The 144,179-nt window shown below is 44.0% G+C and overlaps 3 protein-coding genes across 6 annotated transcripts; 2 read left to right on the top strand and 1 right to left on the bottom strand.

Moving 5' to 3' along the window:
* Window positions 1–4,998: 4,998 nt before the first annotated feature.
* On the top strand, window positions 4,999–10,375 carry GNGT1 (G protein subunit gamma transducin 1). Of its 3 annotated transcripts, none has more exons than XM_077271800.1 (3): window positions 4,999–5,018; window positions 7,594–7,692; window positions 9,938–10,375. In XM_077271800.1, the coding sequence occupies exons 2-3, from the start codon at window positions 7,597–7,599 to the stop codon at window positions 10,061–10,063; spliced, it is 222 nt and encodes a 73-aa protein (XP_077127915.1). In that variant the 5' UTR covers window positions 4,999–5,018; window positions 7,594–7,596; the 3' UTR covers window positions 10,064–10,375. The 3 variants fall into 3 exon arrangements, with proteins under 3 accessions (XP_077127915.1, XP_077127914.1, XP_077127913.1); XM_077271799.1 differs by lacking the exon at window positions 4,999–5,018 and adding an exon at window positions 7,451–7,508; XM_077271798.1 differs by lacking the exon at window positions 4,999–5,018 and having other exon boundaries at window positions 7,515–7,692.
* A 38,110-nt stretch (window positions 10,376–48,485) lies between these two features.
* Window positions 48,486–107,688, top strand: LOC143781530 (putative acyl-CoA dehydrogenase 6). Of its 2 annotated transcripts, none has more exons than XM_077268168.1 (10): window positions 48,486–48,687; window positions 51,104–51,296; window positions 60,021–60,141; window positions 77,944–78,073; window positions 84,152–84,258; window positions 87,633–87,800; window positions 92,883–93,056; window positions 96,013–96,174; window positions 100,414–100,564; window positions 107,409–107,688. In XM_077268168.1, the coding sequence occupies exons 2-10, from the start codon at window positions 51,138–51,140 to the stop codon at window positions 107,500–107,502; spliced, it is 1,266 nt and encodes a 421-aa protein (XP_077124283.1). In that variant the 5' UTR covers window positions 48,486–48,687; window positions 51,104–51,137; the 3' UTR covers window positions 107,503–107,688. The 2 variants fall into 2 exon arrangements, with proteins under 2 accessions (XP_077124283.1, XP_077124282.1); XM_077268167.1 differs by lacking the exon at window positions 48,486–48,687 and adding an exon at window positions 50,788–50,923.
* Window positions 107,689–115,958: 8,270 nt separating this feature from the next.
* BET1 (Bet1 golgi vesicular membrane trafficking protein) lies at window positions 115,959–130,371 on the bottom strand. The gene is made up of 3 exons (XM_077268166.1): window positions 130,165–130,371; window positions 124,007–124,063; window positions 115,959–116,125 (listed from the first exon to the last, which is right to left on the bottom strand). Exons 1-3 carry the CDS (start codon window positions 130,285–130,287, stop codon window positions 115,970–115,972), a joined length of 336 nt encoding a protein of 111 aa, XP_077124281.1. The 5' UTR covers window positions 130,288–130,371; the 3' UTR covers window positions 115,959–115,969.
* Window positions 130,372–144,179: the final 13,808 nt, after the last annotated feature.

Below are 144,179 nucleotides of genomic sequence, written 5' to 3'. Positions count from 1 at the left end.
GGGGCCCCTCGGCCTCCGATTTGGTGTGTGCTCTGCCTGGGGCCACTGTGCTCTGCCTGGGGCCCCATATGCTGCCTGGGGCCCCTGTGCTCTGCCTGGGGCCCCATATGCTGCCTGGGGCCCCATATGCTGCCTGGGGCCCCTGTGCTCTGCCTGGGGCCCCTGTGCTCTGCCTGGGGCCCCTGTGCTCTGCCTGGGGCCCCATGTTCTGCCTGGGGCCCCTGTGCTCTGCCTGGGGCCACTGTGCTCTGCCTGGGGCCCCATGTTCTGCCTGGGGCCACTGTGCTCTGCCTGGGGCCCCATAAGCTGCCTGGGGCCCCTGTGCTCTGCCTGGGACCACTGTGCTCTGCCTGGGGCCCCATATGCTGCCTGGGGCCCCTGTGCTCTGCCTGGGGCCCCATATGCTGCCTGGGGCCACTGTGCTCTGCCTGGGGCCCCATATGCTGCCTGGGGCCCCTGTGCTCTGCCTGGGGCCTCATATGCTGCCTGGGGCCCCTGTGCTCTGCCTGGGGCCCCTGTGCTCTGCCTGGGGCCCCATGTTCTGCCTGGGGCCCCTGTGCTCTGCCTGGGGCCACTGTGCTCTGCCTGGGGCCCCATATGCTGCCTGGGGCCCCTGTGCTCTGCCTGGGGCCCCATATGCTGCCTGGGGCCCCTGTGCTCTGCCTGGGGCCCCTGTGCTTTGCCTGGGGCCACTGTGCTCTGCCTGGGGCCCCATATGCTGCCTGGGGCCCCTGTGCTCTGCCTGGGGCCACTGTGCTCTGCCTGGGTGTAGGACACTGGTGACGTCACTTATCTCCGGACATTAGCTCCGGACATTATCTCCGGACATTAGCTCCGGACAAAGCCACGGAAGTTGGCACAAATTGCAGGAAGTAGTATTCTAGGCAATTATATATTAGATTCTCCCCTTGTGTTATAATGCAATATAACAACCCGGTCTCCATGGAATAAATTGCACATATTTTGCCAAGGATTGCTAAAAGATTGTGGAGGAGTCTGTGAGAATTTTTGCCTCTTCATCCAAAGATCATTCGTGACGTCCGATGATGTTGAGGAGAGGCCAAGATCAAAATCTCCATTATTGATTTGGTTTAAGGCTGGGTTAAGGCTTCTGTGCGGCCCCTCATGCTCTCCCCTCCATGTCTGTCCCTCCATGTCTGTATGGAACTTGTGCGCTGGGCGCAGTCATGGGGGGACAGATAAGGGTCTTCCCCAAACTGTTCCCACAAAGCTGAAGATACAATTGTCCTCAATGTCTTGTGCTGAAGATTAAGATTTCCCTTCACTGGAACTAAGGGTCCGAGGCCGCCCCCTGATAACATCCCCATAGCATTATCCTCCTCCACCATCTGTACAGGGGCACAATACAGTCAGGGGGTAACGTCCTCCTGGAATCATCAAACCCAGACTCCTCCATCAGATACAGATAGAGAAGTGCGATCCGTCACTGCACAGAACACGTCTCCTCCAGAGTCCAGGGGTGGCAGCTTTACACCACTCCATCCGACGCTCAGCAATGTGCTTGGTGATGTATGGCTGCATGCAGCTGCTCAGCTATAAAGCTCCCAGCAAGGGGGCGCAGTGTTTGTGTTGATGTTTCCGCAATACCAGAGGAGGTCTGGACTCTGCAGTTATGGGGTCAGCAGAGCGTTGGCGAATTTTCTGTCCTCTGCTCCTCAGCACTCAGTCCCCCGCTCTGTAATGTGACGGGGTCTCCTCTTTGTTGCTGAGTTGCTGCGGTTCCTTCCACTTCTCAATAATAACACGTCACAAAGGTCCTTCGCGGCGCGCAATGCATCCCTGGGAACGGAAGCCGCCCCATGCATCACGGAGAGTCGGGAGAACTCTGTGGGCCGTCGGAAGGTAAGTATATCCATATTTTTTATTTTTATTCTATTTTTTTTACACGAATATGTATCCTAGGGCCTGAAGGAGAGTCTCTTCTCCTCCAGACCCTGGGACCGCTCCCTGCACCATATGCAGCAACTTCAGAGCTCCGCACATGCCGTACCCAGAGTATAAGACGACCCACGACTTTTGAGAAGATTTTCAGGGGTTAAAAAGTCGTTGTATGGTAATTAGAGCGTTCTCCTCGTTTTCGTCTGTAGAACGGACTGGTGTTAGCGGTGCTATAACATAAATAATAATAATAATGTCCCGTAACGGTGGCCCTACAGCAGATTTACACGCATCTTGCTATATTTGTTTTTGCACTAATCTGGATTAAGGCGTCTGCTTATTAGATGGATTAGTTGTTGATGCCCATGTGACCTAATTTAACGTTCCTTAGAAAGGACTTAAGCAACTGATACTTCTATATCATCGAGCTACAAGTCTCATCCTGCTCTGTAAGACTATTAGCTCCACCGCGGCTGAAGAGTCCAATCATTACCCTACTGTGAGGAGATGGTGAACATTGAGGACAAATCATCATAAATGTCAAATGGTACAAATAATAATATTACGGTAAAATCCCCCAATTTTTTTTTTTTTGCTTCGATTCACATTTGAAATAAGAAAAATGTTCGTCAGGACGGGTTTCATTTTTCTGAATTTTTTCCTTCCGTACAGGGAAGGAAAAAAGTAATTATACTGGTCTCGCATTTGTCTTCTGCGGCCATGTTACAAGTGCGGTCTTCTACTTCATTCTTGGCATCTCCTTTATTAGAGAGGTGGCGACGTCCTGAGATGCAACATGTGATGTGTGAGCATCGCAACCAAGACAACAAATATGTTGGGCGCCTTAAAATGCTAAAGATGTAAAATATGGCAGAGTTAAGACCACATGAAGTGATCAGACCGATGAGGACACATTTTCTGTTCAAATTCAAGAATCGCCGAAATTTGAATCTTACCAGATTTGCTCCTCATTAATATTAGGTTAAAACATTATCTCTTGGATTTTCGTAGGAAACAAAAAAATGTTCTTAATAATCTTGGAAATTTCTTGACCAGATGTTCTTAACATCCAGAAGGAAATGTTCAGTTCGTCCAACAAATTTCCCAATAAATAGCCGAGGTTTCCATTAGTAAAAAAGTAATTTCTGGACCAAAAGATGTTTGTGTGATAAAAGTGTATATGTTGTATCAGGTTAAAGATTATTTAAAGATTATCTCTCTCTAATATATATATATATATATATATATATATATATATATATATATATATATACTGTATATATATATATATATATATATATATATATATATATATATATATATACACTGCTCAAAAAGGGGAACACTAAGATCCCACATCCTAGATATCACTGAACGAAATATTCCAGTTTTAAATCTTTATTCATTACATAGTGGAATGTGTTGAGAACAATAAAACCTAAAAATGATCAATGTAAATCACAACTAATATTCCATGGAGTTCTGGAGTTGGAATGATGCTCAAAATCAAAGAGGAGAATGAAGTTACAGGCTGATCCAACTTCAGTGAAATGCCTCAAGACAAGTAATTGATGCTCAGTAGTGTGTGTGGTCTCCACGTGCCTGTATGATCTCCCTACAATGCCTGGGCATGCTCCTGATGAGGCGGCGGATGGGCTCCTGAGGGATCTCCTCCTAGACCTAGACTAAAGCATCCGTCAACTCCTGGACAGTCTGTGGTGCAAGGTGATGTTGGTGGATGGTGCGAGACATGATGTCCCAGATGTGTTCAATCGGAGTCAGGTCAGGGGAACGGGCAGGCCAGTCCATAGCTTCAATGCCTTCATCTTGCAGGAACTGCTGAAACTCCAGCCACATGAGGTCTGGCATTGTCCTTCATTAGGAGGAACCCAGGGCCAACCGCACCAGCATATGGTCTCACAAGAGGTCTGAGGATCTCATCTCGGTACCTAATGGCAGTCAGGCTACCTCTGGCGAGCACATGGAGGGCTGTGCAGCCCTTAAAAAGAAATGCCACCCCACACCATTACTAACCCACTGCCAAACCGGTCGTGCTGAAGATTTTGCTGGCAGCAGATCGCTCTCCACGGCATCTCCAGACTCTGTCACATCTGTCACATGTGCTCAGTGTGAACCTGCTTTCATCTGTGAAGAGCACAGGCCACCAGTGGTGAATTTGCCAATCCTGGTGTTCTGTGGCAAATGCCAAGCATTCTGCATGGTGTTGGGATGTGAGCACAACCCCCATCTGTAGATGTCGGGCACTCAGACCATCCCCATAGAGTCAGTTTCTAACCGTTTGTGCAGACACATGCACATTTGTGGCCTGCTGGAGGTCATTTTGCAGGGCTCTGGCAGTGCTCCTCCTGTTCCTCCTTGCACAAAGGCTGAGGTAGCGGTCCTGCTGCTGGGTTGTTGTCCTCCTATGGCCTCCTCCACGTCTCCCAGTGTACTGGCCTGTCTCCTTGTAGCGCCTCCAGCCTCTGGACACTACGCTGACTGACACAGCAAACCTTCTTGCCACAGCTTGCATTGATGTGCCATCCTGGATGAGTTGCACTACCTGAGCCACTTGTGTGGGTTGTAGAGTCCGTCTCATGCTACCATGAGTGTGAAAGCACAACCAACATTCAAAAGTGACCAAAACATCAGCCAGAAAGCATTGGTACTGAGATGTGGTCTGTGGTCCCCACCTGCAGAACCACTCCTTTATTGAGGGGGTCTTCATAATTGCCAATTTCCATCTGCACAACAGCATGTGAAATTGATTGTCAATCAGTGTTGCTTCCTAAGTGGACAGTTTGATTTCACAGAAGTTTGACTTACTTGGAGTTACAGTCTGTTGTTTAAGTGTTTCCTTTATTTTTTTGAGCACTGTATATATATATATATATATATATATATTAGTTATTAAGAATTTTTGTTAATCAACAATATGAATATAAACCTAATTGTCCTGATTCGCTAAGCCTTGTGTTGTGCAGGCCATTCTTATTGACCAGGGCTGCTGGAGTAAGATGCACCCAATTCATTAAAAGGAGCACACCACCTAATGAATTAGGAACCTTACAAGTGCCGGCAGAAATGAACAACGGTCTGGACTGGAGAACATTTCTGGGGTAAATATAACTGCTACAGTAACGTGCGCCACCCATGTTCTGCTCATATTGGCACAGTTGGCCAGGACTGGTGCGAAAAAGACAAAAGTTGCAATATTTTCTTACGATACCTGTAAAAATGTTGTGACTTATCAAGATGCTCTAGAATTCTGGCATAAACACCTTAATGAAATAGGCCCAATGAAATGAACAATCACATGTACCTACACAGAACACATACACACACGCACATACAGTATATACATATTTATATACAGAGCACATAAATGCACATGTAAATATACACAGCAGATACACAGAGCATAGACACATCTATATACACATATACAGTACACATATATATATACATCTATATACACGCAGCACATATACACACACATGTACCTACACACAGCAGCACATACACACATATATACAGTGGGTGTGGAAAGTATTCAGACCCCTTTACATTTTTCACTCTTTGTTTCATTGCAGCCATTTGGTAAATTCAGTAAAGTTCCTTTCTCCTCATTAATGTACACTCTGCACCCCATCTAGACTGAAAAAAAAACAGAAATGTAGAAATTTTTGCTAATTTATTAAAAAAGAAAAAGTGAAATATCCCATGGTCATAAGTCTTCAGCCCCTTTGCTCAGTATTGAGTAGAATCCCCTTTTGAGCTAGTACAGCCATGAGTCTTCTTGCAAATGATGCAACAAGTTTTTCACCCCTGGATTTGGGGATCCTCGGCCATTCTTCCTTGCAGATCCTCTCCTGTTCTGTCAGGTTGGATGGTGAACGTTGGTGGACGCCATTTTCAGGTCTCCAGAGATGCTCAGTTGGGTTTAGGTCAGGGATCTGGCTGGGCCAGTCAAGAATGGTCACAGAGTTGTTCTGAAGCCACTCCTTTGTTATTTTAGCTGTGTGCTTAGGGTCATTGTCTTGTTGGAAGGTGAACCTTCGGCCAAGTCTGAGGTCCAGAGCAATCTGGAAGAGATTTTCATCCAGGATATCCCTGTACTTGGCCGCATTCATATCTCCTTCAATGACAACCAGACGTCCTGACCCTGTAGCTGAAAAACACTCCCATAGCATGATGCTGCCACCATGTTTCACTGTTGGGATTGTATTGGGCAGGTGATGAGCAGTGCCTGGTTTTCTCCACACATACCACTTAGAATTATCACCAAAAAGGTCTATCTTCGTCTCATCAGACCAGAGAATCTTATTTCTCATAGTCTGGGACTCCTTCATGTGTTTTTTAGCAAACTCTATGTGGGCTTTCATATGTCTTGCACTGAGGAGAGACTTCCATCGGGCCACTCTGCCATAAAGCCTGACTGGTGGAGGGCTGCAGTGATAGTTGACTTTGTGGAACTTTCTCCCATCTCCCTACTGCATCTCTGGAGCTCAGCCACAGTGATCTTGGGGTTCTTCCTTACACCTCACCAAGGCTCTTCTCCCATGATTGCTCAGTTTGGCTGGACGGCCAGGTCTAGGAAGACTTCTTGTGGTCCCAAACTTCTTCCATTTAAGGATTATGGAGGCCACTGTGCTCTTGGGAACCTTCAGTACTGCAGAAATTCTGTTGTAACCTTGGCCAGATCTGTGCCTTGCCACAATTCTGTCTCTGAGCTCCTTGGCCAGTTCATTTGGCCTCATGACTCTCATTTGGTCTGACATGCACTGTGAGCTGTGAGGTCTTATATAGACAGGTGTGCGCCTTCCCAAATCAAGTCCTATCAGTTTATTTACACACAGCTGGCCTCCAGTGAAGGAATAGAACCATCTCAAGGAGGATCACAAGGAAATGGACAGCATGTGACTTAAATATGAGCGTCTGAGCAAAGGGTCTGAATACTTATGACCATGTGATATTTCATTTTTTTTTCTTTTTATTAAATTTCCAAAATTTTCTACATTTCTGTTTTTTTTTCAGTCAAGATGGGGTGCAGAGTGCATTAATGAGAAAAAAAATTACTTTTTTGAGTTTACCAAATGGCTGCAATGAAAGAAAGAGTGAAAAATTTAAAGGGGTCTGAATACTTTCCGTATCCACTGTAGATAGATAAATGATAGATAGATAGATAGATAGATAGATAGATAGATAGATAGATAGACAATGGATAGATAGATAATAGGTAGATGGTTTATTCTTATTATTTTTCGTTGTTTTTTTGTAGATAGGTAGAGAGGAAACAATAGAGAAAAATAGAATGGATGCAGCAAACCAATGAAAATAAGTGAAAATGTGGACTTTACTGACTTTATTCCCCCAGATACATGGATAGATAGTTGGTATTGTTGTAGCATGGGGGGATTTACTTTCAGTGGCTGCAGCCATGTAGTGGGGGGATCTGGAGGACCCCAGCCCTCCATTAGCTGAGATTAGCCGGGATTATGCAGATTACACAGCTCACTGCTATTGTTTTGAGGCTTTGAGGAAGGTAGACAGAGGAGGCTGGAGCAGAGGAAGCGGCTACTTCAGGGAGTCCAGCCACCAGAGCACAAGTAAGTCATGTAGGGAGCTCTACATGCTATGACCAGTTCCAGAAAATCTTCATCGGCCTATATTGTACCTTTTTTTCCCCATCAGAAAATGCCGGTCATCAACATAGAAGATCTAACAGAAAAAGATAAATTAAAAATGGAAGTTGAACAACTCAAGAAAGAAGTGAAACTGGAGAGACAACTGGTAAGTGGAAAGTTCCTGCTGAGAACGAGCTGACAGAAACTTTGCAAACTTTGTAATCAGATGTAGCAGAGCTGAATTTCTCATTTCATTTTGTCTTTTTTATTATTTTTTGTTGACTGAAACTTTCTGAGTTATAAAAATACAAAAAAGGTTTCTTTCTGTTCAGTAGTAAAAGGCAGATAAGATATGGTGATAACGTAACTGCAATAGTCAGACTCAGCTCTGCTTCATCTACAATGTGACCAGTCTGGGATCTACACTTGTTATTCCTGTAATGAGAGATAAATGGAGGATTCTGTGGTTCCAGCAAGTGACGTGTGAGACTGGGAAGATAGGAGGGGAGGCAACTGGGGGCAACTCCTAGGAAATGGCTCCATGACTGACTGTTCCTGGGATAGAAGAGAGGCTGCGACAAAAGTGGTATAAAAACTGGGTATGGAGATAAAGGAATATATGATAGATAGATGATAGAAAATAGATAGATGATAGATAATAGATAGATAATAGATTGATAATAGATAGATAGATAGATAGATAGATAATAGATAGATGATTGATAGATAGATAATAAATAGATAGATAATAGATGATAGAAAATAGATAGATGATAGATAATAGATAGATAATAGATAGATGATAGATAGATAATAGATAGATAATAGATTGATAGATGATAGATAATAGATGATAGATAATAGATAGATGATAGATAATAGATATTAAATAGATAGATGATAGATAGATAATAGATGATAGACAGATAGATAGATAAAACAGATAATAGATAGATAGATAGATAGATGATAGATAATAGATAGATAGATAGATAATAGATAGATAATACATAGATAATAGATAGATGATAGATAATAGATAGATAATAATTAGATAGATGATAGATAATAGATATTAAATAGATAGATGATAGATAGATAATAGATGATAGATAGATAATAGATAGATGATGGATAGATATTGAGAAAAAAAATAAAAATTGATGAAAATTACAAGGATTTGATCTAGTTGAATATAAGATCCAGGAATTTATATTGTGGTGGGTAAAAATATATCTTGCCAATTTATTCCTCATTCGCTGGTCATTCTGGATATAATCGTTCATGGTGTGGATTATGACGATCATAGCTGCAATCCTATTACTATGCACAATCCTTATCCTGTTTGTGACATATGTTTCATAGAGTAACCAGGCCACACCGCGGCTGCGCTGATACATTGTGCGTCGTTCTTCTCAGGCTCTGTGCCCACCAGCAGGAATAGCAGCGCTTTGGACACAGAGTATTTTTTGCTGCCTCCTAAACGCGGCGTTCTAATCACGCAGTTAAATCCGCATGTTCTTAGTGAACCGTGCGGATATCCGGCATGTAATAAGTGGCTGTGGTTAGTGTCTCCCCTGCAGATAATTCACATACGGCGGGGGAGTATACACAGTGTCAGATAGCAGCACAGTGGGTATCAGATTTCTATAAATCCCATCCACGGTGCTTGTAACGTAGAACGCAGCGTTTGGACCCAGGACACATGTTCTGCATCTGCTCTCCCTGATCGTGGGCACGCAGCATTATTAATCTTCCAGCTGCATGTATGGATATGTAACATGTGTCACATGTATCCATTCTCAGACACGACCCAGCCACCGACCAGAACATTTAGGACCGGATTCCTCATCGCCTTTGTGCCTGTTTGTTTGTCTGGTTTTGCACCTTTTTTATTTGCGTCCAGTTCATTATTGTATTTGCTACTTTTTTGAAGTCTATTTTCTATTTGCTCGCTTATTTTTTTGTCTTTTCCGCTCTGTGGCTGAGTTTAGTGATTCCAGATATTTTCCACTGATTCATCAACTTCTCTTTTTTAAAAAGTTGCAAAATGTGGCACAACTCCACTCCTGTCCCCTCCTGGTGGATTTTTGAGTACACCAGTATTTTGGTGCGACTTTTTCAGGTTGAGATGGTGATCTACTTGAATAAAAAAAAAAAATTGTTTTGGTGGGGGACAAATAGTACCAGTGGTCACAGTTGACCATGAGATCACCAGTTTGAGAACCCTTATAAACAACCCCCCTATTCCTTGGCTTCCTGGACCTCTGTGTGACATAGGGGAGGCAATTAAAGTTTGGGTAAAGATTTATTCTTTTTTTACGGTTTATAAAAACTAATTTAGGATAAATACACATTTAGGAAGGCTTTCCTCCACCAACCTGACATTGATCATGTGTTTCTCCATTAAGGTTTCCAAAATGTGTGAAGAAATTAAGACGTATATTGAAGGTAATTCTGGAGAAGACCCTCTTGTAAAGGGAGTTCCAGAAGACAAAAACCCATTCAAGGAGAAAGGTGGATGTGTCATTGCCTAAACCCCACCTTAGGACTGGTTTCTTCAGTCAAGCGATGGTGTAGATATCGTTTTTGGCTCTCCTGGCACATGTGCATCACTATGTGGAATCTGGATGAAGGACATTATTATTTAATTTCCTACTGCACTCTGTGAGAACTAGCACCGACCTTGGGCTTGCGGCTCACAAAGAATGTTCTGAAACCAAAAAAAAAACTTGGCTCTAAGTGTAACATGTCGCTGTATGAGCCGCACTAGATTGTTTTCATAAAATGTGTGTTTGTTGATCCAATTAATTCCTTTTATTCTAGAATAAAAACTTGATACTCTTGTACGGTCCTTGCTGGTGTATACGAGTGTGAGATGATCCTTCTTACGGAGCTCTGATTCAGCTCTGATTTCCTGCTCCATGAATCCGTGTAGAGGGACAATGCAGCTGAGTTTAGCTGCGTCACATTACAAACCCTTCCCTCATCTCTCCTCTTCTCATAGCGCTGTCAAGCCTTGACAGCAGATGCCAGAGAAGAGGAAGAGGGACCAAGGGGAGGAGAACTTGTAGGTTTGGAATGTACTCTGTATTATTGCTCATCCAACTTGAGAGCGAGACAAATGGAAAAACTATACTAAGGTCCAATAGCAGCGGACAGAAGGCGGAACTGAAACCCCCTGGCTGCATGTTACTTAGTAAAGTCTGGACCCAGGGACTAGGTGACGAGGAAAGGGAAAACTTGTTAACCTGTTCCTATCATAAATACAGCTGAGAGGCATGAGAGGGAAACATGGCTTCTGCAATTAACAATCGCTTCCCTATTTGGCTTGGGGTCCACCATGACAGGCCTCATCTCACGGCTAAGCGATTACAAGTTGTCCTTAGCACAACAGTCATTTGTGACTCATTTCTGGACAGGAAGTGGGGGAAGAGGCAGTGCAGCAGAGGTGACAGTGCTATGAGAAGAGGAGAGCTGATAGAGGGGTTTGTAACGTAACACAGCTAAACTCAGCTGTTCTGCCATTTCCTCTACATGGAACTTATTTGAAAGGTGTTTGTCACCTGTGCGCTACTCCTGTCATTTCCCAATCATGCAGGAGGTGAGACCAGGAGATCAGAGCTGTATCCTTGCATCTTTCACACTGAAAAATCTGCTCTTAGCTATGGTGGTGGTTTGTTTTTCTTTCCTTTGAGTGTTGCTGCCTGCATATGTTTGGTCAACATCATGAAGGGAGAAGAAGTGCAAGCCCCAAGTGAGAACTGTCTGATATCACCCACTTGGACTTAAAAATCGTACCTCATTAGGTGCCAAATACTTTGATAATGTCTCTGTAATGGCGCAATGGAGAGGCAAAATTAAGAAAATAATAATTATTCCACAAAGCAGCCACTATTACATAATAGTATGAAGTTCAATGTGAAACATTTGGTGAAAAATTCTCTTAAAAAAGCTCATTTTCAACTTAAGCATCATTCAACTGCTGATGGGGAAGAACTAAGCGGGAACAGGGAACAAAAGTCCACTGTTCTGGTTGTTGATGAAGGTCCCAGGAGATATGTGATCATTTGTTTAGGCTGGAACACCCCTTTAACCAGTTTGATCCATTGCTGATTTTACTCTTCACACAAGCAATTAAAATACAACATACAATTTCCTGTACAGCTGTCCTTCACATCACAGCGACCACGGCCATGTTGTTTGTCCATATACGTCAGCTTTCCCCATAATATATTTGTGTTTTCTTAAAAGTGATAAAGATAAAACTTGCTGAGACTCGTGAATCTCCCTCCTCATAGACCCATGTGAGAAAGTTCAGGACATCTCTCAGGACCTTCTGCTCTCCAGAATCATTAGTGCCGTCCTATTGTACATTCAGGATTCATTGTTCCCAGGCGTTAATAGCTTGATCCTGTGTGTATATAACTCCGATATCCTGGTCCTGTAGGTCACTCTCCCAAGGCTCCAGGAAGCTGACATATGTGGAATGGTTTGGTGATGACCTCCCACTGGAGAGCTGCCGGTCATTCCTTTACTGAAAGAAAAGTATCACAAAAAAAGTTATATTCTTGTACATAGGAGCAGTAGTATAGTAGTTATATTCTTGTACATAGGAGCAGTAGTATAGTAGTTATATTCTTGTACATAGAGGCAGTATTATAGTAGTTATATTCTTGTACATAGAGGCATTAGTATAGTAGTTATATTCTTGTACATAGAGGGCAGTATTATAGTAGTTATATTCTTGTACATAGAAGCAGTATTATAGTAGTTATATTCTTGTACATAGGGGCAGTATTATAGTAGTCATATTCTTGTACATAGGAGCAGTAGTATAGTAGTTATATTCTTGTACATAGGAGCAGTATTATAGTAGTTATATTCTTGTACATAGGAGCAGTATTATAGTAGTTATATTCTTGTACATAGAGGGCAGTATTATAGTAGTTATATTCTTGTACATAGGAGCAGTATTATAGTAGTTATATTCTTGTACATAGGAGCAGTATTATAGTAGTTATATTCTTGTACATAGGGGCAGTATTATAGTAGTTATATTCTTGTACATAGGAGCAGTATTATAGTAGTTATATTCTTGTACATAGAGGGCAGTATTATAGTAGTTATATTCTTGTACATAGGAGCAGTATTATAGTAGTTATATTCTTGTACATAGGGGCAGTATTATAGTAGTTATATTCTTGTACATATGAGCAGTATTATAGTAGTTATATTCTTGTACATAGAGGGCAGTATTATAGTAGTTATATTCTTGTACATAGGAGCAGTATTATAGTAGTTATATTCTTGTACATAGGGGCAGTATTATAGTAGTTATATTCTTGTACATAGGAGCAGTATTATAGTAGTTATATTCTTGTACATAGGAGCAGTATTATAGTAGTTATATTCTTGTACATAGGAGCAGTATTATAGTAGTTATATTCTTGTACATAGGGGCAGTATTATAGTAGTTATATTCTTGTACATAGGAGCAGTATTATAGTAGTTATATTCTTGTACATAGAGGGCAGTATTATAGTAGTTATATTCTTGTACATAGGAGCAGTATTATAGTAGTTATATTCTTGTACATAGGGGCAGTATTATAGTAGTTATATTCTTGTACATAGGAGCAGTATTATAGTAGTTATATTCTTGTACATAGGAGCAGTATTATAGTAGTTATATTCTTGTACATAGAGGGCAGTATTATAGTAGTTATATTCTTGTACATAGGAGCAGTATTATAGTAGTTATATTCTTGTACATAGGGGCAGTATTATAGTAGTTATATTCTTGTACATAGGAGCAGTATTATAGTAGTTATATTCTTGTACATAGGAGCAGTATTATAGTAGTTATATTCTTGTACATAGGAGCAGTATTATAGTAGTTATATTCTTGTACATAGGGGCAGTATTATAGTAGTTATATTCTTGTACATAGGAGCAGTATTATAGTAGTTATATTCTTGTACATAGAGGGCAGTATTATAGTAGTTATATTCTTGTACATAGGAGCAGTATTATAGTAGTTATATTCTTGTACATAGGGGCAGTATTATAGTAGTTATATTCTTGTACATAGGAGCAGTATTATAGTAGTTATATTCTTGTACATATGAGCAGTATTATAGTAGTTATATTCTTGTACATAGAGGGCAGTATTATAGTAGTTATATTCTTGTACATAGGAGCAGTATTATAGTAGTTATATTCTTGTACATAGGGGCAGTATTATAGTAGTTATATTCTTGTACATAGGAGCAGTATTATAGTAGTTATATTCTTGTACATAGGAGCAGTATTATAGTAGTTATATTCTTGTACATAGGAGCAGTATTATAGTAGTTATACTCTTGTACATAGGGGCAGTATTATAGTAGTTATATTCTTGTACATAGGAGCAGTATTATAGTAGTTATATTCTTGTACATAGAGGGCAGTATTATAGTAGTTATATTCTTGTACATAGGAGCAGTATTATAGTAGTTATATTCTTGTACATAGGGGCAGTATTATAGTAGTTATATTCTTGTACATAGGAGCAGTATTATAGTAGTTATATTCTTGTACATAGGAGCAGTATTATAGTAGTTATATTCTTGTACATAGGGGCAGTATTATAGTAGTTATATTCTTGTACATAGGAGCAGTATTATAGTAGTTATATTCTTGTACATAGAGAGCAGTATTATAGTAGTTATATTCTTGTACATAGGAGCAGTATTATAGTAGTTATATTCTTGTACATAGGGGCAGTATTATAGTAGTTATATTCTTGTACATAGGGGCAGTATTATAGTAGTTATATTCTTGTACATAGAGGGCAGTATTATAGTAGTTATATTCTTGTACATAGGAGCAGTATTATAGTAGTTATATTCTTGTACATAGGGGCAGTATTATAGTAGTTATATTCTTGTACATAGAGGGCAGTATTATAGTAGTTATATTCTTGTACATAGGAGCAGTATTATAGTAGTTATATTCTTGTACATAGGGGCAGTATTATAGTAGTTATATTCTTGTACATAGGAGCAGTATTATAGTAGTTATATTCTTGTACATAGAGGGCAGTATTATAGTAGTTATATTCTTGTACATAGGAGCAGTATTATAGTAGTTATATTCTTGTACATAGGAGGCAGTATTATCTATATATATAATTGTCTAAGGGTTTTTCTGTCTGTCTGTCTGTCTGTCCTGGAAATCCCGCGTCTCTGATTGGTCGAGGCCGCCTGGGCCTCGACCAATCAGCGACGGGCACAGTATCGACGTAGATGTCATAATGGTTGCCATGGCGACGATGATGTCATAAAGGTGTCGCTGGCGGCCTCGACCAATCAGCGACGGGCACAGTATCGACGTAGATGTCATAATGGTTGCCATGGCGACGATGATGTCATAAAGGTTGCCTCGACCAATCAGCGACGGGCACAGTCTGCCGCAAATTCTGGAATCATCATTGTCCATATACTACATGGACATGCATATTCTAGAATACCCGATGCGTTAGAATCGGGCCACAATCAAGAAAGATATTGCCTTCGGCTGTTACTACTACATATCAAAAGAGCTAAAACTTATGACGATTTGAAAACAGTTAACGGAGTATTGCACGATACATTTAAAGCTGCAGCTTTGGCTTTAGGACTTCTATTGGATGATACTGTGTGGAAACTTACTTTAGAAGACGCAGTTACCCTACATATGCCTAAGCAACTTCGTGAATTGTTTGCCTACATCTGTGTATTTGGACCGCCTACAAATCCAGCTCAACTTTGGACAAATTTTAAAGAACATCTAATCGAGGACATACGCTGGAGGATGAGGAGCGTATACTTGGTAATATAGAGGGGGATGCAGCTTTCTTGAAAGTACCCTCAGTAATTGAAATGAAGCATAAATATACCAATGATATGAAGCGCCTGATCACGATGTTGTCGTTTTCTTGCTGCTGCTGCTCCTTTTCTGTCATCCTCATTGGCGTATTTTCATTTACGACCCATTCTAAGATAGAAACAGGGAGATGCCGCCCATACAGGGAGACGCAGGCACGCACCCTACACAATGGCGGCACTTGACAGCAGTGGAGGACAATGATGATTCCAGAATTCGCGGCAGACTGTGCCTGTCGCTGATTGGTCGAGGCAACCTTTATGACATCATCGTCGCCATGGCAACCATTATGACATCTACGTCGATACTGTGCCCGTCGCTGATTGGTCGAGGCCGCCAGCGACACCTTTATGACATCATCGTCGCCATGGCAACCAATATAACATCTACGTCGATACTGTGCCCGTCGCTGATTGGTCGAGGCCGCCAGCCACATAGCGTTGTAGCAGTCTGTTAAACCGACTGCGTTACACTGCGGCATAACGCGGTGTAACGCAGTCTGTTAACGCTGCTATTAACCCTATGTGACGAAGTTTTTAATATTGTTGCTGCCTATGCAGCATCAATAGTAAAAAGACCTAATGTTAAAAATAATAATAATAAAAAAATTGTGCTATTCTCGATTGTGGCCCGATTCTAACGCATCGGGTATTCTAGAATATGCATGTCCCCGTAGTATATGGACAATGATCATTCCAGAATTCGCGGCAGACTGTGCCCGTCGCTGATTGGTCGAGGCAGCCTTTATGACATCATCGTCGCCATGGCAACCATTATGACATCTACGTCGATACTGTGCCCGTCGCTGATTGGTCGAGGCCCAGGCGGCCTCGACCAATCAGAGACGCGGGATCTGTCCTGGAAATCCCGCGTCTCTGATTGGTCGAGGCCGCAAGATTCCGCATCCTGAGCTTGTCTGGCGGCGGTTTGTTGTGGTGTCTCCTGTTGGCGACGTTGTCTGTGAGATTCCACATCCTGGGCTTGTCTGGCGGCAGTTTTTTGTGGTGTCTCCTGTTGGCGACGTTGTCTGTGAAATTCCACATCCTGGGCTTGTCTGGCGGCAGTTTGTTGTGGTGTCTCCTGTTGGCGACATTGTCTGTGAGATTCCACATCATGGGCTTGTCTGGCGGCAGTTTGTTGTGGTGTCTCCTGTTGGCGACATTGTCTGTGAGATTCCACATCATGGGCTTGTCTGGCGGCAGTTTGTTGTGGAGTCTCCTGTTGGCGACGTTGTCTGTGAAATTCCACATCCTGGGCTTGTCTGCCGTCAGTTTGTTGTGGTGTCTCCTGTTGGCGACGTTGTCTGTGAGATTCCACATCATGGGCTTGTCTGGCGGCAGTTTGTTGTGGTGTCTCCTGTTGGCGACGTTGTCTGTGAAATTCCACATCCTGGGCTTGTCTGGCATCAGTTTGTTGTGGTGTCTCCTGTTGGCGACATTGTGCAGCGCCCCAGAGTCCTGGTCATTGCAGTACTGTGGCTCCGCCACTAAGGGGAGCTATGGTACGTCTGATGGCACTGAAGGAGTTCATCTGATCAGGTATCACAGACACCAATACATTTCACCGCCGGGCCTCCAGGGGGAGCTAAGGGTTCTATTTACTAGGCCACTCTCCACACACTGGTAAAACTGGGGGTCAGGCAGGAAGTTAGACAGAAAGCTGACTGGATGGGAACCAGGCAACACCTTGTGGCAGAGGGTGTTGCGGGAGAAGATTCAGTAGGGTCCCTGTCAGGGGTGGGATCCTGACAGGGGCTTGGCAACTTGAGCGAACGTAACGGGACCGTGCCTGCTCAGCATAGCGGCGGTGCCCAAGAAGGGACTGGAAGCGAGATAGATTGTGCTGAGTGAGAAACGAGATCAAAGCAAGGAGGAGAATACCAGTAGGGGTCGTGCTGTAAGACCGAGGCAACATGCTACTGAGGCGCAAACAACCGGTGGCCGGAACGCCGAAGGAAGTATTTCTACATACAGCTTCAGGCAATACTTCGAACCTACGGCAGGACAGTCAGTCTCAGGCGGGCTGTCTCACCTAAATCACCTATGCAGTCTTGGAGGGCAATTTGTGGAGAGGGGCGACTCTAGGGTCCCGGAAGAGCTCCGAGCCTACCCGTCAAACGGTTGCCGTCCTAACTGTAACATCAGGGAGGGACGGAGGATTAGCAGAACATCATCTAATCGAGTTGTGAGGGAACTTAAGAAACAGACACAACAGTTGTGGGGACTTTCCGTAAGCACAGCAGGGAAGGACCACAATACATAGCGCTAGAAGGAAGGCACAGATTTCCACCTGTAAAGAGAACTCCGAAGGTGCCATTGGACCGGCCGGACTTGCGCAGCCTGGTTACCCGGACTCCAGACTGAGGACCCAGAGATCTTCAGTAAAGAGGTAAAGAGACTGCAACCTGGTGTCCTCGTTATTTACTGCACCGCACCACTACAGCTTCACCACCACCACTACCATCTATCCATATCTATCATCACTGCACTGTGCGCCCCTCGGCAGGGTCACGGACCGATCTACTTAAGCCTGGAGAATCAGGTCATGTGTGCCTTGGAACTGTGATTTATTGTGCTTGGGCTGTACTTTATTGAGAGACTGTGTATTGCCATTTGCTGCCAGAAGTTCCCGCCAAAAGCCGCCGCCATTGCTGCGCCAGAGAAGAAGGAGGGCATGCCATGGGAGGAGATTACCAAAGTGGCGCCAGAAGCGGCGACCGCCCCCTGCACCTCTTGTTGCAAAGCGATGACCTGCCTCAAAGCAGAGGACCACCCCCTGACCTGCAACGGCGGGAAGCGGGTGACGGAGAAGCTCGGCCCTGGAGAAATGGCGGAGTCCGATGCATGCACTGCCACCGACTATCAGACCATGCCGATGAACAGCAAGTGCCGGAACGAGGAAGGAACAATCCCGGCTTGCCCTCATCCACCAGAGGCGGACCCACGTCTACCGCAGCGGAAGGACCTGAAGTCCTTGGAACCGGCAGCGGAGCTGAGCCTACCCCTCCCTGCCTCGGGGCCAGCGGGGGAGGAACCGTGGTGGGCAGAGCCGCGTTCGGGGACCGCATCGGAGGAGCCGCGGTCCGAGCTGCAGCCGACTCCAGCGTCCTTGTCAGTGGACCGGATCGACATCGGTGGAATCACATCAGACGCAGGTACGGAAGACGCCCCTGCTCCCCCGCTCGATCCCGCTCCCGCGACCGACCCGCACCCCAATAGGAGCCGGCTCCTCTCGGCGGAACTAGTGGTGTTGCCCCCCGACGCCATGGGGAAGCTGGTACCGCCGCTGCCGACTAGGATGGGAGAACCCATACACGTGGGCCCAGACGGGGTGATCCTCCAATGGGACACCCCTCGGATTGGGCCAGATGGGGCTCGGGAGGAAGGGTTCACCCTTGCAGTGCTTACCTGGGAACAATACAAACAATGCTTGATTCTACATTGGAAGAGACAAAAAGAGGCAGGACTGACTGACTCGCCGAGAGTACAACCATCACCACTTGCGTGTGGTGAGGAGGATGTGGTGAAGCGGGGAACTGTGTTGGCCTTTCACCCGAAGAGGGGATGGGGGTCCATACAGGAACCGGGGCTACCCACTGACGTTTTCGTCGCTAGTTGCAACGTGAAAACTCCCTGCTGCAGCCGAGATGGTGACCCCTTGCAAAAAGGGGATCAGGTGACCTACACCCGTCATCGGAATGCGTACAGATGGTACGCCCGGAATGTTCGCCGCTGTGAACTTGGGAGAGTGGCACCTGTTGCTTCAACCATGATGGAACCGGGTGTGGCAGATCTTACCAACATTGCCACCGTACGTCTTATTGCAGCAACTGAGCTGGCAGCTAGAATCCGCCTTCAGGTTCAGGCATCAGGTGGTCTGACTGCACCGGGAAGATTCCCCAGTGACACTGGCGCGACATCAGCCATGGATCAAGGATTGAAGCCTGCGCAGTCAGGAGGTGTCCACTTTCGGCTGATGTCTTGCAACCTACTATGAGAATAAACCTCGATACCACGAGAATGTAAATAGTTCATTTAACTGTTTGTTTTCTAATCTTTCCTGCTAAACCCGTCTAGGGTTAACTTCTAAGGGGATCCCTTTGTTGACCCGGGATCCCTATTGTTTGGTTTGTTTTTCTACTTTTTGTTTCCTGTTATCAAGAACTGCCGCCATCATGAACAGTGCATGATACAAACTTTTTGTAAATAGTTTGCACTTTCTTAAAGGCGCTCCCTACTGGTTTTACTTAAAGAGAGACTCTTTGCGAAGATACCGCACCGGAGCCTTTTGATGAGTACGGACTGGTAGCCTGAGAAGATATGCTACCTCATTCAGACTTGGTCCCCTCTTAAAGGGGATGTGCATCGGTGTATTCATGAGTAATACTGCCTTAGAACAGTAGAGTGATAACGATGCCTTGAAAGAAAATGATAATGTTTACATGTAAGAGTTATATGTATTGAACTAGTTAATTGTAAAAGAATGCTGATAATGTTTCCCGAAGGAAAGTGAAAGTTAGAAGAAAGATGCAGTAGGCCCGTAGGGGTAGACATGGTGTCCTGCATAGTTGTAGTAAGAAAGTAATGATGGAAGTTAAGAAAATGTTGACCACGTTGATAGAAGATGAGGATAGAAGGCGAACCCTGAGTCCTCCTAGGAGCCATATGAAGATGGCTCAGTGTTCCTAAACTGAAAGTATGTTATGTTCTATACTATGTATAGTAGTTGAAAAGACAGAAGGCTCGGGCTGAAAGGAGCGGTCCTGTAAGAAAGGAGAGGCAGTAGGTCTGGCGCCGTTAGGACAGGCGGTCCTGCAGATTTAAAGAAGGAGAATGTAGCACAGTTGCTTAAGCCTTATAATGTGTATAAGAAGGTCTTTAGTGGATTTAGAGTGTGCATTCTTAAAGGAGGAGTTAAATTATTGTTCAGGAATTTGTATTAAGTAGAATACCCGGTTGGGTAAGAGAAGTTATTTATAGCATGTTGCTATGATATTTAACCGCGTTTGTAACGTTCAAGTGTCCTCACCTCCCATAAAGGGAAGCTCTGTTCAAGTATACCTATTGTTTTACACTCACAAATATTGTATGTCTTTTTGCTAACCTGTATTGTTGTTTTCTTCCCAGTCCCGGAGTACTGGATTTAACCGGGGGGGAGTGCAGCGCCCCAGAGTCCTGGTCATTGCAGTACTGTGGCTCCGCCACTAAGGGGAGCTATGGTACGTCTGATGGCACTGAAGGAGTTCATCTGATCAGGTATCACAGACACCAATACATTTCACCGCCGGGCCTCCAGGGGGAGCTAAGGGTTCTATTTACTAGGCCACTCTCCACACACTGGTAAAACTGGGGGTCAGGCAGGAAGTTAGACAGAAAGCTGACTGGATGGGAACCAGGCAACACCTTGTGGCAGAGGGTGTTGCGGGAGAAGATTCAGTAGGGTCCCTGTCAGGGGTGGGATCCTGACAGGGGCTTGGCAACTTGAGCGAACGTAACGGGACCGTGCCTGCTCAGCATAGCGGCGGTGCCCAAGAAGGGACTGGAAGCGAGATAGATTGTGCTGAGTGAGAAACGAGATCAAAGCAAGGAGGAGAATACCAGTAGGGGTCGTGCTGTAAGACTGAGGCAACATCCTACTGAGGCGCAAACAACCGGTGGCCGGAACGCCGAAGGAAGTATTTCTACATACAGCTTCAGGCAATACTTCGAACCTACGGCAGGACAGTCAGTCTCAGGCGGGCTGTCTCACCTAAATCACCTATGCAGGATTGGGGGGCAATTTGTGGAGAGGGGCGACTCTAGGGTCCCGGAAGAGCTCCGAGCCTACCCGTCAAACGGGTGCCGTCCTAACCGTAACATCAGGGAGGGACGGAGGATTAGCAGAACATCATCTAATCGAGTTGTGAGGGAACTTAAGAAACAGACACAACAGTTGTGGGGACTTTCCGTAAGCACAGCAGGGAAGGACCACAACACATAGCGCTAGAAGGAAGGCACAGATTTCCACCTGTAAAGAGAACTCCGAAGGTGCCATTGGACCGGCCGGACTTGCGCAGCCTGGTTACCCGGACTCCAGACTGAGGACCCAGAGATCTTCAGTAAAGAGGTAAAGAGACTGCAACCTGGTGTCCTCGTTATTTACTGCAGCGCACCACTACAGCTTCACCACCACCACTACCATCTATCCATATCTATCATCACTGCACTGTGCGCCCCTCGGCAGGGTCACGGACCGGGTCTAGCCACCGTGACAACCCTGGAGCAGAGACTCAGAGGCCCGGTACCGGGTACCCCTCGGCCCTGCTGCAGAGTGGGGGCGCTACAATTGTCTGTGAGATTCCACATCATGGGCTTGTCTGGTGGCAGTTTGTTGTGGTGTCTCCTGTTGGCGACGTTGTCTGTGAAATTCCACATCCTGGAATGTTGTCGTTTTCTTGCTGCTGCTGCTCCTTTTCGGTCATCCTCATTCGCATATTTTCGTTTACGACCCATTCTAAGATAGAAACACAGGGAGATGCCGCCCATACAGGGAGACGCAGGCACGCACCCTACACAATGGCGGCACTTGACAGCAGTGGAGGACAATGATGATTCCAGAATTCGCGGCAGACTGTGCCTGTCGCTGATTGGTCGAGGCAAAGTTTATGACATCATTGTCGCCATGGCAACCATTATGACCAATCAGAGACGCGGGATTTCTATTATGATATCATCGTCGCCATGCTGTGCCCATCTCTGATTGGTCGAGGCCGCCTGGGCGCGGCATGGGCGCCTGGGCGCGGCATGGTCGAGGCAACCTTTATGACATTATCGTCGCCATGGCAACCATTATGACATCTACGTCGATACTGTGCCCATCGCTGATTGATCGAGGCCTGGCGGCCTGGACCAATCAGAGACGCGGGATATCCAGGACAGAGAGACAGACAGAAAAACCCTTAGACAATTATATATATAGATGAGGATTGGGCTGAACACAGTAAAAAAAACTTGAAGCCAAAAAATGAGGAACATAAAGCAATTGGACAGTAGACTGTTAAAAAACGAAAACAAAAGCTGCCTGAGATGCATGCTGAGGTGCATGTCTGAGATGCAATATGCATGTCCCCGTAGTATATGGACAATGATGATTCCAGAATTCGCGGCAGACTGGGCCCGTCGCTGATTGTTTGAGGCAACCTTTATGACATCATCGTCGCCATGGCAACCATTATGACATCTACGTCGATACTGTGCCCGTCGCTGATTGGTCAAGGCGAATTTGCGGCAGACTGTGCCCGTCGCTGATTGGTCGAGGCAACCTTTATGACATCATCGTCGCCATGCTGTTCCCGTCGCTGATTGGTCGAGGCCGCCAGGCCTCGACCAATCAGCGACGGGCACAGCATGTTGACGATGATGTCATAAAGGTTGCCTTGACCAATCAGCGACGGGCACAGTCTGCTGCCTGGGCCTCGACCAATCAGCGACGGGCACAGTATCGATGTAGATGTCATAATGGTTGCCATGGCGACAATGATGTCATAAAGGTTGCCTCGACCAATCAGTGACGGGCACAGTCTGCCGCGAATTCTGGAATCATCATTGTCCATATACTACAGGGACATGCATATTCTAGAATACCCGATGCGTTAGAATCTGGCCACAATCTAGTAGTAGTTATATTCTTGTACATAGGAGCAGTATTATAGTAGTTATATTCTTGTACATAGCGGCAGTATTATAGTAGTTATATTCTTGTACATAGGAGCAGTATTATAGTAGCTATATTCTTGTACATGGGGGACAGTATTATAGTAGTTATATTCTTGTACATAGGAGCAGTATTATAGTAGTTATATTCTTGTACATAGAGGGCAGTATTATAGTAGTTATATTCTTGTACATAGGGGGCAGTATTATAGTAGTTATATTCTTGTACATAGGAGCAGTATTATAGTAGTTATATTCTTGTACATAGGGGCAGTATTATAGTAGTTATATTCTTGTATATAGGCGTAGTATTATAGTAGTTATTTTCTTGTATATAGGCATAGTATTATAGCAGCTATTTTCTTGTACATAGGAGCAGTGTTATAGTAGTAATATTCTTGTACATAGGGGGCAGTATTATAGTAGTTATATTCTTGTACATAGGGGGATTAGTATAGTAGTTATATTTTTGTACATAGGGGGCAGTATTATAGTAGTTATATTCTTGTATATAGGCGTAGTATTATAGTAGTTATACTCTTATACATAGGGAGCAGTATTATAGTAGTTATATTCTTGTACATAGGGGCAGTATTTTAGTAGTTATATTCTTGTACTTTGGGGGCAGTATAATAGTAGTTATATTCTTGTATATAGGAGCAGTATTATAGCAGTTATTTTCTTGTACATAGGGGCAGTATTATAGTAGTTACATTCTTGTACATAGGGGCAGTATTATAGTAGTTATATTATTGTACATAGGGGCAGTATTATAGTAGTTATATTCTTGTACCCAGGAGCAGTATTATAGTAGTTATATTCCTGTACATAGGGGCAGTAATATAGTAGTTATATTCTTGTACATAGGAGCAGTATTTTAGTAGTTATATTCTTGTACATAGGGGCAGTATTATAGTAGTTATATTATTGTATATAGGGGGCAGTAGTATAGTAGTTATATTCTTGTACGTAGGAGCAGTATTATAGTAGTTATATTCTTGTACATAGGAGCAGTATTATAGTAGTTATATTCTTGTACATAGGGGCATTATTATAGTAGTTATATTCTTGTACATTTGGGCAGTATTATAGTAGTTATATTCTTGTACATAGGGGGCAGTATTATAGTAGTTATATTCTTGTATATAGGGGCAGTATTATAGTAGTTATATTCTTGTACATAGGGGGCAGTATTATAGTAGTTATATTCTTGTACATAGGGCAGTATTATAGTAGTTATATTCTTGTACATAGTGTGCAGTATTATATTTGATATATTTCTCTACATGGAGGCGGTATTGTATCACTTATATAATGGCGGTGATAATGCAGTTGTTTTCCTGTTTATAGTGTGCAATGTTATTGAAGTTAGTGATAGTGTGAAGATTTTGTTGCACCAAATATTTTCTCAAACTTTGTTGTCTGGAGCAATGACGGTAAACCTTACATTGCACGCCCAGTGTTGATTTACAATCAGTATGTATGACCCTACAGCTCAGAGTCTTCATGGAGTTACCTGATAATGTTCGGATAAGTATAATATCATTTTCACTTTACAGGACACCAATCAGGCGGTAACTGAAATGACTGTCCGAGCGTGGCCGCGATAATTGCACAGGTCATAGTTTATCCTTGTCTGGGATTTCTGCATGTTAGATTAAGCAGAAGCCGCCGTGTGATTACTAATCAGCTCTAGAAGGACGTTTGGTTGAAATTCCCTAAGAGACAAAACGAGGCAAATTTCAAGGTGCGGAGAAATGTTTGGCATAATTTTTTTTTTTACAGAAAAACTGCTTAGAATTCATTCGTGACTGACAATTTTTAAAGGCTAAATTAAAAAAAACGATGACAAATAGCAAATTGTCCCTGTTACCTTGATCTACTTTTCAGACAAAGTTTAACACAATGTGTGAAACTGTCTACAAAAATAATAAGACCAGCGATATAAAGCAGAAGGGATGACGTAGCCCTTCCATAAGGAAAGACTAAAGTGGTTTTCGAGGTTTTCTGGCTTACGATTGCTTGAAACATCGAAAAATGTTTGCATAACTTTACATATTTTTACAACTTTTGTTGTTTTTATCTCAGTCCTGAAATTTTCGGTAACAGTGAACGGAGCTCGGGTTGAATGTCACTTTGCTAAATCTGGCCGACAAATTCACCATATTTTCCGCCACCAATGTCATGTGAATTTCGATGGCTCAAAAAATGAGCAAAATTGATAAAATTTTTATCGACGCATTGCACTCAGTGATTGGCTGCAGCATTATCGATGTGACCTCGGCACTTTAGATAAACCAGGAGCAGCGGCAGAGGCTCACGCTGGAGTCAGGTATGGCGAGTAAAGCGCCAGTTTGGGGGTTTTTTTCACAATAAACTACAAAATATTTCTTAAACGTTAAAACTCCTTTAAGAGGTGCACGACTCATAATTAATTTGATGCATCTTATTCCAGCACATTTTCATGTAAATTAATGGGCAAAAGACCAAAACCCCAGACCCATTTTTGTTGGCTATTATCCATATCCGTGTTGTAAGGCTCTGTAAAGGGTTGAACGTTGACTTATAGGATCATTACTTCTAGGGGGTGGCACTACAAATATAATTTTATTTTCTTATAGTAGAGAAGCTGTTATGTAAAATGTTTAATTCCATGGAGTAGAGGTGAACCTATTGGTACAAGCTGTGCAGCCGTAAAGGGTAAGTAGGACCATTTCTACATCTAAAGCAGGTGGGATTGTGCATTATGATGATTTATTGGACTGTTCTTACAGAGGAGTCTCTTCTGTCTATGTCCGCTCTTGCCATGGAGCGTTGGCAGTAGGCCTCCAGAAGAGTCATCGGACCCCCAAAACCTTAAGTTTAATATAGCACTGTAGTTTCTTGGAGCAGTTCATAAAATGATGTGAAATACCTCTCCGCTTTGGAGAAAAGTGTTGGGCCCACTTTTTACTTATTTAATTCAGGATTTTTATCTGCCCATCCCCCCATTCCATTTTACTTTACTACCATGGGACAGATTGGCCGGTGGTCCAGAGCTCATTGAAACCAACGCGGTCCCAAAATAGGAGCCACCGGGGTATCAAGTCCGTTCCTGACATTTCTTCCTCCTGAATCTTCTCCCATCTCTTCTTATTGAGAAGCGGAAGGAACCGCAGCCTTGAAGTGGAGACCCCGTAACGTTACAGAGCGGGGGGTCGAGTGTTGAGGAGCAGAGGGCAATGAAAAAAAAATTCTGCAATAACTGCTCTCCAAAACCAACCAATTAGAGAGGGGCTCGGGGGGAAGTTGTGCCACTTAAATTGCTTTAAAGAGGGCATTTTCTATCAAGAATTGCATGACAATGCAGCCAAGAACTAAACTGCGACATTTACAACTCATTTGACACTAAACCTGACAGTCCAAGGTATTTTTACAAAATTTGGCAGCTGTGGTTCTATGAGAGCAGAACACACCATAACATTGTATATGTCCAATAATAGCAAAGTAAAACTAAGCATCACAGAAAAAAAAACTTCTGCAATGGAAAAACATACAATGGAAAGTTCCCAGGACGCAACATGAAGGAAGTGTGGAGTATAACCCTCATCCTTTGCTGTTTTTGAGGTACCATCTGGAGCCTGAAGCCTAGGGAGTGACCAGCGAGATCTTTCTCCTGCTGACCCAGTCATGGGTAAAGCATGATCTTCATGGCTTCCTGTGGATAAAATGTCTGGGTTATCCTTTCATCATGTGTATTCAGCCATGTACTCGGAGATACATGCTGCTGCTGCTGCTGGTGTCTTTGAGGTCCCTATTAAATACATGCAGGCTTCTAAATTTAATACAGGCCATATGTTCTGTTAGGTTGAGGTATGAGTAGATGAGAAGCGCAACGGGCCGGTCGTGGTTCGCATTCCCTGTAATCAAGGTCAAAGTCTGGTGAATCAAGGACAACTAGCAAACATGGTCTCTCACTAGAACTGGTGGGAACGTCTTGAAATGGTATATTAGGGTATACTGCGGAATATTTTGGTGCTATATCAATTAAATTATTATTATTAGGAGTGTTGTCGGTATACCAGGTGCACCGATTCCTCTGTCGTTGACTGATTTTCCTGGTTCGGCTGGTATTAGTCCTGTCCAGGTCTAATTGTCAGTGAAACACAGATGTGTTCGAGTTGTTGTGGTGAAGGGTCTTATGTGAGTGGTGACAGCGCGGAGAATGAGGTGACAATGGTTCTTAACCAACAGCTATTTATTTGTTGAACGCCAACAAATAACGTTTTGATCACTTTTGAATGTTGGTTGTGCTTTCACACTCGTAGTAGCATGAGACGGACTCTACAATCCACACAAGTGGCTCAGGTAGTGCAGCTCATCCAGGATGGCACATCAATGTGAGCTGTGGCAAGAAGGTTTGCCGTGTCTGTCAGCGTAGTGTCCAGAGGCTGGAGGCGCTACCAGGAGACAGGCCAGTACACCAGAAGACATGGAGGGGGCCATAGGAGGGCAACAACCCAGCAGCAGGGCCGCTACCTCAGCCTTTGTGCAAGGAGGAAGAGGAGGAGCACTGCCAGAGCCCTGCAAAATGACCTCCAGCAGGCCACAAATGTGCATGTGTCTGCACAAATGGTTAGAAACTCTATGAGGATGATCTGAGTGCCCAACATCCACAGATGGGGGTTGTGCTCACAGCCCAACACCGTGCAGGATGCTTGGCATTTTGCCACAGAACACCAGAATTGGCAAATTTGCCACTGGCGCCCTGTGCTCTTCACAGATGAAAGCAGGTTCACACTGAGCACATATGACAGACAGCATGACCGGTTTGGCAGTGGGTCAGTGGTATGGGGTGGCATTTCTTTGGAGGGCCGCACAGCCCTCCATGTGCTTGCCAGAGGTAGCCTAACTGCCATTAGGTACTGAGATGAGATCCTCAGACCCCTTGTGAGACCATATGCTGGTGCGGTTGGCCCTGGGTTCCTCCTAATGTAGGACAATGCTAGACCTCATGTGGCTTGAGTGTGTCAGCAGTTCCTGCAAGATTAAGGCATTGAAGCTATGGGCTGGCCCGCCCATTCCCCAGACCTGAATCCGATTGAACACATCCGGGACATCATGTCTCGCATCATCCAGCAATGTCACGTTGCACCACAGACTGTTCAGGAGTTGGCGGATCCTTTAGTACAGGTCTGGGAGGAGATCCCTCAGTAGACCATCTGCCGCCTCATCAGGAGCATGCCCAGGCGTTGTAGGGAGGTCATACAGGCACGTGGAGGCCACACACACTACTGAGCATCATTTCCTTGTCTTGAGGCATTTCCACTGAAGTTGGATCAGCCAGTAACTTCATTTTCCACTTTGTTTTTGAGCATCATTCCAACTCTAGACCTCCGTGGGATATTAGTTGTGATTTACGTTGATAATTTTTAGGTTTTATTGTTCTCAACACATTCCACTATGTAATGAATAAAGATTTACAACTGAAATATTTCAATAAGAGATATCTAGGATGTGGGATTTTAGTGCTCACCTTATTTTTTTGACCAGTATATGTATATATATATATATATATATATATATATATATATATATATATATATATATATATATATATATATATATATATACTTAGCACCTACAACACAATATCAAATGTAAAGAAAATACAGTCGTTATAAAATGTCACTACTGGGCCCATCACCATCGCTACTCCCCAAGCAATATGAAGTGCCATACAGGCCCCAACAAGAGTCTACGTTACTCCCCTTTAACCAGGAAGTCCCGTATCAATGAGTCACTTGTCACACCCAACACGCTGGACACCTCCTTTTCCTGAAGCACGGCCCGGCTCTTCCCCCTCCTCTGTACCATACATTTGTGCCATGAGTTGAGGTTCATACAAATGTCCTTGTCCAGCAGTCCGATCGCCTCTCCCAGATCTTGCTCTGCTCATAAGACTAGGATCGACCATCTCTGGTCTCTCGGTACCGGGTTTAGTCTCTTAGGCCTTCACTTAGGTCTCGTTTCTCAGGTCTTCACTTGGGTCTGGACTCTCAGATCTTCACTCAGGTCTGGTCTCTCAGGTCTTCACTCGGGTCTGGTCAATTGTAATAGCAGCCATAAGCCAACTCCACTGCTTAGACAACCATCCTGCTACAGGTCCAGCTGCTGAATAATCCCCATCTTGGCCTTCCTGGGCCTTTTAACATTACTAACTTCACCACAGCTGTCACCTGGCATCTCCCCCAAATCTCTTTCCTTAGGGACGTGTACTTTGCTCTTCAGTTCCTACTAATGTAGTTCTCTCCGCCTTATCCTTTCTTTTCATCTTTGGCCAGCAGATGGCAATATCCTCTTGCAGACATTCAGTTTAGGCATTACTGTGTGTGTCTTCTCACTTATTCACACCCTTACATGAGGGTCTTCTCTGTGAAAGTCTTGACCAGGACATTGTCTCAACTTTTTGATCGGTTTCTCACTTGTTTCTGGTTCTCTATTGGAAGCTGAAAGCTGTCACCGCAGCTTTCGCTAAGTCACTCCAGTGCCTCGCAACAACTACAACCTAGGAGAACACCAAACACATTCTCTGCCCTCTTCAGGTTCTTACTCAAATGCTTCCCCAAGAAAACAGCATGCCTCTAAGGTATGGTGTTACGGGTTATGTGAATAAAAATCCAGATTAAACACCACTGCACAAACAGTAAGTGCAGGTTTACACCTCCAAACTTGTTTGCCGATGGGCGGTCATTTAATAGCGTAGTTATACAAAGCAGACCATGCTTAGGATGCTCACAGATCCATAGTTATACATGTTGACATAGGCTGCCATTGTTCTTGGCAGAACAGGCTCTGTTTACACTGGATGACGTGCTGCCGAGAATGATGAATGCTTTAAAATCATTTTTCTAGACAAACAAGTGGTTTGTTCATATGTCTGGTGGTCGGCACTCAAGATTATCATGAGACGACTGTTCCTAGAAATGCACTGTCCCGATAATCGGCCATTGTAGATTGAGCTTAAAGGTAACTTGTCAGGTCCAGAAATGCGATTTACCTTCATATATAGGGTTAGTCTGTCTTACAGGACTTACTGACTTACAGGAACAGAGGGTACAGGGAGAAAAATAAGTTTTATCTTACTTGTAGCCGATCAATTCTAGTCATAGGGTCGGTGCAGGAAGCTATAGCAATCACTATACCATGTAATCACTTCCCAGGACTTTGATTGACAACCTGCTCTGCAATGAGTGTGTGCAGCACATATATGTGTATGTGTGCGTGCAGAGCTGGCTGTCAATCAATATGCTGGGAATTGATTACAGCGACTTTATAGTGATTGGAGACTATTATCGTCCCCTGCACTGCCCTGATGATTAGAGGCCGACCCCCTCCACCGTAGCTGCAGCGTCAGTAACAAAGACAGGCATTATTTTAATGATATTTTCAAATTAAACCTGCATTTGCAGTTAAGTTGTAATTTTGGACTTGACAGGTCTTCTTTAAGCACAGTCATGAGTAAGGAGATGTTGCATGTACACCATCCAGAATATGAAGATGATGCAATGGAAACATGAGTTCTTTTTGGAATCATGTTATAATTTTACTGGGCGACCATTTATAATTCTTCACAGTAAACAGGAGGTAACGGTTTACAAGCACGTAGCTATGACACAATTCAGCTATGCCACAATTCAGAGCTGAAGTTGATTACAGGATTTATTCAAGCTTCTTTTCATCACACAGAATAATTTCTCCTCGTGCAACGCTTCATCAACATATATGAAAGTCTCTTTGCAGATAACTTCTCTTCAAACACCTAAGCAGAACTGTACCTTGCTCATGCAGTGAGTTTGGGGGAGGGGGATGAGTCTGGTACTGTAGCTCTCTCACTTCTATCTCATCTTATTTATTTAATTTTTACCAAAGTTTGGGTTTTTTTTCACCACTTAAATAAAAAAGAAGCTAGACATGTTTGGTGTCTATGCACTTGAAATGACCTGGAGAATCATAATGGCAGATCAGTTTTAGCATTTAGTGAACATGGTAAAAAAAAAAACCAACAACTGTGGAATTGCACTTTTTTTGTAATTTCACCGTATTCGTATTTGTAATTTTTTTTACAGTTTTCCAGTACATGATATGTTAAAATCAATGGTGTTGTTCAAAAGTACAAATTGTCCTCCAAATAACAAGCCCTCACATGGCCGTTTTGACAGAAAAATAAAAAAGTTCTGGCTCTGGGAAGAAGGGGAGCAAAAAACAAAAACACAAAAACGAAAATACCTCTGGTCATGAAGGTTTAAATAGCTAATATTTATCTAGCAGTTGTGTGAGTGGCGCAAAACCTGCTGAGCTACGGAACTGTAACTATTTACCAGTAATTTCCCTGAGTCTGCTGTTGGCGTGACTCATAAAGGCGATCTAAAAAATCTCAAAAAATTTCTATTGGTTAAATAAATAGCGTATTTTTATCTATCAGTTGTGCGACTGGTGCAATCTGTGCAAAGATAAGCAAACATCACAGTTTACAAGTGGCAATAATTTCATTAGTCCGCTGTTGCAGTGTGTCAGCAAGGCAATATAAAAAAATATATTTTCTATTGGTTTAATAAATAGGTGCAGGCCTGCTTCCTCTCTACTGCCATCTAGTGAAGCCTGCATCTACCTGCATTGCAGCAGCATGACAGGGATGGATCCATAGCACGAAATCAGGCAAGAAGAGGTAGTGGTTTGACCACAGGGAGAACTCGGTCAACTTTTCCACAGAGCCCCCACACTCGGCTAGATAACAGGCCAAGGGTGCGTTGTTCCCTTGTCTGGCAGTTTTTTCTGAAAGTCCTTCAGACAAAACAACTGTAATTTTCAGCATGTGCCAAACCAAGCTAAGTAAAGGCAAGAACACTGCCAACCTGAGCACCACCAGCATGCAAAAGCACATGGCTGCCAAGCACCCCAGTAGGTGGGCGAAATGCCTGGGTACAAAATCTGTGTCTGATGGTGATACCACTGCCCTTTCCCCTGTGTTACGGCCTTTCTAGTCTGTTGTCCATGAAGCAGGCTATGATGCCTCCTGCCCACAACCTGCAGTTGCACAGACACAACAGTCAGCAACCACGTCCAGTTCGTTGTCCAAGCACAGCATTTAGTTGTCCCTGCCCCAAAACGTTTAACAGAGAGCAGAAATATTCACCCACCCACATGCTGAAACGCTACCCACCCACATAGCCGTGGAAATGTAGCCGTCTCGACTTGTGGGAGCTGAGTCTTTCCACGACCTTTTGTTGGTGGCAGCCCTACGGCACTCGATTCCCAGCCAACAATATTTTTCCCAGTATGCCGATCCCGTGTAACATAAGCATGTGCTACATAATATCAGCCATGCTCTGGCCAACATAGTCACAGGGAAGGTCTACCTAAACACAGACACATGGACAAGTTCTTGTGGACAGGGATGCTACATTTCCCTGATGGCACACTGGGTTAACCTGGTGGAGTCTGGGACAGAGTCAGATACTGGGACATCACACATCTTACCCACACCCACAAGAATAGCGGGCCACACTTCCATCATGGTTTCAGTCTCCTCATATTCCAGTTCCTGTCTCTCCTCCTCCTCAGCGGAACTAGCCTCCCCATCACTCCCCAGCTGGGAAGTCTGCAGCAGTGCCTTGGCGAAGTGGCAGCACGCTCTGCTGTCATCTGTTTAGGTGATAAAGCTCACAACACAGACGAGCTGTTGAAAGGGATAAAAGACCAGACCTATCAGTGGCTCTTCCCGCTGAACCTCTAACCAGGTCTGGTTGTGTGCGTTAATGAGTGTTACTTGGTGGCTGCTTTAAAGTTTGGCAAGCTGGTACACGTTCCATGCATGGCCCACGTGCTCAACTGGTTGTTCAGCGGTTTTTTAAAACATAGCCTGACTTGCCAGACCTACTTGTCAAGGTACGCCGTGTCAGCGCACATTTCTCAAAGTCATCTCAGGCTTTCACCAGTTTAGCTTCGCTGCAGCAGCGATTCAATTTGCCTCAACACTGACTGATTTGTAACCTGCCCACACGCTGGAATTCGACCTTTCATATGTTGGCAAGGCTTATTGAGCAGCAGAGGGCAGTGTCTGAATTCCAGCTTCTCAATGCCCCTCAAAGTAACACTCAGCCCCCTCACATAACAACTGCAGAGTGGGTGTCAATCGCTGACATATGTGAGGTTCTTCAAAACTTTGAGTATTGCACCAAGATGGTGAGCGCTGATGATGTTATTATTAGCGTAACCATCCCGCTGCTCTGTCTATTAAAACGTTCGCTGCAGAATCTGAAAGAGGAAGCTTTGGTTGCCAAGCAGGTGGCTATGGAGCTAAATTTTACAGTGGCTGATACCAACAGCCCAGCCTCACACAATATTCTAAGGCCACATTGGGTGATGACGAGGAACAGGAGGAGGCTGGAGCAACAGGAGTTTTTGCTCTGCGCTACAGAGGGGACTCCCAATCCCAGCTTTATGCCTGTCCACCACGGATGGCCTGCAGAGGAGAAGGAGGAGGAGGCAATGCGTCGTGAGGAGGATAGGATGGTTAGTGTTCGAACGATACCCCTTAGACCCCAGTCCAGAGCCTCTCACCTAGACAAATCAGTTCTCATGCTTCGCACTGACGAGGGCCAACAGCCCGAAACACCGTGTCTGCGAATTGAGATACTGATTTGGCTTTTATCCTAAGTCATATTGCACGACTCGTTAAAGGGTTGATTGTGACTTGTAGGATCGCTACTTCCAACAGGTGGCGCTATAGAGTTAAGTCCTCTTTTTCTCAGAAGAGGCAATTTGCATACGAACTGGTGAGGACACTGACTTTTTGACTCATTGTAGTCTGCACATGTTCAGATGCCTTTCCCAAGACCTTCGAGTGAAACACATTTTGTCCAACATGAAATACTGGCTGTGCATCTTTCTTGACCCACAGTACAAGGAGAAATTTGCTTCTCTCATGTCATAGGCAGATGTGCCTTTTTCAGTGCATGTATGCCAGAGGGCCATTGTGGAAGACTTGCTAAAAAAGATTACCCTCATACAATGCTGCTGGCAGAGGTACCATCTCTTTTCACCCACAAGGATTACAGGAAAGGGCCATGCACATCAGGTACAATTCAGGGGGGGGGGGGGAATGTCCACCAAGTCGGCCATTTTCATGAAACCGTCACATCAGCAAGAGCTATCTGTGGGTGTAACTATGATGAGGAGGGAGAAGTTGACCAAGATGGTGAAGGACTACTTCAGTGACCATATCAGCATCCTTCCAGATTCTTCAGTGCCTTTTAACTATTGGTTGTCCAAGCTGCACATTTGGCCCGACCTCTCCTTGTATGCCTTGGAGGTGCTGCCATCAGGGCCGGACTGGCCATTTGGCAATTCTGGCAAATGCCAGAAGGGCCTGTCTGGTTGTGGGCTGCCTTTCTGCTGCATTGTTAACAAAATCTGTGTTATCAGGACACCCATATTGTTAAGAGTTGTGACGGAGCACAAAGTCGCTGACTCCTTTACTTACCCAGCAGGCCACGGGTATCATGAGACATATTGGTCTTGTAGTAAATCTTGTTTTCCCTCTATCCAGGGTAATATTAGTAATATATCCCATCTGGTGCTTGGTGACGAGGACAGCATGGGCCTGTGTGATTTCAAATGCCAGGGCTGAATTTCAGCCCCAGTCCGTAGCTGGCTGCCATGCATGTCGCAAGTGTTTTATCTGAGTGGGTTTTTAGTTCGGCTGGTGCAATGATAACGGATAGGCGCACACCCCTGTCAATGGAAAATGCAGACAGTCTGACAGGCCACCAGAGAGCCCTTCACAAACTCAGGTTTCAGGGCACCTGCTGGCCCTCTGAAAATGTGAAGCGAGGGTAATGACATGGCGGAGGACATGGTGGTGGTGTCGGGCGAAGGCCAAAATTCAAATGGGCATGTTTTAACTGGCATTGTAAAGGGATGGGGAATATGTATTCCACTATCACTATATTCCACTATAGCAAACAATTTGGAATGAGGGAGGGACCTCACAAATGTTAAAGGAAAAAATAAAGCCAAAACGCTCCGTGTGAACATATGCTAAATGGGGAGGTATATATACAGTATATATATATATATATATATATATATATATATATATATATATATATATACACTCACTGGCCACTTTATTAGGTACACCTGTCCAACTTCTTGTTAACACTTAATTTCTAATCAGCCAATCACATGGCGGCAACTCAGTGCATTTAGGCATGTAGACATGGTCAAGACAATCTCCTGCAGTTCAAACCGAGCATCAGTATGGGGAAGAAAGGTGATTTGAGTGCCTTTGAACGTGGCATGGTTGTTGGTGCCAGAAGGGCTGGTCTGAGTATTTCAGAAACTGCTGATCTACTGGGATTTTCACGCACAACCATCTCTAGGGTTTACAGAGAATGGTCCGAAAAAGAAAAAAAATCCAGTGAGCGGCAGTTCTGTGGGCGGAAATGCCTTGTTGATGCCAGAGGTCAGAGGAGAATGGGCAGACTGGTTCGAGCTGATAGAAAGGCAACAGTGACTCAAATCGCCACCCGTTACAACCAAGGTAGGCCTAAGAGCATCTCTGAACGCACAGTGCGTCGAACTTTGAGGCAGATGGGCTACAGCAGCAGAAGACCACACCGGGTACCACTCCTTTCAGCTAAGAACAGGAAACTGAGGCTACAATTTGCACAAGCTCATCGAAATTGGACAGTAGAAGATTGGAAAAACGTTGCTTGGTCTGATGAGTCTCGATTTCTGCTGCGATATTCGGATGGTAGGGTCAGAATTTGGTGTAAACAACATGAAAGCATGGATCCATCCTGCCTTGTATGGAGCATCTTTGGGATGTGCAGCCGACAAATCTGCGGCAACTGTGTGATGCCATCATGTCAATATGGACCAAAATCTCTGAGGAATGCTTCCAGCACCTTGTTGAATCTATGCCACGAAGAATTGAGGCAGTTCTGAAGGCAAAAGGGGTCCAACCCGTTACTAGCATGGTGTACCTAATAAAGTGGCCGGTGAGTGTATATATATATATATATATATATATATATATATATATATATATATATATATTATTTTGCATTATATATGGGTAATTATGAAGGAAAATGTTTCTTAGCATTTTTCCCTTTAAAAAATATTTAGGTTTGATATGTCTTTTTATCAATCTGTAAAACCGGCACAATAGTCTGACAACATTATTCCCCAATACATACAGTATGTAAGTCAGAAAGGCATGCAGACATCTTCTCCATGCTGTTCCCATTTAGTCTTAGCGCTTTCCCATTGACTTGCATTGGATTCATTATTCAGTACTGTGAAGGAAACTGGTTCCTCCCATGTCACTAATCCGTAACGTAACTACACAGGCACAGCTCTCCGGTGCCCCCCTTGTCTCTCAGGTCAATAAGGGAACTGCACCTAGAGCAAATGGCCGCCTGGGAGACTGCCCTGTTACCCACGCTGGGTATTCTAAGATTCGCAATCAGAATAAAAGGATCAGCCCAAAATTAATTTATGGTTTAATTGCCTTAAGGGCGCACTAGATAATTACAAGAAATATACAGTAAAAATATACCAAGAGTTACAGTCAGAGTAAAATATAACAATAATAGTACAAGGCTTAGAGGTATAAAGCTGGAGGTCAACTTACAAGGTTGAAGGTCGCTTGTGGAGGCCGGGGAGCTCTGCGTTCCACAGGTACAAGACTTCTAGTTGCCGGGCAGCCCCCCAAAAGCATGTGCTTGCTCCCCTCTGGCTGGCATATGCCCTGTTCCTTATTTCATCATCATCTTCTTCTGTTGTGTCGCACTCTCCATGTGTCCTCAGCTCTCAATCCTTCTGTGTCCCTCCCCTCCTGTACCTGGGTGGGCTAACAATCTCCACCCTTCAGCTTCCCTGCAGAATCTATTCCCAATACCTAATAAATGGAATAACTTCTCTCAGGATGATCGGATCAGTACACGGGCGGTACCAGCGCATGTGGTTTGTTCTGCCTGTCATACAGGGATCAAACCTGGACCCATTCGATCGCTGTGGGAGGCTGATCTCTATATCTCAGGTTCCAGAACTCTCACTGACCCGAGAGCTGCACTATCAGATGCGCAATTTCTTCAGGACTATGAGGATATTTTTATGAGCCTGTACCTCGGATAATTCATAATTTCATGTTGTAGACGGTCCGGCTGGGAAGAAAATAGACGTGTCCTCCTGTAGCCATCTGACATGTATGCTTTAATTGAGCCCCCAGGCACCTCCATGCCCCCTGCTGGCGTGGCTTCCTTATTCAAGCTTTGAAGTGCCATCTGCCTGCTACACTGGTCTCAGCCCATTACCATACTAAAGGGTCTTCATTCAAGTAGGGAAAAGGTGGGGCCAGGAGTGCTCATGTCCCTGCAGACGTGTGACTAGGTGAATTCTGATATGAGACAAAATGGAGTCAGACCAATCTCTGATAGGAGGCCAGCTTTACGCCCCACATCCAAGATGGCGGCTGCTCCCTCTTCACAGGTACAAATACACGGATATTAGAAATTATTCATGTTGATTTTCCCAAATCCGAATATTTCACTATTCGATCATCACTAAATATCAACTCAAATTATGGATATGCCATAGTCATGTTTAGTGGATGGTATAAAATTAGTTTGAAAACATGGCGGCCATATTATTCCACTTGGAGGTTCCATGGGAAAATCTATAAAAAGCGTGGGCCATTTATATGGATACACCTAAATAAAATCGGAATGGTTGGTGATAACAACTTCCTGTTTGTGGGACATTAGTATATGGGAGGGGAAAACTTTTCAAGATGGGTGGTGACCATGGCAGCCATTTTGAAGTCGGCCATTTTGGATCCAACTTTATTTTTTGCAAGGAAGAGGGTCATGTGACACAGCAAACTTTTGTCACATGACATAGTGTGCTTGGTTTTTTTATTCTTTCATGAGTTATTTACAAGTTTATGACCACTTATAAAATGTGTTCAAAGTGCTGCCCATTGTGTTGGATTGTCAATGCAACCCTCTTCTCCCACTCTTGATACACTGATAGCAACACCGCAGAAGAAATGCTAGCGCAGGCTTCCAGTATCCATTGTTTCAGATGCTGCACATCTCGTATCTTCACAGCATAATCAATTGCCTTCAGATGACCCCAAAGATAAAAGTCTAAGGGGGTCAGATGGGGAGACCTTGGTGGCCATTCAACTGGCACACGATGACCAATCCACTTTTCAGGAAACTGTTCATGTAGGAATGCTCGGATCTGACATCCAAGATGGTGCACCACCACATTATGGGTGTCAGGTCAGAGCATTCCTACATGAACAGTTTCCTGGAAAGTGGGTTGATCTGGGCCAGTGCATATAGCCCGACCCAGTCACTAAGCATCTTTCATTTCACCAGGGCGGTTTAAAAGAAGCTGAGCTGTAATTAGTTGCTATGAGCAACAGTTTTCCCACTCCACAACACCTCAGCAGACACTGACTGGGTGGGTGAAATCTAGCATCCCGGGAACTTAAGCTCCCAACCATTTTCTGCCCCCCAGAAAGGAGCAGAGAGCACATGACAGAAATGAATCCCACCCTCCTCTATTACTGCTGCGCTCTATTGTTACCGGCGTAGAAAATCCCATCATCAGCGGCCGCACACAGAGCTGCACTGCCAGGTTACATAACAGCACATCTCCAGGAACTCCCTGCTCAGCGCCACCCAGCTCGGGACTATGGGATGGAGGATGTGTGATGGGTATATGGGCACCCGACTATGGCATGGAGGATGTGTGTTTTGGGTATATGGGCACTGGACTATGGGATGAAGGATATGTATGATGGGTAGATGGGCATGGGACTATGGGATGGAGGATGTGTGATGGGTATATGGGCATGGGACTATGGGATGGAGGATGTGTGATGGGTATATGGGCACGGGACTATGGGATGGAGGATGTGTATGATGGGTATATGGGCATGGGACTATGGGATGGAGGATGTGTGATGGGTATATGGGCATGGGACTATGGGATGGAGGATGTGTATGATGGGTATATGGGCACGGGACTATGGGATGGAGGATGTGTGATGGGTATATGGGCATGGGACTATGGGATGGAGGATGTGTGATGGGTATATGGGCACGGGACTATGGGATGGAGGATGTGTATGATGGGTAGATGGGCATGGGACTATGGCATGGAGGATGTGTGTGATGGGTATATGGGCACGGGACTATGGGATGGAGGATGTGTGATGGGTATATGGGCACCCGACTATGGGATGGAGGATGTGTGTGACGTGTATATGGGCATGAGACTATGGGATGGAGGATGTGTGATGGGTATATGGGCACGGGACTATGGCATGGAGGATGTGTGTGATGGGTATATGGGCATGGGACTATGGGATGGAGGATGTTGTGATGGGTATATGGGCATGGGACTATGGGATGGAGGATGTTGTGATGGGTATATGGGCACGGGACTATGGGATGGAGGATGTGTGTGATGGGTATATGGGCACTGGACTATGGGATGGAGGATATGTATGATGGGTACATGGGCATGGGACTATGGGATGGAGGATGTGTGATGGGTATATGGGCACGGGACTATGGGATGGAGGATATATATGATGGGTAGATGGGCATGGGACTATGGGATGGAGGATGTGTGATGGGTATATGGGCACGGGACTATGGGATGGAGGATGTGTGATGGGTATATGGGCACGGGAATATGGGATGGAGGATGTGTATGATGGGTATATGGGCATGGGACTATGGGATGGAGGATGTGTGATGGGTATATGGGCACGGGAATATGGGATGGAGGATGTGTATGATGGGTATATGGGCATGGGACTATGGGATGGAGGATGTGTATGATGGGTATATGGGCACGGGACTATGGGATGGAGGATGTGTGATGGGTATATGGGCAATGGTCTATGGGATGGAGGATGTGTGATGGGTATATGGGCAGAGGACTATGGGATGGAGGATGTGTAATGGGTCATGGGCACGGGACTATGGGATGGAGGATGTGTGTGATGGGTATATTGGCATGGGACTATGGGATGGAGGATGTCTGATGGGTATATGGGCACTGGACTATGGGATGGAGGATATGTATGATGGGTACATGGGCATGGGACTATAGGATGGAGGATGTGTATGATGGGTGTATGGGCATGGGACTATGGGATGGAGGATGTGTATGATGGGTAAATGGGCATGGGACTATGGGATGGAGGATGTGTATGATGGGTAGATGGGCATGGGACTATGGAATGGAGAATGTGTATGATGGGTATATGGGCATGGGACTATGGGATGGAGGATGTGTATGATGGGTATATGGGCATGGGACTATGGGATGGAGGATGTGTATGATGGGTAGATGGGCATGGGACTATGGGATGGAGGATGTGTATGATGGGTAGATGGGCATGGGACTATGGGATGGAGAATGTGTATGATGGGTATATGGGCATGGGACTATGGGATGGAGGATGTGTATGATGGGTATATGGGCATGGGACTATGGGATGGAGGATGTGTATGATGGGTGTATGGGAATGGGACTATGGGATGGAGGATGTGTATGATGGGTAGATGGGCATGGGACTATGGGATGGAGGATGTGTATGATGGGTAGATGGGCATGGGACTATGGGATGGAGGATGTGTATGATGGGTATATGGGCATGGGACTATGGGATGGAAAATGTGTATGATGGGTATATGGGCATGGGACTATGGGATGGAGGATGTCTATGATGGGTATATGGGCATGGGACTATGGGATGGAGGATGTGCATGATGGGTATATGGGCATGGGACTATGGGATGGAGGATGTGTATGATGGGTAGATGGGCATGGGACTATGGGATGGAGGATGTGTATGATGGGTATATGGGCATGGGACTATGGGATGGAGAATGTGTATGATGGGTATATCGGCATGGGACTATGGGATGGAGGATGTGTATGATGGGTATATGGGCATGGGACTATGGGATGGAGGATGTGCATGATGGGTATATGGGCATGGGACTATGGGATGGAGGATGTGTATGATGGGTATATGGGCAGAGGACTATGGGATGGAGGATGTGTGATGGGTATATGGTCACTGGACTATGGGATGGAGGATAATCATAATTTGTTATAACTAACCACAGTTAGTTACTCTGCCCGGGCAACGCCGGGCTCTTCAGCTAGTATGATATAAATTAGAATTATATTCAATAGAAAAACGAAGGATTTAATCCATCACACCCATGTTGGTAAAAAATTGTGAAATGTATTAGTTTATGCTAAATCATTTTTGAGCATGAACTAATAAACCTCACAGTTTTCACCAGCATAGGTGTGCCTTTGTTTGTTTCTTGCTGCTTTTTTCCCTGTGAATGTTAGAGAGCTAGACGTTGACCCGTTTGATGCTAGAGAGCCAAGGGTGCTTGCAGTGGCGTAACTACAAAGTTATGGGCCCCGGTGCGAACTTCCAAATGGGGCCCCCCCCCCTACCTCCGTGACGCCCCCCCACCCCCTTCCCCTAGATACGCCTCGGACTGTTGCAGGAATCTCCTGCACTGCAACATGGTGTTGGGTGCCAGCACAGCCCGCACAGTGGTATATCCAGCACAGCCCGCACAGTGGTATATCCAGCACAGCCCGCACAGTGGTATATCCAGCACAGCCCGCACAGTGGTATATCCAGCACAGCCCGCACAGTGGTATATCCAGCACAGCCCGCACAGTGGTATATCCAGCACAGCCCGCACAGTGGTATGTACAGCACAGCCCGCACAGTGGTATGTACAGCACAGCCCGCACAGTGGTATATACAGCACAGCCCGCACAGGGGTAAATACAGCACAGCCCGCACAGGGGTAAATACAGCACAGCCCGCACAGGGGTATATACAGCACAGCCCGCACAGGGGTATATACAGCACAGCCCGCACAGGGGTATATACAGCACAGCCCGCACAGGGGTATATACAGCACAGCCCGCACAGGGGTATATACAGCACAGCCCGCACAGGGGTATATACAGCAGAGCCCGCACAGGGGTATATACAGCACAGCCCGCACAGTGGTATATCCAGCACAGCCCGCACAGGGGTATATAGAGCACAGCCCGCACAGGGGTATATACAGCACAGCCCGCACAGGGGTATATACAGCAGAGCCCGCACAGGGGTATATACAGCAGAGCCCGCACAGGGGTATATACAGCACAGCCAGCACAGGGGTATATAGAGCAGAGCCCGCACAGGGATATATACAGCACAGCCCGCACAGGGGTATATACAGCACAGCCCGCACAGGGGTATATACAGCACAGCCCGCACAGGGGTATATACAGCAGAGCCCGCACAGGGGTATATACAGCACAGCCCGCACAGTGGTATATCCAGCACAGCCCGCACAGGGGTATATAGAGCACAGCCCGCACAGGGGTATATACAGCACAGCCCGCACAGGGGTATATACAGCAGAGCCCGCACAGGGGTATATACAGCAGAGCCCGCACAGGGGTATATACAGCACAGCCAGCACAGGGGTATATAGAGCAGAGCCCGCACAGGGATATATACAGCACAGCCCGCACAGGGATATATACAGCACAGCCCGCACAGGGGTATATACAGCACAGCCAGCACAGGGGTATATAGAGCACAGCCCGCATCTCATCTCCCCCCCCCGATAATGGCCCCACAGTCCGGTGAAAAAGAAAAAAAAAAAACTCTCCTCACCTTTCCTTTTGCCCGCGCTGCTCCTGGTGGCTGCAGTCTGCCCAGGACACTGCAGGTGCGCGATGATATGACGTCATCGCGCACCCGCAGTGTACTGTCAGAGGCAGAGCGGGGAATGATGGGAGAGGGAGCGTCAGGTGACGCTCTCCTCCATCATTGCATTGAACTATACCGGTGTCATAGACGCCGGTATAGTTAAATGCGGCGGCGGCGGCGGCGGGGGGGGAGGAACAGTGCAGCGGCCCACTACTGGCATCGGCTCTTCTGGCATTTGCCAGAAGTGCCCGATGTCCAGCCCGGCCCTGCCCTGACCTGCCGGCCCGGGGCCCCTGACCTGCGGGGCCCGGTCGCAATGGCGACCGCTGCGACCGCGGTCGTTACGCCCCTGGGTGCTTGTGTACGGTTGTATACTGGTAAGTCATAAACTACGAACACAACCACATATTACGGGGGATTCTGAACCTTATCTTATATTTAGTACAAATCATAAGCCCCCTTGTGGATACTTTGTCATAGCGGACACATCAATATATCAACAACCACATTCCACTAGGGAATAAACCATGTACTAGTCCAATACTGCCCTGCCCTCCTGACGAAGGACGGACCGAAACGCGCATTGGGGCGGGTGCACACTCCCCTGGTCCCCTATCTCTGCTGCGCACTCTGCACTTTATAGTGAGTATTGCTGTATAAATTTATATGGGGTGGTGTCTCAAATAGGGTCAGGACCCTATGATTAGTCACAAGTTATGGGCATGTGACATAATTGGTACAGGGCAGTTTAAAGGGAAATAGACTCTGTTTATAATCATAGACAATTTGTTATAGTAATTTGATGGTAATTTGATATTGGTGGGGAGGTACAGGGGGGTGTTGTGCTCTTAGATATAAGTATTTCTTCATAGTTGTATTCGACACACACCTGTTAATCTTTTTAATAGTTTCTAATAAAGATGATATACAAAGCTTTATTGGACTAGTACATCGTTTATTCCCTAGTGGAATGTGGTTGTTGTATACTGGTGTATACTGGTGGGTTACCCAGTGTAGGGGTCTCGCTGTCAGTGTTCAGTTCTGGCATCAAGAAGTTTGATGTGGAGGAGTGAATAGACTTTGGTGAGTGCTCATTTTCAGGTGAGTAAATGAGTGATTTTGAGAAGCACAGTAACCCTTTAGGGCACAGACAGACGGCCGTAATAAATCAGACCGAGATTGTAATGCAATGTTTGGACTGGCTGGCGGCTCTCCCATCCTGAAAGTGACAACTGCATAGAACCTCCGGTCGGGAGGGCCGCACTGTGTACCAATCTCGGTACGATTTATATGGCTGTCTAACGACGCCCTTAGAGTGACAGCCAAAGGGCAATTTATGACATAGTTATAATGTAATTTCATTGAAAGGGTTCTTTTTTATAAGGGATTCTTTACAAACTGGATGCAGCTAAAAGGAGAAAAGAGATATTTACCATGGGAACTTGCTCTTTACTCTAGTGCTGGAGTTACAATGGTCTCTCCTGGATCTGAAGCAGTAGCGTAGGCCATCGCCCCAGGCCCTGTCACATGAAGGGGCCCACTGGGAGCCAGGGCCACTTCTGTGAGGAGGCAGAACACCGCATAGGAGGAGAGCAGTATAATGTCTGCTCCTATCTGACGGAGACTCTGCAAGCTATTAGCACAGTGGCCGGCTGCAGTCTCCCCCCTGCAGTGAATGGTTTCTCCCGTCTGACCTGATCATGAAGCTTTTCCTGGCTGCAGTTTTCTTCACTCTGTGCACGCTGGGATTGGCTCAGGCACGCTGGGTCCTAGTGCCCACCTAGCATTTCACTCACACTTCCTGGTCCTGCCTGCAGTGCAAACGTTATCAGTAAGTGCTGGGGATGGAACTTATTAGGTTTATTAAATTCAGGTATGTCACTGAGACCGTTGGGGTATTGTGGGGGCTGAAAGTGAGTGAGGGGGGACAGGGTACTGGGGGGTGAATGTGAGACCATGGGGACTGAAAGTGAGTGAGGGGAGACAGGACACTTGGGGGGTGAATGTGAGACCATGGGGGTATTGTGAGGGCAGAAGGTGGGTGAGGTGGGACAGGGTACTGAGGGGTGGATGTGAGATGAATGGGGTATTGGGGCTGAAGTGGGGGAGGGGGGACAGGTCATTGGGGGCTGAATATTATAATGTTTTGTTATGATATTATATGTACTCCATCATGTAACATTTGCTGTCTGGGGAGGCTGGAGATGGGGGGGTAGGGGGCTTTTGATCCGTACCACCTGGGTCTTTATGAGTATTAGTATAAGGAGCCCCCATATAGTAACCAAGAGCTGCATCACATTTTCAGCACCACTCCAGTATTATTTTTTATCTTATTGCAGCAGCGGTGCTGAAAATCCCCGTCCCCTGCCCCCTGTCTGATACTGGCCCAGTGCCCATTGTGCGGAAAATACAGCACGGAAACGCTGTATTGTATTTTCCGCATTATGTCAATTCTTTTTGCGGATTCCACAGCGTTTTACACCTGCTCCTCGATAGGATTACGCAGGTGGTAAAACGCAGGCGAAATCTGCACAAAAAACACAGGAAATCCGCGGTAAATCCGCAACAAGTGCACATAGCCTCATAGTCTTACATTGAGCGCTTGTGACATAGCTTCTAACTTCTGGCCTGTCAGAAGCTGCGCTCAGAAGTTTGAGCAGCGGCACTGCAGCAGTGCCACAAAATAGTGAATACGCCGGAGGATGAGTAAATGAGCGGGGCATCCAAATCATGACAGGGAACTGTGGGCCCATCATACTGTGTATACGGGAGCTGCGGGACAATCATACTGTGTATAAGGGAGCTGCAGGTCAATCATACTGTGTATACGGGAGCTGCGGGTCCATCATACTATGTATAAGGAAGCTGTGGGCCCATCATACTGTGTATAAGGGAGCTGTGGACCCATCATACTGTGTGTAAGGGAGCTGTGGGCCCATCATACTGTGTGTAAGGAAGCTGTGGCCCCATCATACTATGTATAAGGGAGCTGTGGCCCCATCATACTGTGTATAAGGGAGCTGTGGGCCCATCATACTGTGTATAAGGAATCTGTGGGCCCATCATACTGTGTACAGGGGAACTGTGAGGGACATCATACTGTTTAACGGGAGCTGCGGGCCCATCATACTGTGTATAAAGGAGCTGTGGGCCCATCATACTGTGTATAAGGAGGCTGTGAGTCCATCATACTGTGTATAAGGGAGCTGTGGGCCCATCATACTGTGTACAGGGGAACTGTGAAGGACATCATACTGTTTGACGGGAGCTGCGGGCCCATCATACTGTGTATAAGGGAGCTGCGGGCTCATCATACTATGTATAAGGGAGCTGTGGGCCCATCATACTGTGTATAAGGGAGCTGTGGGCCCATCATACTGTGTATAAGGAATCTGTGGGCCCATCATACTGTGTACAGGGGAACTGTGAGGGACATCATACTGTGTATAAGGGAGCTGCGGGCCCATCATACTGTTTAACGGGAGCTGCGGGCCCATCATACTGTGTATAAAGGAGCTGTGGGCCCATCATACTGTGTATAAGGAAGCTGTGAGTCCATCATACTGTGTATAAGGGAGCTGTGGGCCCATCATACTGTGTATAAGGGAGCTGTGGCCCCATCATACTGTGTATAAGGGAGCTGCGGGCCCATCATACTGTGTATAAGGGAGCTGCAGGCCCATCATACTGTGTATAAGGAAGCTGTGGGCCCATCATACTGTGTATAAGGAAGCTGTGGGCCCATCATACTGTGTACAGGGGAACTGTGGGGGACATCATACTGTTTGACGGGAGCTGCAGGCCCATCATACTCTGTATAGGGAACTGTGAAGGCATATTGTGCATATGGGAGCTGTTGGCCCATTACACTGTGTATAGGGGAGCTCTGGGGGGCATTATACTTTCTATAGTGGAGTTCTGTCAGCATTATACTGTGTATAGGGGAGCATTGGGCTCATACTATCTATAGGGGAGCAGTGGAATCATACTGTGTAGAGGGGAGCAGTGGGAACATCATACGGTGTATAAGGGAGCTGTGGGAGCCTTAGATTGTGTATAGGGAAGCTTTAAGCTCACCATACTGTGTATAATGGAGCAGTACATGGGGGAACTTAGGGGACATTATTAAATGTTAAGTGGGCACTTAAGCATTATTGTTATAGGGGCACTCAGAGTATTGTGACCATCAAAGTTGCATATGGTCACAATATGGCGGTAAAGTCAATGTTCGTTTTTGTATATAGATTTATTTTCAATAACAGTGCGGTCATATTCTGAGGTTCCCCTATATTCACAATTAGAGTGCGCAACCGTAACTGTAATCAGGGTTAGCTGGTTAGGGGCCCACTCAGATGTTTCGCCCCCCCTAAGTTGAAACCCTAGCTACGCCTCTGATCTGAAGACATGATGTCCTGACTACCAGTGTCTTGATCTTGGAGCCAATCAACAGCCGTGGTAGTCAGGTGTCTCTTGGTCATGACATCATTGCTAGCGGCCCACGGAGACCTATAAAGAGGCAGCACTGAAGAGGGCAGTGGATTCCCGATTTTCTGTCTTCTGCTAATCCCATTCTAGCCGCTTCTGTTTTTTTAAACAAATGAATGAAAACCCCCTTGAAGTTTCACTAGGTGTCCCATACACCCGCACCACCAGTGTTTAGGTGCACCCCACTTGTATTCTGGACTCTATCAGAGATGCTCCATGTAAATGAAAGACAAACTCTTTGTGATCACCGGTGTTCCCAGCAATCAGACATTTACCAACCTACCCAGATATTGGCAATCTCAGCTTTGCGAGGCAATCGGACCTTAAGGCTATGTGCACACGTATTTTTGAGGGCTGCGGATTTTTCCGCAGCGGATTTCATAAATCCACAGGTAAAAGGCACTGCGTTTTACCTGCGGATTTACCGCGGTTTTTATGCAGATTCCTATTATGGAGCAGGTGTAAACCGCTGCTGAATCCACACAAAGAATTGACATGCTGCGGAATGTAACCCGCTGCGGTTCCGCATGTGCACTGCGGATTGCGTTTTCCATAGGTTTACATTGTACTGTAAACGCATGGAAAACTGCTGCAGATCCGCAGCAAAATCCGCAACGTGTGCACACAGCCTAAACCTAGTGAATGGGGGGAATGAACTCTACACTAGTTGGTCAGACTGGTGGACGACACTGGCTGGACGTCGTCAAGTTGCCTTGTTCCACCAACGACCAGTTGCATGACACCAAGCTTGATATCAGAGCGACCAGGAAAGTATTCCTGGAGATACATTTTAATTATTGTCAGATGCAGCTGGAGAAAAACCTCTTCATAACATCTGTGCCACCGACAGATCCAAAGTTTCGTAGAAAATGAGTGTGAAATATGTTTTGTCTGCTGACTGAGGTATGGTCCATGGTTGTGATGCCTCCACGAGGTCTGAGGAGCACATTGCTCAACTAATGGATGGGGAGTGGGAGGATCAGCACAGCCATTCCTATCCTCACCTGCACTCACATGCTGCTCCTGGTTCCTCACACCTGTAAGCCCCGCCTACCAGTATGGACCGGGTGAGGCTGATGGAGCATGCGGCCAGGAGAGCTGTGCATTAAGCACTGCTGATGGTAGCAGTGAAGAGAAGATGTCTGCTGCCTCCTGCAGTGCAGTCAGCCAAGCTCTTAGCTCTGTAGTCGGCACGGTCAGGAGGGGGAGGGGCGGCTCCAGAGAAACACAGTGCTGAGTGCTGACCTGAGGTGAGCTCCGGAGCTCCCTGTTTATGTCTCTGTCCTGGCTCTCTCCTGTCCTCCACCCAAACAAAAGCTGTAATTTCTGTTTGCCCCTCACAGTTGCACTCTCCCAGCCCCCTCTACCATTTCTGCCTTATAGTTGATTATATCACAATGTCTCCCCTCACTGCTGTTCTGTGATGGTGACGGGGTCCCCATCTTTATGGCACTTGCTGCCCGAAATCCTATCTTATTTATGTATGTATATAGCGTGTATACACAAATCACATATATACATTATAGAGAAGTACAGTGTGTATGTGTGCAATGCATTTATGTGAATAAGTGGATGTGTAACCACATCACATGTGACTTTTTTAGTGCTAGTCAGACATTGAAATACATATAGGCTTTAAGTAAAAGCACCATAAAAATATATGCCAAAATACATGTATCTTAAAAAAAAAATAACTGGCATTTTCATATGCAGAATGAATAATTACTATAGCTATAATGTTATTTATAGCAAAAATATAACAATAAAATATTACCACCTCCCACACCCAAAGAAGTTAATAAAAGTAGATCATTAAAAGGGTTGTACTATTTCCAAAATTACTCCATACGCTCAGGGGTATAAAAGAAAAACACAAACAACTGAGTTTTACTCTCTTTAGCTTTGCTGATTGGCTGCAGCTGTGAAGTTGTCTGCAGCGCTGCAGTCAGTCACTGAACTCAACATCTGATGTAGAAGTCACAAGCCACTGAGCCTGCTGATAGATTACAGCACTGTAGACATGAAGTCACCGCTGCAGCCAATCAGCGAAGGCGAGACCAGTGGAAACGCTGGACCCCGATAGTGACTAAGGTTATGTACACACTGTGGGTAGGCCGGCGTCTAAAAGACGTGTGCGCACAGCCTAGAAGCTCAGTTCATGTTTTTTTTATTTTTGTGTCCCTGAGGCTATGTGCACATGTTCAGGATTTTTTGCGGTTTTTCGGCTGTTTTCCGCGGGAAAAACGCTTAAAAAATGCAAACATAAGCATCCCATCATTTTTAATGCATTCTGCAATTTTTGTGCACATGATGAGTTTTTTTCCGCGAAAAACCACATCGCGGTAAAATCGCAGCATGTTCATTAATTTTGTGGATTTTTCATGTTTTTACCGCTATTTAATGCATTGGGAAGCTCCGGGAAAAAAAGCGCACAAAAAACGCATGCAGATTTCCTGCAGAAAAAGTCCGGTTTTGTTCAGGAAAATTCTGCAGAAAATCCTGACGTGTGCACATAGCCTGAGGAGTAATGATCTTTTATATGGGATGACCCCTTTGTATGATATGCACCCACTGTTGATGTTCATTGACAAAATCAAGCCTTTATATAAACTTAAAAAATCGTCTCTGAGAACCTAAAAAAAATACTGAATCTTGACGACCTAAAAACGATCAGGTGTAGACACGATCACATCAGTATTCAGGTTTTTTGTTGTTTTTTTGTATTGTTATAGCAACTGAAAAATTAGGCTACGTTCACACCTTCAGTATTTGGTCAGTACTTCACATCAGTATATCTAAGCCAAAACCAGGAGTGGAACAATAAGGCTATGTGCCCACGTTGCGCTTTTTAAGCTTTTTTTCCGCTGCGGAAACGCTTAAAAAACCGCTTACACAACACATGCCATAATTTTTTATGGCATTCCGCAATTGTTGTGCCTGTGCTGCGTTTTTTTCCACAGCAGAAACGCATTGCGGAAAAAAGCGCAGCATGTTTATTAATTTTGCTGAAAATCAGCAATTTTGCTGCTATAGAATTGTATTAGGACGCATGTAAAAAAAACCTCATGAAATCTGCGGAAAAAAAAACGTGACAAATACGCAAAAAAAAAAAAGGCTAGGAAAACGCAAGCGGATTTCCTGGCAAGGGAGACCGGTTTTGATGAGGAAAATTCTGCATAGATTCTGCAACGTGGGCTCATAGCCTAAGGTGATAGAAGCATCAGTCCGACATTGCAAGAGGGTCCCGACCCGGATACTTTCTTCTATAGAAGAGACCAACCGGGTATCTCTGTGTCCTTCTCTTCTGCATGTAAAGAAGTCAGAGAAAGTAGAAGTTTCTGCGCTCCCTCCCCCCAGTGTGAAATAAGAGCCGTCACTGTCACCAGTAGGCCCCAGCTCTGTGCACTGTGTATATGGGCGGACCAGTGATGTGCCGGAAATGGTGGAGGACCCTGCAGCAGCCGGGAGCCTTGTTTGCTTTCTACAGTGAGTTCCTGAAGCTAAATCCCGACTTACTAATGAGACTTATTGTATTATACAGAAAGACAACTGAGCTACAGACAACGCTGCAATATCCTCTACAATTTGTATCAGTCACGGCTCTTTTGATAGACCTATATATATATATATATACACTGCTGCTGACATTGTGCCCTTTGTTTGCAGGTCATAGTCCCCGGCGCGGATCACTGCTGCAGTTATGGCTCTTAGGCTGTGCTCCTGGCAGCTTTTGAGGTGCAAATCGGGATTTCCATGCAGACTCTTCTCAGTAACAGCCCCCGCTAGCCAGGCAGGCAACCAGGCTGTGAGTGTCCTGTATACCCCGGAGCACAATGCAATAAGGGAGTCACTGAGAAAGGTACCTGTCTCCGCCGTGGACAACGCTTTATATACAATTACATTTTGGCAAATACCCAATATTTTTTTAGAAATGAGGAGATAGATTTGCAGGATTTATACAACGGTAAGCCATGACTTCTGGACCTGGGTCCTGTGAACTTCCGTGGTTGGAACTTGAATGCTGGCATCCTGGGCAGCTCCGGTGTTTACAAGGTCCCCGCGATGTCATGATCTAGCATTGCACCTCTATGTAATGACATCGAATGGTTATTGGAAACACCAGAGGTGTCCAGGATGCCGACACTCAAAGTGCCAATTCATTCATCTAGCACTCGCACCTCTGTGTAATGACATCGACTGGTTTTTTGAAACACCAGAGGTGCCCAGGATGCCGACACTCAAAGTGCCAATCCATCCGGCTAGCTCTCGCACCTCTATATAATGACTGACTGGTTTTTGGAAAAACCAGAGGTGCCCAGGGTGCCGGGACTTTAATGCCAATTCATCCAGCTAGCACTCGCACATCTATGTAATGACATCAATTGGATGTTGCAAACACCAGAAGTTCCAAGGATGCCGGCACTTTAATGCCAATCCATCCAGCTAGCACTCGCACCTATATGTAATGACATCGACTGGATGTTGGAAACACCAGAGATGCCCAGGATGCCGGCACTCAGTGCCAATCCATCCGGCTAGAACTAAGTACCAAGATGAACCCCTGTCAAGTTTCCTGCAAACTACTTTGGCTGGCACTTGAATACTGACATCCTGGGCGGCGCTGGCGTTTATAAGGTTCCTAGGACGTCATAATCTAGCATCGCATCGTTATGTCAAGACATCAAGGGACTTAGGAAACAGTGGGATCCAGACATTCGAGTGCCAGCCAAGGAAGTTTGCCGGATTGGATCTAGCTGCCACAAAGTTCTAGCATGGATACCTAAACAGGGTCCTGCGAATGTCCTTGGTCGGCACTTGAAAGCCAACGTCCCGGACATCTTTTGGTTTTTCCAACGTCTCTTCAGTGTCATGACATCTCAGGGACCTTGCAAATGCCAGTGTCGCCCAGGATGCCGACAGTCAAGTGCCAGATGAGATTTTTCACCAAACCCTTATCCGGCTGACAATGTGGACGCCTGACCAGAGTCCTGTGAACTACCTTGGCTGGCACTCGAATGCCGACATCCTGTAACCTTTGGTGCCTCCAAGGTCGTCGTCTTGATATCATGATTTCATAGTGAGATGCTAGATCATGACAACGTAGGAACCGTGAAAACGCCAAAGCTACCCAGGATGCCGGCATTCAAGTGCCAGCCAAGGTAGTTCACTCTCAAACCGTCAATTTTGACATATTACATGTCCCATTAATGGCAATCGGGTCTAAGGTAGCACCGCATTATTGGGATGAAATGAGTGAATGGGGTTTATTGAAAACCCATACACTAACATTGTGCAGAACTTCGGTGCCAAATTCCCCAACCAAGACACCAAGGGCTCGATTTATTATTGCTTTTGAGCCTTTTTGTCTTTTTTTTTGTTTTGTTTTTCCTGTTTTTTATTTGCACCAAATTGTTCTTTTAATTTTTGCCCTTTTTAAAAGTCTATTTTACATGCATTCACTTTTTTTTGTTTTTTATGTTTGTCATTGTGCGCAGAGTTTTTTGGGCTTTCAGATCTTTTTCTCTGGTTCATCATTTACGGCTTTTTAAAAAAGTTCCAACATTTTAGCACAACATACACTTTAATGGTTAAACTTTGGTGTATTTTTTATATTGCAGAATTTTTATGAACCGCGTGCACGATCTTGGATAATTTGGAGCATAAAACATTAACGAATACCATAAGACTAGTAAAAAAGAAAAGAGATGTGAAAAAAAAGCACAAATGAAGGAAAATCTCTTAAAAGGGGATGTGACTGGCAAGGGAAGCGGCTTTGAAGTTTATCAGTGGTTTGAGGAGATGACACGCACTGGCATATCCTGACTTTCTCTACAGAGGAAACTGTCATTATGGCCAGTGTAAATATTTTCCTTACATAACAATAAACATACTGGGTCAGATTTATCAAGATTGTTTAGGAAACTGTCTCTGTTTCCCAATCACAGCCCAGCTTTCATTTTAATAGTGCTGATTGTGTTAATTAATAGTACTAAGTAGTGATAATTTTTTTTATCTTTACAAAGGGGTGTGACTAACAGGATCCTCGGGGGCGTGTCTTTAGGCAGCCCTGCCCATTTACCATTTGAGCCCCGCCCACTTCACAAAGACAATAAAAATTAGCCCTTATCTCTGGAAGCGTATGACGGATTTTAAAGAAACAAAAAGCAGAATACTCGGGGGAACAGGGTGAATAAAATAAGAGCAGAAACTGGACACTTTCACAGGCTCTCAGCATCTACCCCTGGCAAAGATACTCGGGCTCAAATTGCATCTGGTTTCACGTGACTCATTTTGCCAGGAGGTGACGAGAAGTTTTACTTTCACGCAACTCTTTAACTCTGTTAGATTGATTCGATGATACAGAGGAGGAGCATTTTATGTGAATGAATGTAAGAATTAATCAAACACGCGGTCCCACCATTTCCATCTCCTTTTCACACCTAAGCGCGGCCCGATCATCACATTAATAATCCTAATTACAGTCATCGGGTGAAAACTCAGTAGATAACATTCCGCTGTTTGTAGGGCAGCAGGTTTTATTATCAGCAGATCCCGGTAAGGTTAGCCATTACTGATGTCCTCACCCAGAGGGGCAGCTTAATGGTATGTAACATAATGCAGGAGAAGAGAGAGAAATACTCAGCGAGCGCTGATCTATCTGCTCCACATAAAGGGACGTGAGTCAGGAGGCAGCGAGGAGCGGGAGGAAGCTCCTGTCCTATAGAAATGGGCACAGAAAATAAAGAGATGGAAGTCAGGGAGGATGACTGCAGAGAACTTGTCTGATCATTAAAAATATATCTAGGCAAAAAGAGACAATTTATTCCAAGCCGCTGCCCCCCACCACTGCCATCAACCACTGTCCCCTACCGCTGTCTCCCATTGCTACCTTAGGGGAGGTATTGTGTGCTGCGCTGTGGTATGTGGTGCAGCCATATTCCCATTCACATGTTTGGAGAAAGTGTTGGCTAGAAATATGCAAACAAGGGTCAGATAGCATCTGCATGTAGAGTAGCTATAGAGTGAGCTCCTGTAATTTTATTGGTGGGAGCACCTCCTGATGAAGCCGTGATTTCCTAGCGGTGAAACGCGCGTCGAGGCAGCTTTTTGACCCCACCTCCATATGCACCATGACCTCAGGTAATTTATCTAAATATAATTATTAGATCTATAGCCATGTGTTAGACTTATCTAACGGAAGTATTTCTTCTGCCATAAGCATGGTTGCAGTGTTGTGAAGTTTATATACGTGGGCTCCTTATTTTGAACACATTAAAGGCTAAATCAGATATAATTCTATAGATAATTATTTACAGCCTTATGTTTGTGTGTTCTTTATGATTACCCGGATGGTCTTTGACGTAAGAGGTGTAGAATATGGAGGCAGAGAGCTTACTAGTATCTGTGTGATGCTTCCAAGAGATCTTTATATGTAACATTACATTCTATGATGTGTGAATATAATGGTTTTGATATATGTATTTGCAATCATTTGGATCCCGGTATCTTTGTTGCACTCAATATCCTTCATGTGACTTTGTCATGAGGGGATTATATTTGTTTTCAGATGATTATTATATGTTGTATGAACATTTGAATGTACAGTAGCTGTACAGTGAGATCCCGGAATTAATATTATTGGTGGGACCATCGCTCCCCAGTATGACACTAATTGTATCTCTCGTGGTCAAAGGGAGTGAATGTGGTAATGTCTGTATCCCTGGTGGTCTAGGTAATTATATGTAGTAATATCTGTATCCTTGGTGGTCTGGGGAAGTAAATGTGGTACTGTCTGTATCCCTGGTGGTCTGGGGAAGTAAATTCTTCTAATGTCTGTATCCCTGGTGGTCTGGGGAAGTAAATGTACTGTCTGTATCCCTGGTGGTCTGGGGAAGTAAATGTGGTACTGTCTGTATCCCTGGTGGTCTGGGGAAGTAAATTCTTCTAATGTCTGTGTCCCTGGTGGTCTGGGGAAGTAAATTCTTCTAATGTCTGTATCCCTGGTGGTCTGGGGAAGTAAATTCTTCTAATGTCTGTATCCCTGGTGGTCTGGGGAAGTAAATTCTTCTAATGTCTGTATCCCTGGTGGTCTGGGGAAGTAAATTCTTCTAATGTCTGTATCCCTGGTGGTCTGGGGAAGTAAATTCTTCTAATGTCTGTATCCCTGGTGGTCTGGGGAAGTAAATGTACTGTCTGTATCCCTGGTGGTCTGGGGAAGTAAATGTACTGTCTGTATCCCTGGTGGTCTGGGGAAGTAAATTCTTCTAATGTCTGTGTCCCTGGTGGTCTGGGGAAGTAAATGTACTGTCTGTATCCCTGGTGGTCTGGGGAAGTAAATGTACTGTCTGTATCCCTGGTGGTCTGGGGAAGTAAATGTGGTACTGTCTGTATCCCTGGTGGTCTGGGGAAGTAAATTCTTCTAATGTCTGTGTCCCTGGGGGTCTGGGGAAGTAAACGTGGTACTGTCTGTATCCCTGGGGGTCTGGGGAAGTAAATGTGGTACTGTCTGTATCCCTGGTGGTCTGGGGAAGTAAATTCTTCTAATGTCTGTGTCCCTGGTGGTCTGGGGAAGTAAATGTGGTAATGTCTGTATCCCTGGTGGTCTGGGGAAGTAAATTCTTCTAATGTCTGTGTCCCTGGTGGTCTGGGGAAGTAAATGTGGTACTGTCTGTATCCCTGGTGGTCTGGGGAAATAAATTCTTCTAATGTCTGTGTCCCTGGTGGTCTGGGGAAGTAAATGTACTGTCTGTATCCCTGGTGGTCTGGGGAAGTAAATGTACTGTCTGTATCCCTGGTGGTCTGGGGAAGTAAATTCTTCTAATGTCTGTGTCCCTGGTGGTCTGGGGAAGTAAATGTACTGTCTGTATCCCTGGTGGTCTGGGGAAGTAAATGTACTGTCTGTATCCCTGGTGGTCTGGGGAAGTAAATGTACTGTCTGTATCCCTGGTGGTCTGGGGAAGTAAATTCTTCTAATGTCTGTATCCCTGGTGGTCTGGGGAAGTAAATGTGGTACTGTCTGTATCCCTGGTGGTCTGGGGAAGTAAATTCTTCTAATGTCTGTATCCCTGGGGGTCTGGGGAAGTAAATGTGGTACTGTCTGTATCCCTGGTGGTCTGGGGAAGTAAATTCTTCTAATGTCTGTGTCCCTGGTGGTCTGGGGAAGTAAATGTGGTACTGTCTGTATCCCTGGTGGTCTGGGGAAGTAAATTCTTCTAATGTCTGTATCCCTGGTGGTCTGGGGAAGTAAATGTGGTACTGTCTGTATCCCTGGTGGTCTGGGGAAGTAAATTCTTCTAATGTCTGTATCCCTGGTGGTCTGGGGAAGTAAATGTGGTACTGTCTGAGTCCCTCGTGGTTTAGGGAAGTAAATGTAATAATGTCTGCATCCTTGGTGGTCTAGGTCAGGGAATGTGGTTAATGTCTGAATCCCTGAGGGTCTAGGAAACTAAATGTAGTAATGCCTGTAACCCTGGTGGTCTAGGGAATTACATGTAGTAATGTCTGCATCCCTGGTGGTCTGGGGAAGTAAATCATAGAATGTGGTAATGTCTCCATCCCTGGTGGTCTAGGAAGTACATTTGGTTAATGTCTGTATCCCTGGTGGTCTAGACTAGAGTACTGATCACTATTTCATTCATGATAACCGTGGGTTTAGTTACAGGAAACTGAACCCTGATTGTGACTTCCACATTGATCCTCCTTAGGTGGCAGCCTGACTACGGTATATGGGTCAGCCACTCCTGACCACCAGGGTCCGCATTGTGGCAGAGATACTTTCTATCCTTGCACTCTCCCGTACAATCTTCTCTGCTTGGCCTTTTCTATAGTGAAGCTGCTCTGATTCCCCGTGTGCCTGGGGGGTGACGTGCAGCGCTGTCCCCCCCGGTGTTACCCTCCTGACAGCATTCACTGCTGCTTTCCTCCTCTTACCTATAAATAGTGCAGGCAATATGGCTGTCACTGACTGGAAGGTGACTCGTCAAAGGAGACATGGTGAAAAATGTCCAGGGAAAACATGGAAGATTATGCAAAATTAATATTGTGCCATCTGCATGGGCTTTCTGGAGCATGGCGCTGTCAGTGGCATCTGGCACTGCAGCAGGAAAGACTAAAATATTCTTCGCTAAAACTTAAATATATCGTGAGACCTGCAAAGAATGAGCTATTCTCCCTGACTAAGTGATGAAGTATCATTGTGGTGTCTGGCATTTATAGTCTGTAGTGATTCTGGGGGGTTAGATCACCGGCCCTAATAGTCATTCTCGTTTCATAACCTCATAGCTTTAAGGCTCTGTTCACACAGTGCGTTTTTTTTGCATTTTTGCTGCGTTTTTTCCTCGCGGTAATGGGCCAAAAACACTATGGAATCCTTATGCAAGATTTTTCAATGAATGACAATCCTGAAGTCTTGTGCACATAAGTAAATTTCTGTGAGTATTCGCAGTGCATTTTTTTTGTGCAGCATGTCAATTCCTTATGCGTTTCTGCAGCGTTTTTCACCCATTGATTTCAATTGAGTCAATCAAATCCGCAGCAAAAACGCAGGTATAAAAATGTTTGCGGATTTGCTGAGTTTTTTTTGTGTGTTTTATCGGCTACCTATGATGTTTCCCACTCTGTAATCTGTGTGACAGCATGGAAAACACCGGTGCAGTAGTTCTTATCGGCGGTAACGCTACCGCTGGTAAGACCGTCGGTCAGAGTGCTGCGGGGTCATGCCTGCAGATGTCAGTGTGACCCTGCAGCTGTGACTGTCACCCACAGTAACGCACCGCCGGTAAGACCATCGGTCAGAGCGCTGTGGGATCATGCTGTCAGACGTCAGCGTGACCCCGCAGCTGTGACTGTCACCCGCGGTAATGCTACCGCAGACCATCGGTCAGAATGCTGCGGGGTCATGCTGTCAGATGTCAGCGTGAACCTGCAGCTTTGACCTGCGGTAAAAAGCTTACCGCAGGTCAACAAGCGTGCATCAATGAGACTACTGCTCCCATCGGGCTACGTCTGATGTTACTGAAAACAGTGACAGCAGGTGCCACTGATGGGAGACGTTACGCAGTCTCATTTGCCAGCGCCTGTGCTCACAGATAAAAAATAAATAAAATTACATACATTCCCCGGCCTCTCCCCTCTGTCAATCCCTTCACTGGCTCCTCATTGCCCAGAGACTCCACTACAAAACCCTAACCGTGACATACAAAGCCATCCACAACCTGTCTCCTCCATACATCAGTGACCTCATCTCCCGGTACTTACCTGCACGCAACCTCCGATCCTCACAAGATCTCCTTCTCTACTCCCCTCTTATCTCCTCTTCCCACAATCGTATACAAGATTTCTCTCGCACATCACCCCTACTCTGGAACCCTCTACCACAACACATCAGACTCTCGCCTACCATCGAAACCTTCAAAAAGAGCCTGAAGACCTACCTCTTCCGACAAGCCTACAACCTGCAGTAACCACCGATCAACCAAACCGCTGCATGACCAGCTCTATCCTCACCTACTGTATCCTCACCTATCCCTTGTAGATTGTGAGCCTTCGCGGGCAGGGTCCTCTCTCCTCCTGTACCAGTTATGACTTGTATTGTTTAAGATTATTGTACTTGTTTTTATTATGTATACCCCTCCTGACATGTAAAGCGCCATGGAATAAATGGCGCTATAACAATAAATAATAATAATAATCATAATACATATTCAAATAAAAACACTATCTCACCTTAACGCCCAATCCCCGATACCCTCATCTCCTAGAAATCATGTAAAATAATAAACTACCATATAGTCACCTGTCTGCCGCAGTCCATGTAATCCCGAGTGTCCCGCGGCGATCTTGCGTGTAGAACAGTCACATCTGGAGATCTGGCCGCTTTACCCGGCCGCCGGTGATACACTGACAGGAGGTAATCGCTCCCGCAGTGTATCACTGAGCTGCCGTGAGAGTTCACCGGAGTTCATCAGCTCCGGTGTTCTCACTTATGGCACCGCTGCGTGAGAACTTTCCCACGCAGCAGTGGTGCTGTAAGTTAGATCATCGCAGCTAATCAGCTGATGAACTCTGTCTTTGAGAGCAGTCACATCTCCACACACATCCTCTGCAACTGACGTAGGTCCTAAGCAATTCACAGAAGTTATCTGCAGCTGACATATTCCCTCTGCAAAAATCAGTCTCTCTGCAACTGACAGAGGTCCTCTGCAACTGACATAGGCCCTGTGTAGAAATGATGGTCGTCTGCAACTGAAGCTGGCCAATTAATGGATAGAAGCTAGCTCATAAATAACCATTGTCTTCTCTGTTTTAGAGTCTTCCAGGTAGCAGACATTAACTCCTAAGCTGCCGCAGCATTAGCACGGCTCGGAACTAATCACAAGCGCACAGCATACACCGAATACATTGCTGGAAATGAACAGACAAAGCATAAACAAGTGCACTGAACTTAAATCCATATGACAGCTGGGAGCAGAAACATCTCACTAAAATACAGTGAGAGTGACTACAGACACAACAAGTTCCACAGTGTATAGCAATTCTCAGGGCAAGAAAAGAATGAAAATAATTTTTAATTCTCTACCTACAGATAATAGACACCGAAATTAACCCTTATGTAGATCAGTGGGAAAAAGAGGAGCAGTTTCCAGCTCATCATGTGTTCAAAATTCTAGGACAGGCTGGGATGCTGGGAGTGAACAAGCCGACAGGTAAGAAATGTAGAAAAGGTGATTATCATGATGAATCAATCTCTCTCTTATCTACCGTATATCTATCAATATAGGGTGAAAAATAAAATCCATACCTTGCACCTCACTATTCCCCCGCAGCAGCCAGCCGTCATAGGGTCCTCTTCCTGCACCACGGCTTCTGAGGCGGAGTACTCTGCTGACGGCATAACAGGCCTAGTCAGTAGCGGGACCGGTCAGCAGGGAGGTGTTTTTTTTTTTTGTTTTTTTTTTGCACCCTTTTCCCAACTCTCTACAAAATAGTGGCCATACAGCAATTTACTGAATATGCACAAAGCAAGTCACAAAAACGCTGGATTCAGTAGAATCCAAATATTTTGCATTAAAAATGTAATATAACAATCTCTAGTGTTTTCTCAATCACCTGATTCTGCTCAGTTCTCTCATTCTGATTTTCTAGAATCACAAAGTTTTGCAACCTCTTGGGCTTTCGCAAATCCCTTGATGATAACTTAAATATGACCTATCAGTGGGGGTCGTACACTGATCAGCGGTTTTCAGATACCATGATAGTCGTTCTTCGACCATACAGCTCAATCACTTCAATGGGAGCTAAGCTGCAGTACCCAAGAATGGACACTACATGGTGTTTGGAGCTGCCGTGTTCGACTACCTACTATTTACTTCTAGTCTGCAAAAAGCTGATCAATGGGGGTTGCTGGTGTTGGACCCCCACCAAATTGATAGTGATGACCTATCCCAAAGATTTGGGTCCCAAAAAACACCTCTAAATGCCTCTATAGGTAGAGATATACTGCACAGAATCTGGAACTATTCTTTTTATATTTGGAAAACTTTTATCTTTATAATTTTTTTTCGGTGAGCATCCAGCAATACAAAATATCTGGTAATCTGGCACTTTCCGGGTCCAATTGATGATGGATTAAAGGAATTTTACTGTCCATCGCAGTATTGGGGCTAAGTTCTGACTTGTACGTAAATAAAATTCTGGATGAGCAAAACGACAAACCAACCCGCACTTCTCTCCGACTGGAACGTCGTCTATGTATCGGCCTTATAGTTTGCTGGACAGATGCAGTGGACTATGCAGAGAGGATTTGCTGCAGAGATGATGGGGATTTTCTGTGATATATGAACCATGTGTGACGGGAGGTTGCATCGAGTAATTGAGTGATGAGTCTTCTCCCTCTGATGTCACCACAAACACATAAGTCTCACAAATCCGGTTACATCCACAGTGCAGGAAAAATGCCGACAAAGCTAAAAGTGCCGGAGATTAGAAGATAAAAAGGATAATACCGAGCACAATGTTATCCGGAGACTTCAACCCAGCAACCAGCCCAGATATCCTCATATCTATCTGTCTCTCTATCTATCTAGCTTATCAGTTATCTACAGTATCTCACAAAAGTGAGTACACCCCTCACATTTTTGGAAATATTTTATTACCGTATATCTTTTCATAACAACATGACGACTGAAGATCAGACTCTGTGATACAATGTAATTTGATGTGCCCTCTAAAATAACTCAACACACAGCCATTAATGTCTAAACCTCTGGCAACAAAAGTGAGTACACCCCTAAGTGAAAATGGCCAAATTGTGCCCAATTAGCCATTTTTCCTCATGTGACTCAGTGTTACAAGGTCTCAGGCGTGAATGGGGAGCAGGTGTGGTAAATTTGGTGTTATCGCTATCACACTCTCATAATGGTCACTGGAAGTTCTTCATGACTAGGGATGAGCGAATAGCTTCACATAACTCCTTATCTAATTTACAGCGAAAAAAGAACCCTTACAACTATCCAATATTTTAAATAGAGAAAATAGTTATTCAACCCCTTCATGACCCAGCCTATTTTGGCCTTAATGACCTTGCCGTTTTTTGCAATTCTGACCAGTGTCCCTTTGAGGTAATAACTCAGAAACGCTTAAACAGATCCTAGCGATTCTGAGATTATTTTTTTCGTGACATATTGGGCTTCATATTAGTGGTAAATTTAGGTCGATAATTTCTGAGTTTATTTGTGAAAAAAACGGAAATTTGGCGAAAATTTTGAAAATTTCGCAAATTTCACATTTAGAATTTTTATTCTGTTAAACCAGAGAGTTATGTGACACAAAATAGTTAATAAATAACATTTCCCACATGTCTACTTTACATCAGCACAATTTTGGAAACAAATTTTTTTTTGCTAGGAAGTTATAAGGGTTAAAATTTGACCAGTGATTTCTCATTTTTACAACAAAATTTACAAAACCATTTTTTTTAGGGACCACCTCACATTTGAAGTCAGTTTGAGGGTTCTATATGGCTGAAAATACCCAAAAGTGACACCATTCTAAAAACTGCACCCCTCAAGGTGCTCAAAACCACATTCAAGAAGTTTATTAACCCTTCAGGTGTTTCACAGCAGCAGAAGCAACATGGAAGTAAAAAATGAACATTTAACTTTTTAGTCACAAAAATGATCTTTTAGCAACAATTTTTTTATTTTCCCAAGGGTAAAAGGAGAAACTGGACAACGAACGTTGTTGTCCAATTTGTCCTGAGTACACTGATACCTCATATGTGGGGGTAAACCACTGTTTGGGCGCACGGCAGGGCTCGGAAGGGAAGGAGCGCCATTTGACTTTTTGAATGAAAAATTGGCTCCAATCTTTAGCGGACATCATGTCGCGTTTGGAGAGCCCCCGTGTGCCTAAACATTGGAGCTCCCCCACAAGTGACCCCATTTTGGAAACTAGACCCCCCAAGGAACTTATCTAGAAGCATAGTGAGCACTTTAAACCCCCAGGTGCTTCACAAATTGATCCGTAAAAATGAAACAGTACTTTTTTTTCACAAAAAAATTATTTTAGCCTCAATTTTTTCATTTTCACATGGGCGACAGGATAAAATGGATCCTAAAATTTGTTGGGCAATTTCTCCTGAGTACGCCGATACCTCATATGTGGGTGTAAACCACTGTTTGGGTGCACGGCAAGGCTCGGAAGGGGAGGCGTGCCATTTGACTTTTTGAATGGAAAATTAGCTCCAATCGTTAGCGGACACCATGTCGCGTTTGGAGAGCCCCTGTGTGCCTAAACATTGGAGCTCCCCTACAAGTGACCCCATTTTGGAAACTAGACCCCCCCAAGGAACTTATCTAGATGCATAGTGAGCACTTATAACCCCCAGGTGCTTCACAGAAGTTTATAACGCAGAGCCGTGAAAATAAAAAATAATTTTTCTTTCCTCAAAAATGATTTTTAGCCAAGAATTTTTTATTTTCCCAAATGTAATAGGAGAAATTGGACCCCAAATGTTGTTGTCCAGTTTGTCCTGAGTACGATGATACCCCAAATGTGGGGGTAAACCACTGTTTGGGCGCACAGCAGGGCTCAGAAGGGAAGGCACGCCATTTGGCTTTTTGAATGGAAAATTAGCTCCAATCATTAGCGGACACCATGTCGCGTTTGGAGAGCCCTTGTGTGCCTAAACATTGGAGCTCCCGCACAAGTGACCCCATTTTGGAAACTAGACCTCCCAAGGAACTAATCTAGATGTGTGGTGAGCACTTTGAACCCCCAAGTGCTTCACAGAAGTTTATAACGCAGAGCCATGAAAATAAAAAATAATTTTTCTTTTCTCAAAAATGATTTTTTAGCCCACAATTTTTTATTTTCCCAAGGGTAACAGGAGAAATTGGACCCCAAAAGTTGTCCAGTTTCTCCTGAGTACGCTGATACCCCATATGTGGGGTTAAACCACTGTTTTGGCACACGTCGGGGTGCGGAAGGGAAGTAGTGACGTTTTGAAATGCAGACTTTGATGGAATGCTCTGCGGGCGTCAGGTTGCGTTTGCAGAGCCCCTGATGTGCCTAAACAGTAGGAACTCCCCACAAGTGACTCCATTTTGGAAACTAGACCCCCAAGGGAACTTATCTAGATGTGTGGTGAGCACGTTCAACCCCCAAGTGCTTCACAGAAGTTTACAACGCAGAGCCGTGAAAATAAAAAATCATTTTTCTTTCCTCAAAAAAGAGGTTTTAGCAAGCAATTTTTTTTCACAAGGGTAACAGGAGAAATTGGACCCCAATATTTGTTGCCCAGTTTGTTGTGAGTACGCTGATACCCGATATGTGGGGGTAAACCACTGTTTGGGCACACGTCAGGGCTCGGAAGGGAAGTAGTGACATTTGAAATGCAGACTTTGATGGAATGGTCTGCGGGCGTCACATTGCATTTGCAGAGCCCCTGATGTGCCTAAACAGTAGAAACACCCCACAAGTGACCCCATTTTGGAAACTAGACCCCCCAAGGAACTTATCTAGATGTGTGGTGAGCACTTTCAACCCCCAAGTGCTTCACAGAAGTTTATAACGCAGAGCCGTGAAAATAAAAAATAATTGTTCTTTCCTCAAAAATTATGTTTTAGCAAGTAATTTTTTATTTTTGCAAGGGTAACAGGAGAAATTGGACCCCAACAGTTGTTGCCCAGTTTGTCCTGAGTACGCTGGTACCCCATATGTGGGGGTAAACCACTGTTTGGGCGCACGTCGGGGCTTGGAAGGGAGGAAGCACCATTTGACTTTTTGAACGCAAGATTGGCTGGAATCAATGGTGGCGCCATGTTGCGTTTGGAGACCCCTGATGTGCCTAAACAGTGGAAACCCCTCAATTCTAACTTCAACACTAACCCCAACACACCCCTAATCCTAATCCCAACTGTAGCCATAACCCTAATCACAACCCTAATCCTAACCCTAATCCCAACCCTAACCACAACTGTAACCCCAACACACCCCTAACCCTATCCATAACCCTAACCACAAGCCTAATCTTAACCCTATTTCCAACCCTAGCCCTAATTCCAACCCTAACTCTAATTCCAACCCTAACCCTAAGGCTATGTGCCCACATTGCGGATTCGTGTGAGATTTTTCTGCACGATTTTTGAAAAATCTGCAGGTAAAAGGCACAGCGTTTTACCTGCGGATTTACAGCGGATTTCCAGTGTTTTTTTGTGCGGATTTCACCTGCGGATTCCTATTGAGGAACAGGTGTAAAACGTTGCGGAATCCGCACAAAGAATTGACATGCTGCGGAAAATACAACGCAGCGTTTCTGCACGGAATTTTCCGCACCATGGGCACAGCGGATTTGGTTTTCCATAGGTGTACATGGTACTGTAAACCTGATGGAAAACTGGTACGAATTCACAGCGGCCAATCCGCTGCGGATCCGCGGCCAATCCGCTGCGGATCCGCGGCCAATCCGCTGCGGATCCGCAGCCAAATCCGCACTGTGTGCACATGCCATAACCCTAACCCTACCCCTAGTTCTAACCCTACCCCTAGTTCTAACCCTACCCCTAGTTCTAACCCTAGTTCTAACCCTAACCCTAGTGGAAAAAGAAAAAAAAATATTTTCTTTATTTTATTATTGTCCCTACCTATGGGGGTGATAAAGGGGGGGTTTATTTATTTTTTTATTTTGATCGCTGTGATAGAACCTATCACAGCGATCAAAATGTACTTGTAACGAATCTGCCTGCCGGCAGATTCGGCGGGCGCACTGCGCATGCGCCCGCCATTTTGGAAGATGGCAGCGCCCATGGTGAAGACGGATGGACACCGGGAGCCTCGGTAAGTATGAGGGGGGGAGATCGGGGCACGGGGGGGCGTCGGAGCACGGGGGGGTGGCATAGGAGCATGGGGGAGCGGACAGGAGGACGGGGGAGCGGAGCACAAGACGGAGGGGAGCGGAGCACAGATCGGTGGCTTGGGGGGGCGATCGATGGGGTGGGGGGGTCACATAAGTGTTTCCAGCCATGGCCGATGATATTGCAGCATCGGCCATGGCTGGATTGTAATATTTCACCAGTTTTTTAGGTGAAATATTACAAATCGCTCTGATTGGCAGTTTCACTTTCAACAGCCAATCAGAGCGATCGTAGCCACGGGGGGGTGAAGCCACCCCCCCTGGGCTGAAGCACCACTCCCCCTGTCCCTGCAGATCGGGTGAAATTGGAGTTAACCCTTTCACCCGATCTGCAGGGACGCGATCATTCCATGACGCCACATAGGCGTCATGGGTCGGATTGGCACAGGTTTTCATGACACCTACATGGCGTCATGGGTCGGGAAGGGGTTAAGGATACATAAACCATAAGGAGGGGTGGGAAGGTACCAAGGAAAAAGGGGGCAACGTGGGGGACACTGTCTGAAACTCAATATAAATACATACATTGTGGCCAAAATATTATATCATAATGTACTTATACAATCCTATAAAAAGTCATTATGCCACAAGAATGAAAGCGAAATATAGTCTAATCAAGTGCAAATGTATACAGGCATTTTAAGAGTTAAACTGGCATACACTAAGTTAGTCGTATGAGGGGGCTGAATTGAGGCTGCTCGTCGCCAAGCATATGTATGCATCCATAGCTTAAGGTGCAGTTAGTTACATCCAAGAGTTAAGGCCCCGTCACACTTAGCGACGCTAAAGCGATCCCGACAACGATACGACCTGTCAGGGATCGTTGCTGCGTCGCTATGTGGTCGCTGGTGAGATGTCAAACAGTGAGATCTTCCCAACGACGCAGCAGCGATGCGGCGACCTGTAGCGACCTGTACAACGATGTCGTTGGTCGTTGTGACCCTGTCATATGGCAGCTATTATGACGATTCAGACCTCGATGAGGGACGTCCTGTGTGACGTTGTAGTCACACAGGCGTGCATTTGCGTTGCCTTTTCCGTGCCCATTCAGTTCCGATTGGTGGTCACTACTGCGTTCTGATTGGTGGCAGCCTTGCCTTATGAGGCGACACAATAGCCCTTCCGTCCTTTGTTCCTGACCACGCGGTCAGGAACGAAGGATGGAAGCGCTACTATGTCGCCTTCTGTTGAAGGCATGACCGCCAATCAGAACGCAGTAGCGACCACCAATCGGAGCGGAGGGGTGCGGAAAAGGCAACGCAAATGCACGCCCATGTGTCGGTGTCTGAGTCGTCAACGAGGTCGTTGGTAAGGTATCAAACACAGCGATGTGTGCTACCCAGCGGGACCTCAACGATCAAAAAAAGGTCCAGGCCAATCCGACACGACCAGCGATCTCACAGCAGAGGCCTGGTCGCTGCTACGTGTCAAACATAGCGAGATCGCTACCGAGGTCGCTGTTGCGTCACAAAACTTGTGACTCAGCAGCGATCTCGCTAGCGACCTCGCTTAGTGTGACGGGGGCTTTACCCAAAAGCCACCCAATAAATTACCTTGTGCCTGTGCAAATCCAGAGTCCTGGGGATGCTCCCTGCCTCGACGCGCGTTTCGGCGTCTGCCTTCGTCAGGGAGGATAGCGTCATCCAAGCCAGAAGGGATATTTAAAGAAAGAGCAGTCAATTGGGTGGCTTTATTGGGTGGCTTTTGGGTAACTCTTGGATATAGCTAACTGCACCTTAAAACTAATCAATCTCCAGACTAAGTCCCAAAATAGAGACCCTTGGTATCAGGCATGGATTTTTGAAAGGTTCATTATATTTTGTATCTTAGCCCTATTATTATTGTGCTGGAAGACCCCTTTATTATCTCCTTTAATTGACTTTTTTGTTGTTGTTTGAAGTCTCATCCTTAAATTCTGTAAGTCTATTTTGTTACTAAGACCCAACGAAAAATTCCAATCTTGAGTCTATAAACATTTAGCGCCGATACATCCCCAATTTTATAGCTTCGAGGATGGAAAGTAAAAGCTCAAGATTTAATTTGGTGCTACGTAATGAAGACGAGTATAGGGCACTGAATGCTGGGGTTCCCACTACTGCGAGAGTCATCAATCCCAAGAATGGGGGGGGGGACATGTTACACCGATAATAAATGGAGCAGAAATTCGCATGATCGAACTCCATTCCATTTTCCAGGGATCGGACTCTCGTCAATAAGGAAGTATCGTCACCTAGGCACAATTTTGGGGATAACCGTTAAAACCCTTTTTATACCCCACAACCCCCGTGCTAAAAAAAATTAAAAAAATCAAAGGCGGAAGATTAATTAAAAAAAATAGCAGTAATGTAAAAAAAAGTTTGAGTTCAGTTTAAAACTTTTTAAAAAAGTTTTAAAAAGTTTGAGTTCAGAATAAACCTAAAACTGAGAATAAATGAAACAAAACTGAAGAGATCACAAAGACCACAGAATTGTTAATTATAACCTCCAACATGGAGAAGAGGAACATAATCTACACTTGACAGTCCGGGTTGGGTCTGGAATCTGGATACAACTTCATTGTTGTGATGTATTTTACAGCCATCCTGTAATGAGAGAAATATGTTCTTCCAACTATCCGGTTTCGTTTTTCTTGGCCGGCAGACTGATCTCATCTTTTGTTCTGCGATCCTGTTATTTTCTTCGGTCAAGTGTCAGCGGTTAGAAGTGTAAAAAAGCTTCCTTTATACTCCAAATATTTTCACCCAATGTCAGAACATTTTTATGATCAAAGGAAACATCTGCGAACATCTGATACAAATGCACAGAATTAAAATAAAGAAATAAACAAAAATAAAAAAAAAAGGTAAAAAGATAAATAAGCGTTTAAAAATAAAACAAAAAAAAAGTGGGAAAAGACAAATGACAAACATCAATAAAAATATAAGACGATCATAGTAATCGAAACAAAAAATAGGCAGTAAAGATGTTTAAAAATGTTACAGTTTGTAAAGAAAATATAATTAGAAGTGTAAAATAAGAAAATGAAATGAGAATGTGAGAAAAGCACAGAAAAACAAGTAATAAGAAAAAGGAAATAAATATGTGAGGAAAGCACAGAGACAAAAACAAAACAAAGTGGTAAAATAGGTAAAAACAAGTGTTAAAAAAAAATATTCTCCTCCCAAAAAAGTTGCAAAAAAAGTAATAACTTTTATAGTGATTTATGTCCCAATAATAAAATATGGGTAGAAAGCAGGGGAATATTTTCTGATTTTCGGCTTCAGTGACGCTTTGAAATATAACATCACCATCCAGGTGTCAGAAACATGAGCCAAAAATACAGTTCACTCCTCTCATCGTTCCCTCCGAGGCTTATGAATATGGATTTGCAAAGCTGATTCGGTTTTGAAGGTGTAGATACTAAAAAAAAAAAAAAAAAATGTTCAGCATAAACATCTGTCAGAATCCTCTTCAGGGGGAGAGCCTTCTCAAATTTTTGGTACAAATCTTTATTGATTCTTTTCTTAATATATCTTAATAATGATAATATTCTAATACTAAATATTAAAATCACCTAGGTTTAAAAATAATATTCCAACTGCCTACTGCCACCACAAGGGGGAGCTCATGGGCTTACTGCATACTGTTATCACTGAGTTCAGTGTATAAGCAGGATGCAGTGATCTTCTGAACTCCCCCTTGTGGCGATTGCTGGTAGTAATTTTTTATTTTTTTTTATCCCCTGTGTTATGCAGGAGATTTGGAGCTATGTATCAGAAAATTAAATCTCTGACTGCTAAAAATTGATCAACAATTAAAAATATATATTTAGTTTCGAACGTACATTTATTTTAATCTAGACAAACAACATCACAATTCAGACGAATTATCTAACATTTCTTGTATTTTATACGGATTTTTTTTTTTTTTTTTTAAAGGGTTAAAGGTCATTTTCATATAAAAATGAAATAATTCTAATAATTTGGGCCGTCTCATAAAATTAGCTAATTGCGACCTCACTCGCTGCTGCGTGGACTTTATAGCGGATTAAACGAGGGTAATTGTCCTCAATGATAAGTGAAAGGTCAGGGATTTCCAAAGAGACTGAGAGTCAGGAAAATAATAACAAAAGCAAAACTTTCCCCGTTTGTGGTGCTCAGGTCTTTTCTGGTTGTCATTTATGCATTTGGCCTCGAAACGCGTTTCATTCATTCATTCGTTCGTGGTGTCACTTTCTTGTAACATATTCTATCATTGAAGAAGAAATTGATTTTATGGAGTTTACGGAGCTGGGATTTTGCTTTATTGTGTTTAGCAGATGATGGGAAAATCCATTTGCTTTTATGTAGCGGACTGGTTTTACCTTCTTTGTGTGATTTACTACAGAGCTCGTTGGGAAACGGCCAGCGCAGCGGCAGCCAGTTCCTGCTCGTTCGTCTTCTTGTACCTCTTCACTTTCATCCTTATCTTCAGCGTGCAGAATCCTATAAAAAGGCTGCAACCTGATATAAAATGTCTCTCTACAGCAAGGATGGGCACACTGATCTTTCCCGGCCATGGGGGGCTACAATTACCTGCATCACTCACCATTTAGGGGTGTTTTGGGGGATTTAATTCAGCCATTTTACTAGATTCTGAAGACCAGGAAGGGGTAAACTAAACTATTATGTGCACCTCTCCCAGTCCTGTCCCACTCACACACCAGTCCTCCAAATCAGCTGATCTTCAGGCTTCTCCAGCAAGGCTGGGCACACTGATCATACTGGGCAACGGGGTACTACAATTCGCTGCATCACTCACCATTTGGAAGTGTTTTGGGAGATTTAATTCATCGGTTTTGCTGGATTCTGAAGACCATCAAGGGGTAAAATAAACTATTATGTGCACCACTCCCATTCCTGTCCCACTGCCGCACCAGTCCTCCAATCGACTCATCTTCAGGATTTTCCATTAAGGATGAGCACAGTGCTCTTACCAGTACCTGGGAACTACAAGTCGCTGAAAGACCCACCAAGTTTTCGATATCAGTGTGGACACATTGGTAGATTATAATAATTTCTAGAGACCGTGAACTTCTAAGCCAGGGGTGCACAAACTTTTCTAGTTCAATAGTCTAGAGAAGAGCAAAATCGATTTGTAAAAAATCAAATTTGAACAAAAATTGACATCTGAATTTTTGGGGCTTTAATTCAGCCATCTTGCTGGATTCTGAAGACCTGGAAGGGGTCAAGTAAACTCTTATGTGCACCACTGCCCATTCCTGTCCCACTCTACGCACCAGTCCTCGGCTCATCTTCACGCTACCTCGTCTGGACGTTTTTTGGTCTTCTCTCTTCTGGTGCTGCCGTTCACTAAGCCCCACGTGGTCACATCGGGTGCAGCACACGTTACTAACATCAATGATGGGCAACACATCCCACATTATTTGTGATGCTCCTTGTGAATGGCAGCGCCAAAAGAGAGAAGACCCGGATGGTGTAGGTAGAAGAAGGCTGAAGAGAACCCAATCGGAGGTACGAGCAGGGGAAGGACAAGTATGGGGATGGACGAGGAGAGGGGAGTATCCGGAATTTTTTTTTTAAACTCTATCTGGAACATTAGATCTAGAATCAATTAATTCAATGCAAGTGAAGCAAATGTGACCAAAATAAAATGTTGTGAAGCTTGCTCAATTCTACGATGGTCACATTGTCAGATTGCACCATTCCCTAGGGCCGCTATAAAACTTAACGGGTTGTTTCCTTCTCAGTACGTGATGTTGCATCGCTAGTATGTGTAACCTCTTACTGATCGCTGGGAGGTCCGACCTCTGGAATCCCACCAACCCTGAAAGTGAAGACACAGGAACAATGCATCCCTCCATCCCTACGGAGCTGCAATCCGGTCCGCCGGGCTGCGAAGGTTGTGCAGCCAGCTCCATTCACTTAAAAGGAGCAGCGCTCCAGCAGGTGGGTGGTACCGTCAAGATTTAGAGGAAAAAGAATGAAGGGGATGTAGCGCTGCAGATGTGTGGGGTTCTCAAGGTAAAACGCCAGCGATCGTTAAAAGGTATTTAAGGTGTTTCCTAACAGTAAAAGTTAGGAGATCACTTTCTGGTTGGCACAGATCCTCAGAAGAGGTCTCAATTGCCATGAAGGGAGGAAAGGGGGTTAAAAACAATTTTATAAAATGTACCTTTCCTTATCCATCCTCTTACGCCACGTCCTCCGCATCCTCCCAGTCCTCTGCCCTTTACTTGTGCTGAGGCCACTCTGAGGTCTGAGATTGGCCACGTAGGGATCGAAATAAATCTGACCGTGATTTTGATGAATTTGTGCCAATCAAACACTGACAAATTCACATTTTGACATATCCAAAATTCTACAGAAATTCATAACAAATTGTATTAATGTATTAATCGATTCACTGGTCTCAGCTGAGATTTCTATGTCCGGCGGTGCTCGTATTCTTCTGCTCCCTGTGTTCCGAGAACCTTGTGGGCGGTTCTCATTCCTCCTGTCCAGGGGGCGTGTCTCTGCAGTGCCAGCACTGATTGGATAACGTCAGACCGGGCAGGGACACACCCCTAACTAGTAACACAAGGGACAGTGCTCCGAGTATTGATGACAGGAGAGGCGTCCGATCCTGTGTAACAGTCTCCCCAAAGAGCCGCGAATACAACGTTACTCTCCGCTCAGGGTCACCGTGTATCATGCAGACGTGATCCTCTGGAGATTATGGCTAATACATGGATGATGATGATAAGAATGTGTCAGGTTATTCCTAGATACATTGTATAGGAAGTGAAGCTGCCAGTGCTAATTACTGGATTATGTAGATAAATATAGAGGCCGGGCTGTGAATCCTGACCGCTATATAACTCTAAAATATAGAAAGTGGCTCATAAACATATCCGGAAATGAATGGATGATAGATGGATGGATGGATGGATAGATAGATAATAGATATATAGATAATAGAAACATGATAGATAGATAGATATAATAGATAGATAGATGATAGATGGATGATAGATAGATAATAGATAGATAGATAATGGATGATAGAAAGATAGATGGATAAAATATGGATGGATAGTTAAAAAGATGGATGAATAGAAAGATTGATGGATGAATAGATGATGGAAAGATGGATGATGGATAGATAGAAACATAGATTGATGCATGGATAGATAATAGATATATCCGGTAGTTTTTCTAGCTGTGATCACACATATAATGTGTTTATTACAGGATTCCGTTACAAAGCTGCAGAGTGTTTGGTGTTTTGCAGCAGTGGATTTTCCTGATTTATGCTCTGCACACTGACTTGTCATTTTTCATGTTCACGGTAATTAGCAGTAATTTCCCTGTCAGTACATTATCATTATTACATTATTACGATTGATGCTGTTTCAGACGGATAGAGTGTAGATGATTTCCGCTAGTGACTGTCTGACCTTTTTTACAAGCATCTTGATCCAGGTTCCCTTCCTTGCTTCTTAAAGGGACCAGGCAGGGCAGGATCCCTTTAAACAAGACGTGTAAGATATAAGTAAACTTCTTGTACTTCCCTTAGAAAATACATTTGGTAAAATGTTTAAGTTGTATGTTGTGGTTGTTGTCTATCACATTCACCTCCGATATGTGCTGCAATCACTGTAAAATTATAACCTTTATGCTACAAGGGGAGAAAGGGGTAAAGTGGCCGAAATTGGAGAAAACTGATCCTGGTTGTTAATAATTCTGAATTCACATTTTCACAGAAAGAGGGAGACTCACTTTATCCTCGCTGTACAAACTACATTGGGTTAAACTCCTTAAGAAACAAAATTGAATATGAAGCATAAGGAATAAACGTAATTATTGCTAATTAAACCTTTTTTGTTTTAGTAAAAGTAATAAACATTTTCACCTTTTATATATCCCGTTTTTTTTGTGACCGTCAGACTAAATTTTAAAACCTAATTTCAAGGACTTTTAAAACTGTTTTTTCATTTATATAAAAACTGAACAGAGATCTAATGATACATTTTTATGTATCAAAACATCATAAAAAATACACATAAAACAAGAAAAAACAAGACATTTCAGAGCAACGTCAGACAAAAAAATACCTTTCGGACCAGGGTGAAGCAAAAACCAAAAAATATGTTGCAGCCTGAAGACCAAAATGACTTTTCTCTTGATATATAGTTTTCTTTTCCCGTTCCTCCGAGGGCACGCACTGTTTGTTCTCGGTGACATTTGTAAATCATTTTTCCCAGTCCGCTGAAATGTGTTTGTTTTCGAGGTGATTGAAAAATGATCTTGTTTTCATCCAAAGTTTGTGAATTGCTGATTTTGCATCTGTTAGGAAAGCTCTAAAATACATTTCTATGGGATTAGACGCCAAGGGAAGACGTTTACCGGCATGCGAGCAGCTGCTTTATCTCCGGCGCATCTCGAGGAGGCTCCGTGATTATATTCTGACATTGTGTTTTCCCAGCGGTAAAAGCTTTCATAAAGAAGAATATTCTACAGTATCGGATATCATCACGCTGTGTCCACATCCTACACACATGGTCTATGGGTGGTACATTCAAAAAACTCTAAAGAAAAGCTTAGAAGAAAAAATATGGAAAATTATAAAATAAAAAAAGGCTAACATAAAAAATCTATGAAAATCTATGGCTTTTCAATATTTACTCCAGGCCTGCTGTGATTATCTTCGGTAAGGGATGCCGTACTTTGAAAGAGCACCCGAAGACTGAAGGCAAAGTGTTTCAACACTTTTCCACAATACTATCTTGATGATGGACAGCTAATCGTGGTGGGTTTGGGTCTAGACACCTTCTGATTTTGGCAAGGAAGACCATAAAGTATTGCATAGTGGCCATTCAGTTAGGTGTCTCTCTGTTCTGGCTCATAGATGGGTCATTACTAGTGGGAGACCCTCTAGTTTGGAGCCACTGTTCTATAGGTTCTAGTCTTAAGGTCCCCATACATGTTGGAAAAAGTTGGCCAAACTACCCCTTTTTGGTGGGACCCTGGCTCTAAACACAGGAGTGTTCGGCCAATTATTCTTTCATGTGGAAGAGGTGAGAGAGATACCTGTCAGCTAGAAATGAACAGATGGGTTCTCGAGATTCCGATCCATCAGCAAGGTCAGTCTATGTCTCCTGGAAGGGAGGTTCGTGAGTGAAGCTCTTTCCTTCTCGGATCCCTGACACGGCTTTTGATTAGCCGGGCTGGATCGACGTCATCATTGCGGCATGACGCACAGATGATGTTGTGCCAGCCAGACTAATCAAAAAGATCCCGTAAGGTAAGCGATTCAGAAGCCTTCTATCCTGGCCGATGGACCAGAGTCCTAAGAATTGATCCACCCAACTCCACTGTCAAGCAAATGATGGTTTGGCCAATAGCCATCTAATGTGTATGACTAGCCTTGGGGTGCTTGGTCTCGGTTGCAGACAAAACAGCAGAAAGGGAGGTTTCTTTTACAGCAAACTGCCTCCCAGCCAAGGATGAAGCAGTCTACAGATTACACATTACATACACATCAGATGAATGTGGGCTGAAAGTTTCAACAGGATCGGCCAACCATCTAATGTTAATGGTGACCTGACTCTCCCTCAATGGCAGATGGCAGGGGAATGAAAAGTCGGACATGTTGAAATCGAAATGCCTGATTATTTAGTTTTGAAGGTCGGTCAGCAGCTTATTTCCTTCACCTCTTTGAGAATGCATGCACGCTTGACCAGCTGTACATGCATGTGTCCAGCAGGGTCCGGACAATATGTTGTCAGTTGAACACCAGCTATGTAAAGTATCTGGCTACCCTAAAGGTTTTTTTTTCCAAAAATGCAATTTATCCCCATCCAATAGGTAGGAGATAACTTTCTGATCAGCTGGGACCCCCAGCGATCTGGAGTATAGGGCTCTGGGATCCTGACAACCTTGTTCTGTAGAGCACCATCTTGAATAGAACGGAGGTGCTCAAGCTTGACCTCCTTGACATTCACTGTCTATGGGATTATGAAAAAGCTGAGCACAGCGCTCCGGTGTTTCCAACAGTCCCATGAAAAATGAATGGAGCTGGGGTCGAGCATGCGCATGTCCGCTCCATTCAAGACGGGGCTGTACAGGGTTGTTTCCGTGATTGCTGGGTGTCTAAATAGTTGGATCTCAAGCAATCAGCAGGTTATCCTCTTATCTATGGATTAACACTTTGATTTTTGGAGAACCCCTTAAAAAGCAACACTTTTCCCCAAGTATCCGCCTCCTGGAAGATATATAGATTAATTAAGTAAAGGAAAAATAGTTAAAATAAAAGGTAAATGTAAAAAAAAACAAAAACTGTATAGTATCTTATTTTTATTCTGTATCGCTCTAAGCGCTAAAAACGACAACTCCCAATGCAGTAATAGAAAAATAAAAATTGACGCCTATAGATAAATTTCACACATGCACTGGGACCCCAGTTTTATAAATGTTGGGTGACCTGTTCTGATACAGTGTTGTTTTTGTCTCACCTTGAAACTGTAAATTGGACTCGGAAGGGTTAATCCCATTAGCTCCACTGTCAATCATTTCAATTACAAGACCTCTTGATATCTACGGATATATCACCAAATGTCTCCTGATAGTTTATCGCAAACTTTTGGTTTTTGAGACCTGAATTAAAAAAAATAAATAAATTGCTGATTAAATATCCCGTTTGTGCAGACTCGGTCACCTTCATCCGTGTCCATAGCTAAAGGCAGTAGGTGCATTGCTGATTCCAGCAGAAAAAAAAGAACCTGGCCTCCAGGGCAGTTTGACCTGACCCCTATGTACCAGCAGATGATTAAAAATAAAAAAAAGTCTCCTATCTCCTAACACTCAGATTTTCCTTACTGTGGGGTTTCTCCAAAAATGTCATGACCCCTTCTTTTTCCATTCACCCTCAAAGCAAGTTTTGTATTTGTATATTTCAGTTATTCTTTTCTATGGGCGAGGGGGGAAATAACAAGTGTCGCGAGGTGTAAATCGAGAAGCTGTAGCCCTGGGAGTCGTTCATACGGTATAAGGTGACTTGCACAAGGCCTTTCAACCTTACGCTCCATGTTTCTCCAAAACGGCTGGAAAACTAAACTTCTGTACACATCGTCATCAGATCAAAGACAGGTTCTGGAAATCCTGTTGGATCCTATCTTGTGACAAGATTCCATTGGGTTTCCATTTTTTTGGTGAAAGAATAGTGCTGTAAACTGTTTGCTTCCTAAAAAGCATGAGAGACCAGATAGAAGGGAGCTCTATGTCAGGAGGTTCTGCTTCAAAAAGATATCAGAATACACTAAAGAATACAAGATAGGATCTCTAAGCACCATGTAATAACTGTTAATCCTTTGCAAGACTAAAAAATGGCGCTAGTAGGTAGAAGGCCAAAAAAAAAGCACATGGAGTGGAGTCACCTGGGCAAGGAGACCAAATAAAACTTTTCCCGAAAATATTGACCCAAGACACTAAGTAAATTTTAAAGTAAACTTCCACTTGACGCATTCAAGACAACTCACAAAGGTCATCACTTTGCCTTTTTACAAGGTCCATTCACCAGTTTTCGGTGGTGCCCATACACCGCAGAAAGGCAGAGAGAAGCCAGGCCAATCCTGTGTTCTCGATGAGAAAGCCAGCGACTGACACACTTATCTCAGGGAGAACAATGCCTTTGGCAGTGCGAAACTGGACATACGTGATTGACATTTCTCCCAACCCTCAGTTGGCCTGGCGAGTCCAAGCATTAGAATGTCGGCCGAACCCGTCAATATGAGTAGATGCAGACGATATTTGCCTAATGTGTACCGAGGTGGGGGGGCCTTATCTCATACAGACCAGAAGATAGACTCAGCACCCCTCCATGCCAGCTTTTCTGCAGAATGCCTTCAACTAAACCAAACAAGTAACCAAATGCAAAACATATGGAGGTTGTAAATATTTCTGATACATGCATACTTTATGAAGCCTATAGGGTAGACTGGATAACTCTTGAATTGTCGTGGATAGAACGTTGAGGGCTAAAAATCTTTGTCATGGTTTGCACCCTTTAATATTTTGATTTTGTTTTGTTTTTTTTCTACAAATTTGTTCATTTGGCTGTTCTGTTTTTGCATTAGAATATGGTGGAATGGGATTGGACTTCTCCTACAGCATTGCCATTGCCGAAGAACTTGGGAATATTCACTGCGGTGGCATACCCATGGCCATAGGAGTTCAGGCGGACATGGCTACACCAGCTCTCACCAGGTAATTTCTTACTATATCACCGCATTAAAGGAGTCGAGCCTCCACATTCTCATCTACTATAAGTATTATCTTGACAGTAGACGGTTTGGTCTACAAAAATGTCTAATTAATGTTTGCAACCTTAACTTGGTCCACTATTCTAGTGAAACCCAGGTCAAGGAACCATGAAAGTGAACATGTAGAATTGTGTTGGTGGCTTGAAGGCAATACCATTATACATTGGATTATAGTTTAGAAGGCAAAGTCCATGAGGGATCCTTTCTGATGTAATGGGTCAGTTTCCCACTCTACAGCTGATGATGATTCCTTTATCAGTTGGAATTGTGGAAATGTATATGACGCAAAGGGTTCACGGAAGAAAAAGGAGGCATTAGGTTGTGATGTGGCTTCATTGGACCACCAGGGATGATCACCTACTGGATTACTAAAGATTATATGCTAGGATGACTCGACATCAAGGATCACATTGTATCGGTACTAAATCATGTATTCACCACTGACCAACATTTGCCCAAAAATATTGGACCTACATTCCATGTACCTGTAGCAGTGCGACAAATGTAGATTATTGCGTAGATTTATGAATTTTCTGCATGCCAATACCTATGGTTCATTGTTGTAATGATTATCATATCCAGTAACCATAAGGAAATGAGTGTTCATAGAAAACAACTACACTGTTTAGCTTCCATACATCTGATCTCCAAGTAGCTCTGGCTATGAAGAACACAAATTACAGGCCTCCAAGAACGCTGATCATATTACTGACCCCCCTGGGACCGGAAAATACCAAGAACACTATATTTATCATTGACCACCAGGCATCTCCAGCTACCAGGAACATATCGTTGACCATAATGTACTTTTGACCACCAGAAATATTTGCCCACCATGAGCACCGATTATATCGTTGACCACCGGCTGGTACTCATGGCCACGAGAACATTGATTACATCGTTAAACACCAGGTACAAACAGCACTAAATTTATTATTGTCCACCATGCTCCTCCGGCTGCCAGGGACACTGATTATATCGTCAACCACCATGCACCTCCGGCTATCAGGAGCGCTGATTATATCATGGACCACCATGTACCTCCAGCTACCAGGGGCACTGACTATATTGTTAACCACCATGCACCTCTGGATACCTGGAGCACTGATTTTATTGTTGACCACCATGCTAATCCGGCTGCCAGGGGCACTGATTATGTAATTGATGACCACGTACTTCTGTCCACCAAGAACACTGATTAGATAACTGACCACAAGGTATCTGTGCCCACCAAGAGCATTGGTTATATCCTTGATAACTGGCTGGTGCTCATGGCCACCATGAATGTGTATGTCAGTGGCCACTCGATACTTCTGGCCATGAAGAAAACTTCTATATATATAATTGTCTAAGGGGCACTTCCATCTGTTTGTCTGTAACTTCCGTCTGTCGCGGAAATCCCGGGTCGCTGATTGGTCGCGCCCGGCAGGCCGCGACCAATCAGCGATATTGGGGCGGGATTTAAACACCGCTTCACTTTTTACTAAAAACATATAATGTTAAAAATGTAAAAAAAACAAAAACAAACATATTTTCACCTTCCCGGCGTCCGCGGCAGCCTTTCCCGCTCCTCGCGATGCTCCGGTCCCAAGAATGCATTACGGCAATGACTCGAGATCACGTAGCGGTCTCGTGAGATGATGACGTAGCGGTCCCCGAGACCGCTACATCATCACGGGTTATTGCCGCAAGGCATTACTGGGAACGGAGCGTCGCGAGGAGCATCGCTAAACGCCTGGGCTGGATCCGGGGGCCGCCGGAAGGTGAGTATATAACTATTTTTTATTTTAATTGTTTTTTTAACAGGGATATGGTGCCCACATTGCTATATACTACGTGGCCTGTGTTATATACTGCGTGGCCTGTGTTATATACTGCGTGGGCTGTGTTATATACTGCGTGGGCTGTGTTATATACTGCGTGGGCTGTGTTATATACTGCGTGGGCTGTGTTATATACTGCGTGGGCTGTGTTATATACTGCGTGGGCTGTGTTATATACTGCGTGGGCTGTGTTATACTAAGTCGCTGTGCTATATACTTCGTGGGGTGTGTTTTATATACTACGTGGCAGTGCATAGTATGATGTGGGCTGTGTCATATACTGCGTGGGCTGTGTTAGATACTGCGTGGGCTGTGTTATATACTATGTGGCTGTGCTATATACTACGTAGCTGTGCAATATACTACGTGGGTATGTTATATACTACATGGCTGTGTTATATACTATGTGGCTGTGCTATATACTATGTGAGCTGTTATATACTGCATGGGCTGTGTTATATACTGCGTGGGCTGTGCTATATACTACGTGGACTGTGTTATATGCTACATAGGCTGTGACACTCTTTCGCCCGGGGCCCTCAAAAACCTGGAGTTGACCCTGGCTTCACTGATTAGTCGCGCCCGGCCACAAACAATCAGTGACAGACGCAGTCCGGCTGCGAATTGATGCGGGTTTTGAACCACGCTTCGCTGATTGGTCGCGCACGGCCGGCCAAATCCTGTGTATTCATTGCATTATTCTGAAATCTTTATAAATAAACTACAAACATATTCTAGAATACCCGATGCGTTAGAATCGGGCCACCATCTAGTATGACATAATTGACAATTGGTTTCATGTGGCCACCATGATCTCTGATTGCATTACTGACCACCAGAAACCACAGGACTACGAACCATTCTAGAAATTGTAAATCATATTCCACATCCCGAGTTTGTAGAGAAATGGCGCTATCCATCAAGGCTTTTATTTGGCTCATTTATTGAATTATCGAAGCCATTGCAGTGGCTGCTCATATATCAGCTCTGGCTCTCGGGTTCCCAAGGAAATTAATCAAGTCTATGGTTTAGGAATTATGCCAGGCTGCTGGTATCTGAAAATGACCCTCGTACCAGTAATAATATTCTATAAAGCCGGCCGCCTAAAGAGCCAAGTGACTAATGGTGTGCATAAAACGATTGTTTGGCTTCATTAAAGGGATTGCTTCATTCCTCTTTGCTGGAGCTGAGAAGACTCCTCAAAACTCTGCACATATGTTTCATCCATTTCTAAAATAATTCTAAACAAATCCTATTACTTGGTATGTTGTGTAGTCTGGAGCCCCCCTATAATAGCAGTCTGGGTGTGCAGTCTGGAGCCCCCCTATAACAGCAGTCTGGGTGTGTAGTCTGGAGCCCCCTATAACAGCAGTCTGGAGACCCCTATAACAGCAGTCTGGATGTATAGTCTGGAGCCCCCCTATAACAGCAGTCTGGATGTGTAGTCTGGAGCTCCCTATAACAGAGTCTGGAGACCCCTATAATAGCAGTCTGGGTGTGCAGTCTGGAGCCCCCTATAACAGCAGTTTGGAGACCCCTATAACAGCAGTCTGGATGTGTAGTCTGGAGCCCTCTATAACAGCAGTCTAGAGACCCCTATAACAGCTGTCTGGGTGTGTAGTCTGGAGCCCCCCTATAACAGCAGTCTGGGTGTGCAGTCTGGAGCCCCCTGTAACAGTAGTCTGGAGCCCCCCTATAACAGCAGTCTGGAGCCCCCCTATAACAGCAGTCTGGAGCCCCCGTATAACAGCAGTCTGGAGCCCCCCTATAACAGCAGTCTGGGTGTGCAGTCTGGAGACCCCTATAACAGCAGTCTGGAGCCCCCCTACAACAGCAGTCTGGAGCCCCCCTACAACAGCAGTCTGGAGCCCCCTACAACAGCAGTCTGGAGCCCCTACAACAGCAGTCTGGAGACCCCCTATAACAGCAGTCTGGGTGTGCAGTCTGGAACCCCCTATAACAGCAGTCTGGATGTGTAGTCTAGAGCCCCCGTATAACAGCAGTCTAGATGTGTAGTCTGAAGCCCCCCAATAACAGCAGTCTGGGTGTGCAGTCTGGAGCCCCCCTATAACAGCAGTCTGGAGACCCCTATAACAGCAGTCTGGATGTGTAGTTTGGAGCCCCCTATAACAGCAGTCTGGAGCCCCCTATAACAGCAGTCTGATACAATATCGTTGTGCTCCAGGAAGACATCCAGGCCTCTCTTGAACCCCTCGACTGAGTTCGCCATCACCACCTCCTCAGACAAGGAATTCCAGATTCTCACTGCCCTAACAGTAAAGAATCCTCTTCTATGTTGGTGGCAAAACCTTCTCTCCTCCAGACTCAGAGAATGCCCCCTTGTGACCATCACCTTCCTTGGTATAAACAGATCCTCGGAGAGATATTTGTATTGTCCCCTTATATAATTATACGTGGTTATTAGATCGCCCCTCAGTCGTCTTTTTTTCTAGACTAAATAATCCTAATTTCGCTAATCTATCTGGGTATTGTAGTTCCCCATCCCTTTTATTAATTTTGTTGCCCTCCTTTGTACTCTCTCTAGTTCCATTATATCCTTCCTGAGCACCGGTTCCCAAAACTGTACACAGTACTCCATTTGCGGTCTAACTAGGGGTTTGTACAGAGGCAGTATAATGCTCTCGTCATGTGTATCCAGACCTCTTATAATGCACCCCATGATCCTGTTTGCCTTGGCAGCTGCTGCCTGGCACTGGCTGCTTCAGGTAAGTTTATCATTATCTAGGATCCCCAAGTCCTTCTCCATGTCAGATTTACCCAGAGGTTTCCCCTTCAGTGTGTAATGGTGATAGTGATTCCTTTTTCCCATGTGTATAACCTTACATTTATCATTGTTAAACCATATCTGCCTCCTCTCGGCCCAAGTTTCCAACTTATCCAGATCCATCTGTAGTAGAATACTATCTTCTCTTGAATTGACTGCTTTACATAGTTTTGTATCATCTGTAAATATCGATATTTTACTGTGTAAACCTTCTACCAGATCGAAGAGAAGAGGTCCCAACACTGACCCCTGCGGTCCCCCACTGGTCACAGCGACCCAGTTAGAGAATCTACCATTTATAACCACCCTCTGCTTTCTATCAGCAGCAGCAGCTATCCCCCAGACCCCGCATTCTCATCTTGTGTACCAACCTCTTGTGTGGCACGGTATCAAACGCTTTGGAAAAATCAAGATATAGTGTAGTGTAGTCTGGAGCCCCCTATAACAGCAGTCTGGAGCCCCCTATACTGTAGAATGTCACCACTTTCCTGGGATGTCTCCTTTCTGTGCCATTTCCTAAAATCTCTCAGACAGGACATTTCCGTCTTGTTAATCGTCTCGGAGACGTCGGAGGGAAACATTTCTGCCCTTTTTTGTGTGACCAGTTAATTCCTGAGCCACAAAGAATCTGAAAATGTGAAAATAAATTGAAGCTGTTGGGTGCGGGTCCGTGGGATGACGGCCCCGGTAATCTCCAGCATTGTCACGCTGCTCCCTGGAAAAGAGCTGACAAGTCTCATCCTGTAATTTAGACGTTATCCTTCCCTTCACTTATTTTAAAGGTCAAATCCGCAATGTAATTTGCATAAAACCACTGACACTGCCGAGTAAGTGAAAATTACTTTGTTCCTGTTTTTTGCTTATCCCCAAAAAAAAAAAAAAAATATCCAAGGGCGCTGATAATTAACTGCAGGGGATGGAGGGTTATTGGTCTGTACATTTTTTTTTTTTAAAACTCGTGTTATTTTGTGCAAGATGAATTTGACACTGTGCTACAGAGACATCCATACAAATGCAGAGGTCGCAGAGCTTCACCTCGAGTGCAGCGACGGTCACATGTGATTTTGGAAACTACGGAATAATATAATGTATGGGATTTCAATGGATAGTGGGAAATCACTGAGCAGGGGCATCACGCGACTCGTGCAGAGATTAGCGCATAGGTGGACCATAAAAACTATAAATATACAAAAACTATTATTTATCAATTGGTTGTAGACAAGCAGGGAAACCATTGAGCTTTATTGCTATAATTGTAATTTTCCTCATGACTTTATTATTATTTAAGGCCAGTGTTATGTGAACCTAAATGCCTCAAAAGAAGATTATCACACTGTTACTATAATATATATATATACAGTATAATGCTATGTTGTTATAGGGTAGGAGCTGATTCTGTTCCTCTTGTTTCCAGGTTTGGCAGCGATGAATTGAAGCGTCAGTTCTTGGCACCAACTATAGCTGGAGATTTAGTTGCCTGTCTGGGAGTTAGTGAGACTGGAGCAGGATCTGATGTAGCAAGTAGGTAATGAGGTCAGATTGTGTATCCTGGGTAATGTGTAGGGGACAGGGACCTGGTGAGCTGTGCAGACGGGTGGAACCATTGTTGCCGGGAGTCGGGGTTCTGGGGGACGGATTTGAGGGGCGCATGGGAAGCCAGGCTCATGTGACAGGAGGCAGAGTGACGCAGGGAGAGGAGAGGATAAAAAGCAAAACGCGCGAAAGCAGGGACAGAGAAGCGCGGGAAATCTCTGAGGAGAGGAAACTGCAGCGCAGCTGGTGTGTGTGTGCAGGCCGCAGTGAGACTTGTTGGAAGCAGGGGGAAAACGTGCAACAGACACTGCGGGCAATTACCAGAGCCCCCAAAAAGAGGCGCATTCGTCGTCAGCGACCCCCCAGGCAGAGGGGTAGCGCTGATCAGCTCAGGGACAGTATTACCGCGCTCCCCGGGAGCATCTTGCCACAGAGTGCTCCGGACCCTCCTGGGTTTTTCTTAGCTGTGACTGATACTGATAATTCTGCTAATTCTTCTCAAAAAGACTCCTCTCTGGACGTGGAAACTGTTACCCCGGATCAACGTCCGCCTGCGGGAGGTAACGCAGCACCGCAAAAGACATTCTGGACTCGAATCTACACCTGGGCTCGACGTCGGAGGACACCGCCTTCCCTCACCATTAGGACTACGTCGCTGACGGAGCCTCACCACCGGGACTACATCGCTGAAACAGCACTGATAAGTGAACGTTGTTGACTTTACCTTAGTAGGGGAGGTACTAGTGAGGCGCTGCCGCGTTCTTCGGGTTTAGTTCAGGCCTCCTATATAGTAGTTAGGATTTACTGTGATATTGTAGACTTGTACTCAAGTTCCCTGCGTGGAAAACTGTTGTTATATTTTTGGTTGGAAGTTAAAAGAAAAGTTAAAAACGCTGTTTGCTTTCTGGCTCCCATTTGTCCCTGCATCCTTCTTTATCTGCGGTCTCTACAAATGCTCTGTGTATCCAGTCTAGACAATGCTCTGTAAATCCAGCCTAGACAATGCTCTGTGTATCCAGATTTGACAATGCTCTGTGTATCCAGATTTGACAATGCTCTTTGTATGCAGATTAGACAATGCTCTGTGTATCCAGCCTAGACAATGCTCTGTGTATCTAACCTAGACAATGCTCTGTGTATCCAGCCTAGACAATGCTCTGTGTATCCAGCCTAGACAATGCTCAGTGTATCCAGCCTAGACAATGCTCTGTGTAGTGTATCCAGCCTAGACAATGCTCAGTGTATCCAGCCTAGACAATGCTCTGTGTAGTGTATCCAGCCTAGACAATGCTCTGTGTATCCAGCCTAGACAATGCTCTGTGTATCCAGCCTAGACAATGCTCTGTGTATCCAACCTAGACAATGCTCTGTGTATCTAGCCTAGACAATGCTCTGTGTATCTAGCCTAGACAATGCTCTGTGTCCAGTCTAGACAATGCTCTGTGTATCCAGCCTAGACAATGCTCTGTGTATCCAACCTAGACAATGCTCTGTGTATCCAGCCTAGACAATGCTCTGTGTATCCAGCCTAGACAATGCTCTGTGTATCTAGCCTAGACAATGCTCTGTGTCCAGTCTAGACAATGCTCTGTGTATCCAGCCTAGACAATGCTCTGTGTATCCAACCTAGACAATGCTTTCTGTATCCAGCCTAGACAATGCTCTGTGTATCCAGCCTAGACGATGCTCTGTGTATCCAGATTAGACAATGCTCTGTATATCCAGTCTAGACAATGCTTTGTGTATCCAACCTAGACAATGCTTTCTGTATCCAGCCTAGACAATGCTCTGTGTATCCAGCCTAGACAATGCTCTGTATATCCAGTCTAGACAATGCTCTGTGTATCCAGCCTAGACAATGCTCTGTGTGTCCAGCCTAGACAATGCTCTGTGTGTCCAGCCTAGACAATGCTCTGTATATCCAGTCTAGACAATGCTTTGTGTATCCAGCCTAGACAATGCTCTGTGTCCAGCCTAGACAATGTTCTGTGTGTCCAGCATAAACAATGCTCTTTGTATCCAGCCTAGACAATGCTCTGTGTATCCAGATTAGACAATGCTCTGTGTCCAGCCTAGACAATGTTCTGTGTGTCCAGCCTAAACAATGCTCTTTGTATCCAGCCTAGACAATTCTCTGTGTATCTAGCATAGACAATGCTCTGTGCATCCAGCCTAGACAATGCTCTGTGCATCCAGCCTAGACAATGCTCTGTGTGTCCAGCCTAAACAATGCTCTTTGTATCCAGCCTAGACAATTCTCTGTGTATCTAGCATAGACAATGCTCTGTGCATCCAGCCTAGACAATGCTCTGTGCATCCAGCCTAGACAATGCTCTGTGTGTCCAGCCTAAACAATGCTCTTTGTATCCAGCCTAGACAATTCTCTGTGTATCTAGCATAGACAATGCTCTGTGTGTCCAGCCTAAACAATGCTCTGTGTATCCAGCCTAGACAATGCTCTGTGTATCCAGATTAGACAATGCTCTGTGCATCCAGTCTAGACAATGCTCTGTGCATCCAGCCTAGACAATGCTCTGTGTATCCAGCCTAGACAATGCTCTGTGTATCTAGATTAGACTATGCCACAACTTACTCATCACCTCCGAGATTCCCACCAATCCTGAGAATGTGTCTGTTGAGTTCCATCATGGTGTCTGTCATTTTACAGATCTGAAATTTGACAGACGTGAACCTAACTCACAGAGCATTGTCCAGACTGGATACAATTATATTAATTTCTCAGCTGAGAACAGGACTCGCTTTATACAGGTTTACTGCGTCTTGAAGGAAACAAGAATGTTCTCACTCACAGATAGCAATCTAACATCTAGAATGCGGTAAAGAATTGAAGCATAAAGTATATGAGAAAGTTGTTCCTTCTGTGAAGCTTTAATGAAGTCTCGAGGTGTGGGTTGCTTGTCCTGGGTTGGTAGGATAGGAAACTGTCCTAGTCTCTTATGTGCCGAGCAATATGACTCGGGATATTAGGTGATACAAACACCCATCTGCAGACACCTGTTTCGTGTTACTTGCCTCTCATCAGTGCAGGGCAGAATTTGGTTGGCTAAATGCTAGATGTGTTTGATTGTACTTTGACTTACAAGGTAGCTATCTCCGATAGATGATAAAGTCAAATTTTCTTCCCTTCCAGGAGAGATTTTCATTCTTTTTTCCCATGAGTCACCGTCAAAAAGACAAGGCTGAGCACCGCGCTGTATTTAGCTCACGGAGCATTGTCTGTACTGGACACAGTTGTAGAGGAGAGCCATAATTATGTATCGGCTGGAAACACTCTTTGCTGCAGCATGTCACAAGTCTATAAGGGATAATCTGATTCCAATTTGTTTTTTTTGTTTTTTCAGGTATTAAAACCAAGGCTGTAAAAAAGGGGGATGATTATATTATCAATGGAAGCAAGATGTGGATCACCAATGGATGCCAGGCCGACTGGATGTGTCTTCTTACAAACACAAGCGACGGACCCCCTCACAAAAACAAGTCACTCATATGTCTCCCCATGAAGACACCCGGTCAGTTCTAAAAAATGTGGAAACTCAAGAGATATTCTCTAATGAATACAGACAGTATCCAAAAGGGTATGCTACCCACAAGCCTTTACTAATTATCAACTGCATTGTCGGGGGTCCGACCTCTGAGACTCCCATTGTTTGCCTGAACATGGTCCGTTATTCTGGTGATTGGCAAAACGACCATCAGTAGATCATGGATGCCAGACAAGAGCCTTGTGTATCTCCTAACACCTGCCGGCACTCCCAGTGCCTCTTCTAGTTGGTAGGGGTAGTGTGACATCATGTGTGTAACGGGATGATGTCATAGGAACTACAAATCAGAAGAGGTCCCGGGAAGGTCGGTAGTAATTTGGAGATACACAAGGCTCTGGTCCAGCAGTCATGGATTACTGACATGGCCTCTGGACTAGGGTTCTGGAAATAATTTTGCTCTACTCTAGTTGTTGATCGTAACAGTTGGATCCCCCACCAATCCAGTGTGAAAGGGGTAAATACTTCTGGATGAAATACCTACCTAAATGGATGACTTTATAAAGTACATGGCTTCTTTTTGGGAAGGCAAAATATTTTTTCAGCCTTGGCCATTTTAGCTCTACTCCATAAGATATAGCAACCATTCATGACTCCGACCTAACTGCATTGTCTAGGGTGAGTTTCCTAAACCCCAGTCCTCATGGCCCCCAACACATCATGTTTTCAGAATTTCCTTAGTATTACAAAGGTGGTGGAAATATCATCAAGGCATCGAGAATTCTATGACCTGTGCAACACTATGGAAATCCCGAAAACAAGACCCGTTGGGAGACCGTGAGGACTGGAGTTTGGGAAACACTGGTCTAGTGGAATCGGTGGTTGTCTACAATCTCATTTCTGGTATCTATTGTCTAGATCTGGTCATACACCCAAGACTAGAGTCATCCACAATGCCTCCGGTCAACTGTCCATTGGATATAGACCTGTCTATCAACATGTCAGACAAAACTGGCAGATCAATGAGAACGTTTAAAAAAAACAAAAACATTGGCCAAAGTGGTAAAAGATTGGCCAAATCCATTCTGTTGTTGTTCATCTGATAACTGAAAAATAATCCAACCAGACAGATCCCATTTTTGGTTGTCAGAACAAGTCCACCATCGCGAATGACCATTTTTGGTCTAGTTTTTGGGTGATGGCAGTTTTCTTCCTCCATTTTTTTTATACTGCAGCTCTGCCTGTTCAGATTGGCTGCTGTGAGCCCTCCAGAAAGTTAGAGCATGGAGGGCTGATGTCAATTGCATGGAAAGAATCCATGAGAAGCTACGAGCAACTAAACACAACTTCTCTTGTGTCCGACGAGTGACATATTAATCCCTCACGTCATCTCCGTACTAAGCTGATTATTAACTGCAGGTAACAGGAGAGGCTTGTGCTCAGGTCTGTGCCGCATTGTTTTCCGTTGTCTCGCCTCCCGCTCACCACCACATGATTAATGGTGACTCCTAAATAACGAGATATCGATACGCCGACGACGCTGGAGGCCACATGAGAGGGCTACCTATAGTTTCCCAGAATGTGGCTTATCTGCTGACTTCTCTGTTCTCACGTCTCATTTATATTCTGCCAACTTATTCTCTGATGACACATTGCCCGAAAATGTTCCACGTCAACCTACAGTTTTATGAGCCAGAACTTTATTCTATAGCATTCACATGTGGGGAGCCTGGGATTCTGGAGATATTCTGCCATATTTACATCCACGAGATGATTAAAGGAGGTTTAACATATTGATAACCTAATGGTAAGATATTTTATTGATATCAGATAACAGCCCACCACAAATCTGCTGGTTTTAGCAATGGCCATAAGAATAAAGTGAACAGAGCCAGAGCTCCACAGCGCCACACACTGTGCAGTGGTCGTTCCTTGCTACAGCAGCTCAACTCCTCTTGCAAAAAAATAAGAATCTGGCATAGATGTTGCGCACACCATAATTTGTGATTTTTTATTTTTTCTTATGGTTTTGGGATTTGGTACATGGTTTTGTAATTATTTTAAATATATAAATCTGAAAATTGTGACGTGCATTAGTATTCAACCCCCCCTGAGCCAATACTTTGCAGGACCTCCTTTGGCTGCCATTTCTGCTGCAGTCTTTTGGGGTCTGTCTCTACAAAGGGAAATGTTTGCCCCTTCTTTTTTGCACACTTGCTCTCACTCAGAGAAATTGGATGGAGACACCCGTGAATAGGAATTTTCATGTCTTGTCACAGATTCTTAGTGGGATTTCGGTCTGGACCGTGACTGGGCCGTTGACACACATGAATGTTCTCTGATCTAAACCCTCCATTGTAGCCCTGGCAGGATGTTTAGGTTCGTTATCCTGCTGGAAGGTGAACCTCCATGCCAGTGTCAAGGCTTTTGCAGCCTCTAACAGGTTTTCCTCCAGGATTATTGTATTGTATTTAGCTCTATCAACCTAACTAGTATCTCCGACCACTTGGCAAATGAGGTTTAATGTAGAGTGATGCACCTGGGACGGAGTAATCCTATAGCTGTATATACATTAGATGGGAGAATATTCGGGACTACAGGACAGGAGACGGACGGGGGATTCTGGCTATGAGTAAAGTTGAGCAGCAACACTCAATGTCAGGCAGCAGCTGCAAAAGCAAACAAGATTTTAGTTTGTATAAAAAAAAAGATAAAATCCCGGGATCTAAACATATTATTTCCCCTTTATAAATCACTTGTGATGCCACATCTAGAATACGGGACCCAGTTTTGGGCTCCACGTTTTAAAAATGATATTCACAAATTAATGTCAGTTCAAAGGCGGCAACTAGATTATTATTATTATTATTTATTTATATAGCACCATTAATTCCATGGTGCTGCAGATGAGAAGGGGTTACATACAAATTACAGATATAGTTTACAGTAAACAAATTTATGATGACAGACTGGTACAGAGGGGAGAGGACCCTGTCCTTGTGGACTTACATTCTACGGGTAAGATTATTACAAGTGCTGGAGGCCTCTCGTATATTACATGGGATGGAGGCTTCTCCTATATTACACGGGATGGAGGCCTCTCGTATATTACATGGGATGGAGGCTTCTCCTATATTACATTGGATGGAGGCCTCTCGTATATTACATGGGATGGTGGCCTCTAATATATTACATGGGACAGTGGCCTCATATATTACATGGGATGGAGGCCTCTCGTATATTACATGGGATGGAGGCTTCTCCTATATTACACGGGATGGAGGCCTCTCGTATATTACATAGGACGGAGGCCTCTCCTATATTACACGGGATGGAGGCCTCTCGTACATTACATGGGATGGTGGCCTCTAATATATTACATGGGACAGTGGCCTCATATATTACATGGGATGGAGGCCTCTCGTATATTACAAGGGATGGAGGCCTCTCGTATATTACAAGGGATGGAGGCCGCTCGTATATTACATTGGATGGAGGCCTCTCGTATATTTCATGGGATGAAGGCCTCTCGTATATTACAAGGGATGGAGGCCTCTCGTATATTACATTGGATGGAGGCCTCTCGTATATTACATTGGATGGAGGCCTCTCGTATATTACATGGGATGGAGGCCTCTCGTATATTACACGGGATGGAGGCCTCTCGTATATTACATTGGATGGAGGCCTCTCGTATATTACACGGGATGGAGGCCTCTCGTATATTACATTGGATGGAGGCCTCTCGTATATTACACGGGATGGAGGCCTCTCGTATATTACATTGGATGGAGGCCTCTCGTATATTACAAGGGATGGAGGCCTCTCGTATATTACACGGGATGGAGGCCTCTCGTATATTACATTGGATGGAGGCCTCTCGTATATTACATTGGATGGAGGCCTCTCGTATATTACATTGGATGGAGGCCTCTCGTATATTACACGGGATGGAGGCCTCTCGTATATTACATTGGATGGAGGCCTCTCGTATATTACATTGGATGGAGGCCTCGTATATTACAAGGGATGGAGGCCTCTTACATGATGACAGGTTGGATAAGTTGGGCTTGTTTAGCTTAGAAAAAAGACGCCTCAGAGAAGATCTCATTTACACGAATAAATATGTGTGGTCAGTACAGAGGAGGGCACATGACTTATTCCTTCCGAGGACAATACTGAGGACCACGGGGCACTCATTACAGGTGGAAGAAAGGCGATTTCCGGCAGCTAAATAAGAAAGGGTTCTTTACAGTTAGAGCAGTGAGACTGTGGAATGCCGACCACAAGAGGTAGTAATGGCCGACACTATAAGGGTATGTGCACTCGTTGCGGATTTGACGCTGCGGATCCGCAGCAGTTTTCCCAAAGTTTACAGTACCATGTAAACCTATGGGAAAAAAAAAACGCTGTGCACATGCTGCGGAAAAATCCGCGCGGAAATGCAGCGGATTATTTTCCGCAGCATGTCAATTCTTTCTGCGGATTCCGCAGCGGTTTTCAACCAGCACCAATAGGAAAGTGCAGTTGAAAACCCGCAGAGGAATCCGCAGAAAAAAAAGCGTGAAAATCCGCAGCGAAAACCACAGTGGTTTTGCACTGCAGATTTTCCAAATCCGCTGCGGAAAAATCCGCAGCAGAATCCGCAACGTGGGCACATACCCTAACAGCTTTCATAAAAGGGGTGGATGATTTCCTCAGTACACATAACATTGTGGGGTATAGTTAATTTAGTGACAAAATTTACAATTGGTGGAGAAAGGTTGAACTTGATGGGTCTTTTTTCAAACTATATAACTTATGTATGTAACTGCTTTACTGTTCTCCGCAACCTTATCCCTGACCTGTCTGGTGAGCTCCTTGGTTTTCATGATGCTGTTTGATCCCTAATGTTCTCACACAAACCTGTGAGGCCTTCACAGAATAGCTGTAATTATACTAAGAAGAAATTACACACAGGAGGACTTAATGTACTAACTATGGGACTTCTGGAGGCGATTGGTCACTCAGGATTTTATTTAAGGGCATCAGACTGGAGGGGGCGGAATAGAAATGCACGTCACAGTTTTATTTTATATCATACTTATATATAATGTACTTTTTTCATCCTAGGTGTGCATGTCGCTAAGAAAATCGACAAAATGGGTATGAAGTCGTCAGACACAGCTCAGATATTTTTCGAAGATGTCCGGGTGCCCAGTAAACATCTGATAGGCGAGGAAGGCATGGGGTTCATCTACCAGATGCTGCAGTTCCAGGAGGAGAGAATGTGGGGTGTAGCTAACGGTAAGTAGCCATCACTTTGGGTATCTGCACACTGAGGGGTTTTTTGCTGAGTTTTTGGAGCAAAAACTGAGCAGAAACTCCAAATTTTTGACTTCTTGAAGAGGATTTGGAGAAGTTTCTGCTCTATAAACTCCTCAAAACACTGAGGATGCACATAGCCTTAGATGGAGAACTACAACTCCCAATCTGACCTGATAGACTATGGCTCTAAGGACATGCTGGGAGTTGTAATTTCCCAACAACCACTTTATAAGAGGTTCCCGGTCAATTCTTAGTAATAAATGATGTGACTAAGACCCATGGTCCAGTTTTTGTCTTTCCCGGGCATGAAATCTTTATATATGAGGCATCGTGATTACTCGCTAATCCCGCCCCCTGCACAGAAGCTCCGCCCCCACCCCATCACCACACATAATCCTGCCCCCACCCCATTACCACACATAATCCCGCCCCCCAACACATCACCACACATAATCCCACCCCCCAACACATCACCACACATAATCCCGCCCCCCACCACATCACCACACATAATCCCGCCCCCACCACATTACCACACATAATCCTGCCCCCACCCCATTACCACACATAATCCCACCCCCCAACACATCACCACACACAATCCCGCCCCCCACCACATCACCACACATAATCCCGCCCCCACCACATTACCACACATAATCCCGCCCCCACCACATTACCACACATAATCCTGCCCCCACCCCATTACCACACATAATCCCACCCCCCAACACATCACCACACACAATCCCGCCCCCCACCACATCACCACACATAATCCCGCCCCCACCACATTACCACACATAATCCTGCCCCCACCACAGCACCACACATAATCCTGCCCCCCCCACCACATCACCACACATAATCCCGCCCCCCAACACATCACCACACATAATCCTGCCCCCACCCCATTACCACACGTAATCCCACCCCCCACCACATCACCACACATAATCCCGCCCCCCAACACATCACCACACATAATCCTGCCCCCACCACATTACCACACATAATCCCACCCCCCAACACATCACCACACATAATCCCGCCCCCACCACATTACCACACATAATCCTGCCCCCACCACATCACCACACATAATCCCGCCCCCCAACAGATCACCACACATAATCCTGCCCCCACCACATTACCACACATAATCCCGCCCCCACCACATCACCACACATAATCCCGCCCCCCAACAGATCACCACACATAATCCTGCCCCCACCACATTACCACACATAATCCTGCCCCCGCACCACAGCACCACACATAATCCCACCTCCAACACATCATCACACTATTGTTATTAACTTCATTTTAAGTTAATTTACCACCTGTGTAAGTACTATTGAATGTTGTCATTATTTACTTTAGTTTAATCACCAGCAGCGTTAATTAGATAGCAATGAGCGTGCCGAGCGTTAGCTGGCTGGAAACAGCTAGTGTTATTATAAAGTAGAAGAAGGGAATGAGACGTCGCCTAATAATAAAGGAGAATTAGACATTTCCTCTTCCAGGTGGGATATAAATAGGAGCTTGGTGTTTCCAGCAATGACGCTTTACACTGAGCTGTCAGCGACCGGGGAATAAGTGTCTGATTAAGTTGGAGAAATATGAAGTCGTAAGACGTCTTAAAGGGCACCTCGCCACAGCGAGACGGGACGTGGATCTGATACATGATGTCCGGCGTAGACCGGAGGTGACAAGTATCCGTCACCGGGAGAATTGCTCAAATTATTCCCACTTCTCTGCAGCTGTGCAGACGGCCGGGCGCACCCAGACAGTCCGGCAGGGTTACTCAGAATTAACCGTTAACACTGCTGACGTCGCTGATCTTTTCGCATCTGGTCGATTTTACCCAACAAAAAAATTAGTTATTAAAATAATAAACAATATTAAAATAATAAAAAAATAAATAAACGTTGCCCCATAAAAGTATTTACTCTATTCTTATTGACTTTAATGTTATAGTTTCTTCTTTTTTTTTTTTTGGTGTGGGGACGGGATGTGAACAGTACAGTGCATAGTACTATATTTTATCTAATTTTTTTTATTTTTATTTAATTTTTGTAACCATTCAATAACTTTATATGTCGGAGCGTTTGGGATCTGTCAGTGTGATGGGTCGATTAGCTAAGCGCTATGACTACTGCCGTATTACACAAGAGCCGCAATCGCCCCTTTAGATGCCGCAGTCGCTATTGATTGCAGCATCTAAAGGGGTGATTGCATAAGACGGCAGTAGTCTTAGTAATTCTGTGTGGTCACAGAGGGGAAGGGAACTCCCTCCATAGGGACACCATAAAACGTATGCGGGTGCTGATAATTCTCAGGCTGTATGCTAATTAAGGCTTGTAAAGTTGGAAAAATCATTAACTAAGCCATCTGCAGATCACATAAAAAAACACTTTTGCAAAGTAAAATTCCTTAAAAATATACTGTAAATACAAAAGAAAAAAAACATTAAATGGGGTTGTCGAGGACTTCAATAAGGGACCGATACCTGACATTAAAGGGTTTGCCAGGTGACTGCGGACTTCAGAACCCTCACTCCGTTCGCACCGCACGCTGTTGTTGGTGGCAAGAGCGGACAGTCATGTGACCACGTGTATTCTATTTGCATACTTCTGGCCACATTCCGACTAGACGTGCATGGACTCGCTCAGTACAAGTTAATTGAGCGAGTCTGAGCACGTCTAGTCAGAATGTGGCCAAAAGTATCCAAATCGCATACACGTGGTCACACAACCACCAGCAATACCGGAAATTCCTGACAACGTACGGTGCGACACCCCCTTAAAATGTATTCTAAAATAGTGCAACTCATTACACTCACAAAAAGCAAGCCCTCATACTGCTACGGTTGTGGAGAAATGAAAAATGTCTAATCCTCTGAAATGTATTAACTTTCTTATTCCATCTGTAGTTTTGACTCCGATGGAAAATCTAATAGGAGAAACAGTGAAATACACGAGTGAGAGGAAAATCTTCAGTCAGCCGCTGCTCAATAACCAGGTGGTGCACTTTCGTCTGGCCGAGCTGAGCACCGAGGTGGAGCTCCTGAGGTCTCTGCTGTATCGCACCATCGGTGAGGTCTCATCTAATGCCAGGCATGGTTGTTGGTTGGATCATGTCTGACTGTGCCGTTTGTATCACAGAACATTATCTATAGCTTAAATCAGGATTTTATGGCAAATGAATTTTAAAAAAATTAAGTGTTTTTTTAATTATTAAAATGCAAAGTTAATGAACAAAAGAAAAATGTCTGTGATAAACATCAATATCTTCATCAGTTTTTCTAGGTAGAATGGCGCAAAGTCAGTGATTTTGTAGAATTATAGTGAGGTGTAACCTCCTACAATAGACAGGTGATAAAGAGTTTTGGAAACATTATTACCGCGCAGCATAACTGCATGTCTACAAAAAAAAATCTTGCAATTTTCAAACTGGCAATAAAAGCTAATAGCGAACTCACACTTCATGTTCTGCACAGTAAACTGTTCTGCAGCCTTATTAGTATCACAGACAGGATTACAATAAAAAGTAACACATACATATAGTAGATAAAACAGAATTATACACAGCTCACCACCTCCTCCTGCACAATGATTGATAAGTCTACGTTCACATTTGCGGTCTGCGCCGCAGCGTCAGGCGCCGCAGCGTCGCCGCATGCGTCATGCGCCCCTATATTTAACATGGAGGCGCATGGACATGCGTCGCACTTGCGTTTTGCGCCGCATGCGTCACTGCGGCGCACGCGTCCGGGCGCAGAGGACGCAGCAAGTTGCATTTTTGCTGCGCCCAAAATCAATGAAAAAAAGGACGCATGCGGCGCAAAACGCAGCGTTGTGCATGCGTTTTGCTGCGTTTTTGTTTGCGTTGTGCGTTGCGGCGGCGACGCTGCGGCGCACAACGCAAATGTGAACGTAGCCTAACACCTCTATATACTGTAGATAACACAGGATCCACCATTCACAATAGGTGATGTCACAGCTCACCTCCTCCTGTACAATGACTGATAACACCTCTATATACAGTAGATAACACAGGATCCACCATTCACAATAGGTGATGTCACAGCTCACCTCCCCCTGTACAATGACTGATAACACCTCTGTATACAGTGGATAACACAGGATCCACCATTCACAATAGGTGATGTCACAGCTCACCTCCCCCTGTACAATGACTGATAACACCTCTATATACAGTAGATAACACAGGATCCACCATTCACAATAGGTGATGTCACAGCTCACCTCCTCCTGTACAATGACTGATAATACCTCTATATACAGTAGATAACACAGGATCCACCATTCACAATAGGTGATGTCACAGCTCACCTCCTGTACAATGACTGATAACACCTCTATATACAGTAGATAACACAGGATCCACCATTCACAATAGGTGATGTCACAGCTCACCTCCTCCTCCTGTACAATGACTGATAATACCTCTATATACAGTAGATAACACAGGATCCACCATTCACAATAGGTGATGTCACAGCTCACCTCCTCCTGTACAATGACTGATAATACCTCTATATACAGTAGATAACACAGGATCCACCATTCACAATAGGTGATGTCACAGCTCACCTCCTCCTGTACAATGACTGATAATACCTCTATATACAGTAGATAACACAGGATCCACCATTCACAATAGGTGATGTCACAGCTCACCTCCTGTACAATGACTGATAACACCTCTATATACAGTAGATAACACAGGATCCACCATTCACAATAGGTGATGTCACAGCTCACCTCCTCCTCCTGTACAATGACTGATAACACCTCTATATACAGTAGATAACACAGGATCCACCATTCACAATAGGTGATGTCACAGCTCACCTCCTCCTCCTGTACAATGACTGATAACACCTCTATATACAGTAGATAACACAGGATCCACCATTCACAATAGGTGATATCACAGCTCACCTCCTCCTGTATAATGACTGATAACATCTCTATATACAGATATATAGATAAACATATTATATTAACATTAATACAATTTATGGGTAAAGCTGAAAAGACCGGTGCGAGCAAGGTGACCTACAGACCTGGATCAGTTACACCAGTTTTGTCAGGAGGAATGGGCCCAAAATCCGACCAACTATTGTGAGAAGCTTGTGGAAGGAGATCCCAAACGTCTGACCGAAGTCATTCAGGTTAAGGGGCAATAGTACCAAATACTAATAAAATTTTGATTTCATATTGAGAAAAACCTGCATATGTGTCTTTTTATTTAGTGGTCCTGGATGGAAACTTCTGGTTTCAACTGTATACCTGGATGGGGCCCAGGATGAAGCACATATATACCAGAATGGGGGACATATACTGTATATACCAGGATGGGGGACATATACTGTATATACCGGGATGGGGGACATATACTGTATATACCAGGATGGGGGACATATACTGTATATACATGGATGGGGGACATATACTGTATATACCAGAATGGGGGACATATACTGTATACACCAGGATGGGGGACATATACTGTATATACCAGGATGGGGGACATATACTGTATATACCAGGATGGGGGACATATACTGTATATACCAGGATGGGGGACATATACTGTATATACCAGGATGGGGGACATATACTGTATATACCAGGATGGGGGACATATACTGTATATACATGGATGGGGGACATATACTGTATACACCAGGATGGGGGACATATACTGTATATACCAGGATGGGGACATATACTGTATATACCAGGATGGGGGACATATACTGTATATATCGGGATGGGGGACATATACTGTATATACCAGGATGGGGACATATATTGTATATACCGGGATGGGGACATATACTGTATATACCAGGATGGGGGACATATACTGTATATACCAGGATGGGGACATATATTGTATATACTGGGATGGGGGACATATACTGTATATACCAGGATGGGGGACATATACTGTATATACCGGGATGGGGGACATATACTGTATATACCGGGATGGGGGACATATACTGTATATACCAGGATGGGGGACATATACTGTATATACTGGGATGGGGACATATACTGTATATACCAGGATGGGGGACATATGCTGTATATACCGGGATGGGGGACATATACTGTATACACCAGGATGGTGTGACTGCAGACTTTGGAAACCTCACAGCGTGCGATTCTCCAGTGCCGGCAGCGGGTGGTCATGTGACTGTGGTCATGTGATTTGCATACTCTCGGCCACATTCCGACTACTGATCTTACTCAATACTCTTGCATTGATCGAGTCTGCACCCTTCTAGTTAGCACCTGACCGCATGAATGCAAATCGCATACTTGTGGTCACATGACCGCCCGTTGCAGGCACTGGAGAATCCTCACAGCATGCGATGCAGTTGCTGTTAGGATTTAAAAGTCTGTCTTTATCCTCCAGCCTGGACATGCCCTTTAAGACAAAAAATACATTTTATTATATAATAAATACATTAAAGTGGTTGTCCACTACCTGGACAACTCCTTTTAAAGTGAAGTAGTTCCCCTTATGAAATAAAATACCCTATATAATACTCTCATCTGTTACTGGCACAGTTCCAGCAATGTCGGTTTAGAAAACAATGTGATCAGCAGTGCTCAATGTGTGTGGTTTTGGGACGTGGACATGGGTGTGGTTTGGGGTCATGGACATGGGTGTGGTTAGGGGGTGCGTGGACATGGGTGTGGTTAGGGGGCGTGGGCATGGGTGTGGTTTTGGGACGTGGACATGGGTGTGGTTTGGGGTGTTGGCATGGACGTGGTTAGGGGGTGTGTGGACATGGGTGTGGTTTGGGGGCATGGACATGGGTGTGGTTTGGGGGGCATGGGTGTGGTTAGTGGCGTGGTTTAAAACTTTATCCCTCTTTCCTTTGCAGAAATGTTGGGAGGTATGCCTTTAAGCAACTGTCAGTTTTGAATTCTTCCAATATCCTAATTCGCTAGCGCAGTATATACCGGGCCTTCATCACACGAATGGGTATCTTTTAAATGACAATTCTACTACAGAATCTAGTGATACGTCTGTATAGGTCTTAGTATAATAATGATCACACCTGTCTTGTAGTGATCCGATGTGCCAGTGCTGAGTAATCAAGAGTTGAAGCCAGGAGCAAATTAGATTGGAAGTGCATTGTAGGCGTGTCATTGCATGATGTGTAGATCAACACGCCCCTATGCACTTCTAGGCTAATTTACATGGGGCTTCAACTCTCAATTTCTCAGCGCTAATGCTTGTTACTCAATATTGACTTTGCTGATAAATGTTTTTTTTTCTGTAGGATTATATATCGAAGGGAATGATGTGACCAGATTAGCTTCCATGGCCAAGTTAAAGGCCGGGCGTTTGGCGAGAGAGTTGAGTGACAGCTGCCTCCAGTTCTGGGGAGGGATGGGATTCACCAATGAAGTTCGGATCAGCAGGTTTTATAGGTGAGTCCAGCAGTTCCTGACATCGGACTGTGAAGATTTATAGAGCGATGTTTAGGTTTTTTATTGTATTTCCATCAGTAAGAAAATGTTGACGCTTAATCCCTCAACGGAACACTGAGGACGGCTGATACATTTGTTTCCTTGCAGGTTCCGAGTGGGCGGAGCTTAGCACCGGGAATCTCTCCTCACTGTTCTGTGCCTCCCTGGGTCCTGCTCAGTGGCAGAACACAACGTACTTACTTTGCCTACAGTGTTCCTTTTAGGGACAAATTTAAGTTAAACGGAATCTGTCAGTAAGATTAACCCTCATTATTATTATTATTATAGCTGTGTATATGGACGTGCAGGTGATAGAAAGTAACATACTTGTAACGCCCCTCTAGAGGTAGATTCTCAGGGAGATCTGTGTCCCACCCATAGATCTTAACAGCTCATTTACATATTAAGAAAAAACATGCATTACTCTGGAACGAGACATCAAGTCACAGATATCCAGGTATCATTTAATTCAACTTTCTATAACCTATAGACCCATGTAGATGGCTTAGGAGGTTTGATCATACTGACAGAAAACTCTATACTATATGCTATAGTAGCAGACGGGAATCCTGACTGGTACCATTTAAAGGGGTGGTTCGACCACCCCTTTAAGGCTTTATAGAGTTTGTAGCCCTTTGGTACCACTTAGAGATTTCTCTTCCTGGACATGTGATACAACAGTGTAAACAATCAGTGATTGAAATGTATCTTTGCATAGAAACATTGTATCAGATTTCCCATCATCGAAATCTCCGGGCGGCATCAAAGGGCAGGGCCGTAATTACAGAATTCCTCAATGTCATCCTCTCACTTGTATCTATGACATCAGAAGATAAAGGTTGCAATTTTGAATACATATTTGGGCTTCTGAGCTAATCTTGATATGAATGGGATATTGTGTAATACTTCATCTCTCCTGTGGAGGCGCTGCAGGGAAATTATACGCTTATTGTCAGGTTTTCCCACAGCTGATCGCTGGGGTTCCGGGAGGAAGACACTTTGTGATCAGTGTGTTTTCAAAGGAGAAATTGTTAAAAGCGGAGGAACCACTTCAATATAGCAATAAAATAGTTTCCATATTCTCATTGGGGAATTTATTAATTTCTGTGAGCCGGGGTCTATAAATCAGGGGGAGTCGTAAATCCGGTTTCTCACTGTGACAGATCCTTTTTTCTATACTTGGGAGGAAAAATTCCACGTTACGATGCCAGTTGCGCAATGGCACAAGTTATGATACAGTTTGGGATTTACTGGACAGTATCTCAGCTCGTGAGTCGTGATACATTCCTACATAGCTGCACACAAGTGGTGCCTGGCATGGCTTCGCCTGCTCAGCCCGTTGCCCGCCCGCTCAGCCCGTCACTCGCCCGCTCAGCCCGTCTCTCGCCCGCTCAGCCCGTCTCTCGCCCGCTCAGCCCGTCTCTCGCCCGCTCAGCCCGTCTCTCGCCCGCTCAGCCCGTCTCTCGCCCGCTCAGCCCGTCGCTCGCCCGCTCAGCCCGTCACCTGCCTGCTCAGCCCGTCGCTCACCCGCTCAGCCAGTCTCTCGCCCGCTCAGCCAGTCTCTCGCCCGCTCAGCCCGTCACTCGCCCGCTCAGCCAGTCTCTCGCCCGCTCAGCCCGTCACCTGCCCACTCAGCCCGTCGCTCGCCCGCTCAGCCCGTCACCTGCCCACTCAGCCCGTCGCTCACCCGCTCAGCCTGTCACTCGCTCGCTCAGCCCATCTCTCGCCCGCTCAGCCCGTCACCTGCCCACTGAGCCCGTCTCTCGCCCGCTCAGCCCGTCTCTCGCCCGCTCAGCCCGTCACCTGCCCACTCAGCCCGTCGCTCACCCGCTCAGCCTGTCACTCGCTCGCTCAGCCCATCTCTCGCCCGCTCAGCCTGTCACCTGCCCACTCAGCCCGTCTCTCGCCCGCTCAGCCCGTCGCTCGCCTGCTCAGCCCGTCACCTGCCCACTCAGCCCGTCGCTCACCCGCTCAACCCGTCGCTCGCCCACTCAGCCCGTCGCTCACCCGCTCAGCCCGTCGCTCGCCCGCTCAGCCCGTCGCTCGCCCGCTCAGCCCGCCCCTTGCCCGCCACTCGCCCACTCAGCCCCGTCACCCGCTTGTCCTCCGCTTTGCTTCACTCAACAAATATTTACATTTCCTTTCCCTGTAGATGACGCCATTCTGCCTGGTAATTTTACTACGACACATGACACAACCCGGGACTGTTGCTGCCCGTTGCGACCCCGGCAGCCGCGATCGCTGCCTGCACTGTTGTTTTTACTGATAATTAATAGGAGATATTTTCGATAAGACTCATTTGTGGGATTTTATCACAGGACCTTCGGACGAGGTCAGGAGATCTGGATTCTTCTTCTTCTCCAATAATTAAATGTTCTTTTTACATTTTGTACATTTCCGGAAAGCTGTGACCTCAGCAAGACCCCGCTTGTACGCCGCTTGGCTTCTGTGTCTGGACAAGAAATGAGCACCTTGTAAATGTGAAGTGACTGCTTTATAATGAGACCCTGCGTCTGCCATGGCGGGGACGGACTGGTCCTCTTCTAAAATAGCAGCACGATTTAAAGAGTAACCGTCGCTTTAATTTATAAATCAATAATATACAGGAAAATAAGAAACTTTGTAATAGATCTTATCAGAGGAATCTGCTTCATTCTCGTCCTAGATGGATCTTTTATTCTCAATTTACGCGTAAAATTTATTCAGAGAAGACAGATTTTCCCACTATATAGATGCAGCGCCCCAGAGTCCTGGTCGTTGCAGTACTGTGGCTCCGCCACTAAGGGGAGCTATGGTACGTCTGATGGCACTGAAGGAGTTCATCTGACCAGGTATCACAGACACCAATACATTTCACAGTCGGGCCTCCAGGGGGAGCTAAGGGTGCTATTCATTAGGCCACTCCTCACATACTGGTAAAACTGGGGGTCAGGCAGGAAGTTAGATGAGAAAAGCTACTGGGAATCGAACGGGCAACACCTTGTGGCAGAGGGTGTTGCGGGGAGAGACCAGAAGGGTCCCTGTCAGGGGTGGGATCCTGACAGAGGCCTGGCAACCTGAGAGAACGTAACGGGACCGTGCCTGCACAGTATAGCGGCGGTGCCCTAAGAAAGGACAAGAAGCGAGATAGATTGTGCTGAGTGAGAAACGAGATCAAAGCAACAAGGAGAATACCAGTAGGAGTCGTGCTGTAAGACCGAGGCACATCCTACTGAGGCGCACAACCGGTGGCCGGAACGCCGAGGAAGTATTTATACATTTAGCTTCAAGCAATACTTCAAACCAACGGCAGGACAGTCAGTCATAGGCGGGCTGTCTCACACCAATCACCTAAGAAGACATAGGGGGCAACTTGTGGAGAGGGGCGACTCTAGGGTCCCGGAAGAGCTCCGAGCCTACCCGTCATACGGGTGCCGTCCTAACCGTAACATCAGGGAGGGACGGATTAGCAGAACATCATCTAATCGAGTTGTGAGGGAACTTAAGAAACAGACACAACAGTTGTGGGGACTTTCCGTAAGCACAGCAGGGGAGGACCGCAACACTTAGCGCTAGCAGGAAGGCACAGATTTCCACCTGCAAAGAGAACTCTAGAGGTGCCATCGGACCGGCCGGATTTGCGCAGCCTGGTTAACCGTATTCCGGATTGAGGACCCTGATTTATCAGTAAAGAGACTGCAACCTGGTGTCCTCGTTATTTATTGCACCGCACCACCACTCTTACACCGGACGTCTTCCACTGACTGGCAGGGCCACTGACTGGCAGTCCTAGCCACCGTGACCACAACCCCTCAGAACAGACACTCTGAGGCCCAGTACCGGGTACCCCTCGGCCCTGCGGCAGTGTGGGGGCGCTCCATAGATAGGAGATGACAATTGGTGATTATAAAAGTCTATGGAGATGGGAGGAGCTGGAGGCCGACACAGACCTTCTACTGCAAGCTCTCCCGAAATGACCGTTATAGTTCTCCATAAAACTTTATGGCCACCAACGGCCATCTCCCATCCCCCTCTGCTCCTCCTTGGTCAGGTCTCATCTGGAATACTGGGTCCAGTTCTGGGCAGCACATTTTAAAAAAGACATGTGACTCCCGCATTGAGCAGGGGGTTGGACACAATGACCCTGGAGGACCCTTCCAACTCTAACATTTTATGGCTCTATGATCTCAGTAATGGGAAAATCTGTATTCACTGAAGATATATGAGCATATTCCATTCACGGACAGCAAGTGTACACAGGAGGCCCTTTAACCTCTTTCTGACCTCAGGCGTAATAGTACGCCGATGTCGGACTCCCTCCCTTTGATGTGGGCTCTGGCACTGAGCCCACATCTTTTCGGGCACATGTCAGCTGTTTTGAACAGCTGACATGTGCCTCTAACCGCAGCGGGTGAAATCGCAATCCACCCACGGCTGGTAACTAGTTAAATGCCGCTGTCAAATTCCCGCCCATCAGCGCCAGTGTCCTATGACTGCGAGTCGCCGATGAGTCGGCATGACAACCAGAGGTCTCCAGCAGACCTTTATGGTTGTCACTGCTGGATTGCTATGAATGTCACCCAGTGGTCAGTGCTCATAGCAAGTCAGCAATTCTGCTACATACAGGCGATCTGATCATCGTCTGCATGTAGCATGGCGGATCAGGTTATGGCAGGTTCTAGTCTGCCATGGAGACTATTGAAGCATGCCAAAAAAAATAAATAAAATGTTTTCAAAAAAATATAAAAAATTTAGAAGTTCAAATCACCCTCCTTTTGCCCATTCAAAATAAAACAATAAAAAAATCAAGCACACATATATTTGGTATCGCCGAGTTCAGAACTGCCCGATCTATCAATATAAAAAAAGAATTAACCCGATCGCTAAACGACGCAAGGAGAAAAAAGTCATAACGCCAGAATTACGTTTTTTTAGTCACCGCAACATTGCATTAAAATGCAATAACGGGCGATCAAAAGATCATATCTGCACCAAAACAGTATCATTAAAAACATCAGCTCGGCACACAAAAAATAAGCCCTCACCCGACCCAAGATCACGACACATGGAGTCGCTATGGGTATAGGAAAATGGCGCAATTTAAAAAAATTTTTTTTTAACAAGCTTTGGAATTTTTTTTTTCACCACTTAGATAAAAAAAGAACATAGACATGTTTGGTGCCTATGAACTCATAATATAAACATAAGGATGAATGACCTCAGGGAGATGAAAACATCCAACACCGCGGAGACACCATCACGTGTTTCTCCACGCAGTGATCCAGAACACTGCCCCCATCCCTAATGGGAGATATGCAAATGCATGTAGAAAAGCCGCGGAGACACCATCAAGTGTTTCTCAACGCAAGCAATGAATAGCCAGGTCTTTCACCGGGAAGGAACAACCACGGGAAGGGCAGTCTCCGCGGCTTTTCTACATGCATATGAACTCGTAATGACCTGGAGAATCATAATGGCCGGTCAGTTTAGCATTTAGTGAACATAGTAAAAAAGCCAAACAACAAACAACCATGGGATTGCACTTTTTTTTTGCAATTTCACAGCACTTGGAATTTTTTTCCCATTTTCCAGTACGCAATATGTTAAAACTAATGGTGTCTTTCAAAAGTACAATTTGTCCTGCAAAAAACAAGCCCTCACATGGCCATATTGACAGAAAAAATACAAGTGTTATGGCTCTGGGAAGAAGGGGAGCAAAAAACAAAAACGAAAATACCTCTGGGGGTTAAGCAATTCTCAAATATTCTGTGCATTAATGATAAAGAAATACTCTGGGAAAAACTGATATATACTGTTAGGCCAGGGTCACATTGCGTTATGTGACCGCGTTTAACGGACTACGTTACACCGCAGCATAACGCGGTGTTAACGTAGTCCGTTAACGCCGCCATAGCCTGTAATGGTGAACGTGTCGCTAGCGCCCGCCCACATTGGGCGTGCGCTAGCGATGTGGCGTCATTTGAGTGACGGACCTCGGACACTGCTTGCAGCGTCCGCGGCGCGCCCGAGGTCCGTTCCTCACTAGTGCAGATCGGGGATCTGCGCTAGCGGGGACGCCGAACGCGGACCCTAGGGAAGCATTGCGTTAGCGCAATCCGCTGGCGCTACGCGCTTAACGGATTGCCCTAACGCAATGTGACCCTAGCCTTAGAGTAGGGCCTAAGGGGGCAGAGTATGACATAGGAGTTAAAAAAACACCCTATAACAGGGGAACTCCGAATACCAGGGAAGGTCTATGGTTAGCTGAAGGTCCTCAGGACAGACCCCAAAAATTAGTTCAGATTCTGCAGCAGATCTCTAAAATTAATCATACCCTAGGCAACGAAAATTAATTAGACCCCAGACCAGTCCCTAAAATGAATTAAATTCCAAACCAAACCCCTAACATTTTTTCAGACATTGTACTTCGCCCCTAAAACTAAACAGACCTCAAACCATCCCTTAAAATAATTAAAAGGAACCTGTCATGTCTCCCAAATGCTATTACACTGCAGAGTTAGGATAGGAGCACAAAAAAAGCAACAAATCTGCAAGGTGTGCACATTCCCATAAGATCACCAACGTACTGAACTTTATTCCTCCCGGCAGCCTCCGGCTTTCAGTGACAGGGGTTGGCAGGTGGGCTTTCAGTCACTGCTCAGTACATACTGAGCTCCTGGAATTGACTTAAGGTTTTTTAAGAATTACAGAGTAAAGGTTGATGGGAGATGAAGAATATTTCATTTTGCAAATGTTTTTTTTCTTCTTGTTACATTTTTTTTAACTTGTCACAAGCCCTTAATTCTGTGTATTTTCTTTTCCGCAGAGACTCCAGGCTGCTCTCGATCGGAGCCGGAGCGGATGAAGTCATGCTTGCAATTATATGCAAATATATGGGAACCCTTCCAAGTAAAAAGTAAATCCATCTAATATCATTAAGTCCTTCCAGAAAAAAAATATATAAAAAAAAAAGAATCAGAAGTGAATGTAAAAAAAAATGTGAATAATGTCAGCACAGATCTGTGTATTTTATTCTGTAACTTTATACCTCAAGATAGTAATAATGTTTTGGTCAAAATTACAATAAATGTTGATTTTGAAAATTCTGGAAGTATTTTTGTCTACGTGATTTTATGGTGGAAGAAATCTGACATGTCTGCTATTCAGATCTGCAGAGACGCCTGTATGATGTTATGTGGAGTTTATATAATTGCAGAATAATCTACTGCCATACAGATTTGTAGCAGTTTTAAGGCAAAAATCTCATCCTTGAAGGTATTGTCCAGTCTGGAAATCTATTTTTATTGGAGCATTATAACAGGTGGAAATTCAGCAGCTAGTGTTCAATTTCCCTGCAGTGCCTCCGCAGGAGAAATGAAGTATTGCACAGCTACAAACCAACCAATGGGCATTCCCAGTCATGCAGGGACGGGTTAGTTCCTTTACAGTTTCTGCACAAAGAAAAAATACTGTAATAATGCACTGCTAAGCAAAGGGTGCACTCACTTGTGGAAACTAAACATTTTGGAAGACAGTTACATAGTGTACAGCCTGGGGCAAAGAAAAGGCAGAAGGTCTCCTGCATTAATTTAATAATTTGTGCTGGAACCAAAAGTTCCAGAGACTCCTATAACAGTGCGGACTACCCACCGAAGCTTAAATTCATCAACCCCAGATGTGCCCTTTTCTGTGCCTGCCCCAGGTGTGCCCTCTTATGAGCCTTTTTTGGCTAATCTACTGCCCCTGCCTTTGTGTGCCCCACTCTTATGTGCCTGCCCCAGGTGTTGCTTTTTCTGTGCCTGCCTCCAGTATGCTTCTTTTTGTGCCTGCTCCAAGTGTGTCCGTTTTCTGTACCTGCTCTAATTGTATCTCCTTTTTTTGTGCCTGCTCCATGTTTGCCCACCATCTGTCCACACCATTTCTGTGCTTGTCCCAGTTGTACCCTGTATGTACATTCTGCAGTTGTGCCCCCTTGTGCCTGCCCCATGTATGCCCTCCTCCTGTGCCTGCTCCAATTGTACCCATCTATGTGCCTGCCTCAGTTGTCTCCTACTTTGTGTCTGCCCCATACATGCCCACCTTCTTTCTGCCCCATACATGCCCACCTGTGTCTGCCCCGTACATGCCCACCTTCTGTGCCTGCCCCATACATGCCCACCTTCTGTGCCTGCCCCATACATGCCCACCTTGTGCCTGCCCCATACATGCCCACCTTCTGTCTGCCCCATACATGCCCACCTTCTGTCTGCCCCATACATGCCCACCTTCTGTGTCTGCCCCATACATGCCCACCTTCTGTCTGCCCCATACATGCCCACCTTCTGTGTCTGCCCCATACATGCCCACCTTCTGTGCCTGCCCCATACATGCCCACCTTCTGTGCCTGCCCCATACATGCCCACCTTCTGTGCCTGCCCCATACATGCCCACCTTCTGTGCCTGCCCCATACATGCCCACCTTCTGTGCCTGCCCCATACATGCCCACCTTGTGCCTGCCCCATACATGCCCACCTTCTGTGCCTGCCCCATACATGCCCACCTTCTGTGCCTGCCCCATACATGCCCACCTTCTGTGCCTGCCCCATACATGCCCACCTTCTGTGCCTTCCCCATACATGCCCACCTTCTGTGCCTGCCCCATACATGCCCACCTTGTGCCTGCCCCATACATGCCCACCTTCTGTCTGCCCCATACATGCCCACCTTCTGTGTCTGCCCCATACATGCCCACCTTCTGTGCCTGCCCCATACATGCCCACCTTCTGTGCCTGCCCCATACATGCCCACCTTCTGTGCCTGCCCCATACATGCCCACCTTCTGTGCCTGCCCCATACATGCCCACCTTCTGTGTCTGCCCCATACATGCCCACCTTCTGTGCCAATTCAAGTTGTTCCCTTTTTCTGTGCCCTCGTTTCTATTTTACCACCAGTTATATTCCCTGAAGAAGCTCGCCGCGAAACGCTTGCAGGGGTTGTGGTTCTGGTCCACTAGTGATCACTACGATATATTTCTGCCTGGTTGGTAACTTTGCTCTTATTTATATTTTTGATGACATTTTAATGGTTCATTTTCTTTTTGCCCTTTATTATCCAGGGCCGTGTATTGTGATTATGACACTTATTGGTTTTACAGGAATTACTATTCTCTAGCCATGGACTTTCTTGCGACCACGGCTCTCGTTAATTGTGCCTCCCCTGTGATTTCTACGCACCTCGTCTTTGATATATGACTTCTAATAAGTTTTCGCTCACATTCACTTTCTCCTGCCTTGTATGAGACCATTTTATCATTTATACGTCCAGAAGCCCCAGATGGAGCCGACTCCGTACATCCGGCCCGTATGGAGGAAACTTCCCACTATATGTGGTTATCACGTATCTGTACCCGATGTCTGCCCGCTTACAGCAGTAATAACACTTCACGGCCGCAGCGCAGAGGTTTCACCTTCAGATCGATCTCAAGCAGAATTTACACAACGTAAATGGAGAATTTTGTCTGGAAATAAATGGGGTTTCTGGTAGGATGAAGCCGGGCCGCGCTGGAGAGACCATTCAATCAGCGTTATGGCGTGAAAGCCTCTTCAGTAGTGCGCCCCGGGGGCTGCTTACTGTTACCATCAATCAGCCGGTAATGGCTGAGCAGCAGCGGGGTGACGGAATGCCCGGATTCTGCAAGGACGATATTGTAGCAGAACCGCAGCTGCCGAGCCGCGAGCGGCTACAGACTGCGAGCACCGTGTAACCAAGCGGGGCAAGGCGTCACTCAACCATAGGAGACACCCCCCCCCCCCCAAGGTCCTTTATAGGGGGTGAGTGTTGTCAGGACTCAGATCGTATCACCAAACAAGTCCGGGGATAAAATCATTGGGGAGAAATGTCACCTTGATACAATCGTCACTACGAATTGTGATACTCAAATGGTTAAACAACTGCTTTCTCCGACGCAAAACATTAATTGTTCAGATGTAATCGTGGCAGCCAAATGGTTAATTGACGTTATTAATTATCAAAGTGATCAACTGCAATGCGTATCTTGTTTCATCGCTGATTCCCACCATATCAATCAATGCACAGTCCAGATTCGCTATATGGAGAAAAGTATTGGGCCACACGTCTTAGTCACCAAATTCTGGTTTCTCATTCAGTCCTAGTGCCCCCGGTGCAGAACTTCTGGTCCCTAGACCCCCTTCACAGTGTATAACATCCAGCCCCTAGACCCTTCACAGTGTATAACCTCAGGCCTCATTGCCCCCGGGTTTATTTCATCTGTCCCCTGCCATGCCATCTGCCTTTACGAACGTGTAGCAAAACGGCCGGTGGCCCAAAGCTCTCCTGTAATAGGAGCCACCGGGGTTACAAGTCCGGTCATGACATTTCTTCCTCCTGAATCTTCCCCATCACCTGTGAGTGATATTATTGAGAAGTGGAAGGAACCGCAGCAACTCAGGAACAAAGAGGAGACCCCGTAACATTACAGAGTGGGGGGCCGAGTGCTGAGGAGCAGAGGACAGAAAAGTCACCACTGCTCTGCTGACCCCATAACTGCAGAGTCCAGACCTCCTCTGGTATCAGCACAAACACTGCGCCCGCCGGGAGCTTCATGACTGAGCAGCTGCATGCAGCCGTACATCACCAAGCACAATGCCGAGCGTCGGATGGAGTGGTGTAAAGTCGCCACCACTGGACTCTGGAGGAGACGTGTTCTGTGCAGTGACGGATCACACTTCTCTATCTGATGGAGGAGTCTGGGTTCGGTGATTCCAGGAGAACGTTCCCCCCTGTACAGCTAGCTGGTGGATGAAGAAAATGCTATGGGATGTTATCAGGCACCGGCCTCTTAGTTCTAGTGAAGGGAAATCTTAATCTTCACCACAAGACATTGTGGACAATTGTAGCTTCAGCTTTGTGGGAACAGTTTGGGGAAGATCCTTGTCCCCCACGACTGTGCCCAGCGCACAAGCTCCATACAGACATGGAGGGGGGGGGAGTTTGGTACAAGAACATGACCAGCTGCAGGGAGCCCCAACCTCAACCCCATCCAACACCTTTGCGAAGAACTATAGTGGAGACATGATTGCAATCACAGGTATACGCTATACACAGCTGCACCAAGCACAATAGCTGAGGTCACAGCTCCCCCTCCCCTCACGATGATCTTTGCCCACGCTCATTAGATGCCCCAATACAAAAAAATCTGGTCATTGTGGCTAATGTACATGTGAATTTCCTGAAACAATAGGTTACAGTCTAAAAAAGCCCCAGTGGTCAGTGAGAGTATGGCATGCTTAACATTTTTTTTTCATAATCATGATTAGAGATGGCTAGAAATGTCAATGAACGATGCCGTGCTTGAGCGTATATGGTTAAAAACAAGAAAATAAAAGCAACCTCTCAGTTTTATGTATGAATAGCAGAGGGGCGTACCATAGGTGTGGCTCCTTTATATGCAGCTTTGCCACTAAAGTTTGCCAGTTTGAAAAATTGTGCGGAGGAGCTGCTCCGCCGCTCCATAGCCTCTGTGACGTCACACACGAGCAGGTACTGTCGGCCATTTTTTCCTTCAGCTGGTATCCAGGGACGCCACCAGCCGGGGCTTCCCTGGCTCTGCGCAGCTCCTCCGAACTCCTGGTGCCTTGCTGACCCCGCAGGAGAACACTCCTCCCACTGCAATCCACACGCTTGGACGAAACTCTGCAGTTTACAAGTGGTGAGTGACTTACCTTCACTAGGCTTGGGTTTTTCTCCTTTACACCCACACCTTGGGCTCTGATTCCTCTGCACAATTTTTCAAACTGGCAAACTTTAGTGGCCCTAGCGAGTGGCAAAGCTACATTTATAGGAGCCACACCTATGGTACGCCCCTCTGCTATTCATACCATATCACTGAGAGGCTGCTTTTATTATCTTGTTTTTAACCATATACGCTCAAGCACGGCACCGTTCATTGAAATTTCTAGTCCTTTCCCAGGGACAGAATTGGCACATGGTCTATCTTGATCCCAACTGCTGCGGGTATTGTTTGTTGGCGAGCGCCAGTGTTTTGATATCTATGATTAGAGATAGGCAAACCCGAACAGTAAAGTTTGGGGTCCGTACAGAACACCTACAGTTCAGGCACAGACCCCGAACACAGACTTCACGAGGAAGTTCGGGTTCTGCGCCCCAAGCACTGAGTGTTTCTCGCACTGTCTTGTTCATGGCAGCGTGGCAAACACTGCCTCTGATCAGCGGTAAAATCATTACCACCGGTTACACAGCCGCGGTTTCCGTGCTGTCAAATAACAGCGTGAGCCTGGGGACTACTTCCATAAGCCTACGCCTGCTGCCGCTAATAACAGAGAGGAATGAGCTGCTGTGAGCACAGCAACAGTGACCAGCTGTGACATCGGTGAGATCACCGCTAGCACATTGTGAAAAAATTTCACACTGCAGCGCTGAGCTCAGAATTCACCGAGACAAATTTCTCCAAGTGAACTCGCCCCTGCATAGTGAAACTTTTATTCACTGTGCTAGCGGTGATCTCACTGACAACACCATAGGGCAGGGGCCCGTCTGGGAACAAAGCCTCAGCGATCTGCAGTAACATCAATGATGTCACTGAGGCTGCGCTCGCAACAGCTCATTCATCAGTGGTTCTCAGCCTGGACGGTTGCATCTTGCCACCGTCCAGGTTGAAAACGGTTTATCCCTCAGACATGGATTACGGCGTGGGACAGAATGACAGCCAGATGAGGGATATGGCTGTTATTTATTTTTGTGTTTTTACAGGAGACGTTGGCTTCAGTGGAATTGGGCGCAAGGTTAGTATTTTTGTTGTTTATTACCGTATATACCCAAGTATAAGCCGACCCAAGTATAAGCCAAGGCATCTAATTTTGTCACGGAAAACTGGGTAAGCTTATTGGCTCGAGTATAAGCCGCGTATGTATTGTCCCCTCATCCCTGTCCTGCTATGTGTGGCTCCCCCTGTAGTATGCATGGCTCCCCCAGTCTCCTTGTTATATGCATGGCTCCCCCCGTCCCATCTTGTATGCATGGCTCAGCTCCCCCATCCCATCGTTGTATGTATGGTTGAGCTCGGTTTCCCCCGTCATACTCACCCTCCTCGCACCGTCGCTGCATCTCCGTTGTCCAGATGTGGCAGCTCTTCCTGTGCTGAGCGGTCACGTGGTACCACTCATTAGGGTAATTAATATGCGCTCCACGCCTATGGGAGTGGATAGGCGTGCATATTCATTACCTTAATGAGCGGTACCACGTGACCGCTCAGCACAGGAAGAGCTGCCGCATCGGGACAACAGAGATGCAGGGACGTTCAGCAAGGGTGGAAGGAGGGTGAGTATGATCTCACTGGCTCCTGCCGCTGCTCCCCTCCCCCGCTGGCTTTCTGGACAATGACTCGTGTATAAGCCGAGGGGGGCTTTTTAAGCACAAAAAAAGTGCTGAAAATCTTGGCTTATACACGTGTATATACGGTACTTTATGGGTTTTGGGTTTTTTCTACAAGAGATGTGGGCTTCAGTGGAATGAACATTAGGCGAGTAGAACTGTTAACACTTTTACTTTTTTATTTAAAATTATCTTAATTTCATATAAAAGACTTTATTCTGGCTGTGTGTTTATTTACAATATAGCTATAGGATTAGTAAAAGATAGGTGTGTTATAGTCGCCTCTCCATTACTAATCCATGGCTTGAGGTCACAGGACTTAATAACATAGTTAGCAGGGCTGAATAAAGACATTTGTCCATCCACTTCAGCCCGTATTCCGTCAGAATAAATCCCCAGATCTAAAGAAAGAACCTAATAACTGTAAGATACAATATTGTTACGCTCCAGGAAGACATCCAGGCCTCTCTTGAACCCCTTGACTGAGTTCGCCATCACCTCTTCCTCAAGGCAAGGAATTCCAGATTCTGGAATACAAAGATGACATCAATCCCACAAACATGAACCCTATTTGCCACCTCCACTGGGCAAGTGGGAAGAGCCGGGCAAAGGGACAGAACTGACGCATCTAGATACGCCTTTTCTGGGCAGCTGCAGGCTGCTATTTTTAGGCTGGGTGGCTCAATATTAATGGCCCCTTACTAGCTTGAGAATACCAGCCCCCAGTTGTCTACTTTTGCTTGGCTGTTTATCAAAAATGGGACCCCACACGGTTTTCAAATTATTTAAATAATTTAAAAAAAACAGCATAGGGACCCCTTTATTCTTGATAACCAGCCTTGCTAAAGCAGACAGCTGAAGGTTGCAGCCCGAAGCTGTCAGTTTTGCCTGGCTGGTTGTCAAAAATACAGGGGAACCTACGCCAATTTCTTTATTTTTATAATTATTTAGAGCGCAGGCGCCAGTTGATGAGTTCCCCATCAGCCGCCGCTTGCTCTCGATGTCATTATCAGCAGCAGCAGGCGTAGGTTTATGGGAGTAGTAGTCACATCAGCCGACGCCGGTGACCGGAGGTAAACTATTAACCTCCGATCACAGCTGCGGGCTCACCCTGTCATTTGACAGCATGGGAACCACGGCTGTCTGACCAACGGTAATGACTGCTGATCAGAGGCAGTGTTTGCCGCACACTGACAGTGTGGCAAACAATGGATGTTTGGGTCCTCCATTCACGTGAATCAGGTCCGGGTACTGTTCTGGTACTAGAACCTAAACTTTTTTTTAACTGTTTCGGCTGAACCCAAACATTCAGGAGTCTGACCATCTCTAGTCATGATATGAATAAAAATAAAATTAGAAGAATATAAAAAAAACAAACATATAACATACAAAACCTGATTTTTACAAAATGTCATTTTATAATTATAGATCGATTCCCTTTAGCAGGTAAAGACCACATATGTCACCAGAAGGTTAAAAGTGCTGTTTAATGTCCATCCAAAATATTAATTTAAGACGAATGAACGCTTTATCTTACGACGATGGAATTTCCAAAAGGAGGAGGAGGCGTCCGAGCCTGGAGATTATGCGATTCCCTCTATAAAGGATGAATCCTCCATGTGAAGTTCTCATAATTAGAAAATGATTAACAGAGTGTGTTCCTCCATAGCTCTTCTTGGATCATTAACTCTTCTGTTGGGAGTCTCCGCTTTAATCATTGTATGCCTATGGATTTACTGGAATGAATGTCAGGGAACATGAAAGATCTGGATTACCGTGAGATAGACCGGTCATAAAGTGCCTCGCCATCTCATCAAGGAGAATACCGCCATTTTCCAGCAAGTGAAACGTATGCACCAGTAGAGCGGTCACCAACCTGTTGTAAAACTACAAATTCCAGCATACCCTGAGACACTTAGGAACACTGCTCAAAAAATAAGGAATTAATCTTGATAATTGAGGCTCAAAAACAAAAAAAAAAAAGATCCAAGTCTGATCATCTGAGCTTTATATACCAGTAAATGACGAAGAACACAAAACAGGCGAACAGCATCATATACAACAGCAGCTTGGCCTGGCTTCCCCTAGAGAGAACCTTAAGCCTGCCCATTGTGGCCCCCAGGAAACCACCGGTAGAGTCAAAATCTGAGTCCTAAAAAAGAGAATAAAAAAACACAAAAAACAAATGAAATATAAATCGTGTAGTGAAGAACAAGCAAAGTATATAAAGCACAGGAATATATCTCCTATAGTACTGTCCCTATGTACAAGAATATAACTACTATAATACTGCTCCTATGTACAAGAATATAACTACTATAATACTGCCCCTATGTACAAGAATATAACTACTATAATACTGCTCCTATGTACAAGAATAAAAGTACCGTACTATAATACTGCCCCTATGTACAAGAATATAACTACTATAATACTGCTCCTTATGTACAAGAATATAACTACTATAATACTGCTCCTATGTACAAGAATATAACTACTATAATACTGCCCCTATGTACAAGAATATAACTACTATAATACTGCCCCTATGTACAAGAATATAACTACTATAATACTGCCCCTATGTACAAGAATATAACTACTATAATACTGCTCCTATGTACAAGAATATAACTACTATAATACTGCTCCTATGTACAAGGATATAACTACTATAATACTGCCCCTATGTACAAGAATATAACTACTATAATACTGCCCCTATGTACAAGAATATAACTACTATAATACTGCCGCTATGTACAAGAATATAACTACTATAATACTGCTCCTTATGTACAAGAATATAACTACTATAATACTGCTCCTATGTACAAGAATATAACTACTATAATACTGCTCCTATGTACAAGAATATAACTACTATAATACTGCCCCTATGTACAAGAATATATCTACTATAATACTGCTCCTATGTACAAGAATATAACTACTATAATACTGCCCCTATGTACAAGAATATATCTACTATAATACTGCTCCTATGTACAAGAATATAACTACTATAATACTGCTCCTATGTACAAGAATATAACTACTATAATACTGCTCCTATGTACAAGAATATAACTACTATAATACTGCACCTATGTACAAGAATATAACTACTATAATACTGCTCCTATGTACAAGAATATAACTACTATAATACTGCTCCTATGTACAAGAATATAACTACTATAATACTGCTCCTATATACAAGAATATAGCTACTATAATACTGCTCCTATGTACAAGAATATAACTACTATAATACTGCCCCTATGTACAAGAATATAACTACTATAATACTGCTACTATGTACAAGAATATAACTACTATAATACTGCTCCTATGTACAAGAATATAACTACTATAATACTGCTCCTATGTACAATATAACTACTATAATACTGCTCCTATGTACAAGAATATAACTACTATAATACTGCTACTATGTACAAGAATATAACTACTATAATACTGCTCCTATGTACAAGAATATAACTACTATAATACTGCTCCTATGTACAAGAATATAACTACTATAATACTGCTCCTATGTACAAGAATATAACTACTATAATACTGCTCCTATGTAAAAGAATATAACTACTACTAGATGGTGGCCCGATTCTAACGCATCGGGTATTCTAGAATATGTATTTATGTATGTATATAGCAGCCACATAGAATATAGCACAGGCCACGTAGTATATAGGAGCCATGTAGTATATAGCAAATACTACATGGCCTGTGCTATATACTATGTGGCTGCTATATACATAGATATTGTAGAATACCCGATGCATTAATACAGGCCACGCAATATACAGGTCCTTCTCAAAAAATTAGCATATAGTGTTAAATTTAATTATTTACCATAATGTAATGATTACAATTAAACTTTCATATATTATAGATTCATTATCCACCAACTGAAATTTGTCAGGTCCTTTATTGTTTTAATACTGATGATTTTGGCCTACAACTCCTGATAACCCAAAAAACCTGTCTCAATAAATTAGCATATCAAGAAAAGGTTCTCTAAACGACCTATTACCCTAATCTTCTGAATCAACTAATTAACTCTAAACACATGCAAAAGATACCTGAGGCTTTTCAAAACTCCCTGCCTGGTTCATTACTCAAAACCCCCATCATGGGTAAGACTAGCGACCTGACAGATGTCAAGAAGGCCATCATTGACACCCTCAAGCAAGAGGGTAAGACCCAGAAAGAAATTTCTCAACAAATAGGCTGTTCCCAGAGTGCTGTATCAAGGCACCTCAATGGTAAGTCTGTTGGAAGGAAACAATGTGGCAGAAAACGCTGTACAACGAGAAGAGGTGACCGGACCCTGAGGAAGATTGTGGAGAAGGACCGATTCCAGACCTTGGGGAACCTGAGGAAGCAGTGGACTGAGTCTGGTGTGGAAACATCCAGAGCCACCGTGCACAGGCGTGTGCAGGAAATGGGCTACAGGTGCCGCATTCCCCAGGTAAAGCCACTTTTGAACCATAAACAGCGGCAGAAGCGCCTGACCTGGGCTACAGAGAAGCAGCACTGGACTGTTGCTAAGTGGTCCCAAGTACTTTTTTCTGATGAAAGCAAATTTTGCATGTCATTCGGAAATCAAGGTGCCAGAGTCTGGAGGAAGACTGGGGAGAAGGAAATGCCAAAATGCCTGAAGTCCAGTGTCAAGTACCCAGTCAGTGATGGTGTGGGGTGCCATGTCAGCTGCTGGTGTTGGTCCACTGTGTTTCATCAAGGGCAGGGTCAATGCAGCTAGCTATCAGGAGATTTTGGAGCACTTCATGCTTCCATCGGCTGAAATGCTTTATGGAGATGAAGATTTCATTTTTCAGCACGACCTGGCACCTGCTCACAGTGCCAAAACCACTGGTAAATGGTTTACTGACCATGGTATTTCTGTGCTCAATTGGCCTGCCAACTCTCCTGACCTGAACCCCATAGAGAATCTGTGGGATATTGTGAAGAGAAAGTTGAGAGACGCAAGACCCAACACTCTGGATGAGCTTAAGGCCGCTATTGAAGCATCCTGGGCCTCCATAACATCTCAGCAGTGTCACAGGCTGATTGCCTCCATGCCACGCCGCATTGAAGCAGTCATTTCTGCCAAAGGATTCCCGACCAAGTATTGAGTGCATAACTGAACATTATTATTTGATGGTTTTTTGTTTGTTATTAAAAAACACTTTTATTTGATTGGACGGTTGAAATATGCTAATTTATTGAGACAGGTTTTTTGGGTTATCAGGAGTTTTAGGCCAAAATCATCAGTATTAAAACAATAAAAGACCTGACAAATTTCAGTTGGTGGATAATGAATCTATAATATATGAAAGTTTAATTGTAATCATTACATTATGGTAAATAATGAAATTTAACACTATATGCTAATTTTTTGAGAAGGACCTGTATAACAGTGGCCACGCAGTATATAACACAGCCCACGCAGTATATAGCAGCCACGCAGTATATAACAGGCGACGTAGTATATAACACTGGCCACGTAATATATAGCACAGCCCACCCAGTATTTAGCAGCCACGTAGTATATAACACTGCCCACGCAGTATATAACAGTGGGCACGTAATATATAGCACAGCCCACGCAGTATATAGCACAGGCCACGCAGTATATCACACAGCCCACATAGTATATAACACAGCCTACGTAGTATACAGCAGTGTGGGCACCATATCCCTGTAAAAAAAAAATAATTAAAATAAAAAATAGTTATATACTCACCCCTGGGATCCAGCGAAGCTCCGGCGATACGCGCACAGCTGCCGCCATTTTCTGTTCCCAGGATGCATTGCGAAATTACCCATATGACTTCTGGGTAATTTCGCAATGCATCGCCGGGAACGGAAGATGGCGGCCGGCGCGAGCAGCTCGGCGGACTACGGAGGATGAGTATAGCAGGTTTTTTGTTTTTTATTATTTTTAACATTACATTTTTTACTATTGATGCCGCATAGGCAGCGTCAATAGTAAAAAGTTGGGGACACACAGGGTTAATAGCAGCGGTAACGGAGTGCGTTACCCGCGGAATAACGCAGTCCGTTACCGCCGGCATTAACCCTGTGTTAGCGGTGACTGGAGGGGAGTATGCGGGCGCCGGGCACTGACTGCGGGGAGTAAGGAGAGGCCATTTTCTTCCGGACTGTGCCCGTCGTTGATTGGTCGAGGCTGTTTTGCCGCGACCAACCAGCAACTTGGATTCCCATGACAGACAGAGGCTGCGACCAATGAATATCCGGGACAGACAGACAGAAAGACAGACAGACGGAAGTGACCCTTAGACAATTATATATATGGATAATACTGTCCCTATGTACAAGAATATAACTACTATAATACTGCCCCTATGTACAAGAATATAACTACTATAATACTGCTCCTATGTACAAGAATAGAACTGCTATAATATTGCAGCTATGTACAAGAATATAACTACTATAATACTGCCCCTATGTACAAGAATATAACTACTATAATACTGCCCCTATGTACAAGAATATACTATAATACTGCCCCTATGTACAAGAATATAACTACTATAATATTGCAGCTATGTACAAGAATATAACTACTATAATACTGCCCCTATGTACAAGAATATAACTACTATAATACTGCCCCTATGTACAAGAATATACTATAATACTGCCCCTATGTACAAGAATATAACTACTATAATACTGCCCCCTATGTACAAGAATATAACTACTATAATACTGCCCCTATGTACAAGAATATAACTACTATAATACTGCCCCCTATGTACAAGAATATAACTACTATAATACTGCCCCCTATGTACAAGAATATAACTACTATAATACTGTCCCTATGTACAAGAATATAACTACTATAATACTGCCCCTATATACAAGAATATTACTATAATACTGCCCCTATGTACAAGAATATAACTACTATAATACTGCGCCTGTGTACAAGAATATAAATACTATAATACTGCCCCTATGTACAAGAATATAACTACTATAATACTGCCCCCTATGTACAAGAATATAACTACTATAATACTGCCCCCTATGTACAAGAATATAACTACTATAATACTGCCCCCTATGTACAAGAATATAACTACTATAATACTGCTCCTATGTACAAGACTATAACTACTATAATACTGCTCCTATGTACAAGAATATAACTACTATAATACTGCCCCTATGTACAAGAATATAACTTCTATAATACTGCCCCTATGTACAATAATATAACTACTATAATACTGCTCCTATGTACAAGTATATAACTACTATAATACTGCGCCTGTGTACAAGAGTATAACTACTACTCCTATAATACTGCCCTCTATGTACAAGAATATAACTACTATAATACTGCCCCTATGTACAAGACTATAACTACTATAATACTGCTCCTATGTACAAGAATATAACTACTATAATACTGCCCCTATGTACAAGAATATAACTACTATAATACTGCCCCTATGTACAAGAATATAACTACTATAATACTGCGCCTTTGTACAAGAATATAACTACTATAATACTGCCCCTATGTACAAGAATATAACTACTATAATACTGCCCCCTATGTACAAGAATATAACTACTATAATACTGCCCCCTATGTACAAGAATATAACTACTATAATACTGCCCCCTATGTACAAGAATATAACTACTATAATACTGCCCCCTATGTACAAGATTATAACTACTATAATACTGCTCCTATGTACAAGAATATAACTACTATAATACTGCCCCTATGTACAAGAATATAACTACTATAATACTGCCCCTATGTACAAGAAAATAACTACTATAATACTGTCTCCTATGTACAAGAATATAACTACTATAATACTGCCCCCTATTACAAGAATATAACTACTATAATACTGCTCCTATGTACAAGAATATAACTACTATAATACTGCCCTCTATGTACAAGAATATAACTACTATAATACTGCTCCTATGTACAAGAATATGACTACTATAATACTGCCCCTATGTACAAGAATATAACTACTATAATACTGCCCCTATGTACAAGAATATAACTACTATAATACTGCCCCTATGTACAAGAATATAACTACTATAATACTGCCCCTATGTACAGTAATATAACTACTATAATACTGCCCCCTATGTACAAGAATATAACTACTATAATACTGCTCCTATGTACAAGAATATAACTACTATAATACTGCCCCTATGTACAAGAATATAACTACTATAATACTGCCCCTATGTACAAGAAAATAACTACTATAATACTGTCTCCTATGTACAAGAATATAACTACTATAATACTGCCCCCTATTACAAGAATATAACTACTATAATACTGCTCCTATGTACAAGAATATAACTACTATAATACTGCCCTCTATGTACAAGAATATAACTACTATAATACTGCTCCTATGTACAAGAATATGACTACTATAATACTGCCCCTATGTACAAGAATATAACTACTATAATACTGCCCCTATGTACAAGAATATAACTACTATAATACTGCCCTATGTACAAGAATATAACTACTATAATACTGCCCTATGTACAAGAATATAACTACTATAATACTACCCCTATGTACAAGAATATAACTACTATAATACTGCCCCTACGTACAAGAATATAACTACTATAATACTGCCCTATGTACAAGAATATAACTACTATAATACTGCCCCTATGTACAAGAATATAACTACTATAATACTGTCTCCTATGTACAAGAATATAACTACTATAATACTGCCCTATGTACAAGAATATAACTACTATAATACTGCCCTATGTACAAGAATATAACTACTATAATACTGCTCCTATATACAAGAATATAACTACTATAATACTGCCCCTATGTACAAGAATATAACTACTATAATACTGCTTCTATGTATAAGAATATAACTACTATAATACTGCCCCTATGTACAAGAATATAACTACTATAATACTACTCCTATGTACAAGAATATAACTACTATAATACTGCCCCTATGTACAAGAATATAACTACTATAATACTGTCTCCTATGTACAAGAATATAACTACTATAATACTGCCCTATGTACAAGAATATAACTACTATAATACTGCTCCTATGTACAAGAATATAACTACTATAATACTGCCCCTATGTACAAGAATATAACTACTATAATACTGCCCTATGTACAAGAATATAACTACTATAATACTGCCCTATGTACAAGAATATAACTACTATAATACTGCTCCTATGTACAAGAATATAACTACTATAATACTGCCCCTATGTACAAGAATATAACTACTATAATACTGCCCCTATGTACAAGAATATAACTACTATAATACTGCTCCTATATACAAGAATATAACTACTATAATACTGCCCCTATGTACAAGAATATAACTACTATAATACTACTCCTATGTACAAGAATATAACTACTATAATACTGCCCCTATGTTCAAGAATATAACTACTATAATACTGCCCCTATGTACAAGAATATAACTACTATAATACTGCCCTATGTACAAGAATATAACTACTATAATACTGCTCCTATGTACAAGAATATAACTACTATAATACTGCTCCTATGTACAAGAATATAACTACTATAATACTGCCCCCTATTACAAGAATATATTTGCTACCATAATATTCCTGTAAGTCTTGTCTTTCGGTCACATTTTGGGCTTAATGCATAAGTACGTGGATATGTTACTATAGCAACCAATCGGATCTAGTAATTTTGAAATCTGCTCTTGAATAAGGAATACAGTGTTCTGTTGCTATGGCAACAACGACTAAAAACTTTTCATGTTTTTCTCTACATTGCTATGGAGTTGTACAGCCCACGTGGTATAATACAATACTATATTATCTCACAATTGGCAACAGTTGCATTCTTACAAAAAAAAGCCCCCAAAAGGTGAGAGTATAGGGGGCACACTGAGCTAGTGAATACTCACCATTTGTGAAAGCAAATTATTGTGATATTTTACTTCAGTTCCAATATCGATAGAAAGCTGAACAAAAAAAAAGAAAATTTAGTCGGCGACCGAAGAAACTGGAAATTTACAGATTTCATCAAAGCATACATTTAAAGAGGACCTGAGGGTCAGAAGTGGCCAGTTTTTACCCTTACTTTATTCCCGCCGCTCCCATGTGTATTCTGGCTTTTGTTTTTTCAAAATCCGCTGGATGTTTCCAGAGATATGGACCTTTTTATTCAGAGCTTCTTTTACAGTCTTTACCAAGGGGGCAGTGCTCAGAGGATCCTCTGGGGCGTGTCTTTATTATTATTTGCATAATTACTCCCCCTTCTTTATTGTAAAGGCAATAACAATCAGCACTAAATAAAACAGCTGATATACCTGGAGCCGTATGGCGGATTTAAAAAAAAAACAAAAAAACTGGAACATGAAAGGGAGCGGCGGACATAAAGTAAGAGCCAGAACCGACCAGTTTTGACCCTGGTGCCAGGTTTGTTTGTTTGTTTGTTTGTTTTTTAAAGGGTTTCAAAACCACACAATGAAAAATTCTACAACTTTGAAATAAACTTTATTACTGATTTATTAGTGTATAAGCGGGTTGTCTTTTTTCAGTCTAGATTTTTTTAAAGTCTATTTTGTGTTCACCTGTTTATTTTATTTTTGTCAATCTGGTCGAGGTCCATTAATTGCAACTTTGAAAAAATTAAAGTAAATGAGAACTCTTGCTCTAATGTATACAGTGTACTCATTACTTGTACAAATTTTGAGACATTTTATCGGAACATGCAGAAAGGTGCGAAAAGAAATAGCGCCCCACTTGTTCATAGGCTTCGTCTGGTATCGCGGACCCTCAGCTAAATGAGTTGCGATACTAACAGCCGAACCTCAGGGGTGCAGTTTGCCGTTTAGGTGGGCGTCAGGTTTTCCTACAAATAGACTTTATCAAAGTCCAGGAGCCAGATGAAGACGAGTCCAACACGTTTTGAGAAATATTATTATTTTACCATCATGAACTTCTGCGCGAAAAAAGAATCCTGAACCCCCCGAAATAAAATGTAATTTTCTTCTTCTTTAGGTGTAATAAAGCGACAACTTTTCTAATCCATAACTGATCCAAAAAACCTTCTTAGATCCTTCTAAAATGAAAATTTCAGCTGAGGACGTTTTCCTCCTCGTCTTTGTACTTTGTCTCTGCTTCTTTCATCTTTATTCATCTTCTGCTCCACAATCCAAGGCTCCGATTCATCACTTACAAGTCATTTTTTTGTCTTTTTTTTTTCTTACACTGGTGGATTTTGCACTAAATTCACAATTGTTTGATGAACTTGCCTCAAAGTTCAACAATGATTTTTAGCATTTTTGCTTTATTAATTCCTTTTTGGAGTGAAATGTCTCAAGTCCCTTTAAATAAGCTTTAAAATGTTGCATGAAAAAAAAAATTAAAAAAAAGACACCTCTATATACAATAGATAACACAGGATCCACCATTCACAATAGGTGATATCACAGCTCACCTCCTCCTGTACAATGACTGATAACACCTCTATATACAGTAGATAACACAGGATCCACCATTCACAATAGATGATGTCACAGCTCACCTCCTCCTGTACAATGACTGATAACACCTCTATATACAGTAGATAACACAGGATCCACCATTCACAATAGGTGATGTCACAGCTCACCTCCTCCTCCTCCTGTACAATGACTGATAACTCCTCTATATACAGCTAATAACACAGGATCCACCATTCACAATAGGTGATGTCACAGCTCACCTCCTCCTCCTGTACAATGATTGATAACACCTCTATATACAGTAGATAACACAGGATCCACCATTCACAATAGATGAGGTCACAGCTCACCTCCTCCTTCTCCTGTACAATGACTGAGAACTTTTGATAGACCCTATCACAGTAATCAAAATTAAAAAATTGTAAATCAACCCCTCCTTTATCACCCTCTTAATTCGGTAAAATTAATAAAATTACAATGATGTATTTTTTTCCATTTGGGTTAGGGTTGAGGTTAGAGCTAGAGCTAGGGTTGGGGCTAGGGTTGTGCTGTGGTTAGGGTTGTGGTGTTGGGGATTAGGGTTATGGTTGGAGTTACAATTGGGGGTTTCCACTGTTTAGGTACATCAGGGGGTCTCCAAACAGGACATGGGGCCTGCCATTGATTCCAGTCAATTTTGTGTTCAAAAAGTCAAATAGTGATCTCTCCCTTCTGAGCCCTACCATGCGCCAAAACAGTGGCTTTCCACCACATACTTGGTATCGTCGTACTCAGGACAAATTGCAGAACAAGTTTTGTGGCCCATTTTCTCCTGATACCCTTGTAAAAATAAAAAAAGTTTGGTTCCAAAGTAAAGTGTTTTGGCACCTTGAGGGGTGCAGATTTTAGAATGTCATCACTTTTGGGCATTTTCTATCATATAGACCTCTCAAAGTCACTTCAAATGTGAGGTGGTCCCTAAAAAAATGGTTTTGTAAATTTTGTTGGAAAAATGAGAAATCGCTGGTTAACTTTTAACCCTTATAATTTCCTAACAAAAAAATGATGTTTCCAAAATTGTGCTGATGTAAAGTAGGCATGTGGGAAATGTTATTTATTAACTATTTTGTGCGATATGACTCTCTGATTTAAAGGCACAAAAATTAAAAGTTTGAAAATTTACAAAATTTCCACCATATTTCCTTTTTTTTTCATAAATAAACGCAAGTCATATGAAAGAAATGTTATCGCTAACATAAAGCACAATATGTCACACAAAAAAATCTCAGAATCAGCGGGATCCGTTGAAGCGTTCCAGAGTTATTACCTCAAAGTGACAGGGGTCAGAATTGTAAAAATTGGCCCGGTCATTAAGTACCAAATTGGCTGTCACTAAGGAGTTAAATAATGATGAGCGCAAGTGCTCGTTACTGGAGTTTGCCCAGGGTGCTCGGGTATGCACCGAGTATCGCGAGTGTTCCTGTGAAATGTTTGATTCCCTGCGCCCAAATGTTTTGTGGCTGTTAGACACCCAAAAAACATGTGGGGATTCCCAGTGTATGTCAGCCAATCCTTGTATGGTTCTTTTGGGTGTCTTACAGCCACAAAACATTCGGGCGCTGGGAATCGAACATTTCACAGGAGCACTCGCGATACTCGGTGCATACCCGAGCACCCTGGGCAAACTCCAGTAAAGAGCACGGCCGCTCACCACTAAATTTAAACAATAGTGCATTTTCTGACTGGTCGTTCCTTTTTAAAGGGAAGCTGTCAGCTGTTTTAGAGAAAACATACTTTGATAATGTATCTTGGGACAACGGGTAAGACGATGGGTAGGACGATGAGAAGGACAACGGGTAGAACGATGAGTAAGACGACGAGTAGAATGACGATGGATAGGACGACAAGAAGGACTATGACGGGTAAGACGACGGGTAGGATGACGAGAACGATGACGACGGGTAAAACGACGGTTAAGACGATGAGTAGAATGACGACGGATTGGATGACGAGAAGAACTACGACGGGTAAGACGACAGGTAGGATGACGAGAAGGATGACGACGGGTAAGACAACGAGAAGGATGACGACGGGTAGGATGACGGGTAAGACGATGAGAAGGATGACGACAGGTAAAACGACGAGAAGGATGATGACGAGTAAGACGACGAGAAGGATGACGAGTAAGACGACATGTAAAACGACGAGAAGGATGACGACAGTTAAAACGACGAGAAGGATGATGACGAGTAAGACGAGGGTAAGACGACGAGAAGGATGATGATGAGTAAGACGACGGGTAAGACGACGAGAAGGATGACGACGGGTAGGATGACAACGGGTAAGACGACGGGTAGGATGACAAGTAAGACTACGAGAAGGATGACGATGGGTAAAACGACGAGAAGGATGATGACGGGTAAGATGAAAATGTGTAGGACAACGTGTAGGAGGACTACTCCTAGAGGTAGGTGGTAGGTCCCTGGCAGCTTCTCATCAAAGCAAATAGGTTTCTCCTAATGCTTGTGTATGCCATGGAGACCTGTCAGTGTAGGGTAGCGGAGTGGGCAGAGATCTCAGACTAGTGATCAGAGATAAATCGTCCCTGATCGGCTCATCACAGTAGGTTTTCTCCAGTACACGACCTCGATAATGGAGTCGGTCTCTGCTTCCTGGTGATAGTGTGAATCAGCTGCCAGGTTCACAAGCCGTTACCGCTGCCCTCGGCAGTCCCTTCACACTGCATGGAGCGGAGGATAAGCATGGGCACCTCTGTCCCAAAACTGATGAGGCTGCAGAGACCACTGTTCAGTAGGTCACCCCTTACCCTATAGATAGGGAATAACGTGTTTTTTGAGGCAATAACTCCTTGAAGAGTTTAAAAGGGTTGGCCCACTAGAAGAACTTTTCGATTGCTGGGGGTCCGATGGCCGGCATAGATAGCAGAGCGCTACAGTCCCATAAGAAATTAATAAGGCGGTGGATGTTTGAGCGGAGGTCTCCAGACCCTCATTACTACACGCACCCATGTGGATGACATCCGAAAGATCACAGAAGCCAATCTGATTGTGTCCACCAAGAAGAGATCTCCTAGGCATCAAAAGGCACAAAATTGGGAACAAGGACTAATGGTTACAAACCTTAGGGTGGGACCCACAAAATCAGTGGCGGACGGCCTCATTGCTGGCAACATGCCGCCGCACATGTAGGAGCCACGGTGGAGGATAACAAGACTATTATCAATATTGATTCAGGATCTGAACTCGGCAAACATTACACAGGACTAGGAGCGAGGCCGGGGACGCCGTACACCGCACACACAGACAGCCGGAGGCCCAGACAAATATTTTCCAGGGGTTTACAGCCAAAGTCAGTGATTGTTTACTCCTTTACCATTTCTTTTTTATCTTTTCTTCTTCCAAAAGCCATATATTTTCTTTATTTTTATTATTCTAGTATTTGGGTTTTTGTTTTTTCGCTTCATCAAATGTGGTGGAATTGAAAATAAAAAAAATATTAATTTACGAAAAAAAACAAAAAAAACTCAAATTTTGCTTAACTTATGTGTATTTGTTTCTACAGCATCCAATGTATGCGAAAACTGACCCAGCAAGCATGATTTTCCAAGTCAGTGCAATTATGGTGATACCAAACTTGTATAGCTTTTTATGATAGAGATATTTTTTTATAATTATAAAGTTATTTAAATATATAAATAAATTTAAATAAAACCATCAGCTCGGCACACAAAAAAATAAAAATTACAGGTGTCACAAAATAATTATTTGTGACACCATTTTCTGGCACTCAATTTTTTTTCTTTTATTTTCGGCGATGTTTTTATTTATATCAATTTGGAGTAAATATCACTGAATTGTTTGTTTTTTAATTTTTTATTTTATTTGATTTTTTGGGGTGATTTTATTATTATTTTTTTTAATAATTATTTTATTTTTTCGTTCCATACGGTATTACAATGTTTAGGAAAACGAATGATCTCCGATGGGATCTGCCTGTGATCCATAGAAGTGCAAATATGGCGGTAATCATTACCGAGTTGCCATGGCAACCCATTGGCGCTCCACAATTGCATGGTGGGCATGGGAGGGGGCCAAAATCATGGTCACGTCACCAAGCCAGGATTACAGCGGGGAGATTAAAAGGGAACTTTTCCATATGGGGCTCATTAATAAGATTTTCCAACTGAGACACAGAGTAGACCCATAGCAGCGTCTGGATAGGGGAAGGTTCCTAATTTCTAGCGCCTAATTAACACTATATCATTTAGTGGATCAAAAGTGGGGTATAATTTAGAATGTTGTTGTCCCCCCACCTCACCCCCGGTTCTAGCCTTTAATATGAATGGAAACCCCCTTTAATACAATCTCTAGCTCTGCTGGGGCCTCACAGAGACAATTTTTACACTTTCACGATCGAAAAAATACAGAATAAATAGAAAAACAAGCAAAGGGTCCAACAGCAGGTTAAAACTACAACTCCCATGATGCTCGAGCGCCTGTGACCATTAGAAACTGTCACAGACGCATGATGGGATTTGAAGTCCAAAAACAGCTGTAAAGAACGCACAACTGCTAAGCGCTACGGAGGCCCGGGCGGGTCAGTTTTATACTCACAGATTTCAGCGCGTTGGCTTTGAGTCGGAGGGTTTCGGTGAGTCTTTCGTTCTCCTCCTCGTACACGCTATAACCGCTCATCTCCGGGCGTCCTTCCCGGTGCTTCATCCCTCCCCGGTCCATGCTGGCGACGCGCGGACTCCTCGCATCCAACACACAGTGATTACGTGTACTGGACTAAATGAAACCGGCAGTGTACGGTGCGCAGCGCGGGTCAAAATACCTCTCTTGTCGCGAGTCCCTGCCTAGTAGGTTTAGTACATTATTATGAGCATTATTACTATATGTCTTATTATTATAATTTTATAAAGGATTTTACTTCTTCAGATCCTTTCAAGATAGAAGTCACTGGTTCAAACAATAATTATACAAAGAAATGATTACACAAAAAAATATATTATTTTACTAGATTGGACAGTTACACTTTCTGCGATTCCAAATATATATATATATATATATATATATATATATATATATATATATATATATATATATATATTATATATATTTTATTTATTTTTTAATTTTAATCTAGGCTCTATCAAAATAGAGGAATAAAAGGAACCGTTGTATCGTTTGAACATGGTTGTTTTTTTTCACACTTTCTAGTGGTCCCCCTAAGGGACTTGATCATGTGATCGCATGTACAGTACACAGTAATGCTGTAATATTTCCGAATATTGTAAAATTACTCCCTTTCAATCTTTTTGCAGGGCTGCGTATGGGAGTTACAAGGGACCACCACTTCTTCATTTCCAACTCCCTAAATGCCGCTGTCACTATTGACATTAGCATCCAAGAGATTAATTTGCTGCAATCATTGTCAGCTGGTCTTAACCACTTGGGGGGGTCACTCAATGTTGTCTCTGCTGATTCTACGCCCCCCGACCTCTGTCGATTCTACATTACCGACCTCTGCCGATTCTACACCCCCGACCTCTGCCGATACTACACCCCCGACCTCTGCCGATACTACACCCCCGACCTCTGCCGATACTACACCCCCGACCTCTGCCGATACTACACCCCCGACCTCTGCCGATACTACACCCCCGACCTCTGCCGATACTACACCCCCGACCTCTGCCGATTCTACACCCCCGACCTCTGCCGATACTACACCCCTGACCTCTGCCGATACTACACCCCCGACCTCTGCTGATACTACACCCCCGACCTCTGCCGATACTACACCCCTGACCTCTGCCGATACTACACCCCCGTCCTCTACTGATACTACACCCCCGTCCTCTACTGATACTAGACCCCCCGACTTCTGCTGATATTACACCCTCCCCCAACCTCTACTGATTTTCCACCCCCGACCTCTGCTGATACTACACCTCTGAGGGATTTAGATTTAGCCCAGAGGGCAGGAGGGGAGTGACCCAAAGGAGATAATGGCTAGTGTACGCCCATGTGGTCTGTCTCTCTGTTATACAAGTGGTCCAATTCCACAGTGAGGGCCACGTTGAGTAATGTGCTGTGAAGAAGCTAGAAGCCAATGCCGCCTGTGGCCCAGCGCACCCATGATCTAACATCACCCGGTAATTGACATATATTCTGCTTATATCCCTTGTCCTACCTCTATCTGTATTTGCATATCTGACCATTGTGTATTGTCTATCGTGCCCTTAAGGCGATTAAATATATAATTTAACCTTGGGCTGCTCTTTTATCTCGATCCACGAATCCACTCAGCCGTATTCTTGGCTGAACTTTCTATGCTACCGGGGCTGGTTTCTGGCCAGCAATCAATGTTACTATGACTTTTCCCCCAAAAAAATTCAGATTCTGGTTCTAATTTTATTTTATTTTTTTAATTTGATACAAGCAAATTTGCCAAAATGGGAGCCAGAAGACTGGGAGGTCTCTAAAAAACAACATCATCTTCTCCTCCCCTCTCCTCTGCCATTTCCTCACGTGTCTCGCTGCCACAACTTTCTGCCCGGTGCTCAGCTCACTCCTCTTCTTGCGCCATGCAGTCACGTGGGGCGAAACGAACATCACTGACGTTCCTTGCGCCCTTTTGATCAAGTGGGGTTTAGTAATTCCCGGAAAACGCAAGACCAAACAAAGAGCATCGGGGCAGAGAGCTACGGCAGTGGGACAAATGAGGGGAGTATAATATTTTATGGATTTCTTTTTTTAGAAAAAACCTTCTCTGCACATTCAAATTCGCACCAAGTTTATCCAAAATTAATAGAATGTTCCCTTCCGAATTTGGCAAATTTTGGGAGATTCAATCAACTTTATTAAACGCTAAAAGTGTTATTCATGTTGCACGTAAAAAATAAATAAATAGCAGAAATTTAAAGTGCAAAAAAACAATAGTGGAATATTGAATAGTGAAGCCCCTTAAATCATAGGAAGGAGACAAAACTGAGGGTTTGTGAAAGGCCTGAGCTCTGGACAAGAAGCGAGCTGGCTCCTAGTGGGTGGGGTGAATTTTTAATCCACAGGGAGGATAGAGGCCCGATAATGGTGGGAGCTTCACCTTCTTGGTACCTGCTTGCTTCATCCGTGTAATATGAGTGGTCTGGTGGATGTTACAGTAAGATGATCGCTCAAAGAGTTCATGGAAGTTAGAGGCTATGTACGCTGTTGACATATAAAAACTGATTAATACATATGTTAGTGCAGCGCCCCAGAGTCCTGGTCGTTGCAGTAATGTCGCTCTTCCACCAGGGGGAGTGATATTACGTCTGATGGTACTAAAGGAGTTCACCTTGCCAGGTATCACAGTCACACACTACACTTCACACTCCAGTCCACCAGGGGGAGCAAAGCTTCTATCTACTAGGGCACTCCTCACACACGGGTAAAATTGGTGGGTTGAATAGGAAGTTAGAGAGAAGCAGACTGGGCTTCGACCAGATAACATCGAGGGAGAAGCAGCCTGGCTTTGACCCAGAGAGGTCTTGTCAGGGGTGGGATCCTGACAGAGGCCTAGCAAGAGATAGAACGTTACGGAGCTGCGCCTGCACATCATTGCGGCAGCATCCTAAGAAAGGACACGAAGCGAAGTATATTGTGGAGAGTTTGAAACGAGATCACAGAACAAGGAGATAATAATACCGGGAGGAGACCTGCCCCAAGATCGGCAACATCCTTCTGAGGCGCGTAGCCGGTGGCCGGAACACCGAGGGAGTAATAGGCTCTACGCATTACTTCAGAGACCGGCAGGACAGTTAATTCCAAGTTGGCTGCCCAACCTAAATACCTAAGAAGACACGGAGGCAATTGTGGGAGAGGGGCGTCACTAGGGTCCCTATAAATTAACTCCAGGCCTACCCCGTCATACAGGTGCGTCCTATCCATATCATCTGGGGGACAGAGAGAGAGAACATCAGAAATATCTACAAAGGTTGTGAGGACTATCCCGTGGTGCTCAGCAGGGAAGTACTACAACACACAGGCGCTAGTAGGAAGGCTACTGATTTCCTCCTGGCTAAGGGAACTCTGGATGTGCCTTCGGACCGGCCGCATTCAGCCAGCCCTGTGAGCGGTACTCTGGACTGTGGACGCTGAAGTCTTCAGTAAAAGGTAAAGAGACTGCAACCTTTGTGTCCTCGTTATTCATCATGCCTTACAACGATCACTATCATCATCCACACACTTTGGGAAGCCCTGGGGACATACTTCACCTGTGGGAAGGTATACCATCTGGCTGCCATTCCATCACCCCAGCGGACCCCCAGGAGCGTCGGTCACCCTGACCGAATACCACAGGTGGCGTCACGAACACCAGACAAACTTACACCTTTAATTGGGCGCCCCTCAGCAGGGCCACGGACCGGGTCGGGCCACCGTGACATCCCCAGAACCGAGACAGATGGACCCGGTGCCTAGTACCCCATTGCCCTGCGCCTGGGGGCGATCCATTAGCGGTTTGGATAAGTTGCCATTTTCATTCATTTTTAATCCCGCTGACATTCAGGTTGCAGCCTGCTCCTAGTTTCAGATTTTTTTTTCATATGGTCACATGTTCCTCCCAGTAAAGATGCTGGACACGATATCTGTGCGTCCAGGACACTTCTGTCTTCGCTTGCTCTAATGTATCAGTACGGGTTTATTCCTCCACTGTTTCCCTTGTCGTATTTTCTTCCCTATCTACAGCCTGTTTTTTTTCTGCCCTCCCCGAGAACATAGATGCTTTCACTACTCTCCACACTATGATCTGCCATGAACAACCCATCCTGTTCCATGGAGCTATCTCTAACAGTGTCAGAAGGAAGAAGGAGAGTAGAGAGAAGTAGAGCAATCATTTCTAAGACTATTTCAAACATTTTTTTTTAAATTTAGAAAATGAATAGAAAAAAATATTCAAAGGTGTCCAGAGCCAGTAAGTCATGTGAATAGTCAGTATCGTGAATGTGGTAAAAGAACAGGAGACTAAAATTGTGTTGTCCACTCAATGGTCCGGTGCCTTATTCTTGTTGTGCGGAGAGTTGGATGGTGGGTACATTTACTAGTAAGGCATCCATCTATCACGGTCCGGGTACTGACTACTGTCGGGTCTCATGACCCAAACTTGAAAGCCATTTTCACTTTCCTGACTGGGCCAATTTTTACCATTCTGACCACTGTCATTTTATGAGGTTATAACTCTGGAACGCTTTAACAGATCCCACTAATTCTGAGAATATTTTCTCGTGACGTATTGTACTTTATGATAGTGGTAAAATTTCTTCAATATGACTTGTGTTTATTTCAGAAAAAAATCAGAAATTCCGCAAAAACTTTGAAAATTTTGCAATTTTCAAATCTTTTTAATTTTTATGCCATTAAATCAGAGTCATATCGTACAAAATAGTTAATAAATATCATTTCCCACATGTCTACCTTACATAAGCACTATTTTTTTTATCATAATTTTTTTTTTGTTAGGAAGTTATAAGGGTTAAAAGTTGACCAGCGATTTCTCATTTTTACAACAAAATTTAAAAAAACTTTGACTTTGAGGGGCCTATATAACAGAAAATACCCCAAAGTGACACCATTCTAAAAACTGCACCCCTCAAGGTGCTCAAAACCGCGTTGAAGAAGCTTACTAACCCAGCAATTAATGGAATGTGGAAGGAAAAAATTAACATTTTCACAAAAATTTTCACTTAGACCCAATTTTTTTTTTACGTTTACAAGGGTAACGGGAGAAAATGGACTACAAAATTTGTTGTGCAATTTCTCTTGAGCACACCGACACCTCATATGTAGGGGAGAACCACTGTTTGGGCGCACGGCTGGGCTTCGAAGGGAAAGAGCGCCGTTTTGACTTTTTGAATGTAAAATTTGCTGGAACAATTGGCGGATGCCATGTCACATTTGGAGAGCCCCTGATATGCCTAAACAGTGAAAATCCCCCACAAGTGACCCCATTTTGCAGACTAGACTCCTCAGGGAACTGATCTAGATGTGTGGTGAGCACTTTGAACCCCCAGATGCTTCACAGAAGATAAGCAGAATCTCCTGTCAAGTGACCCCCTTTTGGAAATTAGACTAACAGTAGTAGATGTTGCTGAGTAAAAATTGCAATCTGCCATTGTAGTGACCAGTACATTGTAGTGACGAGCCCGTGCTTCTGGAGTCACGCACCCGTAAATTAGGCGGGCTCTCATCACTACAGAAATGCCAAACATGTGGACGGTAAATGTGGTTTAGACACACTGGGACTTAGAAAAGAGGGGGCATTTGGATTCGGGAGCACAGAATTTGGAGAATTTCTTTTGGGGGCTGAGGAGCCATTTCACTTTTTCAGAGCCTTTGTGCTATTAGTAACGTGGAAGCCCCCTATATTTCCATTAACAGATGACGCACCTGAGTGAGGACTTGCTTTTTTTCAGATTGAGTTGAAGCTTTTATTGGTAACATTTTGCATAATGTTTGGGATCACATTTATCCTGCGCTCTACGCTGAGCACTTACTTTGGGGTTTCCATCTAAATCTCCGAGTGACGTGATTCAGATGAAACCCTCGAGGGATCCATTCACTATAATGAGGCAGCAGAGTTACTCTGGACTCTGTTCCACGTTGTCCTTCTTTTCAGAAGTGCAGAAAACTGTGGCCGACAGCACTTTTTGACAATCCTAAAAAGACGGTCACCGCCGGATCACCGGTCCTATGGCGCCCACAATGCCTCCGTCTGGAGTCTTGTCACAGATTCTAAGTGGACTGTGACTGCGCTGTTCACGCACATGAATAGGATTTGATCTAAACCCTCCATTGTAGCTCTGGCAGGATGCTTAGGGTCGTTGTCCTGTTGGAAGGTGCACCTACGCCCCTGCCTCAAGTCTTTTGCATCCTCTAACAGGTTTTCCTCCATTATTGCCCTATATTTAGCTCCATCCATCATCCCTTTATCTCTGACCAGCTTCCCTGTCCCTGCTGGAGACCACAACTTTGCCAGGTTAGCAAAACCTTTTATTTACTTTGCATACTTACTACTTTGTGTTGACATCACAGAAAATCCCCCCAAAATACTTTAAAGTTTGTGGGTGTAACATAAAAAAAGTGGAAAACTTCACAAGGGAAATACTTTTTCAAGGCGCTTTACATGCAAAACGGACAAAGGTTTAATCCTTGTATTTCTATTCTATGAACACTCTAGGAGACCTATGTGCTGTAACCTGGCAGCATCGGTGCCGTGCAGGGGATGATGATGTTATGTGTGGGAATGAACAATACATGTATAAGAGCACATATATAATAACTAGATGGTGGCCCGATTCTAACGCATCGGGTGTTCTAGAATATGTATGTAGTTTATTTATGAAGATTTCAGAATAATGCAATGTATACACAGGATTCGGCCGGCCGGGCGCGACCAATTAGCGAAGCGTGGTTCAAATCCCGCGCCAATTCGCGGGCGCACTGCGCCTGTCGCTGATTGTTCGTGGCTGGCCGCGACCAATTAGTGAAGCCAGGGCTAGCTGCAGGTTTTAGAGGGCCCCGGGTGAAAGAGTCTCACAGCCCATGTAGCATATAACACAGCCCATGTAGTACAGTATATAGCACAGCCACGTAGTATATAGCACAGCCACGTAGTATATAGCACAGCCACATAGTATATAGCACAGCCACATAGTATATAGGACAGCCACGTAGTATACAAAACAGCCACGTAGTATATAGCACAGCCACGTGGTATATTGCACAGCCCACGTAGTATATTGCACAGCCACGTTGTATGTAGCACAGCCACGTAGTATATAGCACAGCCACATAGTATATAGCACAGCCACGTAGTATATAGAACAGCCACCCAGTATATAACAGCCACGCAGTATATAGCCCAGCCACGTAGTATATAGCACAGGCACGTAGTATATAGCACTGGCACATAGTATATAACACAGCCACGTAGTATATAGCACAGCCACGTAATATATAGCACAGCCACGTAGTATATAGCACAGGCACGTAGTATATAGCACAGGCACGTAGTATATAGCACAGCTACGCAGTATATAACACAGCCACGTAGTATATAGCACAGCCACGTAGTATATTGCAAAGCCATGTAGTATATAGCACAGCCCACGCAGTATATAACACAGCCCAGGCAGTATATAACACAGTCCACGCAGTATAAAACTCAGCCCACGCAGTATATAGCACAGGCCACGTAGTATATAGCACAGCCAACGCAGTATATAACACAGCGACGTAGTATATAGCACAGCCACGTAGTATATAGCACAGCCCATGTAGTGTAGAGCACAGCGACACAGTATGTAACACATCCCACACAGTATATAACACAGCCCACGTAGTATATAACAGCCCACATAGTATATAGCAATGTGGGCACCATATCCCTGTTAAAAAAGAATTAAAATAAAAAATAGTTATATACTCACCTTCCGGTGGCCCCCGGATCCAGCCCAGGCCTTTAGCGATGCTCCTCGCGACGCTCCGTTCCCAGTAATGCCTTGCAGCAATAACCTGTGATGATGTGCGGTCTCGCGAGACCGCTACGTCATCATCTCCCGAGACCGCTACATCATCATCTCCCGAGACCGCTACATCATCATCTCCCGAGACCGCTACATCATCACGGGTCATTGCCGCAGTGCATTCTTGGGACCGGAGCGCCGCGAGAAGCGGGAAAGCCTGGCACGGATGACGGAAGGTGAGAATAGAATGATTTTTTATTATTATTTTTAACATTATGTTTTTACTATTGATGCTGCATAGGCTATAATACTGCCCCTATCTACAAGAATAAAACTACTATAATACTGCTCCTATGCACAAGAATATAACTACTGTAATACTGCCCCTATGTACAAGAATATAACTACTATAATACTGCCCCTATGTACAAGAATATAACTATTATGATACTGCTCCTATGTACAAGAATAAAACTACTATAATACTGCTCCTATGTACAAGAATATAGCTACTATTATACTGCCCCTATCTACAAGAATATAACTACCATAATACTGCTCCTATGTACAAGAATATAACTACTATAATACTGCCCCTATGTACCAGAATATAACTACTATAATACTGCCCCTATGTACAAGAATATAACTACTATAATACTGCTCCTAGGTACAAGAATATAACTACTATAATACTGCTCCTATGTACCAGAATATAACTACTATAATACTGCCCCTATGTACAAGAATATAACTACTATAATACTGCTCCTATGTACCAGAATATAACTACTATAATACTGCTCCTATATACAAGAATATAACTACTATAATACTGCCCCTATGTACAAGAATATAACTACTATAATACTGCTCATATGTATAAGAATATAACTACTATAATACTGCTCCTACAGTGGGGCAAAAAAGTATTTAGTCAGTCAGCAATAGTGCAAGTTCCACCACTTAAAAAGATGAGAGGCGTCTGTAATTTACATCATAGGTAGACCTCAACTATGGGAGACAAACTGAGAAAAAAAAATCCAGAAAATCACATTGTCTGTTTTTTTATCATTTTATTTGCATATTATGGTGGAAAATAAGTATTTGGTCAGAAACAAAATTTCATCTCAATACTTTGTAATATATCCTTTGTTGGCAATGACAGAGGTCAAACGTTTTCTGTAAGTCTTCACAAGGTTGCCACACACTGTTGTTGGTATGTTGGCCCATTCCTCCATGCAGGTCTCCTCTAGAGCAGTGATGTTTTTGGCTTTTCGCTTGGCAACATGGACTTTCAACTCCCTCCAAAGGTTTTCTATAGGGTTGAGATCTGGAGACTGGCTAGGCCACTCCAGGACCTTGAAATGCTTCTTACGAAGCCACTCCTTCGTTGCCCTGGCGGTGTGCTTTGGATCATTGTCATGTTGAAAGACCCAGCCACGTTTCATCTTCAATGCCCTTGCTGATGGAAGGAGGTTTGCACTCAAAATCTCACGATACATGGCCCCATTCATTCTTTCATGTACCCGGATCAGTCGTCCTGGCCCCTTTGCAGAGAACCAGCCCCAAAGCATGATGTTTCCACCACCATGCTTTACAGTAGGTATGGTGTTTGATGCATGCAACTCAGTATTCTTTTTCCTCCAAACACGACAAGTTGTGTTTCTACCAAACAGTTCCAGTTTGGTTTCATCAGACCATAGGACATTCTCCCAAAACTCCTCTGGATCATCCAAATGCTCTCTAGCAAACTTCAGACGGGCCCGGACATGTACTGGCTTAAGCAGTGGGACACGTCTGGCACTGCAGGATCTGAGTCCATGGTGGCGTAGTGTGTTACTTATGGTAGGCCTTGTTACACTGGTCCCAGCTCTCTGCAGTTCATTCACTAGGTCCCCCCGCGTGGTTCTGGGATTTTTGCTCACCGTTCTTGTGATCATTCTGACCCCACGGGGTGGGATTTTGCGTGGAACCCCAGATCGAGGGAGATTATCAGTGGTCTTGAATGTCTTCCATTTTCTAATTATTGCTCCCACTGTTGATTTCTTCACTCCAAGCTGGTTGGCAATTGCAGATTCAGTCTTCCCAGCCTGGTGCAGGGCTACAATTTTGTTTCTGGTGTCCTTTGACAGCTCTTTGGTCTTCCCCATAGTGGAGTTTGGAGTCAGACTGTTTGAGGGTGTGCACAGGTGTCTTTTTATACTGATAACAAGTTTAAACAGGTGCCATTACTACAGGTAATGAGTGGAGGACAGAGGAGCCTCTTAAAGAAGAAGTTACAGGTCTGTGAGAGCCAGAAATCTTGATTGTTTGTTTCTGACCAAATACTTATTTTCCACCATAATATGCAAATAAAATGATAAAAAAACAGACAATGTGATTTTCTGGATTTTTTTTTCTCAGTTTGTCTCCCATAGTTGAGGTCTACCTATGATGTAAATTACAGACGCCTCTCATCTTTTTAAGTGGTGGAACTTGCACTATTGCTGACTGACTAAATACTTTTTTGCCCCACTGTATGTACAAGGATATAACTCCTATAATACTGCTCCTATATACAAGAATATAACTACTATAATACTGCACCTATGTACACGAATATAACTACTATAATACTGCTCCTATGTACAAGAATATAACTACTATAATACTGCCCCTATGTATAAGAATATAACTACTATAATACTGCTCCTATGTACAGGAATATAACTACTATAACACTGCTCCTATGTACAAGAATAGAACTAGTATAATACTGCACCTATGTACACGAATATAACTACTATAATACTGCTCCTATGTACAAGAATATAACTACTATAATACTGTCCCTATGTATAAGAATATAACTACTATAATACTGCTCCTATGTACAGGAATATAACTACTATAATACTGCCCCTATGTACAAGAATATAACTACTATAATACTGCTCCTATGTACAAGAATATAACTACTATAATACTGCCCCTATGTATAAGAATATAACTACTATGATACTGGTCCTATGTGCAAGAATATAACTACTATAATACTGCCCCTATGTACAAGAATAGAACTACTATAATACTGCCGCTATGTACAAGAATAGAACTACTATAATACTGCCCCTATGTACAAGAATAGAACTACTATAATACTGCCCCTATGTACAAGAATATAACTACTATAATACTGCTCCTATGTACAAGAATAGAACTACTATAATACTGCCGCTATGTACAAGAATAGAACTACTATAATACTGCCCCTATGTACAAGAATATAACTACTATGATACTGCTCCTATGTACAAGAATATAACTACTATAATACTGCTCCTATGTACAAGAATATAACTACTATAATACTGCTCCTATGTACAAGAATAGAACTACTATAATACTGCTCCTATGTACAAGAATAGAACTACTATAATACTGCTCCTATGTACAAGAATAGAACTACTATAATACTGCTCCTATGTACAAGAATAGAACTACTATAATACTGCTCCTATGTACAAGAATAGAACTACTATAATACTGCTCCTATGTACAAGAATAGAACTACTATAATACTGCTCCTATGTACAAGAATATAACTACTATAATACTGCCCCTATGTACAAGAATATATCTACTATAATACTGCCCCTATGTACAAGAATATAACTACTATAATACTGCTCCTATGTACAAGAATATAACTACTATAATACTGCTCCTATGTACAAGAATAGAACTACTATAATACTGCTCCTATGTACAAGAATAGAACTACTATAATACTGCCCCTATGTACAAGAATATATCTACTATAATACTGCCCCTATGTACAAGAATATAACTACTATAATACTGCCCCTATGTACAAGAATATAACTACTATAATACTGCTCCTATGTACAAGAATATAACTACTATAATACTGCTCCTATGTACAAGAATATAACTACTATAATACTGCTCCTATGTACAAGAATAGAACTACTATAATACTGCCCCTATGTACAAGAATATAACTACTATAATACTGCCCCTATGTACAAGAATAGAACTACTATAATACTGCTCCTATGTACAAGAATAGAACTACTATAATACTGCCCCTATGTACAAGAATATAACTACTATAATACTGCTCCTATGTACAAGAATAGAACTACTATAATACTGCCCCCTATGTACAAGAATATAACTACTATAATACTGCCCCTATGTACAAGAATATAACTACTATAATACTGCTCCTATGTACAAGAATATAACTACTATAATACTGCCCCTATGTACAAGAACATAACTACTATAATACTGCCCCTATGTACAAGAATATAACTACTATAATACTGCTCCTATGTACAAGAATATAACTACTATAATACTGCCCCTATGTACAAGAATATAACTACTATAATACTGCCCCTATGTACAAGAATATAACTACTATAATACTGCTCCTATGTACAAGAATATAACTACTATAATACTGCCCCTATGTACAGGAATATAACTACTATAATACTGCCACTATGTACAAGAATATAACTACTATAATACTGCCCCTATGTACAAGAATATAACTACTATAATACTGCCCCTATGTACAAGAATATAACTACTATAATACTGCTCCTATGTGCAAGAATATAACTACTATAATACTGCTCCTATGTACAAGAATATAACTACTATAATACTGCTCCTATATACAAGAATATAACTATTATAATACTGCTCCTATGTACAGGAATATAACTACTATAATACTGCCACTATGTACAAGAATATAACTACTATAATACTGCCCCTATGTACAAGAATATAACTACTATAATACTGCCCCTATGTACAAGAATATAACTACTATAATACTTCTCCTTCTATCTATGAATGATTCCGGATAGAGTATTTTTATAGCTGACATTTCGCTTTTCCTTGTCTGTCACAGTAATTATATTTGTGCTGTAAAGCTATTATTACTTCTTCCTATGTATTACTGTTCACGTCTATGGTGGCTCTAACAAATCTGAAAAATATTTGTCCTCTGAAGCATAAGGAAGTCTTGTAGAAAATGGAATGGATTTGTGTAAATGTTACTGACCTTTGATAAATCAGAAAGATTGTGAAGTATATTGGAAAGGGCTAGAAGACATTCTTCTAAATCCATTTACGTCTTATCCTTTTTATTCTATTGCGCCGCTGTGTTTATTGATGGCACATTTACGTAGTGTCCTTTTGTGCTTGGAAAGCTGAACACTGATTTTATTTTAAGTTAATATACTGACATCACTCTAATGGCTACTAAAATATGTAAAGATTTACAAAAAGGCGAAGTCCAAGGGTTTGATTCATCCTTTGGGGGGGGGGGGGGGGTTGAGTCACTTTTCTTTTCCCGTCTTGCTGTTTTCTAGCCTAAATTCTTGAAAATGGTGAATGTAGTTTGTGAACATTTTGTATAATCAAAATTTGCTGGGTTTTTTCGACTTTTTTTTTTACACTTTTTAGATGAAATAGAATGTAAAAAAGTCACAAATTAAAAAACGGGCAATAACATACTAAAAACTAGACAAAAAAAGTCTCAAATGCTATAATGAATCAGGTCCAATGTCAGTAACCTAAACATGCCGATTTAATAAAAGAAAACAAAATTAGAACCATCTATGGAGGAGACGCCATATTGGATATTATAAAGAAAACTCATTCATTTATGCAATACTCCACTTTTCCTGTGGGGGCACTGTAGATAAAACAAATCAACAGGAGGTGCCAGCAGCAAGATAAATTTCATCAGATTATCACCAGGATCCTTCTAACAAAGGTGGTGAACACTTTGAAAAAAAAACATCAAAGGTAAGTTAAATTGAGGTCGCTTAGGCTCTGGGGCAGTGGTGGGGATATTTATACCATCCTTCGGCACTGGTGTCAGGACGTAATCTTTCATTGCATGCCCTTCAGTGTTCGGTAGTGAACATGCATGTGTGTGCTAACAGAGCAAGAAGAAATTAGTGAGCTGGTTGTAATCAAAAAACACCTCCCTGCCCAAGAATGCGGTCCCTGGAAATCTGCCCGGGGAACTGATAAAAGGTCATCGATGGCCGTAAATGGCCCTGAGGCCTGAGGTTCCGCACCCTG

Source organism: Ranitomeya variabilis, chromosome 6 (genome assembly GCF_051348905.1).
Source record: "Ranitomeya variabilis isolate aRanVar5 chromosome 6, aRanVar5.hap1, whole genome shotgun sequence".
Classification (NCBI taxonomy): Eukaryota; Metazoa; Chordata; class Amphibia; order Anura; family Dendrobatidae; genus Ranitomeya; species Ranitomeya variabilis.
The sequence above is the reverse complement of the archived record's forward strand: the minus strand, read 5'-3'. Positions and strand labels throughout refer to the sequence as shown.

Excerpts from the sequence above, each read along its gene's own strand:
- GNGT1 (XM_077271798.1), top strand. The coding sequence starts at position 7,537 with ATGACCAGTTCCAGAAAATCTTCATCGGCCTATATTGTACCTTTTTTT. Across the intron at positions 7,693-9,937 it reads TGAAACTGGAGAGACAACTG|GTTTCCAAAATGTGTGAAGA; the intron begins GTAAGTGGAAAG and ends TTCTCCATTAAG.
- LOC143781530 (XM_077268168.1), top strand. The coding sequence starts at position 51,138 with ATGGCTCTTAGGCTGTGCTCCTGGCAGCTTTTGAGGTGCAAATCGGGA. Across the intron at positions 84,259-87,632 it reads AGCAGGATCTGATGTAGCAA|GTATTAAAACCAAGGCTGTA; the intron begins GTAGGTAATGAG and ends TTGTTTTTTCAG. Across the intron at positions 96,175-100,413 it reads TCTGCTGTATCGCACCATCG|GATTATATATCGAAGGGAAT; the intron begins GTGAGGTCTCAT and ends TTTTTTCTGTAG.
- BET1 (XM_077268166.1), bottom strand. The coding sequence starts at position 130,287 with ATGGACCGGGGAGGGATGAAGCACCGGGAAGGACGCCCGGAGATGAGC. Across the intron at positions 124,064-130,164 it reads AAGCCAACGCGCTGAAATCT|CTTTCTATCGATATTGGAAC; the intron begins GTGAGTATAAAA and ends TTTTTTGTTCAG. Across the intron at positions 116,126-124,006 it reads ATAATTTGCTTTCACAAATG|GACTCAGATTTTGACTCTAC; the intron begins GTGAGTATTCAC and ends TCTCTTTTTTAG.